The 144,179-nt window shown below is 42.3% G+C and overlaps 1 protein-coding gene across 3 annotated transcripts; it reads left to right on the top strand.

Moving 5' to 3' along the window:
• Window positions 1–32,579: 32,579 nt before the first annotated feature.
• Window positions 32,580–107,420, top strand: EMC2 (ER membrane protein complex subunit 2). Of its 3 annotated transcripts, none has more exons than XM_075825827.1 (12): window positions 32,580–32,703; window positions 34,270–34,317; window positions 53,563–53,676; window positions 66,258–66,322; window positions 70,125–70,210; window positions 72,539–72,596; window positions 87,315–87,400; window positions 87,563–87,622; window positions 91,324–91,405; window positions 94,399–94,509; window positions 96,253–96,357; window positions 106,963–107,420. In XM_075825827.1, exons 2-12 carry the CDS (start codon window positions 34,278–34,280, stop codon window positions 107,047–107,049), a joined length of 894 nt encoding a protein of 297 aa, XP_075681942.1. In that variant the 5' UTR covers window positions 32,580–32,703; window positions 34,270–34,277; the 3' UTR covers window positions 107,050–107,420. The 3 variants fall into 3 exon arrangements, with proteins under 3 accessions (XP_075681942.1, XP_075681941.1, XP_075681940.1); XM_075825826.1 differs by having other exon boundaries at window positions 32,597–32,693; XM_075825825.1 differs by having other exon boundaries at window positions 32,603–32,707.
• Window positions 107,421–144,179: the final 36,759 nt, after the last annotated feature.

Genomic DNA, 144,179 nt, shown 5'->3' with positions numbered 1-144,179 from the left:
GCTCCAGATACCTGAGACGACCTACCAGCACCTTATTGAGTCACTCCCAGCCCGTCTAGCTGCTGTCCGTGCTGCACATGGCGGTTACTTTGGATCTTAGCTGGTGGTCATAACAATGTGACTCGACTGTGTAGTTCAAAAAGATAGAATGGTAACAAATTGGTCTACTTGTGGGTGTGGTTGGTCTGACAGACAGTAAAAGGTTAAGATAAAACAATTCGCAAATAAAAGGAGAATAATACATATAATAAAAATTTGGAAAATAACCCTTCCACTCGGATTTTCATTTTCGCTTTTTCCTCCCCACCTTCCAAAAGTCATGAGATAAAAGAACTGGGCATGTTGGATTTCAACCTGCTGATCCTCTGCTCCTGCAAGAGTTTAGCCACTGCCAGACAAAAGTGGCAGCGGATTATTCCACCTCTTCCCATTGAAAACACATGCACTCTTAGATGAGTGTGTATATACTGTGCTTCACGAAAGTATCCAGCCCCCTTGGTGTTTTTTCTTTGCATTACGACCTGGAATTAAAATGGGTTTTAAATTAGATTTTATGTAATGGACCTGAAAAATAGTCAAAATTGTTACAGTGGAAAGAAAAAAAATACATTCTTTAAAAAAAAGAATAACAATAAACTGAAAAGTTGTAAGTGCATATGTATTCACCCCCTTTATTATGAAATCACTAAACAAGTTCTGGTCAAACCAATTAGCTTCAGAAGTCGTGGAGAAGTTGTGGAGAAGTATGAATCTGGGTTAGGTTGTAAAAAAAACATCCCAAACATTGAACCTACCACGGAGCACCATTAAATCCATTAAACCAAAATAGGAAGCATATTGCACAACTACAAATCTGAAAAGAGAAGGACACCAACCAAAACTCCCAGACCGGGCGAGCAGGGTATTAATCAGAGATTCAGCAAGGCACCAACCAGCTTTATGGAAGAGTGGCCAGAAAAAAGCCATTGCCTAAAAAGACCCATCAGAAAACACGTTTTAATTTTGCCAAACAGCATATGGGTGACTCCCCAAACACATGGAGGAAGGTCCTCTGGTCAGTGGAGGCCAAAATGAAACCTTTTGGCCATCATGGGAAACACTATATGTAGAGCAAACCCAACACTTCTTGTCATCCGAAGAACATTCCCACGGTGGAGCATGGTGGTGGTGCAGAGAATGGAAAACTGGTCAGCATTGAAGGAAAGATGGATGGCAGTAAATACAGGGCAATTCTTGAGGAAAACCTGTTTCGGTCTGCTAGAGATTTGCAACTGGGACAGAGGTTCACCTTCCAGCAGGACAAAGACCCTAAACATACTGCTAAATCTATACTGGAGGGGTTTAAGGGGGAACAGCTATATGTCTTGGAATGGCCGAGGTAGTCCTGACCTCAATCCAATTAAGAATCTGTGGCATGAATTGAAGACTGCTGGACACCAACACAACCTATTTAATTTGAAGAAGTTGGAGGAGTTTTGCCTCGAAAAAAGTCCCAGTGTCTCGATGTGCTAAGCTATAAGAGACATAACACGAAAGACTTCCATCTGTAATTGCAGCAAAAGGAAAATGCACAAAGTATTAACTTTCAGGGGGAGAGTTTTTGTCTTAATTACTGTATGTGTCGCCGTAAAAATATTTTGAACCTTCAAAGTGGTAGGCATGTTGTGTAAATCAAATGGTATTAACTCCAAGAGGGGTGAATACTTTCACACGGCACTGTATATGCGGGAGTCTGGTGGAATAGCTGCTCAGCCGACAGCTAGCTAAAGTTTATGGGCAGCTTTAGGTTTGTGCCTAAATTGCACAGCATCCCACGGAGAGCCTGTCCTTAAATTATTTTGAGATACCCTTCCATGAGGAGCCGTGTCTTTTTCCTCTCCATTTAGCAATCTGGTAAATTTACTTTCCTTGGTATCATTCTGTCACGTTGGGTACGTGCACCCACTGGGCTGTACCGCCTTGACAGTATGGCAGCTGGCCAACAGGACACAGTCTATAGTTCGTATAGGTGTACCTGTGGTAGCTCAGACAGTAACAGGACAGACCCGGATTGGACTAGGCAGCAGGCAGGCACCAGGCGTGGTGAAGCAAGACAGGCGTGGTACTCAGCGCAGCAGGACTCCAACTCAATACGACACTTGACCAGGATAGCACGGGATACAGATTACAGGTAGCAGGAACGGGAAACACTGGGAACTGGAAAACACTTAGGAGACCATTTGCATAGACAGACTAGAGCAGGGGTCTCAAACTCAGCAGGGTAAGTGGGCCGCATATAGAAAAAATGGGAAGTTGACGGGCCGCATTACTTTCACATTTGATACAATACAAAATTATTGTTAATAAATTACTTATTTGAACTACTATAACACTATATTACTATAATAATAATAATAATAATAATAATACTACATTACTATAATAATACCGCTAGGTTTAAAATTTGAGATATTTCTCCACGTGCTTATTTCAACAATCCAGTTTTCCAGTTTAAGTGTCGCTAAATGCAGTCCGGTGGCTCAGTTGGCAGCGTTTGGCAGACACACATGTCAATATTGGGCAGCCCCTTTTTAGATAGTGCCACAGTGCCCTCTGTAGATGCTGCCACAGTGCCCTCTGTAGATGCTGCCACAATGCCCTCTGTAGATGCTGCCACAGTGCCCTCTGTAGATACTGCCACAGTGCCCTCTGTAAAAGCTGCCGCAGTGCCCTCTGTGGATGCTGCCACAGTGCCCTCTGTAGATACTGCCACAGTGCCCTCTGTAGATGTTGCCACAGTGCCCTCTGTGGATGCTACCGCAGTGCCCTCTGTGGATGCTGCCGCGGTGCTCTCTGTGGATGCTGCCGCAGTGCTCTCTGTGGATGCTGCCGCAGTGCCCTCTGTGGATGCTGCCGCAGTGCCCTCTGTAGATGCTGCCGCAGAGTCCTCTGTAGATGCTGCCGCAGAGTGCTCTGTAGATGCTGCCACAGAGTCCTCTGTAGATGCTGCCACAGTGCCCTCTGTAGATGCTGCCACAGTGCCCTCTGTAGATGCTGCCACAATGCCCTCTGTAGATACTGCCACAGTGCCCTCTGTAGATACTGCCACAGTGCCCTCTGTAAAAGCTGCCGCAGTGCCCTCTGTGGATGCTGCCACAGTGCACTCTGTAGATACTGCCACAGTGCCCTCTGTAGATGTTGCCACAGCGATGTCAGGGAATTCCACAGAGTCCCGGAGCAGAGCCGATACTAGCGCTCTGCTCGGGATTCCGCTCTGGGGAAGACCCTGACACACTGTCCATATATGGACAGCGATGTCAGGGAATTCCACAGAGTCCTGGAGCAGAGCCTGTACTAGCGCTCTGCCCGGGACTCTGCTCTGGAGAAGACCCTGACACACTGTCCATATATGGACAGCGATGTCAGGGAATTGCACAGAGTCCCGGAGCAGAGCCTGTACTAGTGCTCTGCTCGGGACTCCGCTCTGGGGAAGACCCTGACACACTGTCCATATATGGACAGCGATGTCAGGGAATTCCACAGAGCCCCGGAGCAGAGCCGATACTAGCGCTCTGCACGGGACTCCGGCTGTGGGGAAGCCCTAGATATCGCTGTTCATATGTGGTCAGCGATGTCAGGGAATTCCAGAGTCTCGGAGCAGAGCCGATCCTAGCGGCTGTGTCCCGCGGGCCGCAGATGACAGCCCCAGGGGCCGTATGCGGCCCGCGTGCTTGCGACCCCTGGACTAGAGTAACGACAACAAAGCTAAGGCAAGGCATGAAGGGGATGGGCCCCTCTTATAGTCCCGGGTGCTCATGGGCTAATTTGGCACTTTAAGTCAAGATGCTGCCACAGAGTCCTCTGTAGATGCTGCCACAGAGTCCTCTGTAAATGCTGCCACAGAGTCCTCTGTAGATGCTGCCACAGAGTCCTCTGTAGATGCTGCCACAGAGTCCTCTGTAGATGCTGCCACAGTGTCCTCTGTAGATAATGCCACAGTGCCCTCTGTAGATAATGCAACACACCCCTAGATAATGCCACAGTGCCCTCTGTAGATGCTGCCACAGTGCCCTCTGTAGATACTGCCACAGTGCCCTCTGTAAAAGCTGCCGCAGTGCCCTCTGTGGATGCTGCCACAGTGCCCTCTGTAGATACTGCCACAGTGCCCTCTGTAGATGTTGCCACAGTGCCCTCTGTGGATGCTACCGCAGTGCCCTCTGTGGATGCTGCCGCTGTGCTCTCTGTGGATGCTGCCGCAGTGCTCTCTGTGGATGCTGCCGCAGTGCCCTCTGTGGATGCTGCCGCAGTGCCCTCTGTAGATGCTGCCGCAGAGTCCTCTGTAGATGCTGCCGCAGAGTGCTCTGTAGATGCTGCCACAGAGTCCTCTGTAGATGCTGCCACAGTGCCCTCTGTAGATGCTGCCACAGTGCCCTCTGTAGATGCTGCCACAATGCCCTCTGTAGATGCTGCCACAGTGCCCTCTGTAGATACTGCCACAGTGCCCTCTGTGGATGCTGCCACAGTGCCCTCTGTAGATACTGCCACAGTGCCCTCTGTAGATGTTGCCACAGTGATGTCAGGGAATTCCACAGAGTCCCGGAGCAGAGCCGATACTAGCGCTCTGCTCGGGATTCCGCTCTGGGGAAGACCCTGACACACTGTCCATATATGGACAGCGATGTCAGGGAATTCCACAGAGTCCCGGAGCAGAGCCTGTACTAGTGCTCTGCTCGGGACTCCGCTCTGGGGAAGACCCTGACACACTGTCCATATATGGACAGCGATGTCAGGGAATTGCACAGAGCCCCGGAGCAGAGCCGATACTAGCGCTCTGCACGGGACTCCGGCTCTGGGGAAGCCCTAGATATCGCTGTTCATATGTGGTCAGCGATGTCAGGGAATTCCAGAGTCTCGGAGCAGAGCCGATCCTAGCGGCTGTGTCCCGCGGGCCGCAGATGACAGCCCCAGGGGCCGCATGCAGCCCGCGTGCTTGCGACCCCTGGACTAGAGTAACGACAACAAAGCTAAGGCAAGGCATGAAGGGGATGGGCCCCTCTTATAGTCCCGGGTGCTCATGGGCTAATTTGGCACTTTAAGTCAAGATGCTGCCACAGAGTCCTCTGTAGATGCTGCCACAGAGTCCTCTGTAAATGCTGCCACAGAGTCCTCTGTAGATGCTGCCACAGAGTCCTCTGTAGATGCTGCCACAGAGTCCTCTGTAGATGCTGCCACAGTGTCCTCTGTAGATAATGCCACAGTGCCCTCTGTAGATAATGCAACACACCCCTAGATATTGCCACAGTGTCCTCTGTACATACTGCCACAGTGCCCTCTGTAGATGCTGCCACAGTGCCCTCTGTAGATGCTGCCACAATGCCCTCTGTAGATGCTGCCACAGTGCCCTCTGTAGATACTGCCACAGTGCCCTCTGTAAAAGCTGCCGCAGTGCCCTCTGTGGATGCTGCCACAGTGCCCTCTGTAGATACTGCCACAGTGCCCTCTGTAGATGTTGCCACAGTGCCCTCTGTGGATGCTACCGCAGTGCCCTCTGTGGATGCTGCCGCTGTGCTCTCTGTGGATGCTGCCGCAGTGCTCTCTGTGGATGCTGCCGCAGTGCCCTCTGTGGATGCTGCCGCAGTGCCCTCTGTAGATGCTGCCGCAGAGTCCTCTGTAGATGCTGCTGCAGAGTGCTCTGTAGATGCTGCCCCAGAGTCCTCTGTAGATGCTGCCACAGAGTCCTCTGTAAATGCTGCCATAGAGTCCTCTGTAGATGCTCCCACAGAGTCCTCTGTAGATGCTGCCACAGAGTCCTCTGTAGATGCTGCCACAGTGTCCTCTGTAGATAATGCCACAGTGCCCCCTGTAGATAATTCAACACACCCCTAGATAATGCCACAGTGCCCTCTGTAGATAATGCCACAGTGCCCTCTGTAGATAATGCAACACACCCCTAGATATTGCCACAGTGTCCTCTGTACATACTGCCACAGTGCCCTCTGTAGATGCTGCCACAGTGCCCTCTGTAGATGCTGCCACAGTGCCCTCAGTAGATGCTGTCAGTGTCCTCTGTAGATGCTGCCACAGTTCCCCCTGTAGATGCTGCCACAGTGCCCTCTGTAGATGCTGCCACAGTGTCCTCTGTAGATGCTCCCACAGTTCCCTCTGTAGAGATGCTGCCACAGTGCCATCCATAGATGCTGCCACAGTGCCCTCCGCAGATGCTGCCACAGTGCCCTCCGCAGATGCTGTCACAGTGCTCTTCTTAGATGCTGCCACAGTGCCCTCCGCAGATGCTGCCACAGTGATGTCAGGGGCTTGCCCAGAGCTGGAGTCCCGGAGCAGAGCCGCTTCTAGCACTCTGCCTGGGATTCCAGCTCTGCTCCTGACATCACTATTCATATATGGACAGAGGAGATGTCAGGGGCAACCCCAGAGCAGGAGTCCCGGGCAGAGCGCTAGTTGGCTCTTCCTGGGACTCCAGCTGTGGTCCTGACATCACTGGAACTCCTGTTCTGGGGAAGCCCCTGACATCATTGTCGATGTATGGACAGTGATGTCAGGGTATTCCACAGAGTCCCAGAGCAGAGCCGATACTAGTGCTCTGCCTGGGTCTCCGCTCTGGGGAAGACCCTGACACACTGTCCATATATGACAGCGATGTCAGGGAATTCCACAGAGTCCCAGAGCAGAGCCGATACTAGCGCTCTGCTCGGGATTCCGCTCTGGGGAAGACCCTGACACACTGTCCATATATGGACAGCGATGTCAGGGAATTCCACAGAGTCCAGGAGCAGAGCCTGTACTAGCGCTCTGCCCGGGACTCTGCTCTGGAGAAGACCCTGACACACTGTCCATATATGGACAGCGATGTCAGGGAATTCCACAGAGTCCCAGAGCAGAGCCTGTACTAGTGCTCTGCTCGGGACTCCGCTCTGGGGAAGACCCTGACACACTGTCCATATATGGACAGCGATGTCAGGGAATTGCACAGAGCCCCGGAGCAGAGCCGATACTAGCGCTCTGCACGGGACTCCGGCTCTGGGGAAGCCCTAGATATCGCTGTTCATATGTGGTCAGCGATGTCAGGGAATTCCAGAGTCTCGGAGCAGAGCCGATCCTAGCGGCTGTGTCCCGCCAGCCGCAGATGACAGCCCCAGGGGCCGCATGCGGCCCGCGTGCTTGCGACCCCTGGACTAGAGTAACGACAACAAAGCTAAGGCAAGGCATGAAGGGGATGGGCCCCTCTTATAGTCCCGGGTGCTCATGGGCTAATTTGGCACTTTAAGTCAAGTGCGTGCACTGGCCCTCTAAGAGCGGGCATGAGCATGCACGCGCACCCTACGGGACCAGGCCAGGAGAAGCGGAAGTGAGTGCTGGCATCTCCTGAGGAGGAGATGGGAACGAGCGCTCACCGATCCATGTCTGTGGCCGTCAGGAGGTGAGTGAGCCTGACGGACCGCGGCCATGGGCATGACACATTCTTTGATCACAGGAAGCAGGGATGTTTGCCTTGTTTGTTTTGAGCTTTTATCTGAGTGGTCAGTTGTAGTACAAAAGCTAAAGATGTATAAATTTCATCTTAAGATGAGAGAAACATTTTGTGAATCCATACAATCCAATGGTCACATAGATTTGCCTATTATTTTCTTTGACTCTGCAAAAGTAAATCTCGAACCTGCCAAATAATTTTCCAAATGAACAATGAATCAGCGACGACCTAAATCAGACCAAAACATTTGCCCCTCATCTCCATCTTGAGTTCTGGAGTGATAGGGAGGGAATAGAAGAAACAAGTGTTCTTTTGGGCAAGTAGGTAGTACATGATGGTACTATGGCATAACTCTAAAGGAGTCATCCCAATATACAACCCTTTCTAAAAAGAAAGCCGCCTTGGGGCGATCAGCTGATCACTGCAGATCTGGATACTGAAGCTGTAGGTGGCTACAGATTTCCTATTACAAATGAATGGGCTACCATGTAATGCACTGTCAAGGTGGGTACATCAAAGCCACTTTTGGTAACAGCTCTCTGTTGTCTAATAAAAGGGGGGCCCTTAGTTTGACATCCAGAAACCCCAATAGGGCATACAAACAGAGGTTGTTATGTACCAGAAGACATGTTGTAAAACACCAGGCACTTGCATTGTACTGTACCGGATTTCGCACCAAAATCTGCAAATAATATGCAGTGAACATAGGTTCTCATAGCTTCTTCATTGTTTAACATCTGAATTTTGGGCTTTGACAATTTCACCTGCTTGATGGTTTAGTTCGAGCTATTCACCTGATATGTTATTGAAAGACGATGAACTCTGTTTCCACTAGAGTTTGGTTTGAAAGCTTCATGATGATGGAGGCAGCTTGTAAGGAAGCCTCATTGACGTCAACAATCCAGAAAGAGAAGGTCATTTTTGCTACTCAGCATTAGACCCTTCATTGTATTCTTGCTCTTCAAGGATGTTTCGTGGGGAGGCAAAGAGTTTGATTATTTTTTGGTGGTTAAGGCACTGCTTTGGTTACCAGTAACATCTGATTTTATATACACGGACAGTTTTCATCTTTCTGAATGTAAAGTTTGCTGCTTACTGAAGCATACATGAAAAAAAAACCTTACAGAAGCCATTTTATTCTACAAGTGTAAATCTGGTTCCGTGTTATTTCATTCAGATCTCAGTATGTCTGTTTCCAAGAAAAAGTGAAAAGTGCACTGTCCACTTGAATCAACGTAACTCACAAAGACGATAGAAACGGATAAAGGCCTCATTTGTACTGTGTAGCATCTGTGTTTATTTTACCTCTGTAATTGCATTAACGCAAATGACCTTCAGGAAACATTCTGATGTTTGGTTATTCTGTGAGCTGAAAAAATAATTAATTTGATTAAGAAGTACTGCTGTAATTTTTAAGCAATCATATCATTTGCTACTGTATATATATATATATATATATATATATATATATATATAAAAAAAAAAAAGACAGAGCATATCCACCTATGGATTCTTAAAGTATGTGTAAACCTTTGAAATCGTTGTTTTTTTTCAAAATAAAAATGTGTATTAGTGTGTCTTGTGCAACTTTCTAAATACTTTTTATTAAAAATTATTTTTACTTTTTGAGATACAGCTGCTTTGTATCCTATATATAGAGCAGCTGTATCTTGCGCTGTGACCTGAATCCGTCAGGTCAGCAGAACTGGTTATGAACCTAGATGTGATTGGTAACAGCTCGATCCTGTGTGTCAGAGACTTGCAAGACCCGCCGTCACTGAACCCATCAGTCCCTCTGACCTGAGAGGTACAGGTTTCAACGCTAGATACAGCTAATCTGTAAACAGGACACAAAGCAGCTGTATCTCAAAAAGTAAAAATAATTTGTAATAAAAACTATTTAGAAAAGTTGCACAAAACACACTGATACACATTTTTATTATTATTAAAAAAACAAAAACCTATTTCAAAGGTATATATGGCCTTTAACTCTTTTATTGTCAAAGACCTGTAACGGCTTTTAGACAAATGTCTCTGACTTGATGAGAAACTATTAAGAATTTAGGTACATGTTTTTATGATCTCCATACTAGTCATCTTCCTTCGCTGCTGCTTGAGAAGTGTGAGGACCAATGACATTGTAAGTAATTTAGTAGTCAACTCTTCCACCACAAGTAAATGTCATGATCCATCAGCTTCTCCACATCCTCTTCAGACAGCATGTTGTGGGTATTGCCTCAGCAGTATCTGAAACTTTTCCCATAATGGTATTTGTGTATCTTTGGCCTATTTAGAATGCTTTAAATTCTTCATCTGAGGAGTTGATGCAAAATACGCCGTGTTCACCAATACTTTCTTCATTGCTGGCAACTTTACATTCTTCTTTGCCAAATTAGCAACAAAGATAGCACGCCGATAGACATAATCTGGATAAAAGGTTGAATAAATTAGAATTTCCTTGCATTACTTATCATAGTCTGTATTAAAGACTAAAGCTACATTCACAATTCTGCTGGTTGCTACTAGAATCAGTCAGCTGTTTGTTGACAGACACTCCCCTAACAGCTTAGGCTTCGTTCATATATCCGTTAGGGCTCTATTCTGATATTCCGTCTGAGGTTTCCGTCGGAATGGAGCCCTGACTGACACGAACGGAAACCGTTAGGATATTAATTCTAACATCCCTGCCCCAAAGCTGAGAATTTCATACACAGGGGGCCCACTATGACTCTGTTGCTCAAGGACCCACTTACACCAGGAGCCGGCCCTGCCTGCCCCCGTGACCCCCATGTCATATGATAGCTGTCAGATGGATGATAGTCCAACTGATCAGCATTAAATGTGCCATAAACATGGCCCTTTGGGTTTGATGGACGGGCACGTTTTTCAGAAGAGATAAGCGGTTTCCAGAGGACTCTATCCCAGCTTATCTCAGGGAAAACAATAGGAATGTAAAGGTTGAAATCTGATGTCTATGGTAAGTTTTATACTGAGGTTCTCTACGGGTAAAATATAATGCTGAGTCTTGCATAATTGCTATTTTGGGGGAAACTTCAGTCACCTCTGAATTTATTGTCCAAATTGATAAAAATTTTTGAAATATATCAGCATTGGATGACTCAATTATTTACATATCTCATTCATTTATTGTTGGTTCGGTGTTTTATCACTTTTCCGAGGCATCCTGCATATTTGTTAGATAAAATCCTTATTATCTGTCATCTCTAATCAGAGATTCTGCAAGATATGTGATCTCTGTGAGAAGATTTGCAAATTTATTAGGCCGGCTTTGCCAAATAAAGATGCATTAGGATGTTTGCTTTCATCAAAGTCCTAATTTAATTTATTGTGGCGACATTGTGCAGTCATCGGATATGAAAAATACCTAAATATTGTGTCATTTTTGTTAAACTCTGTATATCAAACTAATTGAAATGATATGACTTCATGGAGTGATGAAGAATAGACATGTAGAGTCCACTGGATGTGAGCACTGCGGCTCCTCTGCAGTAATTCAGCATTTATATTGTGCTACTCTTTATTTTCTCTGTAGTCACATTAATCAAACATTAATCTGCCTAATGATATGTGCATTTAGAGTTTGGATTAAATGAATGGAAATTTAATGAAGGTTAAGTAAGAGTTATATAAAAAGGGCCATTTACTTTATGCTACAGATGTCAATGACATTTTAGGGCTCATGTATCAACAGAAAAATGGAGCAAGTATGTCATAAAATATAGCACTCAAAATGTCTGCTATATTCTTGAATGCACATTCTCCCCATATGCTACCAAATAGGGACAGATTGGATATAGAATAAATGCCTGATTGTTGAGGGTCCATGGACCATGCTGGGCTTACTGAGACAGAAGGTTGTAATGGGACTTTGTCATTGCCGAATTAAAGGCTGTGTATACCCTCACAACCAATTTTTTTATTGCTATAATGAAGGAAGAAGACATTTCCTATTGTTTTGTGTCTACAGCTCCTAAGCAGACCTACGAATCTCCATGGTAACAGACTACAAATAAATGCTGTGTAGTCTGATCCTGCAGTTATACTCCATCTGTCCGCTATTTCTTGCTAACGTGCTGTATATTCAGAAGGATAGAAGAAGAAGTGGACAGATGGAGTATAAATGCAGTTAAGACTGCACAGGGTTTGCTTATAGTATGTTGGAGACACATGGGTCTACATAGAAACTGTAGACAAAAAAACTAAAGTTTTAATTAAAACGATTTGCAAAGTTGCTTAAACTTTTAATTTTAGGTGGAGAAATAAAAACAAATTGGTTCCCATGTTGGACATAATCTATAAGGGCTCATTCAGATGAGCATAATACTAGTCCGTGTGCTGTGTGTTGAAATAACGCACAGCACACGGACCCATTGATTTCAATGAGGCTATTCAGACCTGCGTGAGTTTTCACACAGCGAGAGTCCGTTACGTGAAACTCACTGCATGTCCTATATTGGTGCGTTTTCACACATCCATGTGCTGTCCGTGTACGCATCAAATACATAGAAAAGCAGAGAAATAAATGTAAATAAAAAATTAAGTGCTTGCACGGACTTGATAAACGCATGCCACACGCAAACCACACTGATGCCAATACACAACGCACACAGACAAATGCAACAAAAACGCTGCTTATTTACGCGCGCAAAACGGACACGCTCGTCTAAATGTAGCATAAGAAGACAATTGACACGGCACCCCTTATAAAGATAAAGATTATGCAAGAAATCTTAGACATTGCACTTTTCTATGGCAGTTTGTATTGGCTTTCTATAAAAATGTTATGGCAAACCCCAAATAAAGAAAACTAATATTTATGCCTGAACACATGTTTGGAATGAATATAATATAAGATCTAATGGCTATGAATTGTTTCCAGTAATATAAATAAACAATGGCCATATTCATACATATTTTGGACATTAAGACAGAACTCAGGCAATGTGGCCAACTACATAAAGATTATAAATACAATAAAAACGTTATAAGTACATTTACAGTAAACAGTAACATATGCTATATACGTGGCTGGTGATATTTTATGCAGTGCTGCAGTTTTTATAGCCTTTCATATGTGGTCCTGTTTACCATGTTTAATGGGTAAATGACAATAAATCTATAATTTGGTATGTTCAGTTTATCCTTAACCCCTCTAATGTTGAAGGATTTCAGCTCTACAAGTAAGTAAAAGGCTACATTCACATGACAGTGAAAAACGGCCGTGTGTCGGCCATTTTTCTAATGGCTGTCACACGGCCGTTTTCAGAACAATGAAGTTCTATGGGTGTATTCACATGGCCGTTAAATAAACGGCCCGTGAATATTGGCCGGCAAAAAATAGGACATGTCCTATTTTTGGCCGTTTTCACGGCCAGACGGCTCTCATAGAAGTCAATGGATCAGTTTTTACCAGACGTTTTTTAGGAAACAATCCTTGTAACGGCCTGTAAAAACTGATCCTGGCCAAGGACTCCCTGCACACAGCGCTACTTTGAGTGCTGAGCCCGGGGAAGCCCTTGACATTACTGTCCATAAAAGGACAGTGAAGTCAGGGCTTCCAACAATTGAATCCCTGACCAGAGCATCGCAAGACTTCTGGCCGGGGACTTAAAGAGGCTCTGTCACCAGATTTTGCAACCCCTATCTCCTATTGCAGCAGATCGGCAGTGCAATGTAGATAAGAGTAACGTTTTTTTTTTTTAAAACGAGCATTTTTGGCCAAGTTATGGCCATTTTTATATTTATGTAAATGAGGCTTTCTAAAGTACAACTGGGCGTGTTTACAGTAAAAGTACAACTGGGCGTGTATTATGTGTGTTACATCTGGGCGTGTTTACTTCTTTTACTAGCTGGGCGTTGAGAAGAGAAGTATCATCCACTTGTCTTCACAACGCCCAGCTTCTGGCAGTGCAGACACACAGCATGTTCTCGAGAGATCACGCTGTGACGTCACTCACTTCCTGCCCCAGGTCCTGCATCGTGTCGGACGAGCGAGGACACATCGACACCAGAGGCTACAGTTGATTCTGCAGCAGCATCGGCGTTTGCAGGTAAGTCGATGTAGCTACTTACCTGCAAACTTCAGTTTCAAACAGCTTGTTCCCGAGTTCAAACATTTTTCCCCAAAAGGGACGAAGCTTGGGACAATCCCACCAAATGTGCAACATGGTTCCAGGAGCCTCCCCACACCTCCAACAATCAGCAGACACATCAGGAAATATCCTATGCAGGAAGGATGGACAACGGTACCATCTGGTAAGGATTTTATAATTATTTTCCTGAGCAAAACAAGAAGTCATCAATTTGTGAGCCAAGAAAAAAGAAGTCCCCCAATCCTCTTCCGAGTGTCGAACCTCCATTTCCTCATCCCATGCTGTAGTGAACACCAGTTGAGAAAAAGAATAGTCAGGGCAGAGAATCCCATGCAGATAGGACAGCATGTGAGAAAGAGCAGAAGTCAAGGACAGATAAAGTTCTAAAGGAGTCTTATCCTGAAGAAACACCAAACAATCACTGATGGAAGAGAGCTACGAACGCAGCTGAAAATAAGACCCCCATATTGATCGTCTCCCCGGGCAGGCCTCAGAGACCGCAGCAAGAGACAAAATAGCACCATCGGACATAAGGGTCTGAGCTAGGTATCCGCCGTCCTGTCTTCCCCAACAGAGGAATGTATCCACACCCACCGCCGGAGGGAAGGAAGGGTTATCAAACAGAGGAGTTAAAGGACCCGGACGGTGAGCAAGGTCCAAGGTACCAGTGATCCGCTCCCATATCACAAGAAACTGACGTGTGAGGAAAGGCAGAGATGACGTTGGTCGCTGTGAGCCAGGCAACCAAGGCAAAGAAGACAATACAAGAGCGGACATACCTTTCTCAATGTGCACCCATTGTTTACCCGCAGCCGAACGGAACCAAACCACCAACCTCATGAGGATCGCAGATTCAATAGGGAAAAACGGCAACAGAAAAGCAGCGATTCCGCAGCATAAATTGACTAAAAAAAGAATGCAACGCAGGTAAATGTATGAACGTTTTTTCGGCAAATTTTTATGCAGTGTGTGGATGAGATTTTTTCAAATCTCATCCACTCTGCTGCTACTGTAATACGCTGCGGATTTTCCGCAATGAAGTCCGTTGTGGAAAATCTGCAGTGTTCACGCAACGTGTGAACTTACCCTAACTCTCTAGTGTGAACTACTATAAACTCTCTAGTGAATATTTGTTTTCACGTTATATAGGGCAAATTTTTCAATAGTATCATAAAGTTATAACGAATAAAATATGACAGGTGGAAACGGCGCCAAATGTCTTAGAATGGCACACTCAGAATTATAAATTTGGAGTAAATCGATAGACATGTTAGACACTTTACTCTTCATCACAAAACTTCAGCCCAAAATTAATTATTAATAAATGTGCAAGACATTAATACATTTGGCGCATTTTACAATTCCACTTGACATTTTTTAAAACGATTGAGCAAACACATAATGAATTTGGCATACTTCATCTACGCAATTTTTTTGGTGCAATTTGAGTTGGAAATCTCCCTCATGTTTCCTATAATCACCTGCCATTCATGATACAATGATAAAGGAAAAAGTATAACACATCTATATATATATATATATATATATATATATATATATTATTTAAAGGAACAGAATTTTTATTAGAATTAATAATTGGCCAGTGAACTATACTGTAACGCAGCGGGTCCCGCTTCTGCCGGTGTTTCCTTCCGCAGAGTCTCGTACCTTCCCCCGGCAGCCTGTCCCACCTCCAAGTCACCGGCATCTATGTCCTTCGCATGCGGCCGCACTGTTGTTGGTTCAAAAGTGACTCACCAATCCCTGTTGCCCCCAGAATTATTTATGGCACCTTCACTATCTACCAGGTGCCTGCACAATATTGGAATAACCTAGTGTTATCCAGGAAAGTTTCTGTATGCTATCTGATATTCACCTGTGACCGGTATTCTGCTGTCCGCTTCCATCCTATAAGGTCCCATATGCCAGTGCATGTTTCTTGTCTGTTTGGCCAGCAGCTACTCCGCCGGAACCACCTCAAGAGGTAGCGACTTTGTAGCCTCCCTGAAGCAAAGACAAGATCCCTGTATAGGGGTTAAAGTTGAAGACCGGGCAAGTTACATATATAATGCCCTTAGAGGTAGCCCTAAAGGGGGTTTTACACTGGGCGATTATCGGGCAGACGAGCATTTATATAACGCTCGTTGCCGATAATTGCCCTGTGTAATCAGGGTAGCGATCAGCAGATGAACGAGCAAATGCTCGACCTTCTGTTGATCATATCGTTTTAAAAAAGTAAAATATTATAGTTGTCGGCAGCAAATCTCCCTGTGTAAACAGCGAGACGTGCTGCCGAAATGATAATAATGTATGAGGACGAGCGATCGGAGTAACGACCGCTCGTCCACATCCATAGCTCCGTGTGACAGGAGCAAACGAGCGCCGATCAACGATATCTCGTTAATCGGCGCTCGCTACACCAGCCGAATATCTGCAGGTATAAAAAGCCCTTAAGCCGAACCGGTGGAGTAGACCAGTGGGTCCACAAACCTGCTGGTCATAACATATACTACAAATAAACTCTGTTTTAAAACTTCTCACTGTAAAACGAAAACAAATTTTATCTTGATGACTACAACAGAAAAAGACATAAAACAAAATTGTCTCTGCTCTACAGCAGAAAGGAAAATCCCTTCAAAACTTGGATATCACATTTCCATTGTTATGTGGAGGTATTCATACTTAGCCAAGTTGCAGATGCAAACTCACACATTGTACTTCATCTATATCCTACTTTAAAGTGGAAGAAGTCATTATCATCATTCCAAACCCACCAGGATAAACATTCTCATACTGACATATGGAAGAATCAATGTGATAAAGAACAGACGCTCTTATGAAGGGCAGCAAGAAATGTTCCATACATTGTATTCCTTCAGCTGTGAGGGAAACTGAGGAAACTCTATTTTAGGTGCCCAAACCATTTACTGCACTTTCCTGGTGAGCTGGTTTGGAGAGTATTAATATTTTATTGTATTTATTTATTTAATTTTTTATATGTAGTTATACATATTTTTGGGGACTACAGGGCTTATTTTGCTACAATTTACTAGGTAATGAGAATGTCCAGGCCAATTTCAATTCAATAGGCTTTATTTGGCCCAATGTATGCCAAACAGGTACCCTTTTGGCATTTATCCAGGTAGTTTGCATACCTTTTTTTTCTTTGGAGTATTGGAAAACATAATCAAATTTGCTTTTCAATACAAAAAGGTTCTGAAAAAAATAAAAGTATACCGCATAGAATCGTTTTTACAATGGTAACAAATGCAACTGGTATACAGTTGCATACAGTGCATTGAGAAAGTCTTCAGACCCTTTCTATTTTTTCACATTTTGTTATGTTGAGACCTTGTGCTAAAATAACAAAAATTCATGTTTTTCCCCCATCATTCTGCACTCAATACCCCAAAATGACAAAGTAAAAACAGAATGTTAGCTCTTTGCTAATTTATTGAAAAGGAAAAAATAAAATATTGCATTGACATAAGTATTCAAACCCTTTACTCAGTACTTAATTGAAGCCCCTTTGTCAGTAATAACAGCCTCCAATCTTCTTGGGTATGATGCCACAAGGTTTGCACACCTGGATTTGGGGATTTTCTGCCATTCTTCTCTGCAGATCTCTCAAGCTCTGTCAGTGTCATGGTCTGTGGGTATGTGGACCCACTAGGCCGCACCACTGTAGAGGGGAGGCAGCTTGCCAAGCAACAGAGCACCCAAACAATACAAAGTCCCGCGCTCGAGTAGCTGAATAGTCCAGACAGTGGCCAAGGCTTAGCACGGATGGAGGTGGGTGCAGCAGGTTAACCCCTTAAGGACGCAGCCTAGTTTTGGCCTTAAGGCTCAGAGCCCATTTTTCAAATCTGACATATTTCACTTTATGTGGTAATAACGTCGGAATGCTTAAACCTACCCAAGCGATTCTGAGATTGTTTTCTCGTGACACATTGGGCTTCATGTTCGTGGTAAAATTTGGTCGATATATTCAGTGTTTATTGGTGAAAAATTGCAAAATGTAGAGAAAATTTTGAAAAAATAGCATTTTTCAGAATTTAAATGCATCTGCTTGTAAAACAGACGGTTATACCACCCAAAATAGTTACTAGTTCACATTTCCCATATGTCTACTTTAGATTGGCATTGTTTTTTGAACATTCTTTTATTTTTCTTGGACGTTACAAGGCTTAGAACATAAACAGCAATTTCTCGTATTTTTAAGAAAATTTCAAAAGCCTTTTTTTTAAGGTACCTCTTGAGTTCTGAAGTGGCTTTGTGGGGCCTATGTATTAGAAACCCTGATAAAACACCCCATTTTAAAAACTAGACCCCTCAAAGTATTCAAAACAGCAGTTAGAAAGTTTTTTAACCCTTCAGGCATTTCACAGGAATTAAAGCAAAGTGGAGGTGAAATTTGCAAATTTCATTTTTCTTGATGAATTTCAATTTTATTCATTTTTTTTTCTGTAACACAGAAGGTTTTACCAGAGCAACACTACTAAATATGTATTGTCCAGATTCTGCAGTTTTTAGAAATGTCCCACATGTGGCCCTAGTGCGCTCGTGGAATAAAACACAAGCCCCAGAAGCAAAGAAGCACCTAGTGCATTTTGAGTCCTCTTTTTTATTAGAATATATTTTAGGCAGCATGCCAGGTTTGAAGAGGTGTTGAGGTGTCAAAACAGTAGGAATCCCCCAATAGTGACCCCATTTTGGAAACTACACCCCTCAAGGAATTCATTTAGGGTTGTTGTTAACATTTTGACCACACAGTTTTTTCACAGCACGTATTTGAATTGGGCTCTGAAATGAAAAAAATGTCATTTTTTCCAATAAAATGTCATTTGTGATCAAAATTTCTTATTTTCACAGGGAACAAAATACCCCATTTTGTTGCCCAATTTGTCCTTAGTGTGGCAATACCCCATTTGTGGTGATAAACTGCCGTTTGGGCCCATGGGAGGGCTCAGAAGGAAAGGAGCGCTATATGTTTGTTGGAGTCCAGATTTTGTTGGATTGGTTTTCGGGTGCCATGTCGCATTTGCAGAGCCTCAGAGGTATCAAAGCAATGGAAACCCACCAAAAGTGACCCCATTTTGGAAACTACACCCCTCAAGGAATTCATTTATGGTTGTTGTTAGCATTTTGACCACACAGTTTTTTCACAGCACCTATTTCAATTGGGCTGTGACATTAAAAAAATGAAATTTTTTCCAATAAGATGTAATTTTTTACCAAAATTTCTTATTTTCACAGGGAACAAAATGCTCAATTTTGTTGCCCAATTTCTCCTGAGTGCATCAATACCCCATTTGTGGCAATAAACTGCCGTTTGGGCCCATGGGAGGCCTCAGAAGGGAAGGAGCGCTGTGTGTTCTTGGGAGTACAGATTTTGCTGGTTTGGTTTTCGGATGCCATGTCGCATTTGCAGAGCCCCAGAGGTATCAAAGCAATGGAAACCCACCAGAAGTGACACCATTTTGGAAACTACACCCCTCAAGGAATTCATTTATGGGTAATGTGACCATTTAGACTCCATAGTTTCTTCACAGAACTTATTTGAATTGGGCTGGGAATTAAAAAAAAATATATTTTTTCCAATAATATGTCATTTTAGCTCAAAAATTCTTATTTTCACAAGAAATAAAATACTCAATTTTGTTGCCCAATTTGTCCTGAGTGCGGCAATACCCCATTTGTGGTGATAAACTTCTGTTTGGGCCCATGGGAGGGCTCAGAAGGAAAGGAGCGCTGTGTGTTCTTTGGAGTCCAGATTTTGCTGGTTTGGTTTTCGGGTGGCATGTCGCATTTGCAGAGCCCCAGAGGTATCAAAGCAATAGAAACCCACCACAAATGACCCCATTTTGGAAACTACACCCCTCAAGGAATTCATTTATGGGTGTTGTGACCATTTTGACCCCATAGTTTTTTCACAGAACTTATTTGAATTGGGCTGGGAATGAAAACAAAATTATTTTTTTCAAATAATATGTAGTTTTGGCTGAAAATTTCTTATTTTCACAAGAAACAAAATACCCCATTCTGTTGCGCAATTTGTTCTGAGTGCGGCAGTACCCCAATTGTGGTGATAAACTGCCGTTTGGGCCCATGGGAGGGCTCAGAAGGAAAGGACCACCATTTGGCCTACTGGGGATTTTCTAGTGCGAAGTCATGTATGCAGAAGCCCCTGAGGTACCAGTACAGTTGAAACCCGCAAGAAGTGACCCCGTTTTAAAAACTACACCCTTAAGGCATTCATCTAGAGGTGTAGTGAGCATTTTGACCGGAGACCTACACCCCATAAACTGTAATGTGGGTTCTCCCGGGTATGGCAATACCCTACATGTGGCTGTTATCAGCTGCCTGGGCACACAGCAGGGCTCAGAGGGGAAAGACGAGGGGGGATAAGCTGTGTGGAGTGCATCAGGGTAAGTAAAATTGGGGTAGATTATAAACCAAGGGATGTATGATAAATTTTAAAACACTTTCATACAGAGCTCTGGTTATTCGGGACACGTGTCACATTGATATATTGTGTCATCCCTTATCGCCCTCTTATAGCAGACTTTGCACCTCTTTTGACTTTTTCCCTTCTTGCCAGTTTGGGGAACTTCCCTTGGAAAGTGTTGCCCTGGTACGATGCGTGTGGCCCCGCTTCCAGAAGTACTGGGTGCCCCCCCTTCTTGGTCCCTAAAGATTAGGTTCTTGATAATCACCTCTTGAAATTCCAGGAAAGTTCCCGTCTGGCCTGCACATCGACGTAGCACGTACGCATTGTACAATGCCATCTGTATGATGTGCCCGGCCAGCTTCTTATACCACACCGCATGGCGCTGTAGGGCTTCAGGGCTTGATCTTACAAGTCCACACCTCCCATGTACCTATTGTAGTCCAGGATGCAGTCTGGTTTGGGGGTGGCCTTTCCTTCATATATCCTAAACCTGTAGGTATACCCTGATGCACTCTCGCAGCTTATACATCTTCACGCCATACCTTGCCCTCTTACCCGGCAGGTACTCGCGGAATTGAACCCTCCCTTTAAAATGTACCAGGGACTCATCAATAGAAATACACTTCTCGGGGGTGTATTCTTGGGAAAACCGGGCACTGGAACGGTCTAATAGGGGTCTCCGTTTATACAAACGGTCAAAACTGGGGTCATCTCGGGGTGGGCACGGCTCATTATCAGTATAATGTAAGAAGCGAAGTATTGCCTCATTTATTTATTTTTTTAGGTTCCAGTTCAGTTCTGAAGTTGCTTTGAGGGGCCCATATATTAGAAACCCCTATCAAATACCCCATTTTAGAAACTAAACCCCTCAAAGTATTCACAACAGCATTTAGAAAGTTTATGAACCCTTTAGGTGTTTCACAAAAATTTAGAGCAAAGTAGAGGTGAAATTTCAAAAAAAATTTTTGTCAGAAAATCCTCTTTATACCATTTTTTTTATAACACAAAAGGATTTATCAGAGAAACGCAACTTAGTACTTATTGCCCAGATTCTGCAGTTTTGAGAAATATCCCACATGTGGCCCTCGGGCGGTAATGGACTGAAGCCCCGGCCTCCGAAGCAAAGGATCACCTAGTGGATTTTGAGCCCTCTTTTTTATTAGGCACCATGTCCGGTTTGAAGAGGTCTTGTGTTGCCAAAACATTGGGAACCCCCCAAAAGTGACCCCAATTTGGAAACTAGACCCCTTGAGGAATCCATTGTAGTTTTCTTGGGGTGCATGCGGCTTTTTGATCAGTTTTTATTCTATTTTTAGTTGGCGTGGTGACTAAAAAACAGCAATTGTACGATTGTTTTTTTTTTCGTTTTTTTTTACAGCGTTCACCGTGCGCTATAAATGACATATTCACTTTATTCTGCGGGGCGATACGATTACGGCGATACCAGATGTTTATAGTTTTTTTTATGTCTTATGGCGTTTGCACAATAAAATACGTATTGTAAACAATCATTCACTTTTTGTGTTACCTTATTCCAAGAGCCAGAACTTTTTTATTTTTCAATCAATAAAGCCGTGCGAGGACTTATTTTTTGCGTAACGAACTGTAGTTTCAATCATTACCATTTTTCGGTACATGCGACTTTTTGATCTCTTTTTATTCCATTTTTTGGGAGGTGAAGTGACCAAACAATTGTGATTATGGTACGGTTTATTATTATTTTATTTTACGGCGTTCACCGTGCGGGATAAATAATGAAATAATTTTGTAGTTCAGGCCGTTACGGACGCGGCGATACCAATTATATATAGTTTATTTGTTTGTTTATATATTTTTATTAATAATAAATGACTGATAAGGTAAAAAGGGGGATTTTTACTTTTATTACTTTTAAATCTTTTATTTTCTTATTTTTACACATCTTTTTTTAACTTTTTTTTTACTTTATTACTTTGTCCCACTAGGGGACTTGAGGGCAGGAGGCCCTGATCGCTATTCTAATACACTGCACTACATGCGTAGTGCAGTGTATTAGAACTGTCAGCTACTCACTGACAGCAAGCATAGTGGGTCCTGACGTTGTCAGGACCCACTAGGCTTCCGTCTATGGCATAGCCGGACGCCATTGTTTGGTGTCCGGTTGCCATAGTCACCATCGCCGGCCGCTATCGCGTAGCAGGCCGGCGATGGCAGCTTAACCCCTAAAAAGCCGCGATCTCTATAGAACGCGGCTTTTAAGGGGTTAATCAGCGGGGACACAGCGATCGGTCCCCGCTGTAGGAGCTGTGACAGCTGCTGAACAAGACAGCAGCGTCACAGCTCCTGTATGTGTCGGGAGGACGGCCGAAACGGCCGTTACTCCCGAGACGTACTATTACGGCATGGAGCGCGAACGATACAGCTGCCATGACGTAATAGTACGTCAAGGAGCGGGAAGGGGTTAAGCCAGACTGGCGGATGACAGCAGGTGCAGCAAGTTGCGCCAGACGTGGCGGATAACACTGGACATGGCAGATGACAGCAGGTGCAATAGGACACGACCCCAACACTAACAGGCTCCAGAACAAGGACACAGCACAGGATATAGGTAGAAGGGCACGGGTAATAACAGGAACAGGATAACACTAAGGGACCATTTGCAAGACTGACATGGGAATACTAACAAAGCTCAGGCAATGAGATAAAACATGTGTGTGCTCTGGCCCATTAAGGCCGGGACTGAGCTTGAGTGCGCACCCTAGTGGTCACTGCAGGACAGGACGGCCGCATGTGCTGTCATCTCTGGGGAGGAAGACGTCTGCAGGATGATAGGAGTCTGCAACCGAGGATGTTACAGTCAGGTTGGATGGTGACGTCGGTGGACAGCCATCTTCAAGACTCTCCAGAGATGTTCGATTGGGTTCAAGTCAGGGCTCTGCCTGGGCCACTCAACATTCACAGAGTTGTCCCTAAGCTACTCCTGTGTTGTCTTGGCTGTGTGCTTAGGGTCATTGTCCTGTTGGAAGGTGAATTTCTGGCCCAATCTGAGGTCCAGTGCACTCTGGATCAGGTTTTCATTAAGAATATCTCTGTACTTTGCGCCATTCAGCTTTCACTCAACATTGACCAGTCTCCCTGTTCCAGGCGCTGAAAAAACCCCACAGCATGATGCTACCACCACCATGCTTTACCGTAGAGATGGTATTGGACAGGTAATGAGCAGTGATGGTTGACCTTCTGGAAGTTTCTCCCAACTGCACACAGGATCTTTGGAGTTCAGCCAGAGTGACCATTGGGTTCTAATTCACCTCTCTTACCAAGACTCTTCTACCCGATTACTTAATTTGGTGGGGTGTCTAGCTCTAGGAAGAGTTCTGGTTGTTCCAAACTTCTTCCATTTAAGTATTATGGAGGTTACTGTGCTCTTGGGAACTTTCAGTGCAGCAGAAATGTTTTTGTACACTTCTCCAGATCTGTGCCTCCACACAATCCTGTCTCTGAGCTCTACAGCCAGTTCTTTCCTCCTCATGACTTGTTTTTTGCTCTGATATACATTGTCAGTTGTGAGACCTTATATAGACAGGGGTGTGCCTATCCAAACCATGTCCAATCAAATTAATTTACCACAGGTGGACTCTGATCAAGGCATAGAAACATTTCAAAGATTATCTAGAGAAATGGGAGGCCCCCAGAGCTAAATTTCAAATATCATAGCAAAGGGTCCGAATACTTATGTGCATGCAAACTCTGAGTTTTTCATTTTTAATAAATTTGCAAAAATATCTAACATTCTGTTTTCATTTTGTCATTATGGGGTATTGAGTGCAGAATGATGAGGAAAAACTCGCATTTTCTCCTATTTTAGCACAAGGCCTTAACATAACAAAATGTGAAACAAGTGAAAGGGTCTGAAGACTTTCCGAAGCACTGTATGTCTGGGTTATATTTTCCAGCGTATGTGCCAAATTTAATGAAAAAATTATATGTAAAGAAAATTCAACCCCTTCCCACACCTGGACGTAATAGTACGTCAAGGTCTTGAGGTAGTTCGAGCAACTTGAGAAACTATTACTTCAAATTGATCGGCCAGTTACTGTTGGAATTGGAGAAAACGTTTTTTTCGGTCAAATTTTAAGATTTTTGTGTTTATTACAATGTAACGTGGCCAAATACAACATAATCATCAAAACAAATTTATTTATTTTTTGTTACTGTAAGGCACAGTCTACACTAAGTGTTTGACACTGATTTTGACGAGAAAACCGCCTCGGAATCAGCGTAAAAAAAATGTCTGAAACCATCTTCCACTCATTTTAATGGGAGGCGGAGGCTTTTTTTTCCGCAGCTCACGGTAAAAAACAAGCGGCATTCTCTTTCTTCCTGCTGTTCCGCCTCTGACCTCCCATTAAAATCAATGGGAAGCAGAGAAAGCGTTTTTCGGTGCGTTTTCTGCCCATGGCGTTCAATGGCAAAAACCGTGGCAAGGAAGCGCAGGCAGGTCAAAATAAAAAAAACTCAGTGTGAACAGGGCCTAAATTAGATAAATGCATCTTATGCTCCAGAAGGCGAGTAAAATTGTTAAAATGCGACCAAAAAATATAATTTGGCTGCTAAATTATAGGACTTAAAGAGGCTCTGTCACCAGATTTTGCAACCCCTATCTGCTATTGCAGCAGATCGGCGCTGCAATGTAGATTACAGTAACGTTTTTATTTTTAAAAAACGAGCATTTTTGGCCAAGTTATGACCATTTTTGTAGTTATGCAAATGAGGCTTGCAAAAATCCAAGTGGGTGTGTTTAAAAGTAAAAGTCCAAGTGGGCGTGTATTATGTGCGTACATCGGGGCGTGTTTACTACTTTTACTAGCTGGGCGTTGTGTATAGAAGTATCATCCACTTCTCTTCACAACGCCCAGCTTCTGGCAGTGCAGACACAGCGTGTTCTCCAGAGATCACGCTGTGACGTCACTCACAGGTCCTGCATCGTGTCAGGACACACCGGCACCAGAGGCTACAGATGATTCTGCAGCAGCATCGGCGTTTGCAGGTAAGTCGATGTAGCTACTTACCTGCAAATGCTGATGCTGCTGCAGAATCAACTGTAGCCTCTGGTGCCGACACGATGCAGGACCTGTGAGTGACGTCACAGATCTGCACTGCCAGAAGCTGGGCGTTGTGAAGAGAAGTGGATGATACTTCTCATCAGAAAGCCCAGCTAGTAAAAGTAGTAAACACGCCCCGATGTACGCACATAATACACGCCCAGTTGTACTTTTACTTTTCAACACGCCCAGTTGTACTTTTGCAAGCCTCATTTGCATAAATACGAAAATGGTCATAACTTGGCCAAAAATGCTCGTTTTTTAAAAATAAAAACATTACTGTAATCTACATTGCAGCGCCTATCTGCTGCAATAGCAGATAGGGGTTGCAAAATCTGGTGACAGAGCCTCTTTAAGAACTAAAGGTGCCCAAATGTAATTTAGTTTTAGCACGGAGCCTTGCTAAATATAACATTCTGGGAGTCAGAGATTGCTACATACTGGGTTACTGATTTCAATGAATAAAGGTGGCCATACACATTAGATTTAAAAAAAACTGAAAAATCTGACGATTTCGCCAAGATCGGCCAACTGTTGTGTATGTACTTTCCCCGACAGCAGTTGTTGGAGGAGGTATGTTGGATTTAAACATGTTTCATCCTTTGTTCCCACAACAGATTTGCCATGGCCAGCAGTTTATTCCCCTCTCTTATTAACCTCTTAAAGGCGCAGACAATTTTAGTTTTTTAATTTTTATTTTTTCCTCCCCAACTTCCAAAAGCCATAACATTTTTATTTCTTCGTCGACAGTTATATGAGGCCTTTTTTTTTTTAATATGTGGGACGAGTTGTATCTTTTAATGGCATCATAAAATGTACCATATCATGTACTGGGAATCTGAAAAGAAATCCTTTGTGGGGTTGGGTTTTGTTTTCACCGTGCGATAAAAACGGCATGTTAACTTTATTTTATGGGTCGATACGATTATGGCGATACCAAATTTATATATTTTTTGTTTTTATTCATTTTACAAACTAAAAACTATTTGTTAAAGAGGCTCTGTCACCACATTATAAGTGGCCTATATTGTACATGATGTGATCGGCGCTGTAATGTAGATTGCGTGTTTTACTATATGGCCAAGTCGGCGTTATACAGAGAAGTGTATGACGCTGACCAATCAGTGACCAATCAGCGTCATACACTTCTCCCCATTCATTTACACTGCACTAGCGATATCACTATGTGCAGCCACATAGACACACTATAACGCTACTCATGTGTCATGACAATGAATATACATTACCTCCAGCCAAGACGGGATGTGTATTCAGTATCCCGACCACTTCTAGGCACTTCTCTGTGAGTTACAGCATAGCAGGCACTGGCGTAGCTATAGGGGTCGCAGCGGTCGCAATTGCGACCGGGCCCCGAAGCCAGGGGGGCCCACAGCCCCCCGCACCACATCAATAAAAAGTTACTATAGTAACTCGGGCCGCGGGCCCCTGTTACTATAGTAACAGCTGTACTTACCTTCCTGGTTCCGGATCGCAGCGGAGGTTCTGACGTCAAGCGCTGTGCGCAGCGCATGACGTCACAGCGTTATGCGCCGCGCACAACATCGAGAACAGAACTTCCGCCGCGGCTGAAGAGGAAGGTAAGATTAGCCCTGACTCCCGGGACTAATAGCTGATGTGTTAGGGTCCGACTCCCGGGACCCGCCAATCAGCTGTTTTGAAGGGGCCGCAGCACTCGTACGAGAGCTGCTTCACCTTCATTCCGGTCACACTGTGAATTGGTGTCGGCGATTCACAGTGTGAGCGAGTAAGTGAAATGAAGGGGAAGTAGCTCTCGTACAAGTGCTGCGGCCCCTTCAAAACAGCTGATTGGCGGGTCTCGGGAGTCGGACCCTAACACATCAGCTATTGATGGCCTATCCTGAGGATAGGCCATCAATGTTTAGGGACTGGACAACCCCTTTAAGCCTACAATGTAGCAGGCTTAGAGGGCCCATGAGGCAGTATCACAGATTGTGTGATCCTGTCTGCTGGGACCTGTATCTAAGCCAATCACATGGTAGGCTTAGATACATGGCCCATGTGTGATCCTGTCTAATGGGCCCTGTATATAAGCCTACCACACTGTAGGTTTAGATACAGGGCCCCAGCACACAGTAATCTTATACTGTATAAGATTACTGTCTGCTGGACCATGTATCTAAGCCTACCTTGTGGTAGGCTTAGATACAGGGTCCCACAGACAGTATCACACATGGGCCCTGTATCTAAGCCTAACATGTGTTACTAATCATTTTTCTTGTGTGTTTTCTTACAGGTTCGGTCATTGGATTACGTCGGATTCCAGGACTACTTCGATGACGGCTTTTTTTTTTATTATCAATAAAGTGGTTAATGAGGGTTGTGTGTTTTTTTTTTATTTCAATAAAATATTTTTTCTATGTCTTTGTGGTTTTTTTTTAACTATATTACTACCGCCTTAGTAATGGCCGCCGGCTGATTGACAGCATCCATTGCTAAGGCGGGGCTTAGTGTTAGCCGATGCAGAGGCTAACACTAACCCCCATTATTATCCCGGTACCCACCTCCAGCAGGGGTGCTGGGAAGAGCCGGGTACCATCCAGTACTTGACCATCCGTAGTGATGGTCGGCCACTGGGGTGGCCGCAGGCTGGTATTATCAGGAGGGGAAAGGCCAAAAACAGTGGCCCTTCCCACCCTGGTGATGCTAGGCTGCTGCTGCTTTATTGTATCATTGATGTCGGGTCCCCCCCCAATTTTCATAACCAGCCAGATACAACACAGCAGCAGCAGGCAGCATTACCAGGGTGGTAGGTGGCACTGTTTTGGGCTTTCCCCAGCCTAATACTACCAGCTTGTGGCCGCCCCGGTGCCTGCCCGTCACTACAGATGGTCGGGTACTGGTTCGTACCCGGCTCTTCCCAGCACCCCTGGTGGCGGTGGGTACCGCAGTAATGGGAGTTAGTGTTAGCCTCTGCACCGGCTAACATTAAGCCCCGCCTTAGTAATGGGCGTTGTTAATCAGCCGGCGGCAATTACTAAGGCGGTGATAATAAAGTTTAAAAAGATACAAGCACATAGAAAAAATATTTTATTGAAATAAAAAAACACAACCCTCGTTAACCATTTTATTGAGAATAAAAAAACGCCGTCATTGAAGTCCTCGAATCCGAAGTCCAACAACCGAACCTGTAAAAAAACACAAACACACAAAAATAATCAGAAACACATAAAGAAGCAAAATTATTATTCTTACCTTTCCTGGGTCCAGCGCTGGAGCCGCAATGTCAGCGAGCTGAGCCCTGTATCTAATCCTATCATGTGTGATACTGTCTGCTGAGCCACTGTATCTAATCCTATCATGTGTGATACTGCCTTCTGAGCTGTGTATCTAATCATATCATGTGTGATACTGTCTGCTGAGCCACTGTATCTAATCCTATCATGTGTGATACTGTCTGCTGAGCCACTGTATCTAATCCTATCATGTGTGATACTGTCTGCTGAGCCACTGTATCTAATCCTATCATGTGTGATACTGTCTGCTGAGTCATTGTATCTAATCCTATCATGTGTGATACTGTCTGCTCAGCTACTGTACCTAATCCTATCATGTGTGATACTGTCTGCTGAGCCACTGTATCTAATCCTATCTATAGTTGATAGGGTCGTAGTGCTATAGATATGCTATGCTGTCTCATATACACACATAATTTTTTTTGGGGGGCGGACATATATGTATTGGGGCTATTTCCCCTGACATTTTAAGTCCTTAGTGACGCCCCTGGCTGCTAGTGCTGCATTGTTTGGTCACTTAGGAGACCCAGCGATGCAGCTGAAAGCTGCGGGCCGTCGGCCATGAGAAGTTTGCGTGGGGGGGGGCCCAATAAGAACTTTTGCATCGGGGCCCCTGAGCCTTTAGCTACGCCCCTGATAGCAGGCGTAGTCTCGCGAGATGAGGCTGTAAGCTGTCATTTACAGCGAGATCTTGCTGTGCTGTAGTCTCACACAGACGCTACAGAAGTGTCAGGATTCTGAATAGACATCACGTCCTGGCTGGAGGTAATGTATATTCATTGTCATGACACATGAGTAGCGTTATAGTGTGTGTATGTGACTGCACATATTGATATAGCTATATCGCTATGTGCTGTATAAATGAATGGAGAGAAGTGTATGACACTGATTGGTCATACACTTCTCTCCAGAACGCCCACTTGGCCAAAAAGTAAAACACGTCCAGTTGTCCATTGAGAAACTCATTAGCATAAAGCTAAAAATAGGTCATAACTCCGTCAAAAATGATAGTTTTTCTAAATAAAAAACACTGCTGTAATCTACATTACAGTGCCGATCACATCATGTACAATATAGGCCACTTATAATGTGAAGAGTATTGAAAAATGAAGAAAATTGGACCAACGGCGCTGCTTAAGTAAAGGTATTATACGACCATCTCAATGGATAAAAGTAGATAAAAGGACTTTATTGTCAACAAGGCTACGCGTTTCGACACCGAACCGGCATCTTCTTCAGGCCAATACAGACTGTGCGGTTCCTGCCTATTTATACACCAGGGCAAGGAAAAAGACCGCCAGAAGAACAGGTCAAAGGTCACAAGAAAAAAACATTATAGTAACTGTTAAAACATACATGCATAATGATTTTGCATATAGGGGGAAAGAAATGGCAATGATACTTCTAAAGTGTTTTACGTATTAAACATGTATATTCCTAATGTCAGATTCGTTCTGCCGTGTCATTAAGGGATTTTCCACGATACGTAAAACACTTTAGAAGTATCATTGCCATTTCTTTCCCCCTATATGCAAAATCATTATGCATGTATGTTTTAACATACAAATTTATATAGTTTTCTTATGTTTTACTACTTTTAGGCCTGATTTACACGAGCGTGTGCGTTTTGCGCGCGCAAAAAACGCTGCGTTTTGCACGCGCAAAAGGCATTTGACAGCTCCGTGTGTCATCCGTGTATGATGCGCGGCTGCGTGATTTTCGCGCAGCCGCCATCATAGAGATGAGGCTAGTCGACGCCTGTCACTGTCCAAGGTGCTGAAAGAGCTAACTGATCGGCAGTAACTCTTTCAGCTCCCTCGACAGTGAGTTCCGATCACAATATACACCAACCTGTGAATCAAAAAAAGACGTTCATACTTACCATGAACTTCCTGCTTCCTCCAGTCCGGTCTCCCGGCCGTTGCCTTGGTGACGCGTCCCTCTCTTGTCATCCGGCCCCACCTCCCAGGATGACGCGGCAGTCCAAGTGACCGCTGCAGCCTGTGATTGGCTGCAGCCTGTGCTTGGCCTGTGATTGGCTGCAGCTGTCACTTGGACTGAATTGTCATCCCGGGAGGTCAGACTTGAGGAAGAACCCGGGAGTTAGCGGTAAGTCAGAACTTCTGTTTTTTTTTACACGTACATGTATATTGTGATCGGAAGTCACTGTCCATGGTGCTGAACCAGTTTAACTCTTTCAGCACCGTGGACAGTGACTGTCTCCCGACGTCGCGTACCGGAAAAATTTTTGCCGGGTTCGGTCAAAACGAGTTTGGCCGAACCCGGTGAAGTTCGGTGCGCTCATCTCTAATTTGACACTCCGTTTGGATGTTTGTAAACAGAAAAGCATGTGGTGCTTTTCTGTTTACATTCATCCTTTTGACAGCTCTTGCGCGAATCACGCAGTTCGCACGGAAGTGCTTCCGTGCGGCATGCGTGGTTTTCACGCACCCATTGACTTCAATGGGTGCGTGATGCGCGAGAAATGCATGATTATAGAACATGTCGTGAGTTTTACGCAACGCACTCGCGCTGCGCAAAATTCACGCATCGTCTGCACTGCCCCATAGAGTAATATAGGTGCGTACGACGCGCGTGAAAAGCACGCGCGTATATTACGCTCGTGTAAATGAGGCCTTACACAGTAAAAACACAGTTTTTTCAAAATGATTTGTTTTTGTGTTTCCATATTTGAGGCGCCATAACTTTTTTATTTTTCAGCCGATGCAGTTGTATGAGGGCTTTTATTTTACGACTTGTAGTTTTTATTGGTACAATTTTGTACTACATGCGACTTTTTGATCACTTTTCATAATTTTTTTTGGATGGACAGAAAACAGCAATTCTGATTTTGATCCGCCTGTTTAACCCCTTAGATGCGGCGCTCAATAGTGAACGCCATATCTAAGTGGTTTTGGAGGGAGGGGGCTCCGTCTCTCACCCCACCGGCATCCTGCATGCAATCGCAGGGTGTCGGTGCTTTCCATGGAAACCGGGGCCTAACAAAGGCCCCCAGGTCTGCCTGCAGTGGATGCCTGCTAGGCCACGCCAGGGGCATGACCTAGCAGATGCCTGTCAGTTTTACACTGAGAGGCATAATACACTGAAATACAGAAGTATTGCAGTGTATTATAAAAGCGATCAAATGATCGCATAGTAAAGTCCCTTAGTGGAACTGATAAAAAAGTTTAATAAAGTTAAATAAATAAATAAAAACTCCAATAAAAAAAAGCGTCCGTAACAACCCCAACTACAAAGTTATTACATTATTTAACCCGCTCGGCGAACGCTGGAAAAAAATAAAATAAAAAACAACGCCAGAATTGCTGTTTTCAGTTGATCCTGCCTTAAAAAAAAAAAAGTGATAAAAAGTCGCATCTACTCCAAAATGGTACCAATAAAAACTACAAGTCGTCCCGCAAAAAAAAAGCCCTCATACAAACGCATCGGCGAAAAAATAAAAAAGTTATGGCTCTTCGAATACGGAGACACAAAAACAAATAATTTTGAAAAAAAGCGTTTTTCCTGTGTAAATGTAGTAAAACATACAAAAACTATACAAATTTGGTATCGTTGCAATCGTAACAACCCGCTGAATAAAGTTATTGTGTTATTTATAAACGGCATAAATTAAGGATGCAAAAAGAGAGTGGCGAAATTGCTGTGTTTTTTTCTATTACCCCCCAAAAAAAGTTTATAAAAGTTACTCAATAAATTCCATGTACCCCAAAATGGTGCTATTAAAAATTATAACTTGTCCCGCAAAAAACAAGACCTTACACAGCTATGTCGACGCAAAAATAAAAAAAGTTATAGCTCTTGGAATGCGACGATGGAAAAACGTAAAAAATAACTTGTCATTAGGGCCTAAAATAGGCTGGTCATTAAGGGGTTAATCCATTGAACCCTGGCTGAAAAACACTTCATTATTCATTACCATGATGGGACCCCATATACGAGCATTACATACACACGCACATTATATATATATATATAATGGGTCTATAAACCGTGTCTTTACACGCATCCCTATGGACATCCAGCTGGTTAGGACATGATGCCGGCAGCAGCGCTCCACTAATAGAAACCCTGGGCCTTAGCGCTCAGGAAAAGGCACAAAACAAGACTAACGTTACCATGACAACACCACCTCTCCTTCCCTCTTCACAAGCTCCACCCCCCTGTCCTCCAGCAGCCGTGACGCAGAACGCACAACACGTCACTCCGTTGCCGAGACTGAGACCTAGTGACGTCAGACGTCACTTCCCGGCTTCATCTTCCACCAATCATCCTATCCGGCTAGCAGTAAGTACAGGCAGGTAATAATATAACCGCCCGCATTATACACATTTACGTCAGTATATAGTGTAGTGCGTGTGACTGTGTGCACGTTCGTAGTACATGGATATGTGCCATGTATAATACGGGTACTGCGGTGTGTTCCTATGTGTCATCCTCGTGTAGTTATGCGTATCAGTGCAGTGTACTACTGACTGACAAAACCCACCAATGGCCTCCTGTGTAACGACTAGACACAGGATATCTACACAGCAGCGGCCGGCCACAGGAATACATGAAGTTGTGTGTCAGTAATGTGATCATGTGACAGAATATCTCTAGTGAAAAACATGGGGCTGGGGAAGAAGTCACACAACTGTATGTAGCCCCAGCTACCAATTGGAGGCATTGTCTATAACAATCAATCAATCAGATTGTGGTTTACATTTTTGTAAGCTAGGTTGTAAAATGTAAGTAGTGATGGGATTGGTTGATCAATGTAAGAAGTGATGTGATTGGTTTATCAATAGAAGAAGTGATGTGATTAGTTGATACAAGCAACTTTTATTCCACTTATTGGGGAAAATTTAACACGGCTGGTGCAAAGGAAGATTGGTTGTCATGGCCAGCTACACCAATCAGAATTGACCAAATTTTTCTGGCACTTTGGAAAATGAAAGCGGCAACTACTCCTATTTTCCTTTGTACCGGTTCTGAGCCATCTCCCTTGGTTTGTTGCTGTAGGGTCGCAGTATTGTTTGTGACTCTTGCGTGTGAATTATTTTTTAGATGCTTTTGTTTGTCGGATATTGTTTATGTATAATAAACTAATGGTTTTTTGGTCATTGAACATTATGGGCGTGTGCACTTTTTCTTCTGATCTGTCACTTGTTGCTTGCAATTCATATCTGCGTTGGACGCTCATGCTTGAGAAAGGCTCCGAGGAGCTGAAATGTCGCATGGGTCGACAGGACAAGTTCCTGATTGGATGTGCTGCCTGTATGTCCTTTTTGCATCGGCGTTCGGGACCGTTGGATCCAGTCCTGTTGGGCTTTACACTATTCTGGTGCTGTTGTTCCTTGTTTTGCACTGGACGCCCAGTTTCATCGCAAATCCGGTAAAACAAAGGACACCATGACGAAACCTGGCCGACCTCATTATAGTCAATGGAGTAGGTAAAGGGCAATTGGTCTCTGTCGTGCGAAGGATCGATCACTCTCGTCAGTGTATGGACCCTGAATGACGGCTTATGAAAAATATAGTTATGAGTCTGGTGCATTCACGAGGGAACATAGAAGGGGTGTCTCATCACAGACAAACCATTTAATCGGAGATTTGTCGCAGTGATCAGTTGATCACAGCGGGTCCAGCTCCCGAAACCCCCGGCAAACGGCTGATCTTGCATGGCGATGATGCTGAGAGCTCATTTTACACGGCGGCCGTTCAGATAAATCGGTGTTCGTGTAATACATGAGCCCCATGAGTCCGCCGGAGCGGGAGCCGCTGCTTGTCATGTGCCCTAATATACATTATTCCTTTTTATTATAAATCACATATACTTCTGTGTTGGAATGTGACTATATTTTTTTATTTTTTTTGACAGACAAAACCATGGCAAAGGTTTCTGACATGTATGATGTGACCTGGGAAGGTAAGACATGGCTGTTTGCGTTCAGCACTTTATTTTTTGTTAAAAAGGTTTTCCCAATTGTACAATAAATGTCCAACTATTGCGGGTCACACGTCTGGGACCCGCACCTATCCCTAGAATGTGACCCCCTACCTTACCCTCTCTTGTTGGCGCTTCTTTCCAGCCACTGACTGATAAAGTGGTTGGGAGTTTGGAAACAGCCGATCCCGCTAAGCCACGCTGTTTCTGTTTTCGAAACTCCCATTCACTTTTATGTGAGTTCCAGAAACAGCGTAGCTCAACTATTTCCGTACTTCTGACCACCTTGTCCGACAGCTGGAGAGCAAGAGAAGATAGGACGGGGGTCAGGGGTCTCTGTTCTAGAGACCGGTGCGGGTCCCAGAGGTGGTTATGCCATAAATGTCAGAGTATGAGAAAATCCCTTTAAATCATTTCATATCAGCACTTCTTATTGTCCACATCGTATGATTTATTGAGATGTGATATTTAGGCTTTATTCAAACGAACGGGAAAAACGTCCGTGCAACGCGCGTGATTTGCACGCGCGTTGCACGGACCTATATTAGTCTATGGGGCCGTGCAGACATGTGCGTGATTTTTACTCGGCGTGAGTCCGCTGAAAAAAAGTCACGACATGTCCATTCTTTCAGCGTTTTGCGCGAATCACGCACCCATTGAAGTCAATGGGTGCGTGAAAACCACGCATGCCGCACGGAAGCACTTCCGTGCGAACTGCGTGATTTGCGCAACAGCTGTCAAAAGGATGAATGTAAACAGAAAAGCACCACGTGCTTTTCTGTTTACAAACATCCAAATGGAGTGTCATAATGATGGCGGCTGCGCGAAAACCACGCAGCCGCGCATCATATGCTGCTGCCACACGGAGCTTGTAAGTGGTTTTTGCGCACGCAAAACAGCGCGTTTTTGCGTGCGCAAAAACGCCACGTTCGTGTGAATCCAGCCTTATAGTTTTGGGATTCTTCTAAGGGTGAATTCACACGCGCCAGATTTTGTTGCAGAAATTCCTGCGACTGCAAATCAAGTTTATTCATCTGAAAGGAACTTGCAGAAATCCATGCGCCTGCTGCAGAAACAACCCTATTCACATGCATGGAACTGATTTTCAGTGTCAAAATCTGCCGCGTGTGAATCGGTTGTGTCCTAGTTTCCAGGTTTATGGAGAAAGTGAGACAATTGCTAAAAGTGTTATAAAATAAAAATGGAAACACTCCTTTAGGCCTGATTTACACGAGCGTGTGCGTTTTTCGCACGCAAAAAACGCGGCGTTTTGCGTGCGCAAAAGGCACATAACAGCTCCATGTGTCATCAGTGTATGATGCGCGGCTGCGAGATTTTCGCGCAGCCGCCATCATTTTGACACTCCGTTTGGATGTTTGTAAAGAGAAAAGCACGTGGTGCTTTTCTGTTTACATTCAGAGTTTGACAGCTGTTGCGCGAACCACGCAGTTCGCACGGAAGTGCTTCCGTGCGACCTGCGTGGTTTTCACGCACCCATTGACTTCAATGGGTGCGTGATGCGCAAAAAACACAGAATTATAGAACATGTCGTGAGTTTTACGCAGCGGACTCACGCTGCGCAAAACTCACGGACTGTCTGCACTGCCCCATAGCCTAATATAGGCGCGTATAACACGCGTGAAAAGCACGTGCGTCGCACGCGCGTATATTACGCTCGTCTAAATGATGCCTTACAGGGAGACATATTGGCTGTGTTCATTGCTTGTCGGTCATATATGCGCAATATAATCTCCATGTAGTGTTTAGCAATTCTACAAATATTTGTTGGTCTACTCTTCACATCGAGGCTACGTTCAAAATGTTACTTCTTTCCTGTGAGCTCCGAGGTTGCATGACCTTCCATCTCCCTGAAGCCGTCCTCTGGTTCATGGTCTGTAGATGGTGTGCCCTGCTTTGGTGCATTGTGGGAGATTTATTGAAGAAAGAATTTTCACGTAACCCCCTCCTGATTATGCTGGGCAGTGCCCGGGCTGCAGTGTGAGTACATGCAGCAGCTGCTCCCTGCACAGTAAAAGTTTAGGGTTAACGTTTTTTTATTTTATTTTTTAAATGGCAGGAAAGTATTTTTTTTTGTACAAAAAAAAAATTGTGCCATGATCCGCAGTACAAAACATTAAATTAAAGGGGCATTCCCAGAATCGACAATGGTCAATTATCCACAGGATAGGTGATAATTGTCTGATCGCTGGGACCGCCACCGAATGCGAGAGGTCCCGAACTCCCCGCTGCTCCTCACAGTAAATGGAACGGTGGTCGACACTCCATTCAAAGTCTGTCGGTATAACGGAAATAGAAAAGTACAGCGTATGCTCGACCGCTGATCCATTAAAGCTCCGCCTTACTGTGGGGGTGCAGTGAGGAGGAATGGTGCAGGTTCAGGACCCCCGTTCTCATAATCGGTTGGGGTTCCAGGGATTAGACTTTTCTCACCTATCCTGTGTTTAGGCGATCACTTTTGATTCTGGGAATACCACTTTAATGTACCCTAGGGTATCCTTTTAATCACCCCTTTATGTGCTCTGTCCCCCCCAGAGGGATGTCATGATATCACAATTTGGACTTCGATAGTGATACTTTGTGTAGTATTGTGATACTCGATACCAAAACGATACTTTGCCAACAATAATAATTAAAAAATAAGTTCTTCCTTTTTCTGATGTGAGGCGCGTGGTGTGATGAATTTTGAACCTCCGTGTGTCTCACATTAAGGGTCTGTTCACACACTAAAGTAAAAAATGGCTGTAGAATATGGAGCTGTTTTCAAGGGAAAACCGCCTCTGATTTTCAGCCATTTTTCAAGCATCAAGTGTTTTTTGCAGCCGTTTTTTGAGCGGTTTTTCTTTTAACACAATGAAAACGTTTTTTCTAACGGCCGCGTAAAAAAACGCCCCGTCTGAACAAAACACTGATTTTCCCATTGAAATCAATGGGCAGATACTTGGAGGTCGTTCAGCTTCCGTATTTTCAGCTGTTTTTTTGGGGCATTTACGGCCCAAAAATGGCTGAAAATAAGCCGTGCGAACATTCCCTATAATAGTAACTAACCTCATCATGTTCCTCAGTCATAATGGACAACATTGGGTTAATTACTATTAATGTGAGGCACATGGAGGTTTGTAATTCATAATACCTTGTGCCTTATATTAACAAACCGCGTAAACATCATAAATGATGCTATAAATTTGTTATTACGGTCGCGATGATAACAAATGTGTATGTTTTATGTATTGAGACTTCTTTTAATGATTATTGTAAAAAAAAAAAGTTTTATTTTATTTAAAGGGAATGTGTTGCCAGAAAAACATGTTTTTTTTAAAAAAAATTAAACATTTAGTGTGTGGGTGATTAAACACTGTTCAAATTTTTTTTATTTTTTTGCACGAGTCCAGGAAATATTATAAATTATTTCTAAATTTATAATACTACCCATTTTTGGTCACTAGATGGAGCTGTTCCCAAAATTGCAGCATTGCAACATTGGGTTAAAAGCCCTCGCTCTAGTGAGCTCTCAGCATCCCCCCCTCCTTTATCCTGGCTAGTGCCGGGATAAACGAGGGGTTTGAACGGTGTAACCTCCTACACTGTGTGTCGCCATTTTTTGTGCTAACCCACAGTGTAGTAGGTTTACATACAGTAGTAAACACACACAAACACGAACATACATTGAAATCTCTTACCTGCTCCTGCCGCCGCGGCTCCCTCCGGCCCGTCCGCTCCGTCTGCTGCCGCTGGTCCAAGTGCACAAATCCAGAAGCCGCGACCGGAAGTAGTAATATTACTGTCCGGCCGCGACTTCCGGTCCACAGCAAAATGGCGCCGGACGGCGCCAATTTCGAATAGGACTGTGTGGGAGCGGCGCATGCGCAGTTCCCACACAGACGCCGTACACTGCAGTCAATGGGACGGGAGCCGTTCGCAGTCCCTATGGGACTGTGGCTGCCGTATTCCATGTCTGTATGTGTCGTTAATCGACACACACAGAAATGGAACAAAAAATGGCAGCCCCCATAGGGAAGAAAAAGTGTAAAAATAAGAAAAAGTAAAACACAAACACACAAATGAATATAAACGTTTTTAATAAAGCACTAACATCTTTAACATATAAAAAAATAATTTGTGATGACACTGTTCCTTTTTTTAACATTACTTTATTTTTTTTTATTTTTTTTAAAACTTTAAAGTGTAGCTAAATGTTCGACAAACTTCTGACATGTCATAGTGACATGTCAGAAGTTTGTATTGGTGGGGGTCCAAGCACCGAGACCAATGGTGGGGACCAATCGCTAGAACTAAGCAGCTGAAGCGTTCGTGTGGGCGCTCAGCTGCTTCGTTTCTGTTCGGCTTTTTCCGGAAGTAAATGTATTTGTGTACAGGCTCATAGGCTTTCTATTGAGTCCGTACACCGATACATTTATTTCCGGAAAAAGCCGAACACACACAAAGCAGCTGAGCGCTCACACGAACGCTTCAGCTGCTTCGTTCTAGCGATTGGTGGGGGTCTCAGTGCTTGGGCCCCCACCAATCCAAACTACTGACATGTCACTATGACATGTCAGAAGTTTTTCGAACATTTAGCTACACTTTAATGTACTGGCATATATCTATCTATATGCCAGTACATTAGCCTGTGTAATGATAGTACACAGGCAGTTGTTAGGACATACCTCAGTATGCCCTTACAACAGGAAATATGGTCAGCCAGCCCTGGGGTCCTTTAATGGACCCTGAGCTGTCTGCCCATATATGGTATGTCCCTTGATCTCGTCACAGGGATTTCCTGTGACTTGATCCAAAGGGCAACCCTCCTTATTTACCCCTTGAATGCTGCGGTCTGCTTTGATCGCAGCATTCAGGGGAATAGCGGTGGACATGAGTGGTTTCTCTGATATCCGCCGTTAGTGCGGGGCTGCGGCTGTGTAATACAGCCATTCCCCCCTCCTGACAATAAGTGCGCGCACGGTCAGCTTGAGGTGATGTGGCTGGTGCTGCACTAATGAGCGGCAATGAAGACCGAGAAAATGGGGGTGTTTTACAGAGCGCCCGGCATGTTCTGTCTTCAGTGCCGGAAATCATTAGTGCAGCTCTGGTCACATCACATCCTACTGACCGCGCGCACACACTTTTTGTCAGGACTCAGGAGCGGGGCAATGTCTGTATTACACAGCCCCACCCTCACTCTGACTACATTCATGTGTTACTATACTTAGCTGTGCGACCGCACTGCTTCATTTCGAAATACACAAATTAACGGTATTGAACCGTTTGAGGGTGCACGGTATCGAAACAGTATTGAAGTTTCGATGCATCGTGCAACCCTAGTTCCCCCACTCTCTAGCCTAGCTCCCCTGTCTTTGCCTCCTCTTTTCCTGCTGTTGGATTCCACTTGTAGAGTTTAAAGAGTCTCTGTCACCACATTATAAGTGCTCTATCTCCTACATAATCTGATTGGCGCTGTAATGTAGAGAACAGCAGTGGTTTTTATTTTGAAAAAACGATCATTTTTGAGCAAGTTATGAGCAATTTTAGATTTAGTTTCTTAATGCCCAACTGGGTGTGTTTTTTACTTTTGACCAAGTGGGTGTTGTAAAGAAGTGTATGAGGCTGACCAATCAGCGTCATACACTTCTCATTGTTCTAGCCCAGCATGATCCACAGCACAGTGAGATTGTGCAGTGAAAGAAGCTGGGATGGAACAATGAGAAGTGTATGACGCTGATTGGTCACTGATTGGTCAGCCTCATAACTTGCATCGTGACGGCCACATCGGCACCAGAGGCTACAGTTGATTCTGCAAGCCTCATTTGCATAATTACAAAAATGGTCATAACTTGGCCAAAAATGCTCGTTTTTTAAAAATAAAAACGTTACTGTAATCTACATTGCAGCGCCGATCTGCTGCAATAGCAGATAGGGGTTGCAAAATCTGGTGACAGAGCCTCTTTAAACCTCCTGATACTCCACTCCAATAAAATAAGTGTGAAAAAAAAAAAAAAAAGATTCAACTGAATGTTGTCTAAAATAATAAATACTGTGTGTGTGTGTGTATATACATACATACGCACGCACGCTATACACCGGAAAATGGCGACAGCACTCTGCAAACACCAATGCCACCTAAACACTATATATAAATAAATAGGCATTGCTGCTGAATCTACTTACAATAGGGAGGTTCTTAGTGCACATTTTGATCAAATTGTGTGAGCCCACCTGACACGACAAGGCGCCCTCACTTATAAGGTGGGTCCCTATGTTACTTGCACAATTTGATCAAAATGTGCGCTAAGAACCTCCCTATTGTAAGTAGATTCAGCAGTAATGCCTATTTATTTATATATAATGTTTAGGTGACAGCCTCTTTTTGGCGGTTTATTTGCATTAAATACATTGAATACATTCCCTGAAAATAGTTCTTAAAAGTATCTGTGACTTGTATTGCAAAAAACAAGTCCTCAAACGGCTAAATTGATGAAGAAAAAAAAAAATTATGCTAAATGGGAAAACAATTTTACTGGTCCTAATGGCCAAAATCAGCGACATCATTAAGGAGTTAAGATGCACTTAAGGTAGGGCTGGGCGATTATGACCTAAATCAAATTCACGATATTGTTGAATATGTAACCTCGATTACGATTAATGAATAATTATTTAGGCCACACCACTTTTGCATGCTACGCCATTGAATTAACCCCTTAATACCGAAGGTATTTTAAACCTTAATGACCGAGCAATTTTTTAAGTTTTTCCATCGTCGCATTGAAAGCTCTAAAACTTTTTTTATTTTTGCGTCTACAAAGCTGTATACGGACTTTTTTTTTTTGCGGGACAAGTTGCATTTTATAATAGCACTTTTTTGGGGTACATAAAATTTATTGATTAACTTTTTAATAATTTTTTTTTAGTGGGGTACTGGAAAAAAACCTGAAATTTCGCCATTTTTTTTGCTTCTTAATTTCACGCCGGGGGATGAGAGAGGGGGCCACCTCCCTCTAAAATAACTCTGATTCTGCTCGCTATTGAACACCGCATCTGAGGGGTTAAATATGATTTGAGAACACTGCTAGTGGTCTCCGATCATTGCCCTGAAGCCCCAGGTTGTTACAGCCCGGGCTTAAGCAGTACCCCGCACGATGCGGGGAATGTTCTTCTGAAGTGCTGATGTGGAAACGCGACGCTTCAGAAGAACTACCCTGAACGGCCGACATAAAAACACTATACGCCGGTCGTTCAGGGGTTAATATTTATCCCCTGAGCCTACTGTATTCTATTGTATATAATATACCCCCTGACACTGCTCTACACAGTATATTGCCCCCATAGTGCTTCCTACACAGTATAATGCCCTTATAGCTGCCCCGACGCTGTAAAATGCTCACATAACTGTCCCAACGCCGCCCTAATAGTGCCTTATAAAAATAATAATATAAATACTCCCCTAACCCCGTTCCAACGACGAGTGGAGGAGATCTCTCTGCTCCTCCGGTCTGTGCAGCTCGGCGCATACAGGTGCGATGACGTCACTGCCTCGCGTCCGACGATACACAGTAAATGATAGAGCAGGGACCTTACGCCCGCCCTGCTCTACCATTGGCTTCAACTGTATCTGCGTCCTGAAGATGCAGATACAGTTTAATCCTGGGAAAAATATATAGAAAGAAACGAAATGTGCAAGGGGACGTCAATTAATTGCGCTGAACTTCGGTTTCGTCTTTTTTTTTTTTTTTCCGATTAATTGCCCAGCCCTAACTAAAGGGACCCGAATTATGCACAAACTATATTTATACGAGACCTAAACTAAATATCTATTATAATAATAATAAAAGTGACACTTTTGGGGCAGGTTTTCCAGTTTTAATGTGAATGTTAGGAGGATATCATATGTAACCTCCCCTCAGTGTGGAGCCCCTAGCAGAGCATGTGGATATTGGTTGTCCTGAGTACTTTAACCCCTTAATGACCGCCGATACGCCTTTTTACGGCGGTCATTAATGGGCTTTATTCTAGGCCGCTGCCTTTTCACGGCGGCCTAATCAACTTCCTGCACGGGAGACTGGAGCCGGGGCTCGACTGTCTGATGTCAGTTGGGCTCCTGCTCCAACGGTAGCGATCGAAATTGACTTCGATTGCGAACGTTTAACCCTTCAAATGCCGCAGTCATTAGCGACTTCTGCATTTGAGTTGTTTAACGACGAAGGCTTCCGGGCCGAAACGCGCGTCGGGGTGGACGCCAGTCACTTGAACCTTGACATGGGTAAGAGATATTTGCACACAATGCATAGTTCATTTTCATTATATTTCGACTTCTTGTTATTCTCTGTAATTGTGCATGGACTGTTGTCCTAGATATATTGTGTAGAGAAATCATTAAAGAGGCTCTGTCACCAGATTTTGCAACCCCTATCTGCTATTGCAGCAGATCGGCAGTGCAATGTAGATTACAGTAACGTTTTTATTTTTAAAAAACGAGCATTTTTGGCCAAGTTATGACCATTTTTGTTTTTATGCAAATGAGGCTTGCAAAAGTCCAAGTGGGCGTGTTGAAAAGTAAAAGTACAACTGGGCGTGTATTATGTGCGTACATCGGGGCGTTTTTACTTCTTTTACTAGCTGGGCGTTCTGACGAGAAGTATCATCCACTTCTCTTCAGAACGCCCAGCTTCTGGCAGTGCAGACACAGCCGTGTTCTCGAGAGATCACGCTGTGTCGTCACTCACAGGTCCTGCATCGTGTCAGATGAGCGAGGACACATCGGCACCAGAGGCTACAGTTGATTCTGCAGCAGCATCGGCGTTTGCAGGTAAGTCGATGTAGCTACTTACCTGCAAACGCTGATGCTGCTGCAGAATCATCTGTAGCCTCTGGTGCCGATGTGGCCGACACGATGCAGGACCTGGGGCAGGAAGTGAGTGACGTCACAGCGTGATCTCTCGAGAACACGCTGTGTCTGCACTGCCAGAAGCTGGGTGTTAACGAACAGAAGTGGATGATACAAAAATGGTCATAACTTGGCCAAAAATGCTAGTTTTTTAAAAATAAAAACGTTACTGTAATCTACATTGCAGCGCCGATCTGCTGCAATAGCAGATAGGTGCTGCAAAATCTGGTGACAGAGCCTCTTTAAGTGCACACACTTTTGATGCATCTATCTCCTAGCACTTCTCATTGACACACAGTTGGCTGTTTGCACACCACTTCTCTACTATGACTGTTATTTAACATTGGTGTGCTCAGTCTGTTCACACAGTGATGTTCTGTGTGACGTGTTCTGGTTGTCCATTCTTTCTTGTGGTTCTCATCTCTATAAATTTTACATATGTGTGTATTTCAATTGATTCAATAAACTTTTATTTTTTAACCCATCCTTTGTGTGTCTGACTCCTAGTTATAGGTTGAGTTGTTTAACTATGCATATTTGGTATCGTCGTAATTGTACCGACCCATAGAATAAAGGTTTCGTGTTATTTATGGCGCACAGTAATCTGCGTAAATGTAAAACGCATAGAACAATGGCTAAATTGCTGGGTTTTTTTTATATCCCCCCCCCCCTCAAAAAAAAAAGTTAATAAAGAAATTCTACACACCCCAAAACGGTGCCATTGAAAAATACAACTCATCCTGCAAAAAACAAGTCCTCATACAGCCATGTCAACGTGAAAATGAAAAAGTTATAGCTCTTCGTATGTGACGATGGGAGAACTATAAAAATGGCTTGGTCATTAGGGCCCAGAAGGCAAGCAGGGGGAAGGGGTTAATAACACCACAGATTTCTGTTTGACTGAGATTACTTGATGTAGACGTAATGGCTGTGGTTTGGTAATAACTTGATGTGGGTCTTATTGATTCAGGGTGCTGTCCATATACAGACCTGCTTATACATGGTATATATTATATGTTGAGAAAAGCGGACCATACACAGATAGATGTTGGCCGAACCCTCTGATTTCAGTGGGACTGGCCGACAAATCCAATGTGTATGGCGGCATCCCAGCATTCCCTCGAAGGCAGAAAGAAGTGTCGGACATGTTGAATTTCATCATGCCCGATCCTTTTTTTGTTCGTTAGTAGATAGGCTGCTGCCGGAGGAGTACAGTAGTGGTTTTCTCCCTATTGAAAAAACATGCGCTCTTGGCCGAGTGTGCATGTTTAAAGGGAACCTTCCATACTTCAGACACTGGGAGGGAAAACAATTGCCTCTTTTCATGTTGCTAAAGTGGACATGTCGCCTCTCCTGACACGTCTGTTTTAGTAACTACTTGTATTCCCCATGGAGTAATTCTGGAGCGTCTTTTCTAAGAACTCTACGTTGTGTCGTTCCTCTGTTATTCCTTTTAGTAATGTAAGAAATAAATTGACTACTGGGTGTTACCAGTTGGGGGTGTTTCCCTACACAGTCTGACATTGTCCAATCAGTGCTGACAGTGAGACTGTGTAGGGACACACCTATTTGACAAAGGGGAATAGCATGACCCAGTTGTCAATTTATTCATACATTTCTAGGAGGAATAACAGAGGAACGACACAATGCAGAGTTCTAACAAAATGTGTTCCAGAATTGTTATTTTTTGGGGGAATACAAGTATTTACTCAAATAGACATGTCCGGAGAGGTGACAGGTTCCCTTTAAAGTGGCCCTCCAATCAAAGGCTGGTGATGTCCTTTCCTAGGGTCTGCCCGCTGACTCAACACTGCAGCGCCAGGAGGAGCATCAGAGCACGAAGACCCAGCACTTTCTTAGTATATAAACGTATATATGTATTTATTTTTTTTTTTACATGTAGAACCAAGTTCTAGATGTAAAGGGGTTAGACATTTTTAGATATTGGCTTACTCTGCCAGGGGAGGAGGTGGCAGGGACCCCCTGTTCTGAGTTAAAAACCTCTCTAGCATATCCATTCGTTATACTATCACTTTCAATCATAGAGTGACACAATAGCTATAGTTCCATAGACAAGCATATTTGCCATTTAGGATCTTGGAAAAGCTGGGAGACAACCCCTATCAATCCTATGTTGGCGGCCGTGTTGCTTGTCGCCCATTATGTTTTAGAACTCTACAGAAGAGGACGAGACGGGAATTTTTTTGAGAATTTTCGGATGATTTTTGCATTGTAGGCAATAGAACAAACAACACACATGCCAGTATTACGATATGTGACTGACTGAACACTGCTAGCTTTGTACTGGTTTAACATCTGCTTGTGTATAGGCATTTACATGGCTCAGCACCGACATGCAGTCCAGTAACAGGTGATCTATATTAAGCTGTCACTATAAACATCACAACCAATAAACTTTTATTCATCCTAAAAAAATCCCTGAGTCTTTAATTATTGTTGAAAAAGACTAGAAAAAAAATAAAGCCTTTTTTTTTTTCCACCAAAGAGATGGAATATTCATAACCAGATAAAACAAGGTCGGAGCCAGGCTAAATAACTGACGTGAAGCAGCAGAGTCCAGAAGGAAGTCTGGGAGCACTAAATATTCTGCGTGGAACATCACCAGTGCTTCTCTTTGAAAGAAAATACGTTTTAGCAAATCTTCTAATGCCGTCCTAAGTACTGACTGCAATTAACATTGTTGTTTTTGCTCTTGCGTGCTGCCCGAAATGTATCCACCGTAGAAGTATTATCTCTTATGTGTGATCACTCCGCACCTACAGTCGTTTTACATTGCATTGACTTGCTGGAGGTCACATCAGGTAACTGCTATGAGTGAGAGCCAGCAGTGCCCCATCTTTACGTCGAGCCTGGCACCAAGCTGCCCAGCTCAAGTCGGTTGTTCTGAAGGAGGTACTGTATTCCCATGACGTATCCACAGGATATGCTGTAAATGTCTGATAGATGCAGGTCCCACCTCCAGGACCTGCATCGATCGCACGTCCTGCCTGGTACCGAGATCGTTGTGCTCTGCTGTTTCCGCAACGCCCATTCACTTCTATGGGCGTTACGGAAATAGCGGGGTACAGCATGCTGTGAACAAAGCAAAGAGGATTTCTAAACTCGCCTGTCATGTCTGTTTAAGTAAATACTTGTATTCCCCATAAAATAACAATTCTTAGTGATGTGTTGTGCTGGCCCTCTTTTATTCCTCTTGGAAATTATGAAAAAATTTACACCGGATAAGTCATCAGTACCTGATTTGTGGGGGGTCCAACAGCCGGACCCCGCACCGTTAAGCTGCCCCAGCTGTCTCCGAGCACCGGACGTACGTGTCGGAAGCAGTTTTGCAGCATGGCCACTATGTTATGTATGAAGCCAACTGCTTCCGTACATCGCATAATGGGCCATAACATCCGGTGCCAGGAGGCAGCCGGAGCGGCTTAACGATGTGGGATCCGGGTGTCAGACCCGCACCGATAATATACTGATGACCTATCCGGTGGATAGGTCATCAGTTTCTAGTAGTGGACAACCCATCTAAGTACTGTAGGTTTTAGAATAGTAGGAGAACATGACAGCGTTTCGAGATGATGCCGAACTACAGACAGAATTACTATGTTGTCTGCGTTCAAGGCTGCAGACACCATTTTTAACCCCTTAAGGACGCAGCCTAGTTTTGGCCTTAAAGAGGCTCTGTCACCTGATTTTGCAACCCCTATCTGCTATTGCAGCAGATCGGCGCTGCAATGTAGATTACAGTAACGTTTTTATTTTTAAAAAACGAGCATTTTTGGCCAAGTTATGACCATTTTTGTATTTATGCAAATGAGGCTTGCAAAAGTCCAAGTGGGCGTGTATTATGTGCGTACATCGGGGCGTTTTTACTACTTTTACTAGCTGGGCGTTCTGACGAGAAGTATCATCCACTTCTCTTCAGAACGCCCAGCTTCTGGCAGTGCAGATCTGTGACGTCACTCACAGGTCCTGCATCGTGTCGGCCACATCGGCACCAGAGGCTACAGTTGATTCTGCAGCAGCATCAGCGTTTGCAGGTAAGTAGCTACATCGACTTACCTGCAAACGCTGATGCTGCTGCAGAATCATCTGTAGCCTCTGGTGCCGATGTGTCCTCGCTCGTCCGACACGATGCAGGACCTGTGAGTGACGACACAGCGTGATCTCTCGAGAACACGGCTGTGTCTGCACTGCCAGAAGCTGGGCGTTGTGAAGAGAAGTGGATGATACTTCTCGTCAGAACGCCCAGCTAGTAAAAGAAGTAAACACGCCCCGATGTACGCACATAATACACGCCCAGTTGGACTTTTACTTTAAACACGCCCACTTGGACTTTTGCAAGCCTCATTTGCATAAATACAAAAATGGTCATAACTTGGCCAAAAATGCTAGTTTTTAAAAAAATAAAAACGTTACTCTTATCTCCATTGCAGCGCCGATCTGCTGCAATAGCAGATAGGGGTTGCAAAATCTGGTGACAGAGCCTCTTTAAGGCTCAGAGCCCATTTTTCAAATCTGACATATTTCACTTTATGTGGTAATAACGTCGGGATGCTTAAACCTATCCAAGCGATTCTGAGATTGTTCTCTTGTGACACATTGGGCTTCATGTTCGTGGTAAAATTTGGTCGATATATTCAGTGTTTGTTGGTGAAAAATTGCAAAATTTAGAGAAAATGTTGAAAAAATAGCATTTTTCAGAATTTAAATGCATCTGCTTGTAAAACAGCCAAAATAGTTACTAGTTCACATTTCCCATATTTCTACTTTAGATTGGCATCGTTTTTTGAACATTATTTTATTTTTCTTGGACGTTACAAGGCTTAGAACATAAACAGCAATTTCTCATATTCTTAAGAAAATTTAAAAAGCCTTTTTTTTAAGGTACCTGTTCAGTTCTGAAGTGGCTTTGAGGGGCCTATGTATTAGAAACCCCCATAAAACACCCCATTTTAAAAACTAGACCCATCAAAGTATTCAAAACAGCATTTAGAAAGTTTTTTAACCCTTCAGGCATTTCACAGGAATTAAAGCAAGGTGGAGGTGAAATTTGCAAATTTCATTTTTCTTGCTGAATTTCAATTTTATTCAATTTTTTTTCTGTAACACAGAAGATTTTACCAGAGAAACACTACTAAATATGTATTGTCCAGATTCTGCAGTTTTTAGAAATGTCCCACATGTGGCTCTAGTGCGCTCGTGGACTAAAACACAAGCCCTAGAAGCAAAGAAGCACCTAGTGCATTTTGAGTCCTCTTTTTTATTAGAATATATTTTAAGCAGTATGCCAGGTTTGAAGAGGTGTTGAGGTGCCAAAACTGTAGGAATCCCCCAATAGTGACCCCATTTTGGAAACTACACCCCTCAAGGAATTAATTTATGGTTGTTGTTATCATTTTGACCGCACAGTTTTTTCACAGCACGTATTTGAATTGGGCTGTGAAATTAAAAAAATTAAATTTTTTCCCAATAAGATGTCATTTGTGATCGAAATTTCTTATTTTCACAGGGAACAAAATACCCCATTTTGTTGCCCAATTTGTCCTCCGTGCGGCAATACCCCATTTGTGGGGATAAACTGCCGTTTGGGCCCATGGGAGGGCTCAGAAGGAAAGGACCACCATTTGGCCTACTGGGGATTGAAACCCGCAAGAAGTGACCCCGTTTTAAAAACTACACCCTTAAGGCATTCATCTAGAGGTGTAGTGAGCATTTTGACCGGAGACATACACCCCATAAACTGTAATGTGGGTTCTCCTGGGTACGGCAATACCCTACATGTGGCTGTTATCAGCTGCCTGGGCAGAAGGGAAAGATGGGGGGTAAGCTGTGCGGAGTGCATCAGGATAAGTAAAACTGGGGTAGATTAAAAATCAAGGGATGTATGATACATTTTAAAACACTCTTTCATACAGAGCCTTAGTTTTTCAGGACACGTGTTATATTGCAATATTGTGTCCTCTCTTACCCCCCTCTTATAGCAGACTTTGCACCTCTTTTGACTTTTTCCCTTCTTGCCAGTTTGGGGAACTTCTCCTGGAAAGTGTTGCCCTGGTACGATGCGTGTGGCGTCGCTTCCAGGAGTACTGGATGCCCCCCCTTCTTGGTCCCTAAAAATTTAGTTTCTTGATAACCACCTCTTGAAATTCCAGGAAAGTTCCCGTCTGGCCTGCACATCGATGTAGCACGTACGCATTGTACAAAGCCATCTGTATGATGTGCACAGCCAGCTTCTTATACCACACCGCATGGCGCTGTAGGGCTTCAGGACTTGATCTGACAAGTCCACCCCTCCCATGTACCTATTGTAGTCCAGGATGCAGTCTGGTTTGGGGGTCTCTGTACTGGTACCTCGTACAGGTACATGGGTACTGGTGTGACATCTCTCTTGTCCTTGTACTTGACACACAATATGTTGCTGATAGAATGTGCCCTGCTCTCACCCCTTCTGAGTGTTTGCCCAAGCAGAGTCTTAGGGACGCCTCTCAGATTTCTTCTAGCAGTGCCGCATGCCGCAGGACTTCTGGAAGCGAGGCAGTTGAAGAGTGGGACGCTGGTATAAAAATTATCCAGGTAGAGGTGGTAACCCTGGTCCAGCAGTGGGTGCAACAAATCCCACACAATTTTTGCATTAATTCCTAGTAAAGGGGGGCATTCTGGGGGCTGAATACTGGTGTCCTTCCCTTCATATATCCTAAACCTGTAGGTATACCCTGATGCACTCTCGCACAGCTTATACATCTTCACGCCATACCTTGTCCTCTTACCCGGCAGGTACTTGCGGAATTGAAGCCTTCCTTTAAAATGTACCAAGGACTCATCAATAGAAATACACTTCTCGGGGGTGTATGCATAGGAAAACCGGGCACTGAAACGGTCTAATAGGGGTCTCCATTTATACAAACGGTCAAAACTGGGGTCATCTCGGGGTGGGCACGGCTCATTATCAGTATAATGTAAGAAGCAAAGTATTGCCTCATTTATTTATTTTTTTAGGTTCCAGTTCAGTTCTGGAGTTGCTTTGAGGGGCCCATATATTAGAAACCCCTATCAAATACCCCATTCTAGAAACTAGACCCCTCAAAGTATTCACAACAGCATTTAGAAAGTTTATGAACCCTTTAGGTGTTTCACAGGAATTTTAGAGCAAAGTAGAGGTGAAATTTACATGTTTTTTTTGTCAGAAAATTCTTTTTATATCCTTTTTTTACAACACAAAAGGTTTTACCAGAGAAACGCAACTCAATACTTATTGCACAGATTCTGCCGTTTTGAGAAATATCCCACATGTGGCCCTAGTGCGGTAATGGACTGAAGCACCGGCCTCCGAAGCAAAGGAGCACCTAGTGGATTTTGAGCCCTCCTTTTTATTAGGCACCATGTCCGGTTTGAAGAGGTCTTTTGGTGCCAAAACAGTGGAAACCCCCCAAAAGTGACCCCATTTTGGAAACTAGACACCTTGAGGAATCCATTGTAGTTTTCTTGGGGTGCATGTGGCTTTTTGATCAGTTTTTATTCTATTTTTAGGTGGTGTGGTGACTAAAAAACAGCAAATCTACTATTTGTTTTTTTATTCTATTTTTTTTTTACAGCGTTCACCGTGCGCTATAAATGACATTCACTTTATTCTGCGGGGCGATACGATTATGGCGATTCCAGATGTTTATAGTTTTTTTATGTCTTATGGCGTTTGCACAATAAAATACTTTTTGTAAAAAATCATTCACTTTTTGTGTTACCTTATTCTAAGAGCCATAACTTTTTTATTTTTCCATCAAGAAAGCTGTGCAAGGACTTATTTTTTGCGTAACGTACTGTAGTTTCGATCAGGACCATTTTTAGGTACATGCGACTTTTAGATTTCTTTTTATTCCATTTTTTGGGAGGTGAAGTGACCAAACAATTGTGATTCTGGTACGGTTTATTATTATTTTCTTTTACGGCGTTCACCGCTCAGGATAAATAACGAAATAATTTTGTAGTTCAGGCCGTTACGGACGCGGCATAGTGCAGTGTATTAGAACTGTCAGCTACTTACTGACAGCAAGCATAGTGGGTCCTGATATTTTGATAGGTCTCAATACTGAAGGTTGAATTTCCTTGGATGAGAACTTTTTGGGTGTTAGACTGCTGAGCAGTGTATGACTTTCTAACACCTCTGTTTTCCTGTCCGGTACAGATGTTTCATAAGACGAGCACTCCCAAAGTAGAGCACACTGGCTGATACAAGGCGTCAGAGCTATGTGCTACAACTTTATTTTTCTCTAACTATTCCTCAGAGAAATAATTCTTCTGTCTTTCGTTTTTCCGGATTTACCAGAATAACTAATTCCACATTTGGGTGACAAATGTGTTAGCAGCAAAACGAGCTTCATGATAGCACAGCCCTGTCCTGGGATACTTTATGCTAGTGTGGGGATGGCAACAGGCGCCAATTTATTGGTAGGTGGGAGACGTGGGCCGGCTGGCAATTTATTTTCTGTGTATTTGGCCTTTGTTAGTTTTCTGATGTATTCACAGGAAAGATTACCGATGGCTGGTTCTGGTCAGTTTAAGACATTTTCAATGTAAAAACATTGAGTGAGGGGAGATCTGGGATCACTCATGGCTAGCGAAACTTGGGAATTATTTTCTCGCCACTCTGTAATGTTTCAGAAGGATGCTTGTGTCTTGTTAACTGTTCCATCGTGCCGTATTCTTAGAACTGAATTAAATAACACTATTTTTCTTGTCATGTGTTTGCACATGTAAGATAGGAGTTCACAACGATCTGAGGGGCATTATATTGTTGTGTCCTTCATCACAAGGGTCAGGAGATCTGGCCGGGAGGTCTAGTAAGAGAACGTCCCCTACGGGGGATTCTTCACAGAGCTTGTGAATCCTTATGTGTAGTCACTACGCTCAGTGTTTCATTTCTAGGCTCTAAAAGAGAAAAGATGACACATGGCGCCACATCGTGCAAATCAATCAGGATAAATCGGGTAGTAGAAGACAGTAGTGGAGTCTCTCACCTGGTCAGGTTGTACCAATCCAGGTACAACCCTGGTGTAGACAAGAAGGACGTATATAGTGTCCAGTCGGCTGTAGCTATCCCAACCGGTCGGTGTGATTCATTCCTGCATAAGGATCAGGATGTCAAGTGATGAAAAAACAGGGATTAAATGGGTTGTCCACTACCAGACAACTGATGACCTATCCTGTGGATAGGTCATCAGTATATCGTCGGCGTGGGTCCGGCACCCGGACTCCGCACCGATCAGCTGCTTCGGCTGCCTGCGGGCACCGGATGTCATTGCACAGTATGCAATGTACAGAACCGGAAGCAATTGGCTCCATACATTGCATAGCGACCGTGCTGCCGAACTGCTACTCTACTCATATTCACTTGAATAGGAGCAGAGCTGCAGTACTGCAGCAGAGCCGTCTGCTTCCGGCATGGATGTCCGATGCCCGAAGGCAGCCGGAGAAGCTGATCAGTGCGGGGTCTGGGTGTCCGACCCCCACTGATCATATACTGATGACCTATCCGGTAGATAGGTCATCAGTTTTCTGGTAGTGGACAACCCCTTCAACCCCTTTTTAAATGTAGCGCTGTCAACATCCAAACGAGTCAGGCGTCTTCCTCTGGCCAGTTGCTGAACATGCTCCAATTTCCATGCAAATTTATTCTGCTATGTGTGTAAATTGTACTGTACATTGACTGATGATTTTGCAGCCTTAGACCCGTCTCCCATCAAGGATAATTTTGCCCGATCATATTAAAATGAAAGGATATTCTGAAAGCATATGGAAGTCTTGGAATGTCTGATCTTCCCAGTACCATGGTAGCCATTCTGGATGGTGGGTCTTGATTCCCTACATAATCTGTATAAATAACTGTAGGTCCAAGCTACTAGGGGTCTTCTATGGGCGTGTGGGATGATAACGCCAACGTTCTCTCACGTAAGTCGAAATAAGGCCGAAGCAGTGTAGATTAGGCCTCAACGTGGAGCCTACAGTGTTATCAACAGGTATAGAGTATGGGATAGTGCATTGGGCTTTGTAGCCAATTGAAAGCAGATTATACAATGAGCCAGGAACCTCCACCCAAATACTCGACCGCTGCAGAGGAGTGCCAGAGTAACACCTACATTTTAGGATGATCCAAAATAGGACTATTCTTGTTGCATACCAGATTATCAGCGTTTCTGGACCATCAAGTGCCGGGTTTATGTAATTTTACTTTATCTCACTTTATTGTTGTTTTGTTTACTTTCTTAAAATCTAAGAATAGGCCTTAGTAATGTGCTCAACATTTAACATTTCCTTTGCAGAAATGCGTGACAAGATGAAAACTTGGCGTGAGGAAAACTACAGGAACAGCGAGCAAATCATTGAAGTGGGTGAAGAGTTGATAAACGAGCATGCGTCCAAACTCGGAGACGATAGTAAGTTTATTATATACATCAGTTGCGGTTCAGTAAGACGCTTGCTGGTGTTGGGAACACCTGTTCAGCTGTAATATCCCACTGGGGACTCTATTTTTTTTCAATTGGTGTCAGGAGAAGTTTATATAGGAACAGAGCAGTGGTGGTAAAAAGTATGTTTCTTATTATCTTCTATGGCTGCGTATCTTTCCAAGTGCTTTCAAAATGGATGAAATTTGCAATATATTTATATATTTTTTATATAAAAGTCTGCACTTTTATTGTTGGCTGTTGCCAACCGGAGTGTTTGAGGATCAGTGAAACATAGCGTTTAAAAAAATTCACCCCCATTGATTCAAAGTCAGCAAAACCTTAACTAGGGAGTCACCATTTTTCTAAAACTCCCCAGATACCAAGACTATGATGATCCAGAACAGAACCGCTTTTCTACGTAGAATTACAATTCTCCAGGAGCTGCAAAAGGGCACATTTTGCAACCCATGTGAATTTATTAAATGCAATAATGTTATGTCTGTAAAATGATCAATTCTGTAGAGGCCTTGAGCAGATCTCCTTTGCGACGTAATGTCTCCCCCAGGCTTCCCCTTTCAGTACATAACAGAATTTATAATGGCTTACAGTATTTTTTGTTACTGCACCCCTCCTCCTTTCCATGTCTTGGTCAGTAGTTTTTTACTCTCTAAGCTACATGATTTTTTCTGTGCCATCCTCTCAAGCTTCCTCAGTGGTAGGGGCCTAAAAAAGTATAGAATAGTGTGTGACTACATGTAAACATAAAAATCAAAAAGTAGGCAGCACTCCAATGTATAGTGAAGAAAAAAGGGGAGCTTTATTAGCCCTGGTGCTAATAAAGCTCCCCTTTTTTCTTCACTATGCATTGGAGTGCTGCCTACTTTTTGATTTTTATATCCAAAAGGGACTTGAATCGTCCCTGGGGCATGCACCCTTGTCTGTTGTCGTACACTGGTCCTGCTGGACGGTGGATTTGTTACATGTAAACATAGCTACGCAAAGTCAAATGGTAGTCATTCAGAAAAGAAGTCACGTGGCTGCTAGGCGACCTGACCTTAAAGCTTCAACGGTTGCACAAAAAGATAAATAACCATAGTTTCTGCAAAGGTATGTTATTCTACCTAAAGCAGCTCTGTCACCACATTATAAGTGGCCTATATTGTACATGATGTGATCGGCACTGTAATGTAGATTACAGCAGTGTTTTTTTTTTATTTAGAAAAACAATCATTTTTGACTGAGTTATGACCTATTTTAGCTTTATGCTAATGAGTTTCTCAATGAACAACTGGGCGTGTTTTACTTTTTGGCCAAGTGGGCTTGTACAGAGGAATGTATGACGCTGACCAATCAGCGTCATACACTTCTCTCCATTCATTTACTCTGCACATAGCGATATAGCTATATCGCTATGTGCAGCCACATACACAAACACTAACATTACTGCAGTGTCCTGACAATGAATATACATTACCTCCAGCCAGGACGTGATGTGTATTCAGAATCCTGATCACTTCTCTGCACGTCTCTGTGATTTACAGCACAGCAAGATCTCACTGTGAATGACAGTTTACAGCGTAATCTCGCGAGACTACTCCTGCTATGCTGTAAATCACAGAGAAGTGCAGAGAAGTGGTCAGGATTCTGAATACACATCACGTCCTGGCTGGAGGTAATGTATATTCATTGTCAGGACACTGCAGTAACGTTATAGTGTGTTTATGTGGCTGCACATAGCAATATAGCTATATCGCTATGTGCAGAGTAAATGAATGGAAAGAAGTGTATGACACTGATTGGTCAGCGTCATACACTTCTCTCCACAACGCCTACTTGGCCATCTAGCAAAACACGCCCAGTTGTCCATTGAGAAACTAATTAGCATAAAGCTAATATAGGTCATAACTCAGTCAAAAATTATCGTTTTTCTAAATAAAAAATACTGCTTTAATCTTCATTACAGCGCCAATCACATCATGTACAAGATAGGCCACTTATAATGTGGGGACAGAGCCCCTTTGAAGGGGTACAGTCCTCTATTATCTGTAATGTAGAGCTGGTCCGAAAGGGTGGATTCCACTTGGCGCTATATATGGATGCATCGAAATCCAGATGCGCTGGGAAACAGTTCGATACCATCGATTTACGTATTTCAATACTAAGCTGTGCGTCCGCACAGCTTACTATTGAAATACATGAAGAGAACATGGTGCGCGCACTGTACAGTGTTCTCTTCCTTCAGTGACCGCCCGCTCCTCATTAGTACTGGGCGCGTCACAGGAGGGACGAAAGCTCCTCCCTCCTTTCCCACTGCCACCAATGATGAGCGGAGTCCTCCCTCCTGCTTCTGCTGCCACAAATGATGATGTACTTCTGTGTGTAGGGGCAGGGAGGGAGGAGAATGACACGAGCGACACAGGCAGTGGGTTCCTGTTGATGTGCCTGTGTCGCTCGTGCCCTAAGTTTGGAATCGGGACCGCGCTGCAGTGTAGTCACTGAGAGGAATGCCCCGAGGCAGGTATTAGAGCAGAACAAAAGCCTAAAATAAAGGCACTAGTATTTGTTTCAGCCAGCATTGAGGAACATTAATAGTAATGGGTCACATTAACCCCAAATGGGGTTTTCCCACAAATCACATTAATCCCCTATCCACAGTATAGGAGATACGTGTGATTGCTGGGTGTCGGCCACTTGGACGCCACGATGAGGAGATCGGAGACCGAAAGTCCTCCGAAGTGCTCCATGAGAATGGAGCAGCTTGGTGAGCATGTTTAGCCAGAGCTCCATTGACGGAAACATCGGTCCCGGAAGACCCATAGAAATGAATGGAGCGCTGGCCGAGCATGCTCACAAACGTTCCATTCTCATGGAGCACTTCGGTGACATTCAGTCTCTGTTCTCCTCCGTCCCAGTGGCCGACACTCAGCAATCACAGATTCAATCCAATCAAAATTTTATGTTCAGAAAATGGAAGGTCTTTCGATTTTTTTTTTTTTAAGAATCGCAATTCTACACGAAGTATCGGTATCGAAGTCCATTCTGGTGTCGTAACAACCCTAGCGCTACATATGTAGTCAGTGTGAATTATTTTTCTCTGAATTTCAGCTGTTTTTCCTTTAATACTTGTCAATGTCCATTCATTCAAGGCCTGGAAGTACATGCCTGTCAAACAAAATATCGCCTCATCTCTGCAGGATGACATCAGCATGTTCACTAAATTCCCCTCCATGCAAAACAAAATAGCTCTACTATGCCATAAAAAGCAATAAAAAAAAGTTATGTGTCCTACTAATGACGTCTTAATTAAATCCTTCTACTTCCCTTTGGCGATCCGGAACCTGCACTTTAGGGGCTGGGCTTGTAAACAATTCCGGTGGCATTAGTGGAAACTGTGTATCAGGTGACCACCTAGTTTATAGCGCCCTGGTTGGACATGCACCGATGTAGAAGCGCCACCTAAAGTACTTCTGCATGTACAATCGGGGATGGTATGGACGCAGTCATGTGATACATGAGGTGACCGCTGATGCAATTGTTTACATGCGTCCTCGACCCTCAGTACTTGTTCCAGATCAACAAAGGAAAAAAGAATTAAAAAAAGGCGTTAGAAATTGTCGTTAGAAAATCACCAAACCCTTTAAAACCATGTAAACAATTTGGTGCAGCAAGTACTGGACACCAAGCGGATGATTTTCTTAACTTATCATTGGCGTATTTGCTTTGCGAATCTATTTAAACCATCAAAACCCATAATCCTTCTTTTCTCTTAGGCCTCATTCACACGACCGTAGTGGTGTGCACGGGCCGTGACTCGCGGCTTGGACGGCCGCGGTCTGTCACCCGCGTCCTCCTGCAAATTACGGGACGTGCACATGTCCGTGTATATTCATTTCAACGAGCCTGGACCGCAAGATGCGGCCATAAATAAGACATGTGCGATGTTTTTGCGGTCCAGGCTCCTGGACAATGCACGCACCATGGAAACCAAGGTCGTGTGCAGGGGCGCATTGAAATGAATGGGGCAGCAATTCACCCGCAGATTTGCGTGTGAATTGCGGCCACAAAAATCAGTTTGTGTGCATGGGGCCTAAGTGATCGTTCTTTATTAATAGATCTGCGTGGTAGAACATGTATCGCTTGCATTGTAAATTTTCATGAAATCTTCATTTTCGAGAGGTCCCGTGCACAGCGTGAATATTGGACCCCATGCTCTCCTGTGAATGAGCTTGGGTGAGCTTAATTGTAGTTTGTTTGCTATAAAAGATCTGTAAAATATCTGCTTGGCAGAGAAGTCAACTTTGTATTGGCTCGCGGTCCTGTCATCACTCAGTGGGTCATCTAAGCAGGCGCTTGCAGCACTTGTTATGTATTCCATCTCCCGCTCGGGTACCCCTTGCTTGGTCTCAACAGGATTGCTTTCTACTGATAATTAGGTCTCCTGTGAGCCGCGCGCTTTCCAAGAATAACATATTCCAGGAAACGGTCACCTAACATATAGGAAATCCGACCCACTTTGGCACAGCACTATTATTTGGTACCTTTAAACAATATTAAACAGAGTTCCAATAGTAAAAGCTCATTTATCTTTCGGAGCTGTGAACTTTGGCAGTACAAGTGCTTTTTTTTTTATTTTATTTTTTTTAATTTGCAAGCAAAACCATAGAAAATTTGTTGCTTTGCTTTTTAGTTTTGGACCCAGCTGAAGATGTTGATTCATACATACACTGGGTACTGGATCTTTTTAGGTCTGGTAGTTTAGCACAGGTGGGGTCACGTATAGTTACAGTTCACCATCCTCTTTATTTCCTAGACTCGCCGTCCGAAGTTCTCCTGTAACGATCACTTAATCAGACTTGTTGTACTCCGTTTTCCATTTTATGTGCGGTTTTCATTTTAATCCAAGAAGTTGTGTTAACCCCTTCCTGGACACATTTTTGGCGAACATGAGTAATGCCCATACACCATGTTCTGTATTCTCCTTCGGCGACCAGCGGTGGGGCAGAAGACTTTGAGACTTGATCTGCACATCAATAGGCCTTCTATGTCTATAGCTGGGTATAGACAAGTGTTTGGTCGGACAAAATAGCCGATATGACAATTTTCGGCCAACTGTTGACACCTGTTTCGTGACCAGAACGAGCGGAAAAGTTGATCTTCCGTGTTGGATTTTATCAGCCGTTGTCTGGTGCGGCCTTCCTAAATCGCTCATGTCATACAACAGATCTGCATCCCATAAATAGAAGCTAGATCATGTTGACATCTTATGGCATTGTTGTCCAGAACGACAACCTCAACAGATCAATTATTAACTACGTCATTCAAAAAGTGGCCGTCTAAAATCAATAATGTACAGCCAGCGTTACGGCACACAAGGTCCGCTGGATGGCAACCATCCCCCATGTAGATGACAAACACAAAGATGCAGCCGCACTCTGCGGGCGCTAAGACATATGCACACACTGAATATATGGATTCTTTTAAATTGCATTACTGCTAAATTTACTAAAAGTATAAATGTGAGAGTTCAAATTGTGTGAGCCCACCTGCCAAGACAAGGCGATCTTATTCAGATGAGTCCCTATACTAAACATTATACAAGTACAACACATCATCAGGGGCGTAGCTATAGAGGGTGCAGAGGTGCCATCTGCCACATAGGAAAACACCAGTAATATAAATGGCACATGGTAGGTGAGGGGGTCCTGCATCTTCAAGTGTACCCTCTGCAGGATATTCACCTCTCTTGGACCTCGGCCTACAAAATGTAATCACAACAGGTGGCATCCATCTTTTTTCTATACTTAAAAACCACCATGGTAGGATTGCACGACCAAGATGGAGACAGTCGGAGGTAAACGTCGTAAAATAAATTGCCTTAATTCTCCTTTACATGGTAGAGTTGTAGATTTCCAACAATTTGTAAAATAATTTTTTTGACTTACTGTGTTTATGGGGGAAATGGCTGTGACCAACATCTTTCTTATGTGTATGGCAGACTTGAAACATGGTATCTTAACCCCTTAAGGACCGAGCCGTTTTTCATTTCTTTGTTTTTCACTCCCCGTTTTTCTTTGTTTTTCCGTCAATAGAGTGGTGTAAGGGCTTATTGTTTGCGGCAGGAGTTGTAGTTTCTATTGGCACCATTTAAAGTACCGTATAATGTACTGGGAAACTGCAAAACAATTCTTTGCGGGCTGAAATTGGAAAAAACTGCAATTCCTACGTTGTTTTTTGGGGTTTTCGTTTTTACGGCTTTCACCATGCGGTAAAAATGACAACTTAACTTTATTCTGCGGCTCAATACTATTAGGCCGGATTCACACGACCTGTCAGAACGGCCCCATTGACTTACATAAGTCCGTGCGACGCGCGTGATTTCCACGGACGTAATACACGGTCGTGTAAATAAGTCCTTACAGTGATGCCAAATTTATTCCACACCACATTCTGGGAGCCGTAACTTTTTTTTTATTATTCCATGGATTGTGCGGTGCAGGGCTTATCTTTTCCGGAACGAGCTGTAGTTTATATTGGTACCGTTTTTTGGTACGCAAAACTTTTTTGATCACTTTTTATTACTTTTTGTCTTGCGAGCTAAGGTGACCAAAAAACAGCGATTTTTGGCGGTTTAAATGTTTGGTTTTTGACTGCATTCACTGTAAGAGTTAAATAATGGTATATTGTAAAAGTTCAGAATTTTACGTACGCAGGGATACCAATTTTGTTTCTTTTTTTTTTGTTGTTTACATTACTTTAGAGGGAAAATAGGAAAAGTGTTTTTTTTTTTTTACTTTTAACCAGTTCAGGACCGGGCTATTTTGAACCTTCAGGACCAGACACCGTTTAGCCATTTTTAGCACGCGTTCGTTAAATGGCTAGAACTTTTTTTATTTGTTGGACAACCAACATGATTTTTGCGATGTTTTTTTCCATAGACCATTTAGGTTTACTTTTTTATCGTTTTTATACACATCCTTTTCGCTATTTTATAATTTTTGTTTTTAAAGTTTGAAAATAATAGTAAAAAAATAAGCTTTTTCACTTTCCAGCTATTTCTTTTTGTTAATAACATAGTTTTACCCTAAAATAGACCTTTTATTTGTGATCGTCATTGTCTACAGTAAATTTTAATATATTACATGTCTATAATAGGGTAATTGGGTCAGCGCTAGCGTTACAACAATGATTGGCGGGGGGGGGGGGGAGTTATTTTTTTGTGGTGGGTATTTTATGTGTATTATTTATTTTTTTGCACTTTACTTTTATTTTTTTATTACTATGGTCTGTCCCTGACAGGTCAGAAAAGACCTTTGGAGAACTTTATATATTTTTTTTCTTTCTTTTACACCATGTTTTTCCACTGTAACTGGAGCTGCACAGCAGGGAAATCAGCCCTCTCATAGTGACGATTGTCACTTATAGGGCTGTGCTTGGTCTAGTAAGACCCAGCAGCAGTCTGGCACTAACGGCACCCGGCGATCATGTGACCAGTCACATGATCACCGGGACCAATAGAGGCAGCGACGCAGCCGATGCCTTTATCCCTGTACACAGCGTTCGTTGAGCGCTGTGTACAAGTGATCAGAGAAGACAGAAGCAGCGAAAGCTGCTTCTATCCTTTCCTCATGGTCCCCGGTAGTCACTGACAGCCGGAGACTTGACATACAGCTGCCCGATCGCTCGGGCAGCAGGTTAAAACCCGCGCCGTAAAAAGTCTATGGCGCGGGTTTTAAGGACCCTGACCGCTGGCCGTAAAAACACAGCCAGTGGTCGAGAACCAGTTAAAATATATATATATATATATATATATATATATTTTTTTTTTTTATTTTTATTTTTTTTTTTTTTTTTTCTTCACTACTAATCACTTTATTCAACTTTTTTTTACACTATTTATTAGACCCTCTAGGGGATTTGAACCAGCGATCCTTAGATATCGTCATTTTCACAGGCTTCTGTTAAGCCGTGCCAGAGACACGGCCTAACAGAGGCAGACAAAAGGCAGACCTGGGGGCCTTCATTAGGCCCCCGGGCTGCCATGACAACCACCGGCGCCCCCTAATCGTGGTGTGGGGGCGCCGATGAGCTGTCGGAGGGGGCCGCCCACCTCTTCAACGCTTCAGATGCTGCGGTCACGATTTTAAAAAATCGCTAACACCCACAAGGTATGGAGGGCGCTCAGCCAATGAGCCTCCATACTTCCTTATGACACTTATCACGTACATGTACGTGATAATGCGTCAAGGGGTTAATAAATCCCTTTTTCCCTTAAAGGCCGGGTCCACATATAGCAGAAATACTGTCTATTTTCCTTGCAGATTTGTACATGGAAAGTTCACGGCCAATTGAACAAGTCTCCTCTACATGCTGCTGATTTTTTCAGCACGGAAATGTTAAAATCTGCAGCGTGTCAATTTTTTTTCTGCGGATTTCACCCTTTTCAATGTGGAGGGGTAAAATCTGCATAAACATTTATAACCCGAGGAATTTACTGTGCAGTTGCCACGGATTTGCACGTTTTTCTGACGCGTCAGACTTTTTACATGAGTCTTGTAACGTTTTCTAGTAGGGTTGCGCGATGCATTGAAATATGGATATTATTTTGATACCGTGCACCCTCAAACTGTTCAATACCATTAATTCATGTGTTGCGATGCTAAGCTGAGCAGGCCGCACGGCTTAGTATTGTAACGCTTGCATTTAGTCAGACCGTGTAATCCAGCCATCGCAGTGTGCGGTCAGCATGAGGTGATGTCACAGAACATGGAGGTCGCACTGCCGGTGCTCATTAGTGCAGCGCCGAGCTGCATCACCTCATGCTGACCGCGCGCGCACACTTGTCAGGAGCAGACCTCTGATCTCCGCCAATATTGAATAAGAAATTATTATTATTTTTTTTAAATACACACACTTTTTTTAAATATTAAAATAAGTCTCAATACATAAAATATACACACGTTCGATATCGTCGTGACCGTAATAACCTGCACAACAAATTTATAGCGTCCTTTATAGTGTACGCTGTAAAAAACAAACACAAAGAAAACCTGCTTTCTTTCACTTATTAACGTGAGGCACGAGGTTTTTATGAATTTCGTACCTCCTTGTGCCTCACATTAATAGTAATTAACCCCATCATGTACCTCACACATTAAGGCCCCATGCACACGAACGTGCCCCATATCCACGGGAGAATTGCGGCCCCATTCGTTCCTATGGGGTCATGCACACGACCAGGCTCATAGGAAATAATGGCCGCGGCCATGTGCACGGCCCGCGATTTGTGGGCGGCTTGCGGGTGACACTCCGGTCGACCCGAAAATCACGACCGGGCACATGGCTACGGTCGTGTGCATGAAGCCTTACCCAATGTGATGTTATTATTGTTCATTATGACTGAGAAAAATGATGGGGTTAATTCCTATTAATGTGAGGCACATGGAGGTTCAAAATTCATCACACCTCGCGCCTCACGTCAGAAAATGGAAGAACTTTTTTTCATTATTGTTGGCAAAGTAACGTTTTGGTGTCAGGAATCGTATTACTACACAAAGTATCGGTATCAAAGTCCAAATTCTGGTATCGTGACGACCCTACTTTCTAGCTGGAATTACCACGTTCTAGTTCTGAGCTATGGGCTCTCTGGCGCACAATCGCATCTGCAGCTGCCAAAAGCTGGGGTGCCACAGGCTGGGGGCCTGAGAGCCACATGTTGGGGACACTTCTCTACACTGTGAATATGGAGTTATTATTCTTGTATTACCCTTTTCTCCAACACCGAACCACCACAAAGTTGTGAAAAGTCGCTAGAAAAAAGGGTATTTCCACTTTAGACATTTATTTATGGCATATAAACAAGATGTGTCATTAATGTCTGATCGATGCGGATCCCGGCTCTTGCACCCGCACCTATGTCTAGAATGGGGGTCTCCTGTTCCCGTCCCGTCTGAATTCATAAATGTCTGATGGGAATACCCCTTTAAGGATTACATAACTGATGTCTCTCACCATGAATTAAGGAATCTGCATTTGATTCTCGTGTTTGCTAAATACTTTACAAACTATCCCTTTCATTTTGGGTAAGACGTGGAAGGCGGTGTGGGTTTGAGCCACCGTGAGATATATTATTTTTTTATTGATATATTTTTTCAAACATTGTAGTCATTCCTGAATATGTACATAGATGTGAATGGCAGATAAGGGCCCTCTCGCCTGCCTTGGCTGCATATTTTCCTAACCTACCCTAACACCGTAGATCCCACTTGATCTTGGGCTTGATTTCCTTTTGCCTGAACCTCGTTGTTTCTATGTGACTTTCCAGCATGTACTTTAATCATTACCTTCTTTTTCCTTTCACCGTTGCTTTTAGTTTTCCATGGGTTTATTACAGTCGACAATACACAAAAAAACATAAATTCTTATTCACAATCCCCAATGTATTTGTTTGTTACATTACCAAAGAATGTTTTACATTTTTTTTACATTTTGAATATTTCAAAAAAATATTGCCCATCCCATGTCTTACAATTAACAAACCCAGTCCTGCCCCAAAAAACATGGCAAGAAAAGACCATGTCCAAGTGATTGGAATGAATAAATAATATGTGGATGGAGCTCATGGAATATCTGCTGAGACTACCCCAAACTCCCATTAGACAGTGCAGTTAAGCTAGAGTCAGTGCTCGCAATTCAGTCCTAATGGACCACTCCACCATTACCTCCTCATCCAAACATGGCGTATAGTGTGTACAGTGAGCAGCATCATTTTGGGCAGTAGGTTATAGTGAAACTTGGGGCAAATTGTCATTTTTACCCTAGCTACTAGGGTAGTTTTAACATACTATGAATGTTAGTTATTACACTCTGGCCGCCAACTGCAAGTTTCCAAGCTACTCTCCACACTATAGGTCCTTAAAGAGGCTCTATCGACCAAGTGGGCGTTGTACAGAGGAGTGTATGACGCTGACCAATCGGCGTCATGCACTCCTCTCTATTCATTTACTCAGCGCATAGGGATCCTGCTAGATCCTTATGTGCTGTCTTATACTTACACATTAACAGTACTGAAGTGTTTAGACAGTGAATAGACATTCCACGGGATGTCTATTCACAATCTCTGCACGTCGTTACTGTTTCTATGGTAGTTACAGCCGAGGAAGCGTAATCTCGTTGTAACCTGTCATTTACCGTGTAATCTCACGAGATTACGCTTCCTCTGCTGTAACTACCACAGACAGAGTAACGAAGTGCAGAGATTGTGAATAGACATCCCGTGGAATGTCTATTCACTGTCTAAACACTTCAGTATTGTTAATGTGTTAGTATAAGACAGCACATAAGGATTTTTCTGGATCCCTATGTGCTGAGTAAATGAATGGAGAGGAGTGCATGACGCTGATTGGTCAGCGTCATACACTCCCCTGTACAACGCCCACTTGGTCTAAAGTAAAAATACGCCCACTTGAGCATTAAGACACTCATTAGCATAAATCTAAAATCGCTAATAAAGTGGTAAAAATAGATAGCTTTTTATTTAAAAAAAAAAACACTGCTGTCACCTACATTATAGCGCCGATCTCCTTATATAGGAGATAGGGCACTTATAATGTGGTGACAGAGCCTCTTTAAAGGGCTTGTCCAGAACTAAAACAAAGATCTTCTACTTTTCCAGAAACCGCCCTGCGTCTGTCCATGTGTTATGTCCAGTATTGCCACACATTCCCTTTCAAGTTAATGGAACTGACTGGCAATACCAAACACAGGTGTGGTGCTATTTTTGAAGAATAGCTGACCCTTTCTTTCAGTCCTGGACAACACCTTTCACACCACAGGAAATCGCACAGCGACCGCATGTGACTGGGCTGTACTGGAGAAGTTGACAAAATGACGCCCCTTTTCTTACATCACTCTGTGTACTGCAGCTATTGGCTGAAGCTGCACCTCCCAGACTTCCTGCTCTGCCCGCCCCTGCATTCTGCACATAATACTGGTAATACTGTCAGCTCTTTGCTTTATTTTAGCGGCTTCCTCCTGAATTTGGACTAGTAATCATGGGGAATTTTCTGGAAGGGAAAAACTGTTCTCTTGTTAAAACCAGTCTTTGTGTAGAGTGTATGTAGGGGGTGGGCAGAGCAGGAAGTCTGTCAGGTAGGACTTCAGCCAATAGCTGAAGATCAGGAAGTGATGTCAGAGAAGGGGGCATAAAGGACTGATGCACAGTGTACAGGTCACACTAGAAACTTGCGGGGGGGGGGTATATCAGAGTGAAAGAACTGGAAGCCCTGGTATGTTAGATGACCCTTGTTGGCCCATTTGGGCAAATTTTCATAAATTATTCACAGTTTCAATTAAAAAATGTTTTATATGAATCCGATCAGTTCTACTCATCATCCCCTCGTATTGTCATACACTGCTGTGTGGAGGATAGTGCACCTCACCTATGTGAAGATTATACTGTGGCTTGACTTATTGTTGACTGTAGGTTTTCTTGTCTACATACTACCACAGAGTCTTCATTTTGTTTGGATAAACCTAAACTTATTGTCTTCATTTATATCCTTTCTGTACAGTATGGATAGTACATGAACAAGTGATGATTGCTGGTTTGGATTGTGGCCGTGATGACATAGCAATGGTAAGTAATATATATTTTACATATATATATATATATATATATATATATATATATATATATTATTTTTTTTCCTCTTCCTTTTCCCACACTCTTCTTGATGTTACCTTCGTGTCCTGTCCAGTACAGTAAGAGGGATATTCCCATCTTTCAATGTTATAGCATATCATTAGAATATGCCATAACATTATGATCTGCAGGGGTTCAGCCTATGGGTTCCCCGCCAACTCTAAAATCGAAAGGAGCTTCGGTTCACTCATTGTGCAGGGATCTGTTTCGCTGTGCTGTTACCCCTGCACAGTCCGTGGCAGAGAGTGTCGCGGTGTATGGAAAAAATTTAAAGGACTCGCATCGCTGTGGCCCCTTTATTCTCAGCATCGTGGTGGTCCCAACAGTAGTCGGATGATATGCTTGCTGTGAGAAAACCCCTTTCATTGCTTATTGTCATTATACCTATTATCCCACACTCCCCCATTAAATTTGTATCAATGTATTATATATGATTATTGTTTGTATATGAGCTGTAAAGGGATTAGGAAGAGACAAAAAATTGGATCCAGCGAAGAGTTTGTTTGTCTGTTAAAATATAGGAATCTTCTTCCAAGTTTTATTTAGCGAAGGATAAAACAAGTGCGGTTGAAGTATAAGTAAATTTCCAAATGCATAATGGAGGGGTGATACAGCAATTCGAGCGGTGCCTACGCGTTTCTGACGCTGGCTGCGTCCTTAGTCATGGCTGCTGTTGTGTCTCGCTCGTGGTCTGTCAGTTTTATATCCGGTCTATTTTTAGAATCTTGTTAATTGCGGTTCAGCTAGGGAATTCCTGGGAGTGCCCTGGAACGCAAGTTACTTCCTGTGTTTCGGGCAATAATATAGTGTCATTGAAAGTCAAGAGGAAAGAAATAACTAGCCAACAATATTCTCGTAAATATCACTAACAATTGGAAAGGTGGTTTTTAAATAAACAACTTACCCCGAAATGAGATGTAGCGCCTCTACTTCGTTTTTTCTTTCCTCTTGACTTTCAATGACACTATATTATTGCCCGAAACACAGGAAGTAACGTGCGTTCCAGGGCACTCCCAGAAATTCCCTAGCTGAACCGCAATTAACAAGATTCTAAAAATAGACAGGATATAAAACTGACAGACCACGAGCGAGACACAACAGCAGCCATGACTAAGGACGCAGCCAGCATCAGAAACGCGTAGGCACCGCTCGAATTGCTGTATCACCCCTCCATTATGCATTTGGAAATTTACTTATACTTCAACCGCACTTGTTTTATCCTTCGCTAAATAAAACTTGGAAGAAGATTCCTATATTTTAACAGACAAACAAACTCTTCGCTGGATCCAATTTTTTGTCTTTTCCTATACCTATACGTGTGCCGACACGGGGATCCGTGCGTGAGTGACTCTGCAGATCTACAAAAAGGCGAGCTGGAGGAACCCTCCTATTTTTTCTGAAAAGGGATTGTTTGACTTTAAGCATGTGCCCTGCCACTGCATTTAAAGTGTATAGGAATGACAGAAACAGCCGAGTACAGTATTTGGCTGTTCCCGTCATTCTCATAGACATTGAATGGAGCGGCAGTCGCATGCTTGACCGTCGCTCCATCCAATCTCCTCTTCACTGCAGGGGGGCAGTGTGGAGGATCTGGAGTTTCAGGCCCCCAGCGATCAGAGAATTATCACCTACCCTGTATACAGCTCATATTGACCTGAATCGGATTGGCCCTTTGTATATCTTTTGGGAAACGTGGACGTCTTTTTATTTATTTTTATATATATATATATATATATATATATATATATATATATATATACCCAAAAAAATGAAGAAGCAGCACTCCAAGGAAATTGGTGAAAAAAAGTGGTGTGTTTATTCACCCCAGGCAGGCAACGTTTCGATCCGTCTCTATGGGATCTTTGTCAAGCCAAGTACATATACATATACATTCTGTTGACAAATGACTTTTTTTTGTTGAATTCGTTCTCCTCTGTTATTTTCTATCGAGCTCCCTTCAATGTGCTGTTTGTTTTAGTCTTGCCAGCACTTCCATATTTTTCTGGTTTTCGCATCGCTCAGAGAATAATCTTTTGGAATGAAGCTGCAGTGGAGATTTTCTCGCTATACATCGCTGCACGTGTTCTCGGACATGTTCTTTGCTGTGTTTACATTCGTGTGGTTGTGTCATGCATATTTATCATATTTTTTCATCATCATACACTGAAATTTACTGTTCTCTGTCCAAGAGTGTCCAAGATTTGTTTTACTTAAAAACTATCTAAAGTTTCCAAGTTATTGCAAATCTCAAGTGCCTTCCGGGACTGCAGATTTTAAAGTGAAGAGACACAAAAATTGCTGTAGTCTGCCACCTGAGAGTGCAAGTCTGAGACTTACCTGATGGTCCAGAAAGCAGTTTCATATATTTAAACAAAATCTAAAACTGCCTGATAGTCTGGAGTGGTTTAGAGATGGACGTGGTGGGTCGTAACAACCATGGGACTCCATTGTATCTGTTACTGGACTGATCAGGTGATCTGAACCATTGTACTTTATATATTATATAGGGTGCTACAGGCCGCCCCCTGCCGCTCTAATGAAATGCAACTAGTTTTTTGTGGTAGGCCGGGTTGATTTATGTGGTGAAAAGATATCCCTACAACGCTATTGAATTTTTTTTGTAAAAAATAGACCATTAAAACACTTCTTATTAATTTTTTATTCATTATAACTGATTTCAAATAAGACATTAAAGAGGCTCTGTCACCACATTATAAGTGCCCTGTCTCCTACATAAGGAGATCGGCGCTATAATGTAGGTGACAGCAGTGCTTTTTATTTAGAAAAACTATTTTTTACCACTTTATGAGCGATTTTTAACTTTATGCTAATTAGTTTCTTAATGCCCAAGTGGGCGTGTTTTTACTTTAGACCAAGTGAGCGTTGTACAGAGGAGTGTATGACGCTGACCAATCAGTGACCAGTCAGCGTCATACACTTCCCTCCATTCATTTACTCAGAGCATAGTGACACTGCGTTATTCACTATGTGCTGTCTTATACTGACATATTAACGTTACTGCAGTGTTTAGACAGTGAATAGACATTCCTTCCAGCCAGGACGGGATGTCTGTTCACAATCCCGGCACTTCGTTAACGTTTGTTTGGTACTTACAGCAGAGCAAAGCGTAATCTCGCTGTAACCGGTCATTTACAGCGTGATCTCGCGTGATTACGCTTGCTCTGCTGTAACTACCAAACAAACGTTAACGTAGTGCCGGGATTGTGAACAGACATCCCGTCCTGGCTGGAAGGAATGTCTATTCACTGTCTAAACACTTCAGTAACGTTAATATGTCAGTATAAGACCGCACATACTGATCTAAAAGGATCCCTATGAGCTGACTAAATAAATGGAGAGGAGTGCATGATGCTGATTGGTCACTGATTGGTCAGCGTCATACACTCCTCTGTACAACGCCCACTTGGTCTAAAGTAAAAACACGCCCACTTCGGCATTAAGAAACGAATTAGCATAAAGCTGATATCGCTAATAACGTGGTAAAAATAGATTTTGTTTTTCTAAATAAAAAGCGTTACTGTCACCTACATTACATCGCCCATCTCCTTATGTAGGAGACAGGGCACTTATAATGCGGTGACAGAGTCTCTTTAAGGTCTGTAATTTAAAAAAAAAATACAATTTTAAGCCCTGTATAGTAACAATGATAGTTTTTTAAGGAGATATCTGTTTTTAATGATGACCATTGATCTGTGCCCACTCTGCTTGTTTGAAGTCATGTCTACAAGAACTACGACGACAGTTTCCTGGCAGCCACCGGGTAAAGAAACTCACTGGCATGAGATTCGAGGCCATGGAAAGGTAAAGGAATGGATACTGTGTATGTTGCAGATGTTGCTTCTTCTCTTTGTTTCTTTGGAAATGTGGCGTGGTGTTTTTCATTATTTCTCTATATCATTGGATTGTTTGATCTTCCTTTTTATATTCAATGATTTTTGCAAAATACAGCAGCACTTCTGGCACATGCACCAGTCACCTGCATGCAGATTGTACACTATAGGTAAGCACAGGAGAGCCACTCACCTTGTTGAAACAGTGTAAGCACCTACATAGTCAATAGTTTCCAGTACCTGCCCGAAAAAAAAGAGCAGAGACAAAAGTGGCACTGCACTTTTCTAGCGATTGCTGAGGGTCACCGTGGTTTCACACCCGCCAAATGGACATTGGTGGCATATTCGATGTGCCACCAATGTCTGTGATGAGACCACCCCTTTAAACCTCTACAGAAAACACATAGTTCATCAACACAGTTATCTGTGAAGCTCTTCAGACAAAGATTACACCCCTATATTTTATATTACTACTGAAGTTACTACTCCAGGTGGGCCTGTTACCATCTAAAAATATTTAATTCTGTGTTGAGTGCTCCTGCGATTGTACATTAGGATCCTTTCTTGCTTTCTAGATGTATAGTGTTCTGTGCCTAAAGGGTAATTCCCATCTCATGAATTGGTGGAATATCATAGGTAATTCCACCCCTTTCTGATTGGTGGGGATCCAAACCTCTGTTGCCCCCGCATGTCCTGAGAATGAAGGGACCGTAATGCTGGTTCAAGTGAATGGGGCTGTGCTGCAGTTCCCTGCACAGCCATTGTCCGGGAGTGCTGCTCTGCAGGGAAGGCTTGGAAGGGGATGCAATGCTGCAGACCCTTTATTCTCAGGATCGGTGGAGGTCCCACAGTTCAGACCGCCACAGATCAGAAAATGATCGTCCATGTGCATGACTCTCTCCAAGTCTGTAGGAGTTACGTAGATGGGCCAAAAATGTCTACAGTTTGAAAACTCTGTTAATGGGAAACTGTCGCGTCTAACATGCAGTCCGATTTGCAGGTAGCATGTTAACGTACAGGAGGAGTTGAGAAGACTAAAATAAAGTTGCGTGAGAGAAGATACAGGATAACCTGTAATTCATTGATTTAAATCTGTGCTAATTCTCGTCTTAAAAGTCCAGTGGGCAGTCCTGCTAGTGATGATCAGTAATTTCTGTTTTCTGTATACAGGGAAGTCTGTCCCATCAATTGTTGAGACCGCCCGCAGAGTTTTAATGTATTAAATTGTATCGTATAACGTGTATATTAAATATAATTTTTATTTTTAAACCTGAAATTTCCTCCTGTGGAGAGGGTAGGTGGGAGCAGGTACAGGGAGAGAGACAGAGACTGCTGCCCCTAGAAGTCTAAGAAGGGGGAGGGAAGAAGGGGGTGGGTGCAGGAGCAGAGAGGGAGACTCGCTGCCCTAAGAAGTCTTTGTAGTGGGAGCAGAAGGAGGGAGCGGAGAGAGACACAGACAAGCTGCCCATACAAGTTTATAGACTGGAGGGAGGAGTAAGAGGAGGCAGCAGAAGCAGGAAGAGACAGATGCTGCTGTCAATAGAAAGGGATTGAGGAGCAGGAACAGACTGAGAGACAGATGCTGTGCCAATAGAAGTCTATGGAGGGGGGAGCAGAAGCAGAGAGGAGACATAGGCAAGAGTTTTATATATCCCTCCAGTGCTGGGTTCTCCGCTACACTGCTTCTTGCTTCTCTATGATGTCCTCCATGCTGCTTCTAGTAAGTGTTATATGTCACTTCCGTGTTGGATTCACAGCTAGACGGCTTATTACTGCTGTATAATCTCCTCCATTCTGCTGCAGCTTCTATATATTTGTGATAGTAGAGGAGAAGCCTTCTAATATTCTATGTGTGCAGTGTATAGAAGAGGTTCGCCCAGTAGTGCAGAGAGAGCGGAGAACTAGAGGTATAGCCTGCAGAGGGGAAAACTGCTAAATAATGCAGAATACCAGTCCTATAATGGCCAGAAATAATGTTATTTCTCATGTACACACATATGACCGCTCATTCTGAAAAATAAATAATAGAATGTCTTTATCTTTGGGGGAAATACCCGGCATATACATAGTATAGACTAGCCCTTGTCTTTATCTGTCTGCACCTTACAAAAAGCCTACTCAGGAATATTGTGTATTCAACTGATTGCAATTTACATGGAAACATGAACTGTTTATAAGTATTTTTCTGCGGAACTGAAGGTATCTGTTTTTTCTGCTGAATCGTCGGGTTGTTTCATTCTATGTATGTTTTCTGGAACTCATTTTCCATAAGCGGTTTTCACTTTCCTTTTTGGAACAGGTATGATGATGCTCTCCAGATATATGACAGGATATTACAAGAAGATCCAACCAACACAGTAAGTCAAATATTGTGACTGTTATAGGTAATTTGAGAGAAGCCGGCTGAGTGCATACTCTTGGCTAGCAAAATATTGCTCCAAATCATTCTCGCTCTCCCACAGGGAAATATATTTCTTTTAATTATTTTTTTTATTAACTTGGACATATTGTTTTTCTTGCACTCTAAATACCAGAAAAGCACAGAAATTAATAATATCATAGCTTTTCTTCCTAGAATGACAGATTTTGGCAAAACTTTATTGTTGTAATTTATATTGCTGAGTGTCCTGGTCTCTAAATAGATCGTTGTGCGAATAAGTTATTTTTTTAAAAATTTTATTTTTATTTTTTGGGAATATTAGTCCAGGTTAGGTTGAAATTGAATTTTATATTAATACTTTATAAGTCAATGACTTCATTTATTTAAGCTTCCCAGTCATTATTGATCGCTGTCAGGAAACTGACACGTCCTCTTGAGAACACATCCGTGTAGCGGACTTATCAGTAGCCATCGCCTCTCCTTCTCCACATCATGGTTCACAATACTTCTTTAAAGTCACCTTTTAACACGATATCGTCTTTAGGTCCCCAATTCAGTGCTGATTCATTTCATACAACTAGTCCTTCTCGATGAATTAGAATATCATCAGAAAGTTAATTTATTTCAGTAATTTAATTCAAAAAGTGAAACTCATATAGTATATAGATTCATTACACACAGAGGGATCTATTTCCAGTGTTTTTTTTTCTTCTAATGTTGGTGATTATGGCTGCGTTGACTCTGGACTTGATATAACTTCATTTGGAAATCTCGGTCCCGGAGTCTGGAGGAAGAGGAGAGGTGTCAATCCAAGTTGCTTGCGGTCCAGTGTGAAGTTTCCACAGTCACTGATGGTTTGGGGAGCCATGTCATCTGCTGGTGTTGGTCCACTATGTTCTATCAAGTCCAGAGTCAGCGCAGCGTCTACCAGGAAATTTCCAGCACTTCATGCTTCCCTCTGCTGACAAGCTTTATGGAGATGCTGATTTCATTTTCCAGCAGGACTTGGCACCTGCCCACATTGCCAAAAGTACCAATACCTGGTTTAATTACCACAGTATCACTGCGCTTGATCGGCCAGCAAACTCGCCTGACCTAAACCCCATAGAGAATCTATAGGGTATTGTCAGGAGGAAGATGAGACACCAGACCCAACAATGCAGACGAGCTGAAGGCCACTATCAAAGCAACCTGGGCTTCCATAACACCTCACCAGTGCCACCAGCTGATCGCCTCCATGCCACGCCACATTGATAACACCTCAGCAGTGGCACAGGCTGGTCGCCTCCATGACACGCCGCATTGATTTAACCCCTCAGCAGTGCCACCGGCTGATCGTCTAAATGACACGCCGCATTGATAACACCTCAGCAGTGCCACAGGCTGATCACCTCCATGCCACGCCACATTGATGTAGTAATTCATGCAAAAGGAGCCCCGACCAACTATTGAGGGCATATACTGTACATCCTTTTCAGTAGGCCAAGATTTCGGTATTAAAAATCATTTTTGAAATTGGGCAAATATAATATTCAAATTTTCTGAGACACTAAATTTGGGGTTTTCATTAACTGAAACCATAATCCTCTACATTAAAAGAAAAAAAATGCTGGAAATGGATTACTCTGTGTGTAATGAATCTACAGAATATAGGAGTTTCACTTTTTGAATTGAATTACTGAAATAAATTAACTTTCTGATATTCTAATTCATTGAGACGGACTAGTACATCTTTCTAGCAATTCGAGCACGATTATCCGGATATAGAGCTCCTAATCCCCTGCATAGGCCAAAAATTTAATTATAAAATTCCTGCAGCCTCCACTAGGGGGAGCTTACTGGTCTTTAAAGGGGTTGTCCAGTCCCTAAAAATTGATGGCCTATCCTCAGGATAGGCCATTGATGGCTGATGGGTCGGGGTCCAACTCCTGGGACCCCCGCCGATGAGCTGTTTTGAAGGGGGTTCAGGGCTCGTACGAGCGCTGCTTTCCCTTTATGTCTACTTGTTTGAATCGCCTACACAGATGTAGTGGCAATTCACAGGTATTACAGCCGCCTTCTCCCATTCACTTCAATGGGAGAATAAGGCTGCAATATCTGTGAGTCGTGACTAATTAAATGCGTGTCGACGATTCACAGTGAGCAAGTAGAAAAGGGAAAGCAGCGCTCGTACGAGCGCTGCACCCCTTTAAAACAGCTAATCGGTGGGGGTCCCAGGAGTCGGACCCCGACCAGTCAGCTATTGTTGGGCTATCTTGAGGATAGGCCATCAATTTTTAGGGACTGAACGACCCCTTTAAACAGTATGCAGTAAGTTCATGAGCTCCCCCTAGTGATAGTTGAAACCAGACAGAATTTTATTAGTATGTTTATATAGGGGATTTGGAGATATGTATAAAAAAGACAAAGCTCAGACTACTATAAATATATATGAGGACATTATTTAGTACGGAATTTAGGTTAATAAAGAAATGGTGAACAAGAGTTGAAATTCACATTTAGTGTTTTCCATGGTTGAGTAACTAGTGTAGAATATATTCATAGTTTGATATATCCTGCAGAAATGTTTTCTCATCCATGGATTTAATCAACGCATAGTATTCGCAGTCCATATTTTAGCAGAATGGATATCCTGCTATACAATAGACTGCCGCCCCTGCGCTAGGTAATAAGACACAAAAATCATGGGGCTCCAGTAAAAAAAAATAACATAAATGGAAAGTTATGTGCTGTAAACTGAAAGAACTTTTGTATAGCAAGGTCAGAGGTGGGATTTAGATGTATTGTAGAGAACCCATGTTGACCAGGTGGGTTGTATGGTATTAGCCTATTGGTTTGCTGAACTGATTAAAAAGAGTAAAAAAAAAACAAAAAAACTGAAATGCCTGCTTCCTGAAATTGAAGCCTGAGCGGCGAATTTATAAAATTTTCTACGCTGGTTTTCCGGCGTAAAAAGTCACAAATACACCAAAAATCGCAATTTGTGCAAAAAAAATCAGACAGTTGATGCATTTATACTGCCCGTGCCACCTTCCTGGAAAATCTGTGTGGCTTAGCTAAAGGGGATGAGGCATGTCGCAGCCCAACAAATTTCCTATAATTTACGTCAAAAACTGGTGTAAATTATAGCGGAAATCTACGCCAGTTCTTTTCCAATGCACGGAGAGCCAGAGATGAAGCGTATGCGTCTTATTAATTTAGGCACATTTTACTTCAGCGGTCCCTTTTTTAAGGTCTCATTCAGACGGTTGCGTTCGGCCTGTGATAGACCGTGTGACGGCAGTATTTCACGGACCATCACAGTTCAGGGAGCAGGACTCCTACCATCATAGTTATCTCCGCGGGAATCCTGTCCCCTGTAATCATGTTTTCAGTACGGGACAGTATTCCCATGTGGAGACAGGGACTCCTAGTTTCATAGATGACTATGATGCTAGGAGCCCGGCTCCCTGGACTGTGGTCGGTCCGGGAAATATTGCCATCATACAGTCCATATATCACGGACTGAACACGGCCATTTGAATGAGGCCTAAGACTGCGTATGAATCGCCAGCCCTAATAAATCTCCCCATCTATTTTTTAGTAAGGCCACGATCAACTTTGCGGTGGGCGTTCTGCACAGCAAATCCGTGGCAATATAGAGTAGAATATATGAGGATGTGGTTGTCAAACCACCATCTAACATAGTGGAAAAACTCCACATGGATATTTGGGTTTGCAGATTCCAACCTTTCAACGTATAGGGTGAAATCCACTGCGAATCCGCAGCACTATATAGTGACGCATGCAGAGTTTGCTGGAAATCACAGCCACGTCTGAACATAGCCTAATGAAATTCTTCACCTACTGGCGGGTCAACCTCTAAATTGACACCTTGCTGCGCCAAGTTATTCAACACTTGATTTTTATAGTGCCCATTAGTGTTACTGCTCGCATCTGCGATACTGTTTCGATGCCGTGCACCCTCAAACGGTTCAATACCGTTATTTCATGTATTTCGATACTAAGCTGTGCGGCCGCACACCTCAGCATTGTAACACATTAATGTGTGAGCGGGGCTGCGGCTGTGTAATACAGCCATTGCCCCACTCCTGAGAAGAGCGCGCGGTCAGCATGAGGTGATGTGGCCGGCGCTGCACTAATGATTGCCGGCACTGAAGACAGAACATGGCGGGTGCACTGCAAAGCCTGAACCGCCGCTCGTTAGAGCAGTGCCGGACGCATCACCTCATGCTGACCGCACGCGCACTTATTGTCAGGAGCGGGGCAATGGCTGTATTACACAACCACAGCCACGCTCTAATGGCGGAGATCAGACAGACCTCCGCCACTATTCCGCTGAATGCTGCGATCAAAACTGACCGCAGCGTTCAGGGGAAAATGAGAAGGGGGATGCCTTTTGGATCGCGTCACAGGGAATTCCTGTGACGTGATCGAGGGCCATACCATATATGGGCAGACAGCCCAGGGTCCAATGAAGGACCCCAAGGCTGTCTGACTATATTTCCTGTTAGGTATGTCCTAACAACTACCTGTGTACTATCCGTATACAGGCTAATGTACTGGCATATAGATATATGCCAGTACATTAAAGTTTAAAAATAAAGTTAAAAAAAAACAAAAACACACATAAATTAAAATAAGTCTCGATACATAAAATATAAACACATTCGGTATCGTTCTGACCGTAATAACACATTTATAACGTTATTTATGTTTACGCTGTTATAAAATAATAAACTGCTTTCTTTCACTTATTAATGTGAGGCGCGAGGTGTGATGAATTTTGAACCTCCATGTGCCGCACATTAATAGTAATTAACCCCATCATGTACCTCACATTAACCCAATGCTGTCCATTATGACTGAGGAACATGATGGGGTTAATTACTATTAATGTGCGGCACATGGAGGTTCAAAATTCACACCTCACGCCTCACATCAGAAAATGGAAGAACCTTTTTCTTTAGTATTGTTGGCAAAAGTATCGTTTTGGTATGGAGTATCGCAATACTACACAAAGTATCCGTATCGAAGTCCAAATTCTGGTATCGTGACATCCCTAATAGGGTGTATTCACACGTTGCGGTTTCCCACATCCTTACAGCGCGTCCTCTTTCTACGTTCTTCACCGGTGGACATGCATGCGCTGCTTTGCCCTCATCTGCTGGTGAGCCGGCTATCCAGCCATTGGCGTCTTTTCCGCTGGTCAGAGAGGCTGAGGATGCCACTGCACATCTGCAAGGGATTGATACAGAAAGTATGTTGGGAAAGTGTTCAACGTTTCATTACACCATGAATAAAACTCCCCTTTAATAACCTTCTACTCAATCCAGTGACTCTACAATTATTTCTCCAGTAGTTTGCACTGTTTGGCTGATATAAAGTCCATGTATTTTAGCTTTATACCATAATCTAAGTAACTCCATGTGTCAGCACACACACTCGAAAAAGTGATAAGTCTGTTTTGGATGCCAAGATAAACTCCGCAAAAGCCGTTCTTCATATCCAAATACCTCCGCCCCCTCCCCCACAGCAGCCACGTATCCATATGGCAATAATTAGCAGGTAGATGATATATAAACAAGTTCTATACCTGACAATTTATCAGAATTTCTATGGAGCTTTCACCAGACGAATAGCCGCAGGGAGATTTCTGACCATCCTTGTCGTAAAACTAATGTGGAGCGTTTTTCCCCCGTTTTATTTTATTTATATTTTTATATATATATTGTGCTGAAACACCTAAAGCTCCTTGTGTAGACACTATCTGGTTTTTAATTTAAAATTAGATCCAACGCTGCCAAAAAGCGTAATTGCAAACCATTTACAAGAACGTCCGCGCCAGACATGCCACTGGAAACATTTACTGTGCCTGAAAATACCCGTGCTAGCCGGACTCGTGCTTCATAAGACGAGAACATTGTAAAAAGTCTATTCACTTGTGAAATAACAAACCGCTACAATATTCTGCATTTGTTTTGCTCAAACTCCTGGCTCTTAAAATGTTTCTCCAAGTCGTAAGTTCTGATCCAAAAATCTGCAGTGCAAGCCCCCCCCATGGATCTAGAAAAGTGCCAACTACTACTCTGAACCTACTGCCCCCCCCCCCTCAATGTAGTAATGGAGATGATAGGTCTCCAGGCATGCAGGGAAATAACTAGAACTCATAGGGTCCTCTAGGAAATTAGAATGGGCCCCCACGTGGTCACCGTAAACTGTAGTCATGCAAACAGCAAGTAAAGGATGGATAGTAGTGTCCTATTTCAGAACTTCTGCACAAGGGTGAACACACATGCCGGAGTAAGACAGCAGAAATCTTCATCCACTTCCCCTCTGCTTGTAGATGTGTCAGTCTTGACTGTGGATCCGGCATTCTATTCCAAAACCAGGATGTTCAGAAAAGTAGGTCCTACTCACTCAGGCCCCCTGTACATGGCCATAGATGTAATCCCGGTCTGTGGCTACGGCCGGCCGCGGACAGTCACTCGCATTTGCGGGCCGTGCACCCATTATAAAGTATGGGAGCACGGTTCGTAAAATTAAAAAAAGACATGTCTTATTTTTTGCGGAACCTTTCTACGGCCCGGACACCTTCCCGTAAATATACGGAAAGGTGTCCATGGGCAATAGAAATGGGTCCGTGCTTGGATCTGCAATTACGGTCCATAATTGTGGATCAAAATTACGGCGGTGTGCATGGGGCCTCCGATAGTAGAGTTCTGGGCTGCAGTGCATGTGATGGATGTGAGGCCTTATTCACACAGTGCAGTTTTTTTATGCAGCCACAACTAGTAGTTGATTGTAAATAGAGGGGCTGAATGTAAGAAAGATTGTACTTCTTTTTTTTTTTTTTTGCTATTCATACCTGGTTGTGGCTTTAAAACTGCTGCAAAACGGCACTGTATGATTTTCTAAGTAAACCAGGACTGTAATCTGTGGAATAGGTCTGTAATCTCAGCATCTAGAACCTTGGAATAAGTCAGGGAAATGACGGTCGTGCTTGCGGCCTCATTAGACGCTAAGATAACCTAATAGCAGTGTAGATAAGCGGTGCTCTAGAAATAGGACTGAGCTGAATCCCACTTTTCACTATTATTTAGGATGAAAGTTTGTTAATCTTGGAATGTGTGCAAATAAAATTGCAATGTGTTACAGCCAATACAGGGTTTTAATGTATTTTACATGCAAAAGCCGCACCGTGAAACATGGGAAATTCACGATAAAACTGCGTGCGTCTTGGCCGCGCCGCACACTACCGCATCCTTAGTGGGCATCCACAGGCCTGTCTATCATTGGCCAATCTTGCCATAGATGAATAAAAGACTTTGACCAGACTTAGACCTCATGCACACGACCGTAATAGTTTTTACTATCCGCAAATACGGATGCACATCCGTAGCCGTTTGCAATTGCGGAAGCACCCATAGACTTCTATGGGCGAGTCCGTGACGCAATTGCGGACAAGAATAGGACATGTTCTATATTTTGCGGATCATTTCTAGGGCCCGGAGACACATCCGTAAATATACGGAAAGGTGTCCGTGGCCAATAGAAATGAATGCTTCCGCTATTTTATCTGTAATTACCTGATCCGTAAAAACTACGGTCGTGTGCATGGGGCCTTACAGGGAATGATACATAGTTTGAAACAGGCTGAAACTTCCTATCACTTTTCAGCTTGTGCTGTGTACACTGGAGGCAGGTTCAGCAGTCATTTAATCAACATCCGAGAGCAGGCCTGTTCACGTCACTTTTTGGCTCTACGTGGATCTCGGTGGATGCGCCTCTAATACTCCCGGCATAGATACTGAACGTATTTGTACGCCCTCATTTACCCAGCGTTTATGTGCCGGTATGCTTAATCCCAATTCTTTTCAGTTCGGCGCGGTCTGGTATCGGCAGTGGTCGGGTACGGCTATGGGTACCCCTGTCGCTCCGACCTTTGCCAATATCTTTCTGAATTCGAACAGAATAAAATCTGTTTGTAATCCCTACCTCAAATTTCTACAACAATACCTGCGATATATTGATGATATTTTCATCATTTGTTCCGGTGCCTCGCAGAAATTCATGGATTTCGAAGTACCGTATATTAATGACAATCAGGTGAACATGAAATTCCCCCGCATATTTGGTGGGCACTCTTTGGAATTCCTGGACGTTCTAGCCACAGCAATAGGGAGCGAACTCATGACTAATTGTTATCATAAACCCACTGCCACCAACTCCCTACTAAGATTTGATAGTCATCATTGATTTCATGTCAAAAGGGCTTTGCCCTATGGACAATTTTTGAGAATTAATAGTGACGATACTGTATTTGACCTTCAATCTGAAAAATTTTTGGGGAAACTAAAAGTTAGAGGATAACCGGATTCTATTCTTTATATTGCGTGGGAAAAAGCAAGAAATACAAATAGGGAGGAACTATTGGGAATCAATAAAGATACTAAAAATAAAAGGAGTAGAAACAATAAGAGGTGTATTTTTTCATTCCGACGTGGCCCCATGGAAAACATTATAAATGCAGCAATTAGAAAAAATTGTATATGATCAAAAAGGATCCCTTACTACTTGAAGTTGCTGCCAGACAACACATCGTTTCTTTTTACGGCTGGGTTCACACGAGCATGTTACATCCGTAATGGACGGAACGTTTTTCGGCCGCAAGTCCCGGACAGAACACACTGCAGGGAGCCGGGCTCCCTGCCTCTCCGTGGAACTACTGTCCTGTACTGAAAACATAATTAAAGTACAGGACAGTTGTCCGGCAGTGAGGCAGGGACTCCTAGCGTCGTACATAACTATGATGCTAGGAGCCCGGCTCCCTGCAGTTTCTCCGGTCCGGGACTTGTGGCCGAAAGACGTTCTGTCCATTACGGACCGAACATGCTCGTGTGAACCCAGCCTAAAGATGTGCACTAATTTGAGAGAGATTCTGGTGAAGGGGCGTTTTGTCAATAATCCTCCTAAAACGACGTGGCTTAGTGAAGCTATCCCGAGCGGGAGCTATAGTTGTGGGCACTGTAAGTTATATACCCAGATCATACAGTCGATGTACTTAAAATTGGGGGGCTTGACCGTGTCTGTTGACGGTGTCATCACATGCAGAACTAAATTTGTGGTATATGTCATTGTGTCCCCGTGGTCTCTTATATCGGGAAGACCATCCGCCCAAGAGATTCGGAGAGCACATGCGATCTATTATTACGGGGGAAGGTTCTCCACGCCTGATTGATCATATTCTGAATTATCACAATTGCAATTCCAAAATGATGTCCTTAAATGTGTTAAACAAAGCTCTTCTGGAGGGAACAAACATAATATGTTACTCCAGACTGAAGCTGAATTGATCTTACGAATAGAGGCTCTTGGTCCACTCAGTCTTAATGACCGTAGTGACTTAAGCTCTTTCCTTATTTAGGAGAAGTATCAATCATAATATATGTCCTCATAAATATGGGATACTAAAGTTTAGTTAATGTTATATGTCTTTTGTGGACCATAACTTGAAATAAAGCGTGTCCTGCATCAGAATGCACTGGATGAACTTGTTGTGTTTCCTTTCATTCAGTTAGTGTCAGACTGGCGGAGGACTTTAGGACCGTTCGGTCCGATCGACCGCTATGTTGGTTTTGCACATAGTTTCCATGTTCTGTATTGTTGCTACTATTGCAACATTGTCACTCTCCTGTGCTTGATACGGTAATTTTAATCTTTTTATTATTGTTTATAACTAAGTATGTAACATTAAAGTTCTCTTCTCTGTATATAAGGGGGTGCGGTCTGTGATAATGCCGAGGCCTTGACAAAGCATGGGTACACGTGAAACGGCCGTATGTTTGAAGGGGTAGTCCAGGATTAGAAAAAAGTTTTTTTTTTTTTTTTAGTGGCACCCCAAAATCTCATCCATTTGCTTGTTACTGTGTTCACAGCATTTCGTGAATTCACCCGAATAAGGCATATGAACAAGGGTTGTGTACTTACGACTACGGTTGTCACGATACCAGAATTTGAACTTCGATACCGATACTTTGTGTAGTATTGCGACACTCCATACCAAAACTATACTTTGCCAACAATAATAATAAAAAAAATGGCTTCCATTTTCCATGTGAGGCACCTGGTGTGATGAATTTTGAACCTCCATGGGCCGCACATTAATAGTAATTAACCCCATCACGTTCCTCAGTCATAATGGACAACATTAATTACAATTACAATTCATGTGTGAGGTACATGATGGGGTTAATTACTATTAATGTGAGGCACATGGAGGTTCAAAATTCATAACACCTCGTGCCTCACATTAATAAGTGAAAGAAAGCAGTTTTTCTATTTTGGAACAGCGTAAACATGAATGACGCTATAAATGTGTTATTACGGTCGCGATGATACCGAATGTGTTTATATCTTATGTATTGAGACTATGTTTATTGTAAAAATTGTGTGTTTTTTTTATTTAACATCGCCTATTTAATTTTTTTTGCTTTTTTTTTTTTATAATTTTTTTTAACTTTAATGTACTGGTATATATCTATATACTGATAGTACACAGGCAGTTGTTAGGACATACCTCAGTATGTCCTAACAGGAAATATGGTAGGACAGCCCTGGGGTCCTTCAGTGGACCCTGGATTGTCTGCCCATATATGGTATGTCACTCGATCGCGTCACATGGATTCCCCATTCTCATTTTCCCCTTGAATCTTGCGGTCAGCTTTGATCTCAGCATTCAGGCGAATAACGGCAGAGATGAGGGGTTTCTCTGATCTCAACCGTTAGAGCGGGGCTGCGGCTGTGTAATACATCAGGTGATTCGGCTGGCGCTGCACTAATGAGCGCCGGCACTGAAGATAGAACATGGAGGTAGTGCGCCCGCCATGTTCTGTCTTCAGTGCCGGCAATCCTTAGTGCAGCGCTGGTCGTATCACATCATGCTGAACGCGCGCACACTTCATAGGAGCAGGGCAATGGCTGTATTACACAGCCGCAGCCCTAACAACATCTATGTATTACTATACTAGCACAGCTTAGTATAGAAATACATGAAATAACGGTATTGAACAGTTTCCGGGTGCACGGTATCGAAACCGTATCGAATTTTCAATGCATAATGCATCCCTACTTATGACAATAAGTCAGTCATCTATAGTGTTCTATTTCTGGAGCCTGCATTGACCGCTTGCACAGGGTAGATTTTCAAGAAATGCAGTAAACTCTACTTGTAAACCATCGACATATGACAAGCACGTCTATAAGAGATCTTGGATGTAGCAGAGCTACATTTGTAGCTGAAATGCTTCTTTGTGCATTTCTCTCTAACAATTGTTTGGCTTGCAGTCCTATGTAAAATCACCGGCATATCATGTGATCACACTGAGATTTGCTAAATGTCACATCCCTGCTGCCTCTCATAAATTCCGCTCTGCTACTTGTGTAATCCTCATTTTAAATTGAGTAAGATTTATTTATACTTTATTTTTTTTTCTTTAGGCAAATGTCTCTCTCTTTGCTTTGTTATGCGTCTAATTAAGATAAATGATCGGCTCAACATTTCCTTAACTATTGAGGTGCGCGTGTTTTGGGCAGACAGCATGGGTAGGGTCTGATTCTGGCAAGCGAGCCGTAGAACAATCCCACATAATGTGTTACTGGACAGTCCCCCAGTCTCCCTGACAAGCTGTAAATCATCCTAGATCCTGATACATTACTGGAAAAATCACTTAACCGCACAGCCAATTAAATCCTCCGTGCACAGCGAGTCCGTGGAATGGGGCTTTATATTCTATGGTATTTTAGTAAGTTAAATCCACATGGCCGAGATGTCTGTAGCCTTGCAAAAATGAAAACATGATCCAATCCAATTTGTTTAGCCTATTGACATTCCCGGCTATTTATACATCTCTGTAGTTACATTGGGCTTGTATTCCCGGGCCGGTTTACAGCAGTTTCCACTGGAGAATCATTGGTCTCCGAAAAGGTAAAACCCACATATTCTATGTGGTGCGGGTGAGAGATCAGTGCCTCCGATTATAAAAGAATCCATTTAAGAGTATATTCCCCTTAAAGTGAATGGCCACCGTTTAACACCATGTTGTTTTTTTTAATTTTGTGCTACTAGTATCATAATTTATCTTTATAGATGTTGGAGATCTGTTTTTCCTGATACAGCGCTACCTGCAGCCACCACTAGGGAGCTTACTGCATACTGTTGTATTATTGAGTTCAATGTATAAATAGTAATTTCCTGAGCTCCCCCTAGTGGTGTCTGCAGACAGACAAAATGTTATATTTTCAATCTGGGCGCAAAAAAATGAAAACATTTGAACCCTCTGGATTATTTTATTTAGCCGTAGGCTATCAACATAATGTTTGGGTCAACAACAGTCAATTCTCAAACAGACTACAAAAAAAGCCATCAGCTACATCCGTAGCTAAATAAAGTTATACGTTTAAGTAGAACCTGTCACAGCGTCATCTAAGTGACCCCTCCTGTTACAGAGGTATGGCCTACTGATTTGTTGGGCCCCTCTATACTAATTTGCTGTAGTTAGCCAACAGGGTGTGAACTACCTTATTTAGACACAGGGAGGCTAGCTCCACCAGTAAACAGTGCTGGAATCAGGTAGACAGCGCTATTCAGGTCAGTAAACCAGTTAAATTTATATGACCTAGTGACAGGTTCTATTTAAGTAACTCAATCTATTCCGATACAGGAGAATTCCAAATATTAAATAGGATACAGACTGTGAGTCTATCCTACATATTGTATTAATTTGGTTGACACATAATCTTAAAATTTGCAAAGCAACAGAGCACCGAGGTTTTTCCATTTATTGAGTACTATTTCGGGGCACATATAACTTATTGATTAACGTTTATAATACTTTTTATTACTATTAAACTTTATTAAACTCTATTTTGCAAAAAAAAATTCACATTATAGGACTTTAAGCCGGGATTCTTTGATCGCTTGTATAATGCTTTGGTATACTTCGTATTCCAAAGCATTATTGCCCGTCAGTATAAAACTGACAGGCGATCTATTAGGCCAAGCCTCTGACATAGCCTGATAGGCAGTTACTGATGGCAGACCCAGGAGCCTTTGTTAGGCCCCGGGCTGCCATGGTAACCAATTGACAACCCGCGATTGCTGGGCGGGGCACAGTTTGTAAAACTCCTTAGATGCCACGGTCGCTATTGACTGTGGCATATAGGGGGTTAAACTGCTGAAATCTGCGTTCTCTTCGATAGCCTGGCTGTGTATAGCAGCCATTTTTTTTGCCACTGATCTTGTGGGTACAGTGGCGGTACCCACGAGATCTGAGTGACTTATATATGTGTCACGATGTGGGAACTAGCACCCATGATGGATATATCCGGCGCGTGTCGTTAAGTTAAAAATAAAACCACTTAAAAAACACGATGGATAGAACACTCCTTAAGTTGTCTTCTGATTTGGCTTTAAAACCCCTCCTCGCCCTGGATGCCTGTGCATAGTATATGAGTATACGGGTCCTTTGCTCTCCTATAGCTCTGCATACAGCACCCCCTAACAATCCACCAGTAATTGTGAAGTATAAAATTAGTTCTCAGTCCTTTGCATGCAATTTAATAGACAATAGGAAGCTGCTTTTAAAGGGGACAACTCTTATCAGATTGGAGACGCTAATTTTGCCGGGGCGAATTAGCGGCCAGTCAGACATTTCAGTAGTTTCGGATACTGCAGCCATCCAGATATTTCCTCTGTAATATTTGGTCAGCTTGAGGTCCCCAGAGTGGGAGCTGCCCTTACAGAGCGGATCTCTGTTCTACCTCATAGCCCAAGATGGGGGACCACTTTCTTTGCCGTCTGTATGTCCTGATAGGGCTTATGGACAGGCGTTGGCTTCATAAATCAACCCCTTGAAGGTAGCAGTGTGCCCCCTCACCTGCTGGACCCCGTGGAGTAGTGCAGGTTGTACATATGGTGCCACAAAGGCTGGAAACTGCTTTTTCATTAATACTTCAGGACCCTAAGAAACCTGGATGACAGAGGGAGCTGTAACGTCCGCTATGTTGGTTGTCACCCAGCTTTCCCAAAAACCATTCTAACCAAGAAATGACGAAATAACACGTCTTATAATAATGTTTACACTTCTACTAGACGCTATAGCACGGCTGGATAATTCTCAAGTAGCCAACGTACCTAGAAATTGGATATTGCCACCTAACTTTTCGGGTTGGTCGTCTATCAATACGTTATTGCTGGGCCAGTGAGAAGGTCAGCTGGCTCTTAGTCTTCGGTATTATGTCCATCCCTGGCTTAGCGATATTACAAGCCCCTTCAATTTCCTTCCTTTGGGGGCAGTTAAACCTTTTATTCTTCTGCAGAGATTATTGCAATGACAGGAAGGAGAGATACAGCCGTGAATGGGACACCAGGATTAGTCTTCCCTGCTGGTTTGTAATTACTACATTCTGGCGGGACACTTCTTTGGAAGAAGCGATGCATAGTGTTGGTATCAATGGCCGGGCATACGTAATGCTATCGCTGGATGAGTTTTGCATTGTGTCAGTTGAACAGCATAGCGTGTGTTTATATACTCCAGACAAACAGTGGAATTCCTCTGGCATTGAGATAATAATTTACACAGTCAAATTGCCTACTTTACCAAGAGTCTAATCCTTTCTTAATGTCAACCTATAGGCGACAAGAAAGAGGAAGATTGCCATTCGCAAAGCCCAGGGGAGAAACGCAGAGGCAATCCGAGAGCTGAATGAGTATTTGGAACAGTGAGTGTTTTAAAAGGGGATTTTGTTTTGCACTTATATATATATATATATCATATTTAATTAAAATGGAATTTGCATGTGATTTAGCCCTGTTTTACTTTTTTCCAAACTTTCTTTCCCACCCAAACCGTATTTCTCAAGCATCTGACCTTCTTGTTGCAGATTTGTAGGTGACCAAGAAGCTTGGCACGAACTGGCGGAACTTTATATCAATGAACTTGAGTAAGTCACTGGAGAAATTTCCTGTGTAGATGATTATGAAGATGGTTATAGCATGAACTTAAAGGGAACCTGTCAGCAGGTATGAGGCCTCAAAACTGCTGACTGGCCGGGCGTTTTTTACTTACCTCTTTACTCAGTAATACAAGTGTATGACCGAAAAACAGACATTTGATTCCCACGGCATGGTGGTCGCAAATGACAGCTCTAGCAGCCAATCAGGAAACCGCTAGAGCCGTTACTCTGGAGGGTGGGGCTTGCGGCGGGCAGTACGGGAGCACTTTCACATGAAGTCCTGCCTCCGTGGCAGTTGCGATAAACACGCCGGGGGAATCAAACATCGTTTTCTTGATCGTGCAACTTGCATGACCGAGAAAAAAGGGACGTTTAAAATGCTCTTCCCCTCCCCTGTATCGCCCTATCAGCAGTTATGAGACCTAGAAATGGCTGACCTGTTCCCTTTAAAGGGTAACTTGTTCCAAAACCCTTCTCACATATCTTAGAGACACGTCCGAGGTTTTGATCGGTGGGGGGTCCGAGCACCGCTGAGCACTGTGCCCCTTCGGCTTGTTAAAAAGCATCAACTTTAGCAGGACGAGCACCTGTGGGTCCATCACATAACAGGACGCATTTGTATCCCCTGGGAGTAAACAGTAAAGGTTCCTATTAAACGACAGCAAGCAGAGATTTTAAAAGCTGTGAGCAATTGATACAGAAAGTATATGGGAAAATTGTAATACTATTGTATAAAGTATTGCAGTCGTTGCTTAAATGGGGCTGAGCTGCAATACCACACACAGCCCATAGACAAGAGGGGGGCTGTTTTTGTATAAATACAGCCATGGTTTCTTCCATCTCTGACAAGTCCTTAATAAAAAAAAGAAAATTAAAATGTGTATATGCATTCACAAGACAGGATTTTTGCACGGTACATAGACAAATTGTGTATCTGTAGATCATTTTATTTTTTACCACGTGTCTGCGTATTTCTAATTGAAATTCCCTTATTTTAATAAAAAAAAAATATTACATTTCCTTTCCCAGACAAGTCTTTATATTTAGGACGAGCCTGTGTTGCCAAGGTATAAAGCCAGGGACAATGGGGAATTCTATCTGTGATCCGAACCTACTTATTGGATGTGTAATGTTTTTGTTAGGCTTTTATAGTCGTATTGACAGGAGGAAATTCTGGCATGAAAGGATTAGCCGACAGCTTAGTGCAGTTCTCCCATATCGCCGCCTGTGTTCTGTCCTCCCTCTAAAGACCACGCATGTCTATTCATCAGTCTTAAGAGTCTATCCCGATTACACTCCACGTTGTATTCTTCTATATGGAGCGCGGTGGAGAGTTTACCTTCTGGATAAAGGGGTTTTTGTCCCCATTTATTTTTGTTTTTCGTTCTGTTTTTTAAATGTCATTCTTTAAACTTGCCTCCAATGTTTTTTTCCCAATTTATAGTTTGAATCTGCATAAGATATTAATATACTTTATTTTTAATAGTTTTGAGGTACAACATGCCTTTTACTCACTCTGTCCACTTCCAAAGCTAAATTCTGATTTCGGCTGGATTCCTGTTACCAGTGTGCAGTGCATTGTGGGAGATCAGGTGACCATTTCATAGGGGACTCTTCGCTTGTACGTCACGTCATGTGTGAGCGCAGATACAATGCAGACATTTTAGCGTAGCGACCAGCAGAATCTTCATTTAATACTTGAATGTGGCTGGAGTAAGGGGGGGGGGGGGGTTAAAATTCACTCAAGTCTTTACGTCGGTTTAACTTGTGCAATGCTTTTAGATGTTGAGTAATTCTTTAAGTGTCCCTGTATTACTCGGATGTAAGAGAACTGATCCCTGTGGCATTCTGTACTTGGAAGGACATGATTACACGTACCAATAATTGTTATGATTCTTTTTTTTTTTTTCCAAGTGACCATAACAATTATTTGCCATTTTAAATGCATGAAAAGATGAATGAATAAAGATAATACCATCATTTATCATTGTTCCTGCAGACATAAAAATGATCTTTAGCGGTTTACCGAAATGTAATTATTGCTCATCCAAAATTTCTAACACATGTCACTACAACTGAAAATGGCGGCTTATGTACAGACGTGTCCTCTCTCTTAACTTATCTCTTAGGCCCTGTTCTCATCACGTTCTAGCCTTCCAATAGAGACGTATACCTCAGACAAAAGGCTATAACGTGTTGTGAATAGGTAAGGACTCCCGACGTATACCTCCAATGGGTGGCTGAAACGTATCCCACTGTATAGGTATATGGTGGAATAAGTCACCCAACCACCCCAGGCAGAGCTCTACCTGATTAACAGTGATGTCAGGAGCTACAATGCAAGAGTCCCTGGCCGGAGCATTGGAAGAGCTCTAAGCCGCAAAACTCTGACCCTGAAGAAGCCCCTGACATCACTGTCTATATATGGACAGTGATGTCAGGAGCTTCCCCAGGGACAAAGTTCCAATGCTCTGCCCGGGGACTCCGATGTTGGGTATATTGACGTTACTGTCCATATATAGACAGATATGTTGGGAGTTTCCCGACATATACGTTTAACGTATACCTGTGTCGGATGCCACTTATAGGCTCCCATGTAAAAAATTTAAACCACACGGTATATACGTTTTTTTTGTTTTTGTTTTTTTTTTTTTGCAGGATCCCTCAGGATGGATTAGCATAGTCTACTATGCTATTCCATCCTCCAAGAACTCTCCATTGGCTAATGGAGCCCTATGGACACATTTATTGTGTATTCCAGCAGCTTTCTTAACACGTGCGCTAAACATAGGGCAAAAACGCAATGTGAACTAGGCATAAACCTGACATCTCCGAAGATCTGTGGAGTGAGGTTTTAAACTTGGTAAAAAAAAAAAACTATATATCTCAGACGGTCGCCCAATAGACTCATGTTAAAAAACATACACGTTAACGTATACCTTTTTTACTGAATGGCTGTGACGGTTGCCTCCGATGGAAGCCATTCATCGCCCGTAGACTTCCATGTTAAATGTACACGGTCTTTACTGGATGTCGCGAGATTGTATTGAATTGGTTTCATGACAAATTGTAAACTTAATGCAATTCAATAAAAGTTAAGGGTGGACACCTCTTTATGATGATTGTACTGATGGAAATGTCCATCAGATACTTAAGGATTTTGTAAATCACCAATCTTACGTCGGTGTAAACGGGACATTTGGAGTTTGTAGGTGCTCCCTGTTCAGTTTCCTCCCACACTTTATATACATACTGATAGGGCAATTGGATTCCTATGAAATTGTGAATATCACCAGTGTGAGTGGATGAGGTAAGTGACTGTGAGCCCCATTGGGGACAGGGACAATGGCGATCAGTTTTGTATAGTTCTGTGAAATAAGTCAGCACTTTATAAGGAACAGAAATAAATGTGTAATATAGTGACTGCTAACACACGGAAAGTCTCCAAATCGGTGGTGATATCCTGTAGCATCAGAACCATAGCTGCAGGTTGTCTGAGACTAAAAAACGTATGATACTGTTCTATTATGGGGCTTCCTGTAAAATGGAGGTTTTATAGCCAAGTGGACCACGTCGTCACATGCTTTTTGACAGAATTTATTTGTTTTCAGTGAGAAACACTGATCGTTGGGATTGTATGATGCAGATTTTATATGTACATTTTTATGTTTTCTACCAAAACCCTACAGATATGCAAAAGCGGCTTTTTGCCTGGAGGAACTCATTCTGACGAACCCGCACAACCACTTCTACTACCAGCAGTTTGCTGAAGTGAGTATTTACTGTGGAACTTGTATTTATAGAGTCATTTACCTGAGTTCATGTATCAAATAATATACAACAGAAAAAACTAATCGTTTACGAATGATGTCAACCCCACTGCGGAGCGTCAGGAGATTTGGACCTTTACACCTTTACAAATGACCTACCTTTTGCATGTCAATTCTCTTACTGTACTATTGAGCACACTTGGTGAAATAATGAAGTGATCGGCACCTTGAATGAATAGTACAGTATATGGCCAACCATATTTGGACACCTGACCATCACCTATATGTTGTTGTTGGGTATCCCATTACAAAACACAGGTACTTTTGTAGGACATGAAGATCTGTCTCACAATTGCCGTTTCAATTTATCCCAAAGGTGTTGGATGGGCTTGAGGTCAGGGCTCTGTGCAGCCACTCAAGTTCATCCACACCAAACTCCCCCCAACCATGTCTTTTGGGACCTTGTGCACTGGGGCACAGTCATGCTGGAACAGAAAAGGGCCGAATCCCAAACTGTTCCCACAAAGTTGGAAGCTACAATTGTCCAAAATATCTTGGTATGCTGAAACACTAACATTACTATTCACTGAAAATAAGGGACAAAACCCTGGAAATAGCCCAGACCATTATCCCTCCCCCATCAAATTTTAGGCATCTGCTCGACCATATAAACCCATATCATGAAGCTCCTAACGTACAGTTCTTGTGCTGATGTCACTTCAGAATAGAGTGTTGTAGAGCCAATCATCCATTAATAAGAATAAAGTCCTTATTGATGCAATCCAATAAAAGTCACATTAAAAATGAGTCCTATAGTCATTGTACCTGTGTCTTATATTTGGTCATCTCCTACACTACCGTTCAAAAGTTGGGTCACCTAGACAATTTTGTGTTTTCCATGAAAACTCACACTTGTATTTATCAAATGAGTTGCAAAATGACTAGAAAATATAGTCAAGACATTGACAAGGGGTTAGAAATAATGATTTTTATTTGAAATAATAATTCTCTCCTTCAAACTTTGCTTTCGTCAAAGAATGCTCCATTTGCAGCAATTACAGCATTGCAGACCTTTGGCATTCTAGCTGTTAATTTGCTGAGGTAATCGGGAGAAATTTCACCCCATGCTTCCAGAAGCCCCTCCCACAAGTTGGATTGGCTTGATGGGCACTTCTTGCGTACCATACGGTCAAGCTGCTCCCACAACAGCTCTATGGGGTTGAGATCTGTTGACTGCGCTGGCCACTCCATTACAGATAGAATACCAGCTGCCTGCTTCTTCCCTAAATAGTTCTTGCAGAATTTGGAGGTGTGCTTTGGGTCATTGTCCTGTTGTAGGATGGAATTGGCTCCAATCAAGCGCTGTCCACAGGGTATGGCATGGCGTTGCAAAATGGAGTGATAGCCTTCCTTATTCAAAATCCCTTTTACCTTGTACAAATCTCCCACTTTACCAGCACCAAAGCAACCCCAGACCATCACATTACCTCCACCATGCTTGACAGATGGCGTCAGGCACTCTTCCAGCATCTTTTCAGTTGTTCTGCGTCTCACAAATGTTCTTCTGTGTGATCCAAACACCTCAAACTTCGATTTGTCTGTCCAGAACACTTTTTTCCAATCTTCCTCTGTCCAATGTCTGTGTGCCTTTGCCCATATTAATCTTTTCCTTTTATTAGCCAGTCTCAGATATGGCTTTTTCTTTGCCACTCTGCCCTGAAGGCCAGCATCCCGGAGTCGCCTCTTCACTGTAGACGTTGACACTGGCGTTTTGCAGGTACTATTTAATGAAGCTGCCAGTTGAGGATCTGTGAGGCGTCTATTTCTCAAACTAGAGACTCTAATGTACTTGTCTTGTTGCTCAGTTGTGCAGCGTGGCCTCCCACTTCTCTTTCTACTCTGGTTAGAGCCTGTGTGTGCTGTCCTCTGAAGGGAGTAGTACACACCGTTGTAGGAAATCTTCAGTTTCTTGGCAATTTCTCACATGGAATAGCCTTCATTTCTAAGAACAAGAATAGACTGTCGAGTTTCACATGAAAGCTCTCTTTTTCTAGCCATTTGGAGAGTTTAATCGAACCCACAAATGTAATGCTCCAGATTCTCAACTAGCTCAAAGGAAGGTCAGTTTTATAGCTCCTCTAAACAGCAAAACTGTTTACAGCGGTGCTAACATAATTGCACAAGGGTTTTCAAGTGTTTTCTAATCATTCATTAGCCTTCTAACACGGTTAGCAAACACAATGTACCATTAGACCACTGGAGTGATGGTTGCTGGAAATAGGCCTCTATACACCTATGTAGATATTGCATTAAAAACAAGATGTTTGCAGCTAGAATAGTCATTTAGCACATTAACAATGTATAGAGTGTATTTCTGATTAATTTAATGTTATCTTCATTGAAAAAAACTGTGCTTTTCTTTCAAAAATAAGGAAGTTTCTAAGTGACCCTAAACCTTTGAACGGTAGTGTATATGAGAGTGTCAATGCTTTAACCATCCCTAAGAATTACGTGCATATGACCTATGGATACAGTCTTGTTTGTGAAACTCCTTTTTATTGTGTATTTTTATTGGATTGTATTTTTATTCATGGTGATATCTATGTGTAGATCTTCTTCTATAATCGGTCTAATCACTTCACAATAATAGCACTTACAGGTGACCGGGACTGATCTAGCAGATCAAAAATGTCATGAACTGACTTGTGGCAAAAGTGCCATTCCATGACAGTGCCATGTTAAAAGTCACTGAGCTCTTCAGTGCAGCCCATATTATTACCAATGTTTGTCTATGGAGATGACATGACTGTATGCTTCATTTTATTCAGCTGTTGGCAATAAGTGTGGCTGAAACATCTTAACTCAAGGGAGGGGTGTCAACAAACATTTAGCTGTACGGTGTATAAAAGACCTTTTTATTAACATATATATTTACTTTTATTGAGTTTTATCTATACTGTATACCAGCTGATGTTTGTATTGTTATATTTGCAGGTAAAATACACGCAGGGTGGACTTGAAAACCTTGAACTGGCTAGAAAATATTTTTCCCAGTCCCTGAAGCTGAACAACCACAATATGAGAGCTTTGTTTGGTCTTTATATAGTAAGTTAATAAAATGGTTGTATGAAAAGGTAGTAGCTATACGAGCTTTGTGTTATATAAAACCATTATCTCATAGTTTTCCTGTCTCCTTTTAGTCTTATCCATTTTTCTAGAGTAAACCTTCTGTTTTTTCATCCCCGTTGGACTTGAACTTGGGATCGTTTGCACAATACACTGCAATGCTTATGTATTTCAGTGTATTGTGCTTTCTGCTGGTCTCCGGCAGGACTTAAAAGACCGTGACAGCCATCGGCACCCTGCGATCACAGGAGGGGTGTGGGGTTATAGTGGTGGGGCCCCACCCCGTCTCACTGCTTAGATGCCACGGCCACTGTTGACCGTGGCACCTAAGCAGTTATACGGCCGAGATAGGAGTTCTCTCTGATCCTGGCCGTTAGTACAAGGTGTTAGCTGTAATACACAGCTGACACCTGAAGCGTATGGAGCAGGATCAGCCTAAAACCGCACCTAAAAAAAGCATAAAAAACCTCCAATATTAAGTACGGCTTTTACCTGCAGAATGACATGTGCTGTTTTGATGCAGATTTTCCACATCAAATTCTGCAATGTGTGTATGTAGCCTTATACGTCCTGGTTTCGTGTCTACGTAAGGCAGGCGTTGGAGGATGAGTAACTGAATGTTGGAGCCGGAAGAAAGCCGGTTACTGTCCTGTCTCCCCCCTGTATAGCCTCCATTGACCCCCGGGCGGTGATACAGGGGCTTTTCTTCATGTTATTACACCCTTTTACCAATCAGGGAGAGAATATGTGCTCTGATCACTTTTAGGGGGGGTCCCTTTTTCCCCCCCCCCTACTACCGAGGGTGAGAAGATGAGCAGTTCCACATCTAATCACCCCCTGCCCCCAATCAGACCATTTGCCAACTCCATGATTCCGGAATACACAACGTTACACTTTGATGCAAAATTGTTTGGGTTGGCATTTTTACAATGTGCCAGGTGTCTACTTTCTGAAAATTTGTGGGTATGTGAGTATAATAAGAATTTTATATTTTATAATTAAGGTCTACTTGTGTACGTCAAATTTGTGATAATTGTAGTGGCAGCAGAAAGGTTAAAGGGTGTTGGCCAGAAGTCTAAAAAAATGGATCTGCCTTTTTTTTTTTTTTCCCTAGAAACAGCGTTACACTTGTCCATTGGCTACGTTTGGTGTTGTAATACCAGACACATCCAATGGAAAAGTGTAGCGCTGTTTCTAGAAAAAAAAGTGGACCCTTTTTTCAAGTCCTGGTCAACCCCTTTAGCTATCGAGTGGTGACAGCTGCATACGTCTCAAAAGTATTCCTCTGGACTGCAGCTGTCACGCGATTACAATTGTAAAGTCGTTCTGCAAAAAGTCGCAGTGACCAAGTAGTTAGCAAGAGTGCAAAGTTTTATGAGAATGTTCTCCATTACAACGCAACATTCAAGTTTCATCTACTTTGTTTTATTTTACAACAATTTAGCTAATTTCATTTGTTATTATAAGTTCCTGGCGTTCTGTGATCGCGCATTCTTGTTAACAAGTTCATTGTGGACTGTGCGTTGTATGAACGCTGGCCCATGGAAACGATCAGAGCGACTGTGCAGAGCCAGGAAATCATGTTATTTGTGCAAAGTGACTAGAAGATTAAGAGGTTGAGTGGATTGTAATCCGTCTTCAGGAGCGTACGGGCAAATGGTAAAAACAATCACTCGCATGTGTCGTATGTTTACCCTTGTACCCAATCCTGTCTCATTCCAGTCATCAATCCACATTGCGTCCAATCCCAAAGCCAGCGCAAAGATGAAGAAGGACAATGTGAAATTTGCTACATGGGCTGCCAATCAAATAAAGAAAGCTTACCAGGTAGATGATGAACTTCATCATTTTAATTGCAGGAATCGAAATACTATTTATTTTTACTTTGCTAATGTGTATGTTGCACTTCAACAAGCTGGAAGTTTGGGCTAGTAAATGGCAAATGTTAAGCTATGCACCTAGGCTGCAGGAAAAAAATGGCAAACAAATGGGGATACGAGAACAAGAAAAGGACTTGAGTATACTTGTCACCATTAAGGCTTTGTACACACGACCGTTTGTATTTTACGGCCCATAAACAACGGATGCACAAAACACGGACGGAATATGGACCGCGCACGGATGTCATTTGTGTGCCGTCAGTGGCTTTCACATCACCATAGACTTGATTAGGCGAGACTGAGCTGCATACATGGGCAGGAATAGGACCCGCTCTTTTGCGTACTGGTCACATGGCCCCCACACTGACCCTTGAAAAACACGGTGGTGTGCATAGGGTCCTAAAAATAAATGGGTCAGTGTGCTATTTGTTAAAAAAAAAAAAAAGGAACGCACACTGACGAAAACAGCCGTGTGCATGTAGCCCAAGATGAACCACAGCACTCAGTGCCAAGCAGCAGCTGCAAAGCAGTTACAATGAGGGGGTTTAAATGTGGGCCACAAGATTCATAAATGGGATGGGGGTGTCTCTTTTTTTACTACTTTAAAATGTAATAAATTGGGCTTGTTCAGCTTTGAAAAAGCCTTATAAATAAAGCTTTAGATGTTTTCTGATTAGTTTGTAGAAATATGTATAAGGTCAACACAATGAATTGCCACATTAACTTTTTATTCCAAGAGCAATGCAATGGACTAGAGAACATTATTTATATATGGAGAGAAGGCAGTCCCATCCTCCGTATATGAAAAATGCTCCACCACAAGGCACAGCAATGGCAAATACTTAAACATGACTGATGGTATTTTGAGTTATAGTTAATATGGGATGGGGGGGGGGGGGATTCTAGTGATCTTGGTTAGGATCACTAGAATTGGATAGGAAGGAATTGTCTGCACTGTGGCCAAATTGGCTACGGTCACCCAACTTGTTTCAGTATGCCGCCTTCTGGATCAAACAACGTAGTCTAAGAAAGGTTGAACTTGCCTTTTTCTTACAAGTAGTGATGTAACTGAAGACTGCATTTCTGAGCGATCCATTCACAGTATTGGGTTATGTATTGTGGAATACAACGCACTCTAATGATCAATAGCTGGTTTTGTCGGGATAAGTTTCGGGAGACCTTGACCCATCTAATGAGCATAGATTTTATTCTGAATTCAGAACTTTTTTTAATTAATGTACACACATGAACTTCCATTTGCGTCTATTGACTCACATGGACTTTGAGGTACTCCGTAAGTAGTGACTGTATACACTGCTGTATGGACCATGAACCAACACTGCACATCCATACAGTGGAAAATAAAACTTCCACCAAAAGGCCCAATATTTCCAACTGAGACCTCAATCTCCTACGAGCGCTGCTGCCTCTTACTTGTTTACAAGGTTCTCCTCCTCGTTTGCATTTGCACATGGCGTTACGTTTGTAGCGGTCATGCAAGGTATTGCACCACTGTCCTAAATTGTAGCCAATGGGACATTGTTTCAGTACATTGCACGGCCGCTTCAAATGTAACGGTGCATGCAAGTGTGAACAAAGAAGAGAATGGTGTAAACCAATAAGTTGCTGCGGCGCTCGTACAAGCGCCACGGCCCCTTCAAACCGCTCATTGGCAGGGGTGCCGAAAGTCGGACTCCCACCAATCTAATATTGATGGCCTATCCTTAGGAAAGGCCATCAAATTAATAACCCCTTTAAATGCTGTCAATTCCACCATTTGATTATTATTTTTGTCATTTGTTTTATACATGGCCTGCGGTTGGAGGACTAACTATTTGGTCATTCCGAGAAGTTCTTCTTGTAGAATAAAGTTCTTGCTACTTTAAATTCTTGGTATGTGGTTTTGCATGTCTTACAACAGGGAAAATGTTGGCGCTGAAAGACGCAGTATATTATTGCTCAGACAGTGCATTAATGAGATCCCATTGACTTTTTTATTTTTCCAGTTAAACACTTTTTTGGACACGTTATTGAATTTTAATACGCCTGACCCTTGTTTATAATTGTAGATGTGGCAAAGCTGCAATAATTTTGGTGTAACCACTTCAGGTTGCTCCTCGTGATTAATGTAGACAGACTAATTGCTTGTCAGAGAAAATGACCTCCGTCAGCTTGTTGTAAGCCAATGATTGGAATTATGTTTGACATCTACATACATAAGTGTTCTTAGAGAAGCAACACGTTCAAGTACAATTAAGTCCAGGCAGCCGGATTTTATTAGAATCTCTGATTTTGCCGGATCTAATGTCAATTCTTTTTGCACGTTGTCTTTTCAATCAATGTGTGAATCTTGTTAGTATGGACCTCTTTATACTGACATTTTATTATGTTTCGCCCTAAAATTTGTGATTTGTATTTGTTATTCAGACTAGATGACCAGCAGCTACGCAACAAGACGATGGCCATTTAGGTGGAGTTAGTCTCGTCTTTGCTAGGGAAGGACTTCTTATAGATTTTGGAACAGCAGGAATTGGCAGATATGCAGCTCAAAGCGCGTTACTGAGATTGACACTGATGTTATGCAATGATACAGCTCATCCTAGGGAGGTTCAAAGGAGGTTGAGGGCTCTGTGGTCTCAAGTCGGTGTCCTCCACAACCATTGAAACACGATCTGTGACGTTCCTGGTGAACAGTCCTTGCTCTGATGTGACGTGTAGAGACAGTAGTGAGTGTTACGACTGAGGGCAGTCATTTTTACGCGCCATGCGGCAGGTTCGTTCTGTGAGCTTGTGGGGACTACCGCTCTTGTTTCTCCTAGAAACTTCCACTTCTCAATAGCAGTTTTTACTGCTGACCGAGCTCTAGTAAGGCAGAAATTTAATAAACTATTTTTGGGAAGGTGGTACGTTAAGACAGTGCCACAATGAAAGTCACTAAGCTCTTCAGCATGACGCGTTTCACCCCTGATGTTTGTCTGTGGAGATTGCATGGCTATTCACTTAAATGGGCTGTCTGAAGTATAAAAATGGATTGAGCCCATCCCCCTCTTTAAGGCGGATCGGTCCCTAGGTCATATAAGTTGAACTGGTTATCTGACCTAAACAGCGCTGTCTCCCTTGTTCCAGCGCTTTTTTTTTTTTCCTGGACCCCCCCCCCCCCACACATTCCAGAGATGTTGCCTACTGTTGTTGGCTGCCTATATGCTAATTTGCTTTAGTTGGCCAATGGGGTGGAGCTAGCTGCCCCGCCTCTCTGATGCTGACCAATCAGCATGAGGCAGCTTGAAAGTAGTTTACGCCCTGTTGACTAACTACAGCAAACTAGGATATAGTAGGCCAACACACCAGTGGGGTTATGTCTTGAACGGGGGGTCCAGGAAAATAAGAAAAACAGCGTGGGAAGACAGCGTTATTCAGGTGAGTGAGCCAGTTCAAATTATATGACCTAGTGACAGCGGGTCCTCTTTAAGCCACATCAGATAGTGGCTATAAAGAGCATCTCTTACTCAGAACCGGTACAGCTGTGCATTACACGAACCACTCGTAGATTTCCATGGAAACGGTGTAATACTTAATTTATCTTGCGATGGCGCTGCAGGGTAACTGAGCATGTGCTACTGGGTTCCCTGGCGTATTACAGCTGATTGCTGGGGGTATTGTTTCTGGTGGGTGAAAAGCAGATATTCTTTGCAAATTTCATAAGACCCCTTTAAATGTTGCTGGCCAGTTGACATGACCAAGACTCTCACTGGCCGCCCCTTCATTGGAGGCAGACTCTTCACGAAGCATCTGGATGAGATCACTGCAGAAGCATCAAGCGGGGAAAGCTTACTGGTCTACGGATTTGGTACACGCACTACAATTCCTTGTGGAAGTCCAAGCGGTTCTCTTCCTATAGTGCTATCACTTCACTGTATGGAGAGAGAGTGCCTTCCCACACCACCAACAAATGATGAGTGAGGGGAGAACCTGAGCTTGAAGATCGGATCTGTCCGCAAATTCAGTATAAAATCCATCTGATCGGTGGTTGTGTATATGGTGGGGGGTGGGGGGGTGTCTCTTCTTCGTTGACGTTCATGGTGCCTGCTCCTTCCGGTCATACAAGTCACCCCAACAATTTCTGCTTAAGGTTGTTTTAGCCACTGTGCTTTGAGCTGGCTACATAAACTCTTGTTCATTGGGCGAAACAAATTATTTGCCGGGATCCGGGTTTTGTTTTCTTCCGGGACTGTGCGGGTTGCTGTTTGTTATTGATTTTATATTTTTTGTTTAATCCTTCCAGGTTTCCTTATTTTTTCTAACTACCGCCAGGACGGATAATCGAAAAGCATCTTGCCTGTTCCTATATGTACCCGTAAGAACGGGGACTAGCATGGATAACCAGCTCTGTCTGGTACCTTAAGGCTGGGTTCCCACGTAGCGTAAAAATTGCGGAATTTCCGCAACGGAATTATGTGCGAAATTCCGCAACATTTACAGCAGCAGCAAAGTCGATCAGATTCCGATAATCTCATGCCCATGCTAAGGAAAAAAAACGCAGTGTAAACATCAATAAATTCACCTGCGGCGCTGAATTTACTTCCGCAGCGTGTCAATTTATGCTGTGTTTTAGTTGATTTTCCGTTGCACAATGTGGTGCGGTTTTCGGACGGAAAGTTCTGCGGGTTCCAGGTCGAATATGCTGCGTGGTTTTTTCGCAGCGTATGCGTCCTGTGGGAATTCGGCCTAAAGGATTGTGCTATGCCTATCTCTTCCACCCGATCTGACATTAGGCATCGAGAGACGATGCTGCTCGCAAGGTGGGACATTTTAAAAGGCAACCGTCTGGCGCCCAGCAGGTATCGTGCAGATGTCGTAATCTAACTAAAAGGACACGTGCACGATACCTGTTGGGCATCGGACTAAAGAAAGAGGCGCTGCACAACCCCTTTAAGTTGGTAGTGGAACAAGGGAACTGAAATGCCATATTTAGTCACCTTGTGAAAAGAAAATCTAAATAAAATAAAAAAGCTTGCTGCTGATTATATTGCACCTCCATGTTCTGCAGCCATTTACAGAGATTTTCATCACTCCCAAAAATGAGCTCACTATTTAATTTCCCTAAATCGGACACATTAGGCTAAAAGTCTGTTGTCAGTAGAAAGGGTAGAGCCTGCCCAGACCAAAGTACTCAGCAAGAATAGGATTTTATGGCGAGTTCTGAAAAAATACCCCAGTATTTTGTATGTACAATAGACCTTACTCTTACAGCAGCAAAAATAGTCCCATTCCAGATTTTTCTTTTTAATCCACTTTTTTTTAAATATTTTTAGCATTTTCTTTTTTACTGTTTATGTGGCTCTAAGAAATCTGACCTAATTTCTTAAGTCCCAGCGATTTTATCAAAAGATTCCCAAGCATTACCGCTGCTTTTTATATCAAAGCTTCTTCTGGAAGGAATTGAAACTCCCGTAGCAGCAGATTAGGACCATTCCTGTTTGCCTGGGAATGGAAGGGGAGCGTCAAAAGAAAAGACGTTCTGTTCTCCTTCAGGCCGGGCGTGCTCGAGTTTATCAGCGAGCAGAGTGGAAATAAAGAGTAACCCGTGCCGCTGGACAAAGCCTTTTATCTTAGCCAGCAGCTATGGGAATTTTTGTAAGGTGCATTACACCCCGAGCATTCAGTGCAGACACATCTGATAGAGCTATTATTAAGCCACAGGCACTAGGTGCTCTGGATGAAACAGATACCCCATCTCTCCTGTGTACCGCTTATGTTATACACCTTTTGTTCTGGGTACTGTTCTGTAACAGGAGAAATTTTTATGTGTGTGTGTGTAAAGAGCATTAAAATCCTAAAACCGCGTATGAATATAAGACCTTGAGTCGTCTGTTAATATGTTATAATCAAGAAATGGCCGAATAGGGTTTCTTTTTTTGGAGAAGCTGACGGACAATGGATATAGGGGCTAATATGTTCTGGAGTCCTGAACAGCTAATTGTCCTAACCATAAAGCGATGAATCTCCACTGCCGTAAAGATGATATATAGCCAGGTACATTTGAGAGCAGCCATGCTGGGTTGTAATTGGAGCTCCATCGAATATTCTAAAGGCGAAGAAATAATATCAGACCTGTCTGAATGTGGATTGTGGAAACCTTGTTTAGTGCAGTGGTATCATATTTCTAGAATTTGATCAATATGATTCATTAAGGCCACAAGATAAAATGCTCTCTGCTCCCCTATATCTATTAGGCGAAGTGTAGAGCGCTACAACGAGAATCTCTTGCCCTGGAGGACCTGACATGTTCATGCATGGACAGCCCATAGATTTAATGATAAATTGTGCAGTACTTCCTTTTGCCTGTGGTAGTGCTGCAGGGAACTAAATATTTTCTGCTAAATTCTCTCTCAGATTACAACTGGAGGTCCCATCACACTGATCATCAGAGGACCCTTCTAACAAAAAAAACAACCGTTTGTCCAAAGAGGTTAACCACTTTTAAAGGGATTTTCCAGTTGTGGCAAGTGACGGCTTATCGCTAGGATGGATTCTGACTGCTGAGACCCCCACCATTTGCTACAATGATTAAAAAAAAATTATCTGCCCCATTCCCGTCTAGTTCACTTGAATGGTGCTGGGCAGAGAAAATTTCTCAGCTTCCCCTTAACTCTTTTGCTGCCGTGATAATTTTCACATTTTTGACAGGAGAAAGTAAGCATTAAACTGTGCCTATTCATATCAATGTGTTGTCTGTGTGTAATGTAGGACAGGACAGATCCCTCAGCGCGAGATATGTTCTTTGTAACCGCTCGCTTTCCACTCTGCCCAAGAGGATCATGAACCGACGACCCCCCTGGATTAACTTAAAATTCCCTGAAATGGGATAAGGAAATGGCTTTTCTAAAAATGGACAACCCCTTTAAGCAGAACCCTGTGGTCATGTATGACTGGATACACAATGCGGCCATGATTTAATAACGTGACCGCAGGAGAACACGTAGCGTTGCCAGGACCGAAACCGAATCTTGCAATACAATAAAACAAGATATGTGTTGTAGCCAAGAAGAAAACGAATACCTGTAGTATAATAAAGTGCGATACGTGGTGTAACCAGGTTATAGGTTCTAGCAGATGCTGTTCTGTATACTCGTCCAATTTTGACATAATTAAGTGATGGTGAAAACATCCGCGGTGCTCACCTTATCGTACCGTGAGCGTGTAATAAAAGAGAAAAGCTGTTCCCAGCCGGTGATTGATCAGGTCGCATGACTCAAGGTCAGAAACAGGTTAACGGCAACTCCCAGCTCCTCGGTGGAACTGTCCGTGATCACATAATCCTTCCACACACATCATACCAGACTTACTAAATGAATGGAAGTTGGGGGGGTGCTCATAAATCGCAGACGTAATATGCAGCTTTTCAGAAAAGAAACCATTATATTGAAAATTTATTAAGTGTTTAAATTTTCACATTAGAGGAAGACATATTTTTTTTTCCCTTTACCAAAAGCAAATTGCACAAGTGTTCTCTAGAGAAAATGGCGCTTTATTGCCGGTGTATTACAAATATGTCTTTCACTGACACAAGCCAGCCATTTACCTGCCTAATATGTGTAGTGTGATCAGGCCGATGAGTGATGGAGCTTGTCAGGGCTGTTAGAAAACTCATTTTAAAAGCAGCATGAAGTGCTCCGCAGCTCTCAACTCAAAGGGCTTCAGTCAACCAGCAGAGCTGCCCGGCGGTATAATTATAGGAAGATCTAATTGGCCGGACTTAATTTCTTCCTGAGTAAATGCTCGAGAGTGGAAATTAAACCTTAGTTTAATGGTTTACTGGACTGTTAATCTTTTCTAGCGCTGCTCTGCTATGCAGAGGAAGACAATGGCTGTTCTTTGGGCTCTTTTTTTTTTGCTTCGGTCAAATCTTTTTACATAATAAATATATATATTATGTGTGTATAGAAGAAGCAAGTCTAATGTAAGAGCATATACATCTATATTGTGTGTGTGTTGTGTCCTCATTTCCAGGGGGCGCACAATCCGCAATTGCTTATGGGGGTGCTGCAGTGTAAATGCTGGAAGTATGACAAGGTGTCCATTGTTTTCAAGGGGACCTGTTCTGCTCTCCTGACATGTATGTATTCCCCATAAGATATTCATAAAAATCTGAATTGTGCCATCCCTCTGTGATTATTTCCTGGAATTGATAAATAAATTGACAACTGAGTGTAACCATTACATTTGTTAATAGGACATGTCCCTAAACAGGCTTTCGTAGTCTCAGAATGTGTAGGGACACACACCATTGGCAAGTGGACTAGAAACACCCAGTTGTTTGTTTTTAGTTTACATTTCCAGGAGGAGTAACAGAGGAACATCACAATGCGGAGTTCTAACAAAAGGTGCTCCAGGATTGTTTCGGAAGTAATACAAGTATTTTCAAAAACGACATGTCAGGAGAGCTGACTGTTCTTCTTTAAAGTATAGCTAATTGTTTAACAAACTTCTGACATGTCAGAAGTTTTGATTGGTGGGGGTCCAAGCAGTGAGACTCCCACCAATTGCTAAAACAAAGCAGCTGAAGCGCTTGTGTGAGCGCTCAGCCGCTTCGTGTCTGTTCGACTTTTTCCAGAGATGAATGTATCGGAGGACGGGCTCAATAGAAAGTCTATTGAGCCCATACTCCGATACATTCGGGATTCCGGAATAAGCCGAACAGACACGAAGCGGCTGAGCGCTCACACAAGCGCTTCAGCTGCTTTGTTTTAGCGATTGGTGGGTCTCTCACTGCTCAGACCCCCACCAATCAAAACTTCTGACATGTCACTATGACATGTCAGAAGTTTTGTTAAACATTTAGCTACACTTTAAAGAGGCTCTGTCACCAGATTTTGCAACCCCTATCTGCTATTGCAGCAGATAGGCGCTGCAATGTAGATTACAGTAACGTTTTTATTTAAAAAAAAACGAGCATTTTTGGCCAAGTTATGACCATTTTTGTAGTTATGCAAATGAGGCTTGCAAAAGTCCAAGTGGGTGTGTTTAAAAGTAAAAGTCCAAGTGGGCGTGTATTATGTGCGTACATCGGGGCGTTTTTAATACTTTTACTAGCTGGGCGCTCTGAAGAGAAGTAACATCCTCTTCTCTTCAGAACGCCCAGCTTCTGACAGTGCAGATCTGTGACGTCACTCACAGGTCCTGCATCGTGACGGCCACATCGGCACCAGAGGCTACAGTTGATTCTGCAGCAGCATCAGCGTTTGCAGGTAAGTCGATCTTACCTGCAAACGCTGATGCTGCTGCAGAATCAACTGTAGCCTCTGGTGCCGATGTGGCCGTCACGATGCAGGACCTGTGAGTGACGTCACAGATCTGCACTGTCAGAAGCTGGGCGTTCTGAAGAGAAGAGGATGTTACTTCTCTTCAGAGCGCCCAGCTAGTGAAAGTATTAAAAACGCCCCGATGTACGCACATAATACACGCCCACTTGGACTTTTACTTTTAAACACACCCACTTGGACTTTTGCAAGCCTCATTTGCATAACTACAAAAATGGTCATAACTTGGCCAAAAATGCTCGTTTTTTAAAAATAAAAACGTTACTGTAATCTACATTGCAGCGCCTATCTGCTGCAATAGCAGATAGGGGTTGCAAAATCTGGTGACAGAGCCTCTTTAAGTCTAAGTCCCAAAAGTCCTGTGGTGAGACCTCCAGGATGCAACCACACTCCGCTTTTCTAATACAGAGGGGTCTCAAAGATGGAGATGGATTGGAAAGAATTTTAGTATTCTATAAATCTAATAAAAAAGGCAAGCAGATTACATTTAAATGGGGAAAATAAGTAGCCCCTTGATAGCTAAAGTCTTTTACCTGATTCTCCAATGCTTGGAAGTGTAGTCAATATTCACACCAGTGAAGAAACAAGTTTCTAGTTTCTCTTCCTATACAATACAAATAAATAACGCTCACAACCTGAGACTTAAAGCAACTGTCCAGTTGTGAGCTATACAATATGTAAATCCGTATGTAAAGGTGCTGCCTACCTGCTATTTTCCTATGTGCTGGCTGCTTGGCTACACTTTAGCTCCGATCCATTGGGGGTAGATCTGTAATCTGTGGCTACAGCTCCGCTACTGTGCCTACTGGGAGTCTTGAGGTAGTCTAAGACACACCTCCTGTCATCATTGGTTCAGGCTGCTGCTCCCTCCCCACTGCAGCTCTGCCTCTCCTGATTGGCTGTTCATCACAGGCTCACTAGGAAGTCAATACACCGAGAACTGGTTTCTATTACAGTGAGCGCAGAATGATTATAAAGTACAGATTAGTAATCCACCAGTAAGGGAAAAAAGGATTATAATTTAAGTGACTGCCGCACATATACTGAAGCAAATGAGCCCTAGTAAGGGGCAGTCGGGAGAGTCAATTATATTGAATTGTCTGAATGTAGGGGTGCCCCGGATGGTTCCAAAAATAGCAAGAGATTATGCTTTAAAAATAGCTTTAATGAGATTTGGTAAAATGTCTATGTAATGTTTACAATGTAAAGCCGGTAACTATTCTTGTTCTCAGCTTGCAGGCCGGACCATGACAGACTCGCAGATGTCTCTGAAGGCCGTAGAAAACATGCTGGAAACATTACAGATAACTCAGTCCTAACGTCTCAGCGCTGCAACCGGACACATTTATGCCCATGAACTAATAATTCAGTAGCCCATCTACAATGCCTGTACCCAGTGGAAGACTCCATGCAATGACATCACCGACTTGAAGATTATCTACATTATTATCTCCTTTTTTTTTTTTATAAATTATTTTTGCTTTTGTTTTACTTAAAATAATGAAGATTATATTTTGAAGGCCCCTTTGAAACTGCGACGCACAGAGCCATAATACCTAGACGTTTCATCAGTCATACATCAGTACTAGGGTGGAATCATCAAACTATGATTGTGGGGAATCACAAATAACCCGATTTTATTTAATTCACATTTGCAATTTTTATTAAATTTTCATTTGCACCCTCACAATTGATTTTTGTAGATTGCCTTACCTTCGAGGTTGGGATTTATTTACTTACTACACACAGATTAGACTGCTTTGTTTCAATGTTGTATTACTTTTTCTTTGCTGAGAGAGACACAACTTTTATTAGGGGGTTATCTTAAAGGAGAATCATCAGTAAAATATTTTAAAAAGGTCCTTTTAGTGCAGGGCTTCTCAAACTTTTTCTACTGGGGCCTCACCAGCCAGAACATTGGTTGGTGGGGCAGCATATGATCTCTTCTGTAAAATGTGGTTAATAAGGCAGATTGGGATTGGCATGGAATGACAGCCGCCTGGCTGCTTCTCACCTTCTATTAGCTGAGTGCCAATGAAACTTTGAGATGTCATTTGGGAGGGACCAGTTTCTAGGGATACACTACCCGGTGACGATAGCCATTCATATCAGGATGACCAGCCGTACGTCCCTAGCAACAAGTCTGTCTCTGATAGATGGATGGATAGATATGTAGATGGATGGGTGGGTATAATATCTTGAGTATCTTACTTAAACAGGTAATTGCACGTGGTCTATGTGTCTGTAGAGGGAGTTTGCTAGTCAATGAAGTCCTGTGATTACAGCAGCCTCTGCACTTACTCGCTTTTCACATTTCTGCTTGAATAAGTGTATTGTGAGCTGGCAGACTTTGTAGAGATAGTAGTAGAGAACCACATTACGTTTCTGAAAGGCAAATAAATTCATTGATGAGGACAAATCATTGTTTTCTTCAGTACAATATCCTAGTTAAATGTCACAAAGAGGGCACTCCTGCCTAACTTTCAGTCCTCCCAAACCTTAATCACGGTGTGAATCTGTATTTCGGATGTGTGTAAATATAGGTGAATGGACAGCCCCGTCAAGACAATGGAGAGTGTCCTTGCCACGTGGCACCACTGTGAGGTATCGGATTACCGACTATAATTAACACTTTTGTGGAGATAGTGACTAGGACCGGGCTGCAGCTCCACTGTAGCATTGCAGACCATAACTTTCTGTAAATTAAGCAGTGCAAACTGGTGAATTTTGAAGGGAGATGTTCCAAAAAGGTTGGGCACGTGAGGCTCTAAGCGCACGGTGAAGTTTTTATTTTTCGCTGGAGGTACGCTGAATATCAAATGCCTTCCAAGTTAGATTTGAGTGATTACGCCTTTTTGTTTTGCTTTGTGGGGTTATTCGCCTGCACCTGAGCCAGGAAGCAAGAATTACAACTTATCATTTATTAATCCTTATCTCATTGGTGTTTTCTGCTGGACAAACTGTACTACTTATTTAAGGTATTTCCATTACTGCTTAGTAATCGTGGTAGCAATGTGCTTGTACTGCGGCCAAAATAAAGCCAAGTGCTTTTCCATTTTCTGGTATAGGGAGGGACGGGAGAGGTATTTTGTTATGTAATGGAAGATTTTGTGAGGTTTTAGTGTAGACCTGTCACCAGCACATGAAACCCAGATAGGAAATGACAATATAGAGATGATAAATGATGGACGTTGGTCAGAGTTCAGGTATTTCACTGTTTATTTTGTTATCTGATGGTAGAGATCTTGGCAGATTTTGTAGTCACATGAAAGACCTTTGGGGTAGACATCATGGGGCTCCCAAATCTATTTTGCGGGCCTTTGATTGTGAGATATGTTTGGGGTACCTAAGGAAAATTGGGCCAAAACCTAGGGGTAATTACTAAAGAGGGCTGTGGCATACATAGAAGAGAGGGGGAGCCATAGCGAGGATTTTACCCAGTCAGGACAGTAGCGCCTGGTGTTTACTTCCCCGCCATCCTCTTTTCGTGACCCATAAGGCGATTTCCCCATCCCCTTACTGACGAAAAATGCAGTTCCGCTGTTACTAGGAATCTGTAGAGGGGGATCTAGGAGTCCTACATAGTTTCTTACCACCCAGAAGCAAAGGGAATGGTATTAAGCAGAGCTGGACCGTCTCTCTACAAAGGTCCCATAGCAGCCGCATGGTCTTCACGTCCGTGTTAACTGAAAAAAAAATATCTCCACATAAAAAAAATGTAAGCATGTAATTGTCAGATTTGACTTTTTATTCCAAAATTTGCATGTTAGACATGTGGATTTTGATGCAGTTTTCACCGCAAATTTCACCCCTCTTATTGAAAGGAGTGAAATCCCTGGTGAAAATACGCAATATAAATGCTGTGGATTTAAAAATCAGTGCATATCAATTTACACACAGAAATTTTCAACAGTGTGTGGTTGAGGTTTCTTAAAATCTCAACTTTGCTGCTTATGTGATGGCCTGCGGATCTTGCATCCGCAAATCCAGCAAGAAAATCTTTAGCGAATCCGCCATGTGTAAATGTATCCTAATAGTGGAGAGAGGCAAACCGTTGTATGTAAAGAAGAGAAGTGACAAGACGCAGCCTCATAAAAATATGCTGTGGAGAATGGAGTAGTTCTGGAAACTGCTTCTATGAAATATCACATTACAGTACTGCATGTTGCTATTGAATTAAACATGGAAAAAAAATATTTTTAGATTTGTAGTTGTGTGCCTGGAGAGGTTCAAGTTGCACAGTGTAGTTGCTGATCTTTGTATTGCTTCTTTTATTCTTTGTGGGGCTGCAAGCTCTGAGCTCAGTGGGCATTCCCTGTAAAGCTGCTCTCTCCTTTCTCTTAAGTTATACATATACAGTACAGGTCAGTTTTATTTAAAAAAATGGGGCCCTGGGAAATAATTGAAATGTTGGGTCTCCTATTCAAGTAAAGGGGCATAAGCTGCAGTACCAGACACAGCCCATGGATAAGCGGTTGGTTTTTCTAGAAAAAAAATCTGACAACCGCTTAAGCAAAATGTCTCCTCATAAATATTGATTAGGCATTCACTCTGTTTAACATGAGAATACATTTTTGAGCTTCCTCTACATGCTGACAGCGGATTGCCCTGACAGATGTACCTACATCACTGCAGAGCAACAACTAGGCTGGAGTCACACTACCATTTTTTATTTTTAGTCAAAGCCAAAATGTAAAAAAATTTATATGGCTAGTGCTGCACGGCCAAAGATTCCTGTATTGCGCTGTCTGCATCGCAGTGACGCAGTGGCTACATCACAGTAATGAAGGTGAATGTGGTCCATAGGTTTCCGCAACAAGACCGTCACAAGAAATCATTAAAGTTTTTATTTTTTGACTGTAATGTCACAATAACCTGCAGGTCACAACGCCACACTCACTTTTATTACTGCGATTCAGCAAGCGCGATACTGTGATCACAGCGATATTTGGCCGGGCGCGGCCAAGGTCGCTGTGTAACCCTAGCATAGAGGTAAGACTGATACCTTTCCTCCACTGCTGGCTTTGGATAAAAAAAACTGCATGAGTGATTTCAGTCTTAAAGGGAAGGTGTCATGATTTTTTTTTTTTTATCATATTGCTTTTAATATGATATTAACATAAATTTTATTTATTTGTGTTCTTATGCTCTACTTTTTACTTTGTTCTTACTTTTACTTCTCTATGGGGGCTGCCATTTTTTCTCCATCTCTGTATGTGTCGATTAACAACACATACAGAAATGCTATACGGCACATACAACCCCATAGAGAATGCGAACGGGAGCCGTTCCATTCTCCAAAGCATACGCCTTCTGTGTGGGAACGTCGCATGCGCCACTCCCACACAGACCAAAACGAAGCTCTTTCGCAGAGCGAAATCCGGCCCAATTTTTATGTGGACCGGAAGCCCCTGCCGGACTGTAAGATGACTACTTCCGGCCGCGGCTTCCGGCCATATGTTCAAGGAAGCAAAGGCGCAAGGAATAGGAGCGGAGGCGGCAGAAGAAGGTAATTTATGTTCGTGTATGTGATGTGTGTATTCTGTTCGTGTGATACTGTCTGCTGAGCCCTGTATCTAATCCTCCTACACTGTGCAGTCGCTCAGAAAATGGCAGCACACAGTGTAGGAGGTTTGAAGATTCAAACCCCTCCTCCTGGCACTAGCCAGAAGTAGGGAGGGGGCATTGTGTGAGGACACTAGAGAGAGTGTGTCCACCCCAAATTTGCAACATAAATCAATGAGGTTGCTTTACCACATTGACCATGCTGCAATTTTGGGAACTGCTACCTCTAGTGGCCAGCACATGGAAATGTTATAATTTAGAATTTAATTTATATTTCCTGGCTTGTGAAAAAATTAAAACAATGTGTAATCGCTTAAATAATAATTGTTAAACTAAAAAATTCTAGCGACGAATTCCCTTTTAAAGGGGTTTTCCAGTTCCTAAAATTGATGGACTATCCTCACGATAGGCCATCAATAACGGATGGGTTGGGGTCCGACTCCCGGGACCCCCGCCGATCAGCTATTTTGAATGGGGTGCAGCGCACGCTGCTTCCCTTACATTTCTACTTGCCCTGTAAATCGTTGACATGGATGTAGTGGCGATTCACAGGTATTGAAGCCTTTTCTTCTATTGAAGTATAAGGGAGAAGGCAGCTTCAATAGCTGTGAATCGCCGCTATATCCGTGTAGACGATTCTCAGTGAGCAAGTAGAAATGGAGCACTGCACCCCCTTCAAAACAGCTGATCGGCGGGGTTCCTGGGAGTCAGACCCCGACCCTTCAGCTATTGATGGCCTATCCCGAGGATAGGCTATCAACTCTTGGGTACTGGACCTGCCATTTAACATGATTGGTCAAAGCCCTCTCTGATCAAATCAACAAACTCCACCCCATAGACTTTGTTAGAGCTAGGCAAATCCTTAAGACTGAGTTCTTACGTGGTTGTTTTGGTGCAGGTTTTTTTTTTTTTTTGCTGCAATTTCACTTTAAAAACAAATTAAAGACGCTACGTGAAAACCCAACCGAAGTCCTGAAATACACATGAAATTTTGGTGCGGTGTTTGACTTCGGCTTTTTCGCCAAAGCTAGAAGTGTATACAAAAGGAAGGAAAGGTATGAAGAAAAAGCTAATCTCTCTTTTAAGAGCCATAAAACTTCATCAAAACTATGTGTGATCCTGGCCTAAACGAGTTGCCCACTTTGGACAAACCAATTTGGATAGCGTACCCAAACAATGAATTGATTATAGGATGTCCCGCTCCTTAACCGCTTCCCACGCGACAACGTACTATTACGTCGTGTTTGGGGAGGTAATGTTCGAAGTGGGCTGAGCCCGATCCGTACACAGAGGGTGTCAGCAGTGTTTTACAGCTGACACCCGGAACTAACAGCCAGGAACAGCTATCGCGCTGTTCCTGGCTGTTTAACCCCTTAGATGCTGCGATCTAGGCATCTAAGATGTTACAAACAGGGAGGTGCCCCCCTGTGACAGCTTATAGCTTCCATCTCCCCCCCTGCAAAGTGTTCGGGGGGAGCCAGTGGTTGTCATAGCAGCCCAGGGGCCTAGTGAAGGCCCCCAGGGCTGCCTTGCTTCATCTCCTGTTAAGCCGTGTCTCTGGTACTGCTTAACAGGAGCCTGTAAAAATTACAATCTACTACAATACATTAGTATTGCAGTGTACTGTACCTAACGATCACTGGTTCCAGTCCCCTATGAAATGTGTAATAAAAAGCTAAGTAAAGTTTTTAGCAGTTTCAAAAAAAAAAAACTTTTCCCATTTTTCCTCGCTGTGTCCGTAAGAGGCCAAACTATTATACTATAGCATTATTTAATGCACATGGTGAATTCCGTAAAAATGAAAAAATATAAGCCGCCAGAATCGCTGTTTTTTGGTCACTTCATATGTCACAAAAAATTCAATAAAAAGAGATCTAAAAGTCTCATGTAGCCCAAAATGGTACCAATTGAAACTACAGCTCTCCCCGAAAAAAAATATAAGCCCTCATACTGCTCAATAGATGGAAAAATTAAAAAAAAGTTATGGCTTTCAGAATGTAGCAACAAAACACAAATTTTATTTTTAACAATTAGTTTCTTCCTTGTAAAAGTAGTAAAACATATTAAAAAAATAATTTAATTTGGTATCGCAGTAACCATATTGACTGGAAGAATAAAGTTAATGTGCTATTTTTACCGTATGTGAAAGCCGTAAAAACGAAATCCCTCAAAAGATTAAAGAATCAGTTTTTTATCCCATGAAAACCCCACCCCACCCCACGTTGAGTTTTTTCCCACTTTACCAATACATTATTTGGTAGAGCAAATGGTACTGTTAAAAACGACAACTTGTCCTTTAAAAAAACAAGCCCTTGTATGGCTATATTCACGGAAAAATAAAAAAGTTATGGGGTTTGGAAGATGGGGAGAAAATTAAAACAAAAATCCAAAAAAATGGCTGGGGGCTGAAGGAGTTAAACATCCAGCGATCAGCTCTGATCTATATAGGAACCTGGTAGTAAGTGTTCCATTTCCCTGCAGCGCCACCACAGGGGAAGTTAAGTATTGTACTTTTCTTATTAAAATCAATCTGCTGTCTACATAATGCTTCATACCTAGAGACCCTCTGGTAGTTGCTTTACACTTCCGCTTATAACGGGTACCTACCACTATTAACGCTGAATTTCTTAATAGAGTATTTGAAAAGAAACAATCCCTTTAAGAATGGTCTCCATCTAAGTAACATTTTTGATAAAAAAAACTGAACAGGAAACCAATAGATTATATAACCGTGCAGACGCTCCTTAGGATGTGGCCATACGTCTTCTGTTGATAAACGTTTACTTTGTCACTACGTTGTTTGGCGAGCGGCGCTATTCCGTCCTGCTGTTCTATCTGCTCAGCGTGAACACATCTGCCTTCGTAGCCCAGCAATGCTTCTCTCCAAGGAGCTGTTCTTTAAATAGGGACTTTAAATAAGTATTTATGTGAAGTGCAGAGGGCTTGGTGCGACGTATCCGATTTCATGATGTGTCTACCCTTCCACTGTTCCATTGAACCTGCAAGGGACCGTTTTAATATCCTACGATGCAATGCCATTGGAGAGGAAATGCTAAGATGGCAGTAAATCGTGTTTAAGTGGAGGAGAAATTCTGCGCTTTATGTTCCTTTGAAGCCTATTAAACCTACCTTTACACCTAGGGCCGGGGAGAAGTGCGGTTAAAAGATACCGATTGTTCTAGCAGATGTGGCTGATATTCTAGATGCCTGACGGAGAAGCATAGAATGAAATGTTTCCAGATAACTTTGTTTTCTGCTGGAACATCTGGTCCTGACCATGGATATCGCTTGGCTGTCTTTGTTGCAGGTAGTTCTTACAATACAATATAATTTGGTGTTTGATAACAGATTTGAATAGGAAAAAAGGAAAAAAAAAAGATTTAAAACATTTTGCAAAAGTCATGGAATTCTGGAATGTGGATATTAAAAAAAAAGAGGGTTTTGCAATAGAAAAAGGCATGGGATAGGGGTAGAGGGGAAGGTAAGTTATGTAAATGAGGGTAGGGATGAAGGGCAGGCGATTAGGAGGGAGTACAGGTGGGGGGTCCATAAGGTAAGAAACCATGACCCCTCAGCTTTCTGTGAGCTAAATGCTTCATCAGTCGACTGCGCTATTGATACCGTCGAAAAAACGGAAACCCACCGGAATGGTGACAAACGGAAACCATTAGCAATGTTTCCGTCACCATTGATATCAATGGTGATGCAAAAGGAAGCTGTGGTTTCCGTTTGACTTTCCGTTGCGGGGTTCCACGACGGAAACCTCCGACGGAACCCCTCAACGGAAAGCCAACGCTGATGTGAACAGTCCCTTAGTCTTGAATTATACTCCATTTTTAATGGATCAGTTTTTTATCTGTTCATCTTTCTTGCTTTCATTTTTAGTCTGCTCATGTGCATAAAAAAACCGGATCCATAACTGATACAAAGAGATGGCATAACAGTTTGTATCCGTCATCCATTGACTTCAATGTAAAAAAAAACAACGGAAAGCTAGTTTCCGCCAGGTGCTTTTGATGGAAACAATAGCGTGGCACACTACGGTATTTCTTCTGTCAAAAAAACGGAAACCTGACGGAACGAAGCCTAACTGAGCACCACTGATTCAGAAATAAAACCCATTGAAATTATTTTTTTTGACGGAAAAGTTAACTTCTGTTCTTGTGGTTCTCTGACGAATACACTAGAACGGAAGCCACAACACAGATGTCAACGCAGCCTTGCTGTGACCAGGACTTTTGTAGGTCCCTTCAGGATTTCAAACTCTGGATGCAAACAGGAATGTTCTCATTCACTGACCGCAAGTGGAAATCCTGTAATGGTGAGGAATTGCAACACAAGGTATATTAGAAAGTTTGTGTGTTTAGTGCAGCTTTCAAAATACTTTTTATTAAAAATTATTTTTACTCTTTGAGATACAGCTGCTTTGTATCCTGTATACAGAGCAGCCGTATCTAGCGCTATGATCTGTATCCGGCAGGTTTGCGGGAATGACGGATTCAGTGAACAGAAATCGATCACATCTAAGTTATGAACTTAGATGTGATCGGTAACTTTCCGACTGTCGCATGTATACAATGACTTTATGCAGTGAAGGAGCTACAGTCGGTCCAGAAGTATTTGGACAGTGACACAATTGTTATTATTTAGCATTAGTACACCACAATGGATATTTTTAAAAAGCAATCAGGATGGAAGTGTAGACCTTCAGCTTTTATTAAAGGGGTTTAACAAAAATATTACCTTAACGGTTTAGGAATAACAGGCAGTTGCCACGATTTTGTGGTACGATTCTTGGCCACGCAACAACTTGCCAAATCAATTATTTGGTACATTCTTAAAAAGTAGTATTAAATCTCTTGTTTAACAGGGGGCCCAGCACAGAACTGCCACAATGCTTTACATCGTCATTGAGGGAAATGTTAGAATTCTGTATACCTTCAGCTGCCACTAGGGGGAGCTCACAGCATACAGGTTTATACAGCTGCCAATGAGTTATGCATTGTGCTTCTCCTAGTGGTTGTAGGGTAGGTGATATATCAGTGTCATGGCAAGCAGAGAAAGCAATTCATTGCTGTGCCCCATAGCAATTGTGTGCCCTGCCTGTATGGTAGTTGCTGATAATGCTCTTTCCTGTAGAAATGCTCCTTTCCTTGCCGTTCCTGGGAGCCCCAATGAAGCAATAGCGCACATGTTCGACCACCGCTCCATTGATTTCTATGGGGCTGCCGAGCGATATCTTCGGCAGCCCCATTGAAATGAATGGAGCGGTGATCAAGCATGCGCATTACCGCTCCATTCCTATGGGGCTCCCAGGAACGGCAAGCTAAGGCCGTTTTCGTGATCGTGGGGGTCCCATCGGTCGGACACCCGCCGGACAGATATTTATCCCCTATCCTGTGGGTAGGTGATAAATATTGATTATGGGAAAACCCCTTTAAGATCAGGACCGGACGCACTGTCATTTTCGCCAGGACCTCCAATTTCAAGACATGAATTTTCCTGCCACACGTAGGCAATTACATGGCATTAAAACAAAATACTATAGTAAAATATTACGTTTATGCTTGTCTGGAACGTCTCCTATAATCTCACCACTGGGAGATCAAGATGTATTGGAAATAGGTAAAAAGCTCCTTATGTGAAGAATTATAAATCTCCACAGGATGGCTGCTAAATAACAGCACGGGGAACCACATTGAGTCCCTAGGCTCACAGCCAACTTCAGTGTAGGTCGTCTGAAGGAGGTAATCGGTGATCAAGGAACTCGGCCAGAACAATTAAACAAACACTGCAGAAGAACCGGCCAAGAAAATCCTGCACCATCTTCACACACTTCTTACATTTTAACATAATTTAATAAACTAATAAGAAAATGATCAAATAAACGTCATAACCGGCCCCTGAGTCCTGACTCAAATGTTATCATAGTGACCCCAGAGGACACGTCCAAAATATTAAGAAAATTCAGGAATCACTCAAGTATGCAAATATTTATACATTAGTTTACTTTTCTGAATATTATTCTGCTTCAGCTTTTCTGCAGTATATATATATATATATATATATATATATATATATATATATATATACACACACACACACACACATTTTCATCTGTTTTTAGTCCATGAAAAAAAAAGGTACAAGCACCTACCCACTAAAAAGAAGAAAAAAAAGAAGTCTACCTAATTCAAGTCTATAGGGAAACATTTTTCTGTTTACCCCATTACAGAGGATCTGTTACCTCTCTTGACATGTCTGATTTAATACTTTCATTCACCATAAAATAACAATTCTGGAGCATCTTTTTTTTAGAACTCTATGTTCACTGTTCCTCTGTTACTCCTCCTGGAAATGTAAGAATAAATTGACAACTGGGTTTTACCATACCCCTTGTTAATAAGGTGTGTCCCTACACAGTATGACACTATCAACACTGAATGGACAGTGTCAAACTGTCCTATTGACAATGGAAATGGTAACACCCAGTTGTCAATTTATTCATACATTTCCAGTAGGACTAGCTGAGGAATGGCACAATGCAGTGTCCTAAGAAAATATGCTCTAGTATTTTTATTACATGCAAATATTTACTTAAACAGACATGTCTTGTGGCTAAAAGCCTCATGCACACGGCCGTATTTTTTCCCACCCGTAAATACTGGCGTAAATACGGGTCCGGTGTCACACGTATTCCACCCGTTTTGCACCAGTATTTACGAACCCGTGCTCGTAAATATGGGTCCGGTGTCACACGTATTCCACCCGTATTTACGAGCACGTTTTTGGCGGCAAAATAGCACTGCACTAATCGGCAGCCCCTTCTCTCTATCAGTGCAGGATAGAGAGAAGGGACAGCCTTTTCTGTAATAAAAGTTAAAGAAATTCATACTTACCCGGCCGTTGTCTTGGTGACGCGTCCCTCTCTTCACATCCAGCCCGACATCCCTGGATGACGCGGCAGTCCATGTGACCGCTGCAGCCTGTGATTGACCTGTGATTGGCTGCAGCGGTCACATGGCCTGAAACGTCATCCAGGACGTCGGGCCGGATGTCGAGAGGGACGCGTCACCAAGGCAACGGGCGGGAGACCGGACTGGAGGAAGCAGGAAGTTGTCGGTAAGTATGAACGTCTTTTATTTTTATTTTTTACAGGTTTATACTGATCGGTAGTCACTGTCCAGGGTGCTGAAACAGTTACTGCCGATCAGTTAACTCTTTCAGCTCCCTGGACAGTGACTATTTACTGACGTCGCTTAGCAACGCTGCCGTAATGACGGGTGCACACATGTAGCAACCCGTCATTACGAGAGCTCCATAGACTTCTATGGACTGTCCGTGCCGTTATTACGGCCTGAAATAGGACATGTTCTATCTTTTTCAACGGCACGGGCACCTTCCCGTGAGAAAACGGGAAGGCACCCGTCGCCAATAGAAGTCTATGAGCCCGTTTTTACGGTCGTGTGCATGAGGCACTCTGTGTGCCGCCTCTGTATTAGGGGGATATTCTCCCCAAGAAGCAATGTAATGTAATATGTCATCCATTTTTCTCTGTCAAAGAAACCTCCATATGTCTTAGTATAAAATCAGCAGCATATGTAGGGTATGCCTTCTATGAGTGCTGTATAAGGGCTCCATACAACTTGGAGCTTGCACGGAGCTGTGTGCATGAGGACTAAAGGTAACTGATGGAAAAATAGATTAAAAAAATGAATGCAAATTGATCTCATTGTCCACATCGCTGTCCAGTCTGTCACTCATTGACCACAAAAATGCAATATTTTTCCTCCTGGGTCCTGTTAACCAGAATTCATACTGGCGTTCAGATAACCGATTCTTCTATGTGTCATTATTATTATTTTTCTGACATTATTTCTTACTATTGCCAAAACCTGGATGATATTTCCCAGTAACTCAAAAACGTACTCAACAAAACAGCTAAACTTTGCAATAAATATTTAATATAAGGGAGATCTCACCATCCGCAAACAGATTTCAAGATTTTTACCAAGAAACATATCCCATATTTGTACGCCACCTAGTGCATGAAATAAGAATTACATCATTAAATAAGCTCATGGATACTATTGCATAACTTTGTTAACCCATGTTACACAAAGCTCAAATATTGCAAAATAATAGATATTTTTTTTTGTATGTATTTACTGCTGAGGAAATGGATATTCTTTTCGATGACATGTCCCCCAACAATGATGCATCGTAGCAATGGTCTTTTCATATGGAGCAGAGCGCCATTTTGGGCCCCCTCAGGCTCAAGAGCTCAGAAGCGACAGCAACTTCTGCACCCCCTATAGTTACGCCCCCGCTTGTAGACATTGCTTGAAGAAAAGGAATATGGGTTATAGATTTATATAGGGGGTGCTCAAACTGACAAAGGAGCTCTGGGCACACTCTGGCCATGGGCCCTCTTTCACAGTCCTACTGTCTGAATAGTCAATACACCCCTGCCCTAAGGAAAGTTCATTCTGTTATTTAAGCTATTAATGGTCAATAGTTATTACCTTCTCTGATATTACAACCATGATGGGGCTATGTTTGGTGAAAACTCCATGAAGAACCCATGTAATTTTATAGCCGATTATTCTTTTGCATCAAAATTCCGCATCTTATGAAATGACGGGGAAAGAACCAGGTCCCAGGGTTTAAATCTAAGGGGGGGGGGCGGAACATGCGATTGTGGCAAATTTTTCTTTGTTTGGTCATGCCCTCGCTACTCCCTTAAATATGTAAGTCCCACCGTCAACACAAGAAGGGAAATAAAAGTGGAACACATACAGTGAAGGAAATAAGTATTTGATCCCTTGCTGATTTTGTAAGTTTGCCCACTGTCAAAGTCATGAACAGTCTAGAATTTTTAGGCTAGGTTAATTTTACCAGTGAGAGATAGATTATATTAAAAAAAAAAAAACAGAGAATCACATAGTCAAAATGATATATATTTATTTGCATTGTGCACAGAGAAATAAGTATTTGATCCCCTACCAACCATTAAGAGTTCAGCCTCCTCCAGACCAGTTACACGCTCCAAATCAACTTGGTGCCTGCATTAAAGACAGCTGTCTTAAATGGTCACCTGTATAAAAGACTCCTGTCCACAGACTCAATTAATCAGTCTGACTCTAACCTCTACAACATGGGCAAGACCAAAGAGCTTTCTAAGGATGTCAGGGACAAGATCATAGACCTGCACAAGGCTGGAATGGGCTACAAAACCATAAGTAAGACGCTGGGTGAGAAGGAGACAACTGTTGGTGCAATAGTAAGAAAATGGCAGACATACAAAATGACTGTCAATCGACATCGATCTGGGGCTCCATGCAAAATCTCACCTCGTGGGGTATCCTTGATCCTGAGGAAGGTGAGAGCTCAGCCGAAAACTACACGGGGGGAACTTGTTAATGATCTCAGGGCAGCTGGGACCACAGTCACCAAGAAAACCATTGGTAACACATTACGCCGTAATGGATTAAAATCCTGCAGTGCCCGCAAGGTCCCCCTGCTCAAGAAGGCACATGTACAGGCCCGTCTGAAGTTTGCAAATGAACATCTGGATGATTCTGAGAGTGATTGGGAGAAGGTGCTGTGGTCAGATGAGACTAAAATTGAGCTCTTTGGCATTAACTCAACTCGCCGTGTTTGGAGGAAGAGAAATGCTGCCTATGACCCAAAGAACACCGTCCCCACTGTCAAGCATGGAGGTGGAAACATTATGTTTTGGGGGTGTTTCTCTGCTAAGGGCACAGGACTACTTCACCGCATCAATGGGAGAATGGATGGAGCCATGTACCGTCAAATCCTGAGTGACAACCTCCTTCCCTCCACCAGGACATTAAAAATGGCTCGTGGCTGGGTCTTCCAGCACGACAATGACCCGAAACATACAGCCAAGGCAACAAAGTAGTGGCTTAAAAAGAAGCACATTAAGGTCATGGAGTGGCCTAGCCAGTCTCCAGACCTTAATCCCATCGAAAACTTATGGAGGGTGCTGAAGATCCGAGTTGCCAAGCGACAGCCTCGAAATCTTAATGATTTACAGATGATCTGCAAAGAGGAGTGGGCCAAAATTCCATCTAACATGTGTGCAAACCTCATCATCAACTACGAAAAACGTCTGACTGCTGTGCTTGCCAACAAGGGTTTTGCCACCAAGTATTAAGTCTTGTTTGCCAAAGGGATCAAATACTTATTTCTCTGTGCACAATGCAAATAAATATATATAATAATGTGATTTTCTGTTTATTTAAATATAATCTATCTCTCACTGGTAAAATTAACCTAGCCTAAAAATTCTAGACTGTTCATGTCTTTGACAGTGGGCAAACTTACAAAATCAGCAAGGGATCAAATACTTATTTCCTTCACTGTACACACCTGATCACACAGTCAGGAACGGGGATATACTTGATATTTCAATCAGGAACAAGTGTACATTACTACAATATAACCAATAATACCGCCATACGGTGACCATATAGTGGTCAGATACCAGATCTGCACAGGCGGTCTACAGAGTATTATCACACTGCAGAGTATACAAGTGAATACAGGACAGATCAGATGCAGGCAGATAAAACTATTACATCCAGTGACTCACAGGTGACGTATTGTTCGATTGGAGTAGTTTTTTCCTTTTCTTCTCCATCCGGCCCAGACCGCCTGTAAAGGATCTGCCTGACACAGCTTCTGTGTCGACGCCCGTGGGTAATCAGTCTGCACCTGCTCCTAAGTCTGAGAGAGTGACACGATCTTCTACCAGTCAGGCTGGGAGGCTGAGGAGTGGGAGAGCCTATCACAGCCCGGCCAGACGGAGCTAGCTCCCGCCCTCTGTCTATTTATACCTGCATTTCCTGCTCCTCCAGTGCCTGTGATTCTTTCCTGTTTCCTGGCTCTGCTGCTGCTGCTATTATTATTGACCTTGCTTCATATTGACCCTGGCTTTACTGACTACGCTCCTGCTCTGCGATTTGTACCTCGTACTCTCCTGGTTTGACTCTGCTCGTTCACTACTCTTGTTGCTCACTGTGTTGCCGTGGGTAACTGCCCCATTTCCCTTAGCTTCTGTGTACCCTTGTCTGTTTGTCTGGCATGCACTTATTGAGCGTAGGGACCGTCGCCCAGTTGTACGCCGTCGCCTAGGACAGGCCGTTGCAAGTAGGCAGGGACTGAGCGGCGGGTAGATTAGAGCTCACCTGTCTGTCTCCCTACCCCGCCATTACACCGCCATGCCGACTTCTCTTGATGATTGCAGAGTTTGCTGCTGACATCTTTAAACACCAAACCCCTCATTTATTTTAAACCCGGGAACAGACCCCTAAATGAAGTCAGACCGGACAACTAAATAAATTCAGACCCCAGATCCCTAAATAAATTCTAACCCCAGACCAGACCCCTAAATAAATTCCAACTCCAGACCAGACCCCATACATTCATTCAGATACCAGGCCCCTAAATTATCCAGACCCTTCTAATTACTATCTTTTCTACTCCCGGCTCCTCTTTAGCTCCAGGCGCCGCCACACAGGGTCCTGATGCTGGCCAGAAGAGAAGCTGGGAGTGTGGAGAAGTGGGTATAACAAAAAACAAACAAACATATTTATTCAATTTTATTTTGCATTATTATTTTGTATCAACTTAAACTCTAATTATTTAGAATTTTTTTTTAAATTCTATCAGAAGGCATTTACTTTTCAAATATCATTTTTTTAAACTATAATGCAATATAATAATTCTATATTCTATACTGCTACCTGTCCATATAAAATGCCTTGACATGCATTATTTTGGGAAAGACCTGGAGGCCTTTGTTAGGCCCTTAGATGTCCCTATAAAACCATCAGATCTGGCAACCCCAATGCTAGGGCTGGCAGGCAAGTGACAACGGGAGCCCCCTTCATTTGTGAGCACCATAAACAGCATTGAAGGGGTTAATCATGGTCATCACATGCCGGTAACCAAGTCTATTGGGTCTATAGCGATAAGGCCAACCATTGAAAAGCTGTGCGGGGAGGAATGGGAAGATGGGTATTCAAGCCCTTGTGGAAGTGGCACGTCTATTAGGACGTGAATAGCTACTGCTGTGACGGAAAGCGGTTAAGTCCCAAAAAATCCCTCTAACCCCTTCAGGATGCAGCCTGTTATTACCTTGTGGCACAGCCGATTTTTTCAAATCTGACAGGCGTCACTTTATGTGGTAATAACTTGGGAATGCTTTTACCTATCAAAGTGATTTTGAGAATGGTTTCTCGTGACATATTGTACTTTATGTTAGTGGAAAAATGTAATCGATAAATTCAATATTTATTAGTGAAAAGCACCTAAATTTGAGAAAATTGTAAAAAATGTGCATTTTTATTAATTTTAATGTATCTGCTTATAAAACAGATAGTAATACCACACAAAATAGTCACTAGTGAACATGTCCCATATGTATACTTTATGATTGCATCATTTTTTGAATGGCCTTTTATTTTTCCAGGACGTTACAAGGCTTATAAGTTTAGCAGCAATTTCTCACATTTTCAAGAAAATTACAAAAGGCTATTTTATCAGGGACCAGTTCAGTTGTGAAGTGGCTTTGAGGGCCTTATATATTAGAAAGTCCCAATAAATCACCCCATTTTAAAAACTGCACCCCTCAAAGTATTCAAAACAGCATTCAGAAATTTTCTTAACCCTTTAGGCGTTTCACAGGAAATAAAGCAAAATAGAGGGGAAATGTACAAATAATTTTTTTTTTCCGAAATTAATTTGTAATACATTTTTTTTCTGTAACACAGAACATTTTACCAGAAAAACGCAACTCAATATTTATTGCCCAGATTCTAACGTTTTTAGAAATATCCCACATGTGGCCCTAGTGTGGTAATGAACTGAAACACAGGCCTCAGAAGCAAAGGAGCACCTAGAGATTTTTGGGGCCTCCTTTTTTTTTTTAGAATATATTTTAGGCACCATGTCAGGCTTGAAGAGGTCTTGTGGGGCCAAAACAGTGGAAACACCCCAAAAGTGACCCCATTTTGGAATCTACACACCTCAAGGAATTTATCTAGGTGTACAGTTAGCATTTTGACCCCACAGATTTTTTGCTAAATTTATTGGAATTAGTCTGAGAAAATGAAAATCTGAAGAAATGTAGACCTTTTTAATTTTTAAGAAATAAAGTATAAAGAGTCCCCCAAAATTTGTAAATCTACTTCTCCCAATTACGGAAATTACGGAAATACCACATATGTGGTAATAAACTTCTGTTTGGACCCACAGCAGGGCTCAGAAGGGAAGGAGGGCCATTTGGATTTTGGAGTTCATATTTTGCTGGAATGGTTTTCGGTGCCATGTTGCGTTGGCAAAGCCCTGGAGGGACCAAAACAGCGGAAACCCTCCAAAAGTGACCCCATTTTGGAAACTACACCGCTCATGGAATTTTTATAGCATTTGAACCCACAGGTTTTTTGCAGAATTTAGTGGAATTAGGCCTTGAAAATTAATATCAACATTTTTGTCCAAAAAAAGGTTGCATTTTTTCATTTTGACGAGGGATAAAGGAGAAAAAAGCACCCAAATGTTTGTAAAGCAATTTTTCCCAAGTACGGAAATACCCCACATGTGGTCATACACTTTTTTTTTATTGTAAATTAAGTAACCCTTTCTGGACTGATCCTTTTTTTCCTTTTTCATTTTTGTTTTTCACTCCCCGCCTTCCAAGAGCCATAACTTTTTTATTTTTCCATCAATAGAGCGGTGTGAGGGCTTATTTTTTTGCGGGAAGAGTTGTAGATTCATTTGACTCCATTTAAATGACCATATAATTTACAGGGAAACTGAAAATAAAATTCTTTGAAATTGGAAAAAACGGCCATTGTTTTTTGGGTTTTGCTTTTACCGCTTTCACCGTGCAGTAATAATAACGACAACTTAACTTTATTTTGTGTCGCAATACGATTACGGTGATACAAAATTTATATAGTTTTTTTTTATATTTTACTACTTTTACAAAGAAAAAAGTATTTGTTAAAAAAAAATAATACGTTTTTGTATCAACATATTCTGAGAGCCATAATTTTTTTATTTTTTGGTCGATTGAGAGGTGTGAGGATTTATTTTTGGTGGGACGAGCTGTAGTTTTTATTGGTAAAATTTTTTGGTACATACAACTTTTTGATTACTTTTTATTACATTTTCTTTAGAGCTAAGGTGACCAAAAAACTGCGATTTGGCGTTTTAAAGTGTTCACCATGCACTATAAATTACATTTTACTTTATTCTGTGGGTCAGTACGATTACGGCGAGACCATATGTATATCGGTTTTTTATGTTTTGCAGCGTTTGCACAATAAAATCACTTTTCTATAAAATTATATTTTTTGTGTCCCCATATTCTGAGAGCCATAACTTTTTTATTTTTGCGACGACAAGGCTGTGTAAGGGCTTGATTTTTTGCGGGACGGGTTGTAGTTTTTATTGGTACTATTTTGGGGTGCATGCAACTTTTTAAACACGTATTCTATATTTTGGGAGGGGTGGTGATCATCAAAAAATAGCAATCGCCGCATTTAAGGGGTTAATTGCCGAAATCAGCAGCAAAGGATCGCTGGCCAGCAAGATTGGAGTGTCAGCTGTCGGATACAGCTGATCTCCCGGTTCCCGGGGCACGCTGTCACGGACAGTGTGCACCGGGAACCGCGCAGTAACTGTATGTCCTGTTGCGATAAGACACTGGCTACCAAGACATACAGTTGCGTCGTGGTGCGCCTAGGGGTTAAGTTGAGGGGTGCAAAGTAATGCATTGTTTATGGTCTACAGAAGAATACAATGCACATCATCTCTATCGTGACTAAATCAAGGCAACATTTTCCTATAGTTTCACGTTTTCTCACTGTCTGGTTCTTAACATGACGTAGCTGAGATGATTAGTAAGGCAGCTGGGACATATGAGGTTTCCACCCGCACAGCACAATATTGTGCCCCTAGTTAGGGCTGAACTTCTACAGTTCCTACAAGTAAACACACCCGTCCATTATGGATATTAAGTTTTGTCTTTCTTGTATTTTTCTCTTTCTAGTGGAAATGATTTTTGTCAATGTATGGTTTCCACTTGGCACGTGTAATATTTATGATGGCACCTAAGCTTGCTTTTCACTGCATTTTGTGTGAGCTCGAACTTGAGGAATGGAAATAAAGCTAATTAAACCCGACTTGTTGGCAAATATACCGTATCTTCTCGTTACTTACACTTCCAAGTTCCAAGAATACCAAAGAGACCTGTTCAGTTTGTCTAAGGTTACCGATTCTTCACTGAGCCTTATATAAACAGGTCTAGCGAAAAACTAGAAGAACTAGATAAGATGGAGTAAAGTGTCGTGAACCGACCCCTGCTATGTAGAGCTGACAACTCAAGCCCTAAGAGTGATGGCACTGTAGATGACAATGTTTGGTGGCAAAAAGGAAGTACCATGTTTTATCTTTAAGGAATACATTTTATTGCAGAAGAGATTAGCCTCTATTTCTGTTTGGTGGCCTCGTCATAGACATCTTGTCATATAGAAATATGTTTCACTTCCTACACGGAAGGTACTAAGGGTTTGCTCTTCACCATATAGAAGCGAAGCCTGATCTTGAAAATTATGAGGAGATGAGCAATTCGATTTTTTCTGCTAGAATCAAAATGATGGTCCAGAGTTGTAGCTAGGCTCTCCTCCACCCAGTACACTGCTGAAGAATTCAGTACACCGCCCTAGCCCTGTATCTCCCTGGCACCCAGGGCACATGTCCTGCTGCCCCCTAGCTAAGTCTTTGAGTTGGACATTGTCTTGCATTGCAGGGAATACATCTATAAATTTGTAAAGCGGGACCTAGGCGGTGTACGGCCCCCTGCCGGGGTGTCGCCACAAAGATTATATGAGGACAGGAGATTTCTTGCAAACTCAACTTTACTAGGCCAGTATTAGCGGCACACCTGGCCATTGCAGAAAAATAACACTTCTGAGAGCACAGTACTTAAACATGGCTAAGACGGGCAGATGATAACTGGACGGCTCATACTGTGCCGTGGAAAGAGCCAAGGGCGCTCCTCCATGATGCACGGGTTGGACTGGCAATTTCAGGCCCACTAGTACGCAACTGGTTGCATTGCACGCTGCCCGCCACCCACCACTGTTTACACGACTCTTGCACACCATGGAAAAGCTACTCTCCGTCACCCGCAACTAGCTCCAGGACCACAGACTCAAGCTCAACCACTCATGCCTGTCTCCTCTCCAGCAGCTCCACTTCATTCTCCTCAACAGCTCTTCACAGCAGCTCTCTCTTTAGCCAGGTTCCCCCTCTTCTACCCAAAAGCTGAACAGAGGTTGGCAGGAACACAGCTGTTATATTAATTAGGCATTTCCCCCAGCGCCAGGAAGCGGCACAACCATACTTCATTGTTCAGGTACTGTCATGGTGCAGCAGAAGTTAGGACAAAGATGGCATACACCCTGGCCCCAAGCAACCTAGATTAAGCCAGCGAGCCAACCATCAAAAGCCTGTAAAAAATAAACAGTCATAATGTTACAGTGCAATGAACAAAAGCTGTACAACATAATAGTGCAGGCCAGACTGGTCACATAAGCATAGCATAAGTGCAAGAGCCCGGACAGGCCACTCCACCTGTAATTCTGCCACCTAGGGGTAGAAACAGCATAAAGCACAAAGCACAACAGCACACGTTAAAAGCACGGTGCATAATAAATAGACCATATACTGCATATGTACAAGAAATACATAAAGCAATTCAAAGTCCCCTTTAAGAGTTGGGGATTCCCCCGTTTTTTTTCTCTTATTTATATAATCTCTACTTTCAACATTTTATTTTGTTTTTAAAAAATCGGCATGCCCATAATTTTTGAAATCTCCTTTAGACAATAGTTGTTGAAATCTATTCAAGATAATGGAGTGTCCATGTTTGATAATCTGCTGCAAATCTATAGAAAGTATGTTCTATGTTTCTCAGTGAATTATTGAATTTGTTTTCAATTTTTTGTGGACTTTTAGTATTATAGGTTCTTCAGTTTGAGGAAAGATAAGAATTACATTTATTTACACTTGAGTAAAGACATCTATGGATAAATTTATAAAAATCTATAAATGACACATACAAACAATACAGGAAAAAAAATTCCCTCCAAAAAAATTCCCTCTCTCAGTTCAATCTTCAGAGGTGAAAAGGCTTCTTGACTGTAAGAGCTGAGAAGCTGTGAGGCGCTTTAATTAGGAAGTTGATTTCAGAAACAATCGATCTCTTCAAGAAAGTCCCTATTCGAATACAACACATAAAAGTACCCAGAGCCTATGGTTGTACACGGAGCTGCATATTAAAAGCACAACATGAGAACAATGGCGATGCCTCCTAGAAACATGGCATGTACACATTGGGGTACATATACTACAGGTTGAGAACCTAGAACTTAGAAGATTGATCACTTGTTATATCACTTGAATGGGCCGAGTTGCAGTAACAGGCACCACCACATTCGTACGGACACTGCTGTGCCAGATACTGAAGTGAAGGGACCGGTACTGCCCCTTCGTTCTGCTGATTGAGGGGTTCAGATTATACATTGTTCATCTATCCTAGGCATAGGTCATCATTTGAAGACCTAGGAAAACCCCTTTAACTGGCAGACAACCAACAAACACTGACGTCCTGGTACAGACAGTGCCAAGTACCCTTAAGGTGTTGTCCACGACCGGACAACTGATGACCTATCCACAGGATAAGTCATCAGTATGTGATCGGAGGGGGTCCAACACCCAGACCCCGCACCGATCAGCTGCTCGGGCTGCCTCCGGGCAGCAGACATCCATGCCAGAAGCAGATGGCTCCGGTCACAGAATAGCAGCCGAGCTGCGGTACTGCAGCTCTACTATTCAAGTGAATAGGAGAAGAGCTGCAGTTTTGCAGCATGGCCGCTATACAGTGGTCAGAGCCATCTGCTTCCGGCATGGATGTCTGGTGCCCGGAGGCAGCCAGAGCAGCAGATCGGTGAGGTGTTTGGGTGTCAGACCCCCACCGATTATATACTGATGACATATCCTTTGGATAGGTCATCAGTTGTCCGGTCATGGACAACCCCTTTAAACATAGTCACAGAAAACGGGGTGCGATAGGTGAAGTTCTTTCTCAGACCCATGTTTTTTACACAGAGATACACTTTACACATAAGACACCATATAGACATAAAGATAATAAAACAGCATAAACCACCATTTTAGGACTTTGAGTTCATAAAAATGTGTGTGGCCTCTGTTCCGGATCTGAGACACGTTGCTCTGTCATAAAAAAGACATTTGTTTTATTAAAAGTATAATCTTCTTTCCTGCAGTGTAAGTTGGAGACTTTTCTTGACGTTGGGCTTACTGACCTGTGTAACAAACATTCTCCAGTTTCCGATCTCATTTGCCAACACCTGACCTACATTCTCTGTAAGAGAATGTCTATGTTTATATAACTAATGATGGAATCCATGAGGCCGTCACTGACATTTTATAACCCATTCACACGGCTGCGGAGCGCATGAAATATTATGAATACTGCCTCTATTACTTAATGAAGCTGTTTTTCATTGATATTTCATAGGGTTTACATTGAGAGTTTAGCCTATGTCTGGTGCCAGGTCAGCCGCTGGTATTTGGTTCAGCAAATATAAATTATGTGATATGAACTCTTGGATATATATATAATAAACTGTGAAGTTTAACTAAGGATTTAATGATTGTGTTCAGATTTGAAAACAGCAAATAAAGACTGTGTAATCATTTGTAACCCATTTTTTTTTATTGTTTCAATGCATCTAAAAGGAAAAATAACATCTTTGTAAATAGTCTTTACTAAAAATGTCCTATTGTTTTGTGTCTACAGCTCCCATACAGACCTATGTGTCTCCATGATAACAGACAACAAAACAAATGCTGTGTAGTCTGATTCTGCAGTCATTCTCGCCTCCATCTGTACCTATTTAATTGCTAACATACCAAATGTATATTAGCAAGAGGATAGATAGAAGGAAGTATGACTGTCAGATCAGACTACACAGTCTTTGTTTGTTGTCTGTTACCATGGAGACACATAGATCTGTAGATGTAGATGCTGTAGACACAAAACGATAGGACATTTTTAATAAAGAATATTTGCTTAAGTATCTGGTAGAGAAGTACATGCATTTATTTTCGGTTTCTGGTGGCTTTAGCTGCCATTCATCTGAACACCCATCCTCATAACTTTATAATTGCATATTTAGTAAGTAGTCATTTAGGCTAGTTCCTCCTTGTCAAAATTTGGTTAAACGCTTGTCATAGTAAAATCATCGCATTACTGCAACTCGCTTCTGACCTCAATGTTTCTCTAAAGGGGGAAAAGATCACTTGATAATCGAGAAAAACTATTTTATAATGACTCACGGACGACCAAATGTTATGAAAGAGTCTTAGCCTAAAGAGCAAGTCAAGTCATAGTTGATATCAACATTAACGTAAACTACATTTTATTTCCGTCTGTTAGGTCCTTTAATCCGTTCAAGACCCCAGCCATTTTGGGCTTCAGGACCAGATATTTTTTATTTATTTATTATATATTTATTTTTCATCAATGCAGCCAAATGGAGTCTTGAGTTTTACCATTTTGGGCTACGTATATTTTAGTGTTAAGTTTTCATGAATTAACTTTTTGAGGGCCAAAAAAAAATCACCAATCCGCCATGTTTTTTTAAATTTTTTTATGTTATTCATCACTGACCTAAAATAAGTGTATGCATTTATAGCAAATGGTGTAATGGTTACGAGGATGCCAAATATATAGAGGTTATATCACTGTACACAAATTTTATTAAATAAAATTTATTTTATTTGAAACAAGATATGTTTTGTGTCATTTTTTTTCTCTTTTACAATCCTTTATTTTATTTTTCGGTTCCATAAAGGGACTTTAATTTTACATTGATTGGCCTTTGTCTGGACCCAGGCTTTTTCCATAGTGAACCCAGCTACGGGAATAATTTCCTCCCCCCCTTATACAGTGATCTGTTTTGATCGCAGCAATGAACAAGTTAACTGTTGGGATCATAGTTTTCTCCCATCCCAGCAGTTGTGGTGGGAGTGCAGCTGTAAATAATATAGGTCAAGGTGTCCTAACTATCGCAGTACAGTGATGTACTTTTTAGTCAAGGTGCAGAAAAGGGTTAAATGGTAAAAATAAATAAATTTTTTAAATTGTAAAGGTTACTCTTATGCCTCAGGATGGAATATAGATTTAAAACATACGCAATGTAACCTGGGAGAAGCTTTTCCGATCCTCATTCTTGCCCTCTACTGATAAATGTATGTATGTATGTATTGTATGAGGTGCCAAGAGGAACAAGAGAGGTAACAACTACTCAGAGAATTTTTTGGTTTAAGAAATGTGGTTGTCAAACGTCTTCAGCTGTTGGACCGTAGATGGTTGAAAGCCATGACATCTTGAAACAAGCCAAGCTGCTCTGCTCATCTTAAGAAACCACAAATCTTAAGTTAACTTTATTTTCAAAGCAAGAACATACGTTATTGATACAAAATACTTTTCTAGACACTGAATACTTTTTACAAGTCCAAAAAGAGAACTACATAAGCGTGGTGCAAATCAGCCTGTTCCAGGACAAATGACTCTCCAGGAAATGAGATTTACCACCAGCTGCTGTACTCCGTCCACAGGAACCACCTGGCAGTGGGCAACAACCACAATGACATGATGTTGTAAATATGCAGCAGGATCATATGAATTATTTCTCTCTTTTATATGTGTCTGTATCACTAAATCATGAAATGTTTCCTATTCATTTTCCTGACACTGCAGTGATGGCTCAAATGTACCGACTCTTCATCAAAAAGTTCCAGTCATTGACCTTATCATAACATTTAATAATGATCCAGCTCTGACTATAAATCATTTATGGGTCATAAATAGACTACAATAACTGAAAGCCATTGTTTATCTAGTTGGGTTTGCCCTGTCTTGGAGAAACAGTTGAGAACTTTGGATGGTTCACATGCTGGAAAGTAAAAGGCAAAGACTGAGTCATAGATAGGATTTCATTCACATGTGGCAAAGATCCAGTTTGCTGCCCTAGCACCTTATCTACTATAAAAACCCTGACGAAGGCAAAATCGCTTGTTGGTGCCCTTCCCTGGCATCCAGCGCCAGGAGAACATTTTGCTACCCCCTACTCCTAGAAATGCTCCTGCTCACAGAGTTCTGTTTATTTACTAGGGAGGTCAACACAGCGGGGTACAGTTTTTAAGTGCAAACATATTATCCATAAATCTAGCCAAAGCTTTTAAATAGCCCAATAATACAGGGATCATCTACAAGTGAAGAGCAGCTGCAAACATCATCTAGTCTATCACTCTGGAGGACCCGGCAGGTCTGTGTATTACCCAGACAGATAATTGATTTGAATGGATACTGTGTAATGCTTCATTTGCCCTGTGGAGGTGCTACAAGAAAATGTAACACTTGCTGTCATGTTCCTTAACGGGAAACAGCTAATATCAGGGAGTCTCAGCAGCGAGACACCGTGTGATAATCTTTCGGGAAGACTTCTAATAATGAACCATTGATCAAAGATGACAAACCCTTTAAGAAAGTCTTGATACAGTTAAATATTCTTCTTTATGCTTTGAAAACTGTTGCTGAATCTTTGGATCTTTGTGATCTTTGAATTTCAAACCACTAATGTATCATGAAATTCTCAGGTACAATAGTCTAGCTAAAGGGTATAAATTTAGGTAATTATTTATCAAGTTATGCTTCAGGTGAATTCACACTTGGTGTAAAACTATGCCAGCGTATTTTCTTAAAGGGGAGGTGTCATGATTTTTCATTTTTTTAAATTATATTGCTGTTAATAAAATATAAACCCCATAGAGAATGCGAATGGGAACCGTTCCATTCTCAGAAGCGCATGCGCCGCTCCCACACAGACAAAAACGAAGCTCGTTCGTAGAGCGAAATCCGGCGCCATTTTCATGTGGACCGGAAGCCGCTGCCGGACAGTAAGATGACAACTTACGGCAGCGGCTTCCGGCCATATGTTCAACGAAGCGAAGGCGCAAGGAATAGGAGCGTAGACCAGCGGAGGCGGTAGCAGGTAATTTATGTTCGTGTATGTGATGTGTGTATTATGTTCGTGTGATACTGTCTGCTTGGCACTGTTTCTAATCCTCCTACACTGTGCAGTCGCTCATAAAATGGCGGCACACAGTGTAGGAGGTTTGAAGACATTCAAACCCCTCCTTCTCCTGGCACTGGCCAGAAGAAGGGAGGGGGGATTGTGTGAGGACACTAGAGGAGAGTGTGTCCACCCCAAGTTTGCAGCATAAATTAATGAGGTTGCTTTACCACAGTTACCATGCTGCAATTTTGGGAACTGCTCCCTCTAGTGGCCAGCACATGGAAATGTTATAAATTAGAATCTAATTTATAATTTATCCTAACTTGTGAAAAAATTAAAAAAAATGAAAACAATGTGTAATCATTCAAATACTAATTGTTTAACTGCAAAAATAAAAATAATACTTTCTAGCGACATATTCCCTTTAAGACATGCAGATTTTGACAAATTTTTACCTGCAGATTGATTATTGCTAATTTTTCTGTTTTCTCGTTGCATATTTTTGCGTATTTCAGTTTGGAATTTGAAATTCTACATCTAATATTTGCAACTCACAGGATACAGAGCGGAAAGATTCTCAGCTGCAGACAAAATTGCATTCGGAATATTACACTATATATGAATTAAGGATTTTTTTTCTCCATGGTATAACATGGAGTTATTTTCTGCAACTAAAAATATGCAGTGTTTATGCCATGTGTGAATTCACCCTCAGACTCCCCAGTGAATCATTTTTACAGGCGTCATGTTTGCTAGGCAGTGCTTAAATCAGTTTGGGCTGTTGCAACAAGCACTGGATTACTGGATCTCCATCTACCTGTGGAGACCAGGGTAGTCACCCACTGGTCTGAATAAGAACTACAGCACCCTGGCTTGTCATGAGAAGATGGCTGCCAGTAGCCAACACTGTAAGGAGAAATATAACGCAAATAGATCTTGTTTTTTTTTAGTCGTGTGGTATCGGTAGCGGATATGGAAATTTGAGGACCAGCAGGAGAGAATTTGTGTTCCTGCCAGAGTCCTTGTTCACTACTGTTTGTCACATCTATCTCATCATCTTTGGCAGTTCTCCCCAACCTGTGGCTCTTCAACTGTTGCAAAACTATAACTCCTAGCATGCCAGGTCTTCAGGGTATGCTAGGACTAGGAGTTGTAGTTTTGCAACAACTGGAGAGCTACAGGTTGGAGTTCACTGCCCTATGGTATAATATCTACACCAGTTTTATCTTACATTATTTTGATAACTAAGTCATGAAATGTTTACGGCAGTGTGTGAATCCGGCTTAAAATGTTTTTGAGGTCAAGATGTTTTTGACAGCATGTTATGTATTATCTACTACTGTTGTAGGTCTTATAAATCCAAATTTAAGGGTTTGCATTTTTTCTTCTCTAGAATAAAAAAAAACCTTCAGAATTTTGGAAACCTTAGTAAACAACTCAGTCTGGTGTCATATAATATTAGTCCCATATATCACATCATATCTATAGGGTAAGTGATGGAATACCAAGTGATCCTATAACCCACTGTTTGAATTGGACCTTGTGCTTGGAAGTGATATGTTAAACTACGTTAATGGGGTGCTCATGAATTAAAATAACATGTAAAGTCAGCAAAGAAATGAATCCAGCAAGTGGAATTCACCAAAAATAACAAAATTTTTTGGACCCGACTTCTCATTAATTGCATCTGACAAACCAGAGTATCGACTCGTGGGATGAAATCTTTTCAACCAGGAGGTATTTTGAGTGAGATTTATATCTGGTCTCTTGGTGATGTATCCGTCTATGCTTATTCTCATTCAGAAGGAGAACACATTTCAGATACATTTCCAAACCGCACGGTTCTGACTAACATCTGTGCTTATTGTAGACCATAATTTCTCAATTATAAAATAAACTTGAAAACATAGCAAAACCACTGTATGTCTAACATCCTTAGTGTATACTTCTGGAGAAATGCATCAAAAGTTGTAAGTGTAACCTACTGTATAACCAAAATGAAACAGGTTGTTAAATTCTCCCTCCTTATCCATGAAACTGCATAAATAAACAAGGCAAAAATCTTGTAGACTTGGAGGACAATTGATTTGCTTCAGATCTGTTCCTAGGCCAAATGCCTATTGTACTTGCCCAATACCTCAGTTTGTTCTCGTGTAGTTAAAAAAAGTCACACCCACAAACTGACTGATATTTTTGGAACGTTTTGTTTCTTAGAGATGCAGCAGCATTGACATTCGACAACAACAATGCCCGTCACAGCAACCGGAGAGGACTTTATTCTTTTAATTAAATTTGCAGGGTGAAATGAGGTAAATGTTCCTTCTTAGTCTGTATTTTTTTCTGTCAGATTTCGTACGAATTCATCAGAAAAAATACTGTGGCATGTTACGTCGGATTGCCATATGTACAGTACAGAGCTCTACAAGCATTGCTTTTAGGGGAGAATAGCTCCGTACATACGCAACCCAACATAACATGGAACAGTGCAAAACAAAATTGGAATCGTTGTACCAAGGCCAGACTTACAGGTCTGTGACTTCCTTCTGAAGGAGACACTACAGATGACCTGGCGAGACTTGTAACCACCATGAACTTTTAGATTTATAGTAGTATTATTAAGACATTTTATAGCACTGGCATTAGATTACTTTATATATGGAGCTGTTATTTGAGCACGGCATGTGAGTATTATTCGGTCACTCTATATTGGTATTATTTGCTCACTGTATGGTGGTATTATTCAATTACTATATATTGGTATTATTTGGTCACTGTATGTTGGTATTATTTGGTCACTGTATGTTGGTATTATTTGGTCACTGTATAGTGGTATTATTTGGTCACTGTATAGTGGTATTAATTGGTCACTATATATTGGTATTATTTGGTCACTGTATGTTGGTATTATTTGGTCACTGTTGGTATTATTTGCGCACTATATGGTGGTATTATTTGGTCATTGTACGGTGGTATTATTTGGTCACTATATGTTGATATTATTTGGTCACTGTTGGTATTATTTGAGCACTATATGGTGGTATTGGTCACTGTATGGTGGTATTATTTGGTCACTGTATGTTGGCATTATTTGGTCACTGTTGGTATTATTTGAGCACTATATGGTGGTATTATTTGAGCACTGCATGTTGGTGTTATTTGGTCACTGTATGTTGGTATTATTTGGTCACTGTATAGTGGTATTATTTGGTCACTATATATTGGTATTATTTGGTCACTGTATGTTGGTATTATTTGGTCACTGTTGGTATTATTTGCGCACTATATGGTGGTATTATTTGGTCACTGTATGGGGGTATTATTTGGTCACTGTTGGTATTATTTGCGCACTATATGGTGGTATTATTTGGTCACTGTACGGTGGTATTATTTGGTCACTATATGTTGATATTATTTGGTCACTGTTGGTATTATTTGAGCACTATATGGTGGTATTGGTCACTGTATGGTGGTATTATTTGGTCACTGTATGTTGGCATTATTTGGTCACTGTTGGTATTATTTGAGCACTATATGGTGGTATTATTTGAGCACTGCATGTTGGTGTTATTTGGTCACTGTATATTGGTATTATTTGGTCACTGTATAGTGGTATTATTTGGTCACTATATATTGGTATTATTTGGTCACTGTATGTTGGTATTATTTGGTCACTGTTGGTATTATTTGCGCACTATATGGTGGTATTATTTGGTCACTGTATGGGGGGTATTATTTGGTCACTGTATGTTGGTGTTATTTGGTCACTGTATATTGGTATTATTTGGTCACTGTATAGTGGTATTATTTGGTCACTATATATTGGTATTATTTGGTCACTATATGTTGATATTATTTGGTCACTGTTGGTATTATTTGAGCACTATATTCAGATATTATAGATTCACCATATATACAAGTTTTCAAAGGATAATAATCCAGATAAATGACATCGATATACATTAATATAGTGGTATTGCATAAGTAATGAAACATGATCCGCCGTTGAATACATTTAGCCTTAGAGATCAGATGCTTCTAGTTGCATATATTCATTAGAAAAGTGACCATCCTTCATAAAACAGGTACAATCGATTACCAAAGGGATCTAAATATAGGAAAATGCACATAAACATAAAGATCGCAATAAATACATTTTGATATTATATAAAACATCCATGTATGATCTAATTGGAGAGGTATCGATAAGATACCTCTCAGGACCATACCATAAAGTACCGGTAAGTGAAAAGTGGAGTGAATAAAGGAATCAGTGGACAGACAATACGGAACTGAAGAATGGAAGAGATGCCCATATAAGTTACTGTGATGCCCATAGCCGTTCCGCAAGTTTGCACATAAAAATCATCGCCAAACAGAAAAAAGTTTTCATGCAAAATGAGTGTAAGTAATTTAAGGCACAGTGATACAGAATCTGCAGTCATAGTAGTATCCTCTAGGAGGCGAGTAACCGCTCGGATGCCCTTCTGGTGTGTGATAGAAGTATATAGGCTACTGACGTCCAAGGTTACCAGAGTGCAAGTATGGCTGACCGTTGGTCATTTTGCATGAAATCTTTTTTCTGTTTGGCGATGATTTTTATGTGCAAACTTGCGGAACGGCTATGGGTTCAAATGTGGCCCCACCTTATGCAAATGCATATATGACACTTTTTGAGGAAGAACACATATATAAGACTCCTCTTTTTATACAACATGCCCTTTGCTGGTATAGGTATATAGATGACATTTTTTTCATTTGGGATGGTCCCCCAGGATCCCTTGATAATTTCTATACTTACATCAATCAGGTAAGAGATGAACTAAAGTTTACTCTAAATTGTAGCAAGGATAGGATCTCTTTTTTAGACACCACCATTGTATTGGATGGGTCTGGATCTCTCAGTTCTGACCTCTATACAAAACCCACAGATAGAAATGGTTTACTGCACTATAGCAGTAGCCATCCCAAGAACACGCTTTGTTCTTTACCACGATCACAGTTTATGAGGGTGTCCAGGATCGTGTCTGATGGGGACAATAAAAGAAATAGACTACAAGACATGTCCACAAGATTCGAACAGAGAGGATATCCTAGACCACTACTAAATAAGGAGCTTGATAGATTACTTTCGATGAATCAGGATACTGTAGTAAAAGGACCTAAGCAGGCTAGATTACCCTTAATTTTGACTTACCATCCTATTATACCGAAATTGTTACAGAGTGTCCGTAGACACTGGTCTGTATTACATACCGCCTACCCAGGGATTGAGGAATTCAAGAATCCAGTTATGATGTGTTCAAAGAGGCCCCCGAACATTCGTGACCGCGTTATCAGAGCTGACATAGGTAGTCTGTCAAAAACACCAAGACAAACTTTTTTACAGAAAAAACGCAGTGGCACATTCCCATGTTTTCATTGCTCGAGCTGTTCCAATATTATTAAGGGGGACATAATCCAACACCCCCATACCAACAAGACTTTTCCAGTAAAGGGCTTTTTTACGTGCGACTTGAATTTTGTGGTTTACTTGATTAAATGCCCATGTGGCCTGTATTATGTAGGGGAAACTACCCAACATATCAGGGATAGGATATCAAGTCATAAGTCCACAATTAGGTGTAAGAAGATGTGGCTACCTCTTCCAGATCATTTTAGTAAATTTAATCATAATATTGCCCAACTGAAGTTTCAAATCATCGAGCAGGTCTCTAAACCCAGGCGGGGTGGCAACCATATACACCTTTTAAAGCAAAGGGAGTCGTATTGGATCCATACATTGGAGACCTTGGCGCCTAAGGGCCTAAATAGAGAATTTGACCTATTATGCTAATAACATCTATATTTTCTGCTGTCTTTATTTTGTGTAACTAATTTTAGATATTTATCTCTTCCTCAGGCACGATAGAGGAAAATACTTGTAACAGAGACCCTATGTACGACCAGATACAGGTACCATAAAACCGGTTCACCATTCTTTTCTTTCCTATCAGTATTTTTATTTTATATTACGTTTGCGCCATGTAGTGTTTTCCTCTATATTCCACCACTGTACTGAGTTACTCTAAACTACAAACTAGACATAATATCCTTTTTTCCTACTAGATGTTCTGATTTAGCCTTAATTCTCTTTTTCTTTTTATAAACATATAATGATAATTCACAAAAACATCTGTTTGATTGAGTTGGTCCTTACTATCTCAGGACAGTCCTGGTAGGAATCATGTCAGAGGGGGGTTCCAATATACTTGCAGAGTCGATGTGAGTATCCTAACGATGAGGACGGCTTGCGTTCCACGGGGCGACACCATTTCCTAAACTGCGCATGCGCTAGAACACTGAGTGCGTTCCACGTACCGGATATCCGGGTATGGAGCGGGCGCTTTAAAGTTAGACGCCGCCGTGAGTGCATTCACACTCTGGAGCGTCTGGCAGACGCCACATACCCTGATCCTTACTGAAACGACTGGCAGGTAGGATACCATTAGTTTCACCTTGTAGGGGATTTTTAATCACAGTAACTTATATGGGCATCTCTTCCATTCTTCAGTTCCGTATTGTCTGTCCACTGATTCCTTTATTCACTCCACTTTTCACTTACCGGTACTTTATGGTATGGTCCTGAGAGGTATCTTATCGATACCTCTCCAATTAGATCATACATGGATGTTTTATATCATATCAAAATGTATTTATTGCGATCTTTATGTTTATGTGCATTTTCCTATATTTAGATCCCTTTGGTAATCGATTGTACCTGTTTTATGAAGGATGGTCACTTTTCTAATGAATATATGCAACTAGAAGCATCTGATCTCTAAGGCTAAATGTATTCAACGGCGGATCATGTTTCATTACTTATGCAATACCACTATATTAATGTATATTGATGTCATTTATGTGGATTATTATCCTTTGAAAACTTGTATATATGGTGAATCTAATGTTTAATTTAATTTTTGTCCTATACAATGCACTAGATGTGATGTTATATTATTTGTTTTTTCTACAGCGATTGTGAGAAAGGCCTTGGTTAGGCCGAAACGTCATATATTTATCGCTTGCACCAAATAAATTGTGCTTTATACAATATCACACCAGGTGGTATGAATGAATGAAAATAAAATAATTCTACCTTGGAATCAATATTTTGACTTGTCTCTTGGAGTGCTTTTGGGTTTTCTATATATCCATTAGTGGGGTACAACCCGAACCTGGATAGCACCAACAAATTGGAGTGCATCCTTACTATCTTAATTTAAATAGTAGTATTATTTGAGCACTGTATGTTGGTATTATTTGGTCACTGTATGTTGGTATTATTTGAGCACTGTATGTTGGCATAACTTGAGTACTGTATGTTGGTATTATTTGAGCACTGTATGTTGGCATTACTTGAGTACTATATGGTGGTATTATTTGGTCACTGTATGTTGGTATTATTTGGCCACTGTATAGTGGCATTATTTGGCCACTGTATGGTGGTATTATTTGAGCACTGTATGGTGGTATTATTTGGTCACTGTATGTTGGTATTATTTGAGCACTGTATGGTGGTATTTAATTTGCCACTTTGCCACACTATGCCACTGCTATTTAGGAAGTGTTCAGTATATTAGTTTAGCAGTGTTTGGTAGTGGCAGCACTGCAGAGAATTCTTAGTTAGAAAATTGTATGAAAGCGATATTTTGCCAACGTATGTAACTTACATTCAGGCACCATACTATAAGGCACATTTAATTAGGCACTATATGATTATATGTACACTGCATGAGAGTACACGATATTGGGTGGGTACCAACAGATGATACCACAGAGTGTACAGTCCAACGTAAAGCCGTCCCTTCATAGCAAAAAGCCCTGTGGGACTCTGTGTGCTGCCGTACAGCCTCCTAATATAAAGGGTCATACACTGCACCCTTTTTTGGTCTCATTTGTCTGTACTGTGCTGCTTTAAATGTTTATATGCAAATTCCTTTGTTTAATTCTTTCTAAGAAACAAAGTTGTGTGGTTTTCTAACATATGATGGATAATTACAAGGTCACGACACAATTAGGGCTTGTGGGAAGGGACTGAACAGAAGGATAACATAGTGCAGGTACTTAGTGGCGACTTAACTCTGTTCTATTACTGTGGATATGTAATTTGGAGACATTATAACACATCACCGGGTAACTATCATCAGAATAAGAGAGCAGCAACATAATCATTAACTGAACCATATTATCTGGATTATTATATTCTCAAAGACTTCATGTTAACAATACTCTAGTGCCCGACGCCTTGTCATTTCAGAGGCTTTGCCCACATACAGTATATGACTTTATTTGTCATGATCTTGGTGTCACCTTGTGACATTCTTGATTCTGTTACCTTACTTATAAAGTAATCCTATTTTTATATCATATTGTGAATTTTAACAAATTTTTCAAAGCCTGTCATCTTCACCATGTTGGAATCAATTTTACCCTTCTTCCCCCCACGGCAGAATATCCCTCTATGTTCACCATTCCCATGCACCCCAATAATAACACGTTTTCTAATTCTGAAATGTATTTATAATATTATATTTATAGAGGTATATTATATTTTTTCTTTCTTTTTTTTTGCATTAATTGCTTTTGCTCAGGCTAGGTTCACAACATTTTTGTGAAGATGAATTTACATAGGTTTAATTGTATGCTCACACGGCTTATTTTCGGACCGAAAAACGGCAGAAAAATCGGAAGCAGAACGCCTCCAAACATCTGCCCATTGATTTCAATGGGAAAAACGGCATTCTGCTCCGATGGGCCGTTTTTTTATGCGGCCGTTTTGAAATGTGGCCACGTAAAAAAATGGCCGCGAAAAAGAAGCGAATGTCACTTCTTGAGACGTTTTTGGAGCCGTTTTTCATTGACTCTATAGAAAAACAGCTCCAGAAAACTGCACTAAATAACGCCGCAAAATCACCACTTTGAATAAACAGCTCGGATCACAGTATGAGTTAGATGAAGACAATAGATGAAGACAATATCATTCTTAGGGTAGGTTCACACAGGGCAGATATGCTGCATAAAGATTCACAGTGAATTCGCCCTGTTGGCTACAGGGAATTCCGGCCCAAAAAAGCACCAAATTGTGGTGCAGTTTTTACCCGTAATGTCTGCTGCGGAAATCCTGCTATGAATTTTTTAAAAAAAAAGATATACTTACCATGGTGACGTGTCCCTCCGACGTCCTGAAGTTCTGCAGCCCTGGGATGACATTTTATTCCTTGTGACCACGGCAGCCTGTGGCAGCAGCGGTCACATGAGATGAAACGTCATCCCAGCGGGTCGGCCTGGACAAAGACACACAGAATTCTGGGTAACTGTATGATTTTTTTTTTCTAAGTTGCAATATTTGCGGCGGAATCGCAGCTTTACCGCTGAAAAAATTGCAACATCTGCAATCTGTTGCGGATTTTACCTCCAGATTAAATTCAGTGGGGACAACCTGCAACAAACAAGCAGCGATTACGCAAATACTATTGACATGCTGCAGATTAAAAACGCAGGTCAATTTCTGAGTGTTTTTTTTCCGCTTATCATTTACACAGCGTGTGGATGAGATTTGTTCAAAACTCATCCGCTCTGCTGCTACTGTATTATTGTAGCGTGTGAGCGGGTGACCCGAGGAGCGATGGGAAAGGGGGGAGGGCGCAGGTCCACAAGTTGGCAGACGGCTCGGCTCTCAGTGTGGATCACGATGGCCAACAGGCCTTCCCTTTCTCTCAGGGCCGCTCACAGCTAGCGATGAGGGGGTTTGCATGGGTAAATGAGGATGGTAGTCTCTGAATATACCCCGGTACACTTCCTTTGTCTGCTCCTGATGGTGATTGGGGTGTGCTTGGTGTTATGGGTGGAAAATAAGACAGGAGGCTGAAGAGTGGCAGTATAACAGGCTTGCTCGTGGCACAATTTAATGAAGTTTTCCCACATGAAATGGCGGTTACATTCTTCCATATGACATGGAGGCACATTTCTTACAATAGATAATACGATGAAGCGCCAGATGCAGGAGCGGGGGACCCTCTCTCTGCTTTCCTTGTGGCTTCCTACCCTCGTCAATTCTGTGGGACGATGAGATCTCTGTCCATGAATGCAGCTTTCTGTTTCCGTGTAATGGCTCTCAGTAAGGGTAGTACTCATGTATAGGTGCAGGATGAGACTCACCGACTTGATAAGGTGACACTGCTCACTGTCCACAGAATGGATTCCTGTTACTCTAAATAGATGTCAGAAGATTTCCATCTCTTAAGGCAGTTTCTTATTTCCTGCGAGCTTTACTATGGCCTGATGGTCTAGGCAGCCGGTCTCTGGATCCAAGATGGATGGACATAGGTACCACTCTCCTCCTCCCCAGCTCCAACTGCTCTCTCCGTCAATCTCTCTCCAACTAACTGCCACTAACTGCCATAGGATCCCCTCTATGTCCTAAGCTCCTCCCACCTTCTGGAAACTTCCCAGTATAAGCCCCTCCTACATAGGCTCTAGCACAGTGCATTGTAACTTTACATTTGTTATTTTAAAGTGACTGTACCTAATAGTGCCAAAATGTCATGAAATACAGTTACAACGCATTATCTCTCAAGTAAGATCTTGGGGGACATTACATTATGCAGCGGATTTTTCGCAACAAAATGCATTGTGGAAAATCT

Source organism: Rhinoderma darwinii, chromosome 5 (assembly GCF_050947455.1).
Source record: "Rhinoderma darwinii isolate aRhiDar2 chromosome 5, aRhiDar2.hap1, whole genome shotgun sequence".
NCBI classification, from domain to species: Eukaryota; Metazoa; Chordata; class Amphibia; order Anura; family Rhinodermatidae; genus Rhinoderma; species Rhinoderma darwinii.
Note: the sequence above shows the minus strand (reverse complement) of the source record. Positions and strands in the feature narration are given on the sequence as shown.

What these genes read in the sequence shown, in the direction of transcription:
- EMC2 (XM_075825827.1), top strand. Translation starts at nt 34,278, where the DNA reads ATGGCAAAGGTTTCTGACATGTATGATGTGACCTGGGAAG. An exon ending in CTGAATGAGTATTTGGAACA is followed by an intron (nt 87,401 to 87,562) that starts GTGAGTGTTTTA and finishes TTCTTGTTGCAG; the next exon opens with ATTTGTAGGTGACCAAGAAG. An exon ending in ACTACCAGCAGTTTGCTGAA is followed by an intron (nt 91,406 to 94,398) that starts GTGAGTATTTAC and finishes TTATATTTGCAG; the next exon opens with GTAAAATACACGCAGGGTGG.